The sequence below is a fragment of the Miniopterus schreibersii genome (assembly GCF_964146895.1).
Source record: "Miniopterus schreibersii genome assembly, chromosome: 10".
Taxonomy (NCBI): Eukaryota; Metazoa; Chordata; class Mammalia; order Chiroptera; family Miniopteridae; genus Miniopterus; species Miniopterus schreibersii.
In genome coordinates this window covers 80,240,432-80,383,850 of record NC_138110.1, presented here as the reverse complement: position 1 = coordinate 80,383,850, position 143,419 = coordinate 80,240,432, and the positions used below count along the sequence as shown (strand labels likewise).

The 143,419-nt window shown below is 48.9% G+C and overlaps 1 protein-coding gene across 4 annotated transcripts; it reads left to right on the top strand.

The window, feature by feature from the left end:
• Nucleotides 1-26,062: 26,062 nt before the first annotated feature.
• NETO1 (neuropilin and tolloid like 1) lies at nt 26,063-102,337 on the top strand. Of its 4 annotated transcripts, none has more exons than XM_081148304.1 (11): nt 26,063-26,356; nt 28,257-28,310; nt 28,547-28,684; nt 34,339-34,587; nt 75,938-75,979; nt 76,096-76,223; nt 83,486-83,714; nt 95,562-95,675; nt 98,168-98,723; nt 99,716-99,789; nt 101,005-102,337. In XM_081148304.1, the coding sequence occupies exons 1-10, from the start codon at nt 26,329-26,331 to the stop codon at nt 99,774-99,776; spliced, it is 1,599 nt and encodes a 532-aa protein (XP_081004430.1). In that variant the 5' UTR covers nt 26,063-26,328; the 3' UTR covers nt 99,777-99,789; nt 101,005-102,337. The 4 variants fall into 4 exon arrangements, with proteins under 4 accessions (XP_081004430.1, XP_081004431.1, XP_081004432.1 ...); XM_081148305.1 differs by having other exon boundaries at nt 26,068-26,356; nt 100,581-102,145; XM_081148306.1 differs by lacking the exon at nt 34,339-34,587 and having other exon boundaries at nt 26,251-26,356; nt 100,581-102,145.
• The last annotated feature ends 41,082 nt before the right edge of the window (nt 102,338-143,419 follow it).

Here is a 143,419-nt window from a genome sequence, read left to right as displayed (position 1 = left end):
AGAACTAGGTGTTTTGGGGACCTGTCCCTTGGGTGGAAGTCTTAAAATTGTGGTGTTAAATGGTTCAAATTCTTCACTCCTCTGGGAAAAACCAGGCGTTGGGGGCTCCCCCCGGTTGCATGTCACTGCGCTGGGGTGGGGTGGATGGTAAGAATTCATCTAGTCTTTCCTGTTATTACCCAACCAAAGTCTCTGTGCTCCACGCTCTTCCGTTTGAACTTGAGGGCTAGGGGTGAGGAACAGTCTACTGGTTGAGAAGACGGGGGCCTAAAGGTCTTGGGGGTGGACCAGGTCCCGGGGATTTAAGGGGCTGGGGCACCAGGTGTGCAGAAGTGCTGGTGGGACGGGTTTCCCCTGGAGGACCATGGAGCTGGGCCACTTACGGTAACGGGGAGCCAGCCCCCGATCTTCCCGGACAGCAGACCCCTGGCTGCTAACAGGCTCTTGTGTTCAAGTTTGGGTTACGTCCCGGTCCTTTGGCTCCCTGTGTGTTATGGGGGCTCCGGGTGCAGCTGGTGGCCACCGGGCCCTCCCCCGTGCACGCCCCACGGGGCTGCATGACTTGGGGTTTGGGCTGTCGTCTCTGAAGAGCAGCTCGGTCTCTCATGAAACCGGCGATCATTCTGAGCTGGTCCTGAGGTTACGGGGCCCGTTTTGATGTGAGTTTTTTCTCCTCCTCATGTGTACAGGCCCCCTGGCGAGCTTCCCAATGGGCGCTCCGGGTGCAGCTGCACCGTGTGTCCCCGGTGGGAGGGAGCCCAGGAGACACCCTGTCACCATCGTGACCTACCTCCTGAGTCCCTGTAAGTCAGGGACCCTGGCGCCGTCTTGTGCTCAATCCCCTCTGCATATCTCGTTTTGGTTTCTGAAGTTTTGTCCTATGGCAGACACAGCCCTTTCCCTGCTGACTGGGTTTTTGATTTGAGGACAGGCTACTAGTCACTGAAACCGCCCCATTTTCTATAGCAAAGAAGATGCTCTGTGTCTTTATCACAAACCAGGCGCCATGGGTCAGGAGTTCCTCCCGGTCGCACCGAGCGTCCTTCTGTGACCGCCTCAGACCCTCTTTCAATGACCACCAGTGTCACCTGTGGTCCACTCCCAGCTCCCCTGCAAACTCTTGCTAAATCCAAATTCTCTCCATTTTCCTGCCTCTTCCCTGCAACAGATCTCAGAGCTGTAGGATCTCTAAGTCCCCAATTTGAAATATAATAAATATATGAACCCAGTAATAGCCGAGAGTAGAGCTTGCTAGGCAGGCAGGCCTTTTATAAGGTTGCTGCTTAAAGTGTGTGGGCACCAGCCTGGTGGGCTCTGTGCTTGACTGTTTATTGTGAGATTTTACTATTTACATGCCAGGATGTAAAATGCCAGTTAAACGAATGTATCAGCAGTGCGGAGCTCAGAGGCCGTCACGGAGAAGGTGAGAGTGGTATTTACGATGGACTTTGAAGAACCGTCAGGAAAAACCAAAAGGAGAAATTAAAATGTCATAGATTGAAAATGCCCAGCCTTGTACGCAGGGTGTGTGTTGACGGAGGAAGTCTTAGAGGATTTAAGAAAGTGGACTTTGAAGGTAGATAGAACTGGGAATCAACTCAACCTAAATCCGACTATTTTTCCTCTGACTTTGGTCAACTGTTTATTTCCTAAGACTCAGTTTCCTCTTTCTTACACGGAAATGTGCGGGGCTTACACGAGATGATAGGTGCAAAGAGCTCCGCGTGGTCCTGAATGCTGGGTCGGCACCCCCGAAGTGTTAGCGACCATGGTCATCACCACCACCCTTGTATGGGCGAGGCTGAGATTAAAAGCAGTTTATTTGGAGAAAAGCAAGCCTGGGATGATTCATAGTTCATCACAAGCAGCATATGCACTCTCCTGTGATTCAGCTGCTCAAAAGCTAAGTCAGTTTTACACACACTCTCAGGAAATCACAGCTACCTCAAGGTGAGTGAGCAGCCTGTGAGCCCCGGCCCAGCCTCCCCACACCGGCAGGCTCACCTGAGCCACTGGGCTCGGCCGCAGCGGGGGTTCAGTAGGTGGAGCTGAGGGTCTGCCTGCTCCAGGCTCAGGCTCAGGCTCAGGCTCAGGCTCAGGCTCAGGCTCAGGCTCCAGGCTCAGGCTCAGGCTCAGGCTCAGCCTCCAGGCTCAGGCTCAGGCTCAGGCTCAGGCTCAGGCTCAGGCTCCAGGCTCAGGCTCAGGCTCCAGGCTCAGGCTCAGGCACAGGCTCAGGCTCAGGCTCAGGCTCAGGCTCAGGCTCCAGGCTCAGGCTCAGGCTCAGGCTCAGGCTCAGGCTCAGGCTCAGGCTCAGGCTCCAGGCTCAGGCTCAGGCTCAGGCTCCAGGCTCCGGCTCAGGCTCAGGCTCAGGCTCCAGGCTCAGGCTCAGGCTCCAGGCTCCAGCTCAGGCTCCAGGCTCCGGCTCCGGCTCCGGCTCCGGCTCCGGCTCAGGCTCCAGGCTCAGGCTCAGGCTCAGGCTCAGGCTCAGGCTCAGGCACAGGCTCAGGCTCAGGCTCAGGCTCCAGGCTCAGGCTCAGGCTCAGGCTCAGGCTCAGGCTCAGGCACAGGCTCAGGCTCAGGCTCCAGGCTCAGGCTCAGGCTCAGGCTCAGGCTCAGGCTCAGGCTCAGGCTCCAGGCTCAGGCTTAGGCTCAGGCTCCAGGCTCCGGCTCCGGCTCAGGCTCAGGCTCCAGGCTCAGGCTCAGGCTCCAGGCTCCGGCTCAGGCTCCAGGCTCCGGCTCAGGCTCAGGCTCAGGCTCAGGCTCCAGGCTCAGGCTCAGGCTCCAGGCTCCGGCTCAGGCTCCAGGCTCCGGCTCCGGCTCCGGCTCCGGCTCAGGCTCCGGCTCCAGGCTCAGGCTCCAGGCTCAGGCTCAGGCTCAGGCTCAGGCACAGGCTCAGGCTCCAGGCTCAGGCTCAGGCTCAGGCTCAGGCTCAGGCTCAGGCTCCAGGCTCAGGCTCAGGCTCAGGCTCCAGGCTCCGGCTCAGGCTCAGGCTCCAGGCTCAGGCTCAGGCTCCAGGCTCCGGCTCAGGCTCCAGGCTCCGGCTCCGGCTCCGGCTCCGGCTCCGGCTCCAGGCTCAGGCTCAGGCTCAGGCTCAGGCTCAGGCACAGGCTCAGGCTCAGGCTCAGGCACAGGCTCAGGCTCAGGCTCAGGCTCAGGCTCAGGCTCCAGGCTCAGGCTCAGGCTCAGGCTCAGGCTCAGGCTCAGGCACAGGCTCAGGCTCAGGCACAGGCACAGGCTCAGGCTCAGGCACAGGCTCAGGCTCAGGCTCAGGCACAGGCTCAGGCTCAGGCTCAGGCTCAGGCTCAGGCACAGGCACAGGCTCAGGCTCAGGCTCAGGCTCAGGCTCAGGCTCCAGGCTCCAGGCTCAGGCTCCAGGCTCCAGGCTCCGGCTCCGGCTCAGGCTCAGGCTCAGGCTCAGGCTCAGGCTCCAGGCTCAGGCTCAGGCTCAGGCTCAGGCTCAGGCTCCAGGCTCCGGCTCCAGGCTCCGGCTCAGGCTCAGGCTCAGGCTCAGGCACAGGCTCAGGCTCAGGCTCAGGCTCAGGCTCAGGCTCAGGCTCCAGGCTCAGGCTCAGGCTCCAGGCTCAGGCTCAGGCTCAGGCTCAGGCTCAGGCTCAGGCTCCAGGCTCAGGCTCAGGCTCAGGCTCAGGCTCAGGCTCAGGCGCCCAGTTGGCGTGGATGCTGCTGGCGTGGACCTCAGCAGGGCCCAGAACGAATCTGGAGGGTGCGTTTCATGCACGACACCGAGGTTGGGACGACTGATAAATCAGACGTTATTTTAAAGAAAGTAATGAAGAAGTTGAAAGACCAGAAACTTGTTCACATGAACTTGTTCACATGACTGGAGAAATAAGAGAAGGCACTGGGAATACCAGCACAGTTAATTTTTCTTAATGAAGCTGCAGGAAAAGCTTTAAAAATAATTTATTAAATCTTAGAAAATAGTACTCTTGTCTCGTCTCTCAGGTTTTAAGAATAGGCCGCTTTTAGGCGCTTAACGCTGACTTGGGGTACTTAGCAAATGCCGGTTACGGAAGTGCCCACAATGATCAGCATAGGCTCAGCTTTCTTGCTAAAGGTCAAACGTTAATTTAAAAATATTTATTAAAACAACCTATGATGTATAAGTCATGGTCCTTGGACCTGGAAATTGCATAACACAGCCTGTGTTCAAAAAGTCACCCGGAGGTAGGTGAGACCCGTACATGGGCATCTACTTATCACATGATGAATGAAACATGAACAAACGCAAACCATTTTCCAAAACAGCTGCATAATCGATGCGCAGAATGTTCCAGAAAACCAAAGACACATGCCCGGCCGGTGTGGCTCAGTAGGTTAAGTGTCTTCCTACGAACCAGGAGGTCACCCTTCAGCTCCTGGTCAGGGCACAGGCCCGATTTTGGGCTCGATCCCCAGCAGGGAGCTTGCAGGAGGCAGCCGGTCACTGTTTCTTTCTCATTGATGTTTCTCTCTCTTTCTCTCTCTCTCCCTTCCTCTCTCTGAAATCAATAAAAGCATATTTTAAAATAATACAAATAAAAACATAAAAAAATAAGAGGGAAAACCAAAGATATAAAGCATATCCAGTCTTATATTGGGAAACTGAATTGAACAAAAGGTGCAGACGATTCCAAGAGTCGGATCAGGAGCCAAATCTGATGTCATATTTAATTCATTGTTCCGAATAATATGTCACGCTTCATTCCTAAAATAATCTTGGCTGTTTTATCATTACAATTTATTACGATTATCCACCTACAGAACGTACAACAGGAAGTCGTGGTCTGTGAACAAACGACCATCTTATGACCCCAGGTTCTTTCAAATTCTCCCCAGTGAAACCGCATTAAACTCCAGGACTGTCGGCTGCCGCCTCGTGCTCACGTCGGTTTCTGCTTTGCTGCCAGACTCACTATTAAATAGATTACAAGGAGCACTAATAACAGTGTTTGCCTTTAGATGTCGCTTTGTCAAAGGTACAGAAAGTGTGTATTAATATTAAAAAGTGGGGACTCAAGTGTGTGAGAGAGAGACAGAGAGTGAGAGAGACAGATTTTCTCAAGATGTTTCCCTATCACCAGCATGATTCAGATCTCAGACACAAGCAAGTGACCTCTTTCCCACGGTCAGCTTCCTCTCTTTCCAAAAACTGTGGCCAAAATGAGCCCCCAGGCAGAAGGCTAAAGGGAAAATCATTTGAAGAGCTTGAGATGTGTGGGCATCATTCGACGAATGACACGTTAGATATAAAACATTTAGATCATTTGTGTTAAAATTTTAAATTTTAATTAGGTATCGTATTAAGCAGTGATGCTCTAATTATCTAAGAAGATGACTCTAAAATAGCCTCAGGGTGCAAAGCTCCGCCGTGCCTGGTGGGCCTTTGTCTGCGTCGCATCCTGTGAGCCCTGGATGCTGCTCCCTGCCCGTTGCCCCCGGCGGGGACCGGGGGTGGCTCTGGGGAAATGGTAGAAATCAGGAGAGGGAGACGTGTCCTGTTGAGACGGAACCTTCCCGTCCTGGATCGCGCCGCGGCTCTGGGAAAGCGCGACGTTTAAGAGACAGCGGCCACACGTGAAGCTGGGCACCAGAGCTTCCCGCCGACCAAGGATTCTGCTTTGTTCTGTTTCCTTTTCTAGTTTCGCGCAAGGCTGTAGACAAATGTGTGCTCTTTTCTCGGCCTTCGGGGCTCCTTATTCTGGGGTCAGGTGGCCCCTGCGCCCTGAAATGGTAGTTGTGTCGAAGAAAAGCCTGGGAGCGTGTGGGAGGACCAGAGGCTGGGGAAGTTCACGGTGAGCCCGGGCTTCGCACCCACCGATCCTGGGACGCCCTGAGGACAGGGGTGCACGCTTTGAAAACGGGTCCCAGCTCCCCGAACCCACGTGGCGGTGGCATTAACGCGGAGCGGTGCGCGCAGCAGGCTGCTCACAGCTAGCTTAAAAGAAACACATAAAACAACAGTGGGCCTCCAGCATCCGCGACGGGCGAAGGCAGAGAGTCTCCTGAATTCCCCATCCTTTGAAGTATAAAGACAACTTAGCTGAGCATTCCTGTCAAACAGTGTCCCTCTCAGGCAAAGCCGGAGGGACCAGATAAAGGAGGCGGGAGAGCCAGGCCTGGCAATGATGTTCACTTTGTCCATTTTCCATACTTTAAAGGAACAAATGAACAGCAGTGACGGCTTGATTGAAATGCCCTGTGTATTATTGAGGGCTGTAGCTACAACCCCTTTCAGATCAGCATAACCATCCTTGAAGACGCTGTTGCATGCAGAGCGAAGGGTCACCCGGCAGATCTGAAAAAGCGTCCGTCTGTGCGCCTGCCCCGACTCCACTGCAGCTTGGCTGTCCCTCTTCCCAGCGGCGCTCATCCCCTCTGAGGCCTTCGTTTGCGTGTGGCTCTCGCTCCGTGAACGCCAGCTGTAGACGCGCCCGTGAAAGGCGAGATCAGCGCCCACAGCTGCCCGAGTGCTCGGGCCCCCCGACAGGGCCCAGCGCCTGTGCCCTCGCAGGGAGATGCGTTTCCACCCGGGCACTTCACCCTTAACGTCTTCATCAAGCTGAGGTGGCCACAGTCGCTCTTCCAGCTTCTTCTCCAAATTTGCCTTTATTGTTGCAAGTATTACAGATGCCCTCTTTGAGCCCCACTGCACCCCTGCACCCGCCCTGCCCCGGGCCTTCTCCACACCGCCGCCTGCGTCCGTGGGCTTCGCGTGTCTGCGTGTAACTTGTTTGGTTCACACCTTTGATGAGCAATGGATCCTTTCCATCCACCGTGAGCATCAGAAACCCCTTAGTTTGAAACGAGGTGGGATTCTGCGGTCAGGTTGAATGGCGAAGACACAATGTCTCCTTTTGTATAATATCTTAGTGCAATTTTTTGAAATATAGTCTTCACACCAGCTTTTAAAGGTAGAGACAGAGTTTCAAAACTTAAAAAAAAAAGCTTAGCTACAAATATGTACAATGTTGGAATGTATCGCTCTCCTTGGATAGTGTAGCCGTGATTATTACTTTTCTGCAACAGAAAATGCCTTGAATTAAAATTGTTATATATTCTTCAAATATAGTTGTTATTTTGTGGGCTAGGCAACTGGATTTCCCCCTGAATGTCACAGATTTTCCTAAAATCACTTCTTAGATTCTATATAAAGAACAAAGTACTAAATGGGAAATGCCGAGCACACAAGGGCCACGATAAAAACAAAACCTATTAAAAGAGGTTTTAAAAATTCTTACAAATTATTTGAAGAACCGTACTGTTTAACGTTTTAAATTCAGCCGAATGTTTCCCTTTCTGTTTCATTTTATTTAAATTTCTATATGATGTTGTCATGCTTTTAGTCAGTTTTATGAAAACACATGTGTTTTAAACTTGTTTATGAGAATTTATTCACCAAAAACCAGTGTTCTAAATGCCGTGTGGGGTCCCGGCTGGAACCCGGGAAAGAAAGATGCAGGGTTTTGGGGGCTGACTGTAACTACAGTGCGGGCTTGAGCTAGCAGTGGGCGCACGTCGGTTTCTCCGCTGTGACGGAGGCGCCACGGTGGCGCAAGGTGCTAACATCGGGGACCCTGGGTGAGCAGGAAACGCTGGCTCGGGTCACCCTTACAACTTCTCTGTAAATCTGAAATTATTTCAATATGAACATTTTAAGAATCGTAATACCTCAGCCACATAGCTCTGTACCTCCGTAATGGAAATCGCAGTTACTTGTGATGACAACCTACCGTCTTTTTAATAATCTGTAAGGGACAAAATATTAATCGTAATTAAAATTAGTTCGTGATATCCTTCCCAAAAGTAAATCTTAACCATTTGGGGGGCTTTCTCGCCTGGTACACGGTGCCGTTCTCATGATGGAAATGAGGACAAACTAATCCTTATTCTGAGTCATTTTCATACGTTCATTAGTTTAGCAAATTGCACTTTCTGTTTAATGCATTTTCGAATTTTCTGAGCCCTTAAGACAGTGATGCATTACAAGCCAATAAATGAAAAAAAGACTATTCTAGATGAAAACAGCTCTCTCGTACCCCAGGTTCTAGGAGTAGGACCTTCGGTTTTGATGCTGCTCTGCTAGACGAGATGTCGCCGAGACTGTTTCCTGGGATCAACTATTCTGACCTCAGGATGGGGTGCGTCTGCCCCACCCACGGGGCACATAAGAGATTATGTGCCCGGACTTGTCACAGGTAATGCGCCCTCTGCACCAGATGTGAGAGAGACGCTCCCGCTCTGTAGACTCTGCGTTGATAACCGTCGTCACGCATTAACCTCGCCGTCACCGCAGAGAGAGACAGGCTTAAAGTCCAGCGACTCGCAGCCAAAACGCAGGCGGGCGCACACACCTTCACCGCCTTCTTGTCTGCAGCCCAAGGACAACGCCAGGCACTCGCTTCAGACCAGGATGCGGAGGGATCGGAGGGGAGCGGGCCACCCGAGGGCCTTGCTCTGAGCGTTTAAACCTGCCCAAGCCAAGGAACAGGGGTGTCACCAGCAAAAGGAGGAATGGGCCTGGGGTGGGGAGAGAGATGACGCTCTGTTAACTCAAAGTCGACAGACACAGTGCAACAGAGGAAATTCGAAGACTGTATTGCCCGCCCCATCGCTCAAGGGAAGCTGGGCCCACCCGGAGATGACCGTGGTCACGCAGTGTCGCCGGGGGTGGAGGAGATGTGTGCATGCGCCCTGCGAAGACAAGCTTGAGAGCGGGGTCGAGGGAGACGCTGATGATGATTCACAACAGCCAAGGTATGGATGCCACCCGAGGGCGCACCGACGGGTGTGCGTGCGGTGGAATGTTACTCAGCTTTGAAGCACGGACGCTCTGCCATTTGGGACCACACGGACGAACCTGGAGGACGCTATGCTGGTGAAATACGCCAGACACGCAGAGGTAAATACTGTCGATGTCACTTATATGTGGAATAAAAAAAAAAGTCTGACTCATAGAAACAGAGGAGAACGGTGGTGGCCAGGGGCCGGGGATCTAGGGGAAGTGGAGAGATTCTGGTCAAGGGGCACAAGCTTTCAGTTATAACAAAGTCAATCTGTTTTTTGTTTTAATTTTTTTTTTAATGTATCTTTATTGATCTCAAAAAGAGGAAAGGAGAGGGAGAGAGAGAAACATCAATGATGAGTCATTGATCGGCCGCCTCCTGCACGCCCCCCACTGGGGATGGAGCCCGCAAGCCAGGCATGTGCCCCGACTGGGAATCGAACCCCGATCGCCTGGATCCTAGGTCGATGCTCAACCACTGAGCCACGCCCGGCTGGGCAAGAGCATCGATCTTAAGTGTTCTTACAGCACACAGACAGACAGACAGACACACACACACAGAAAGGTAACTGTGAGGTGATGGACATGCTAATCAGCTTGATTGTGATCAATCATCGAAATGCATATGTTGCTCAATACGCATTTCTTACCGAGTGGTGGATCTTGGTAGTTTCTTTTGTTTCCTTAATAACCTCCTGTAAGTCCTTTCTAATCCTCCTAGACTAGTGTTACTTATCCTCTGGGTTTATTAGGTCAATTAATTTAAAGCAATAATGTGCTTTTTAAAGTGACTGTCTCCTGACCAGGGGAACTCTTACTTAGTAAGCGCATAGTGGTGGATAGCAATCCATTGCTATGTTTATAACTGTTTTAATGAAAACGGCACTTTATTCTGAATCTCAGAAGTAATTCCTTGTTGTGCTGACCCTCCGTTTTATCAGCATAATGTTTGGAGCATTGGGAAGGATAGACAGAACAGTGCTATGTGTTTTAGATACCTTCAGGACCTACTGAGTAAACTGAAGTCCGATTATTGTGTACAAGGACTTACTGTGCAGTTAAACATAAAACCTGCCTGCTTGAGCCTAGAAGGAAGCCGGCGTAGGAGGAGCGGGGAGAAGGCCGGCTGGCCGCGCTCACCGTCAGCGGCGTATCGATGCTAAAACTTATCCTGACCCGGAGTTAAGAGATCATTGAGTCTCTATCTCACGTTTGCTGCTGTGGCACCAGGAGCCTGCCGTCTCCAAGCAGGTGTCCTTGAGAGAGGAGAAGGTTTTCTGTTCTATCTTAAGAACAGTGCCACTGCCTCACCTTCTGCAAGTCAATGTCATAAAAATTATATAAATACTCTTTGTTCCATTTTATTGAATTGGCTGAAAAATAACCTATGGAAACGAAACATTCTGAGTGGTTTTTATTTTTATTTTCTGTCCTTTCAAGTGTTCAAATCCATTCATAACGGCGTAGGCGTAAATAATTTAATTAGAAGCCTGCCCTGTAGGCTACTAGAAGTCTTGCCAACAGACAGAGGAAACGTACTTAGAAGTAAACTTGAGGGAAACGCAGTGACATATTCTTGATACATTTTTAAAATATTTAAAGTAGCTCTATCAATTTCAGTAATTTTGATTCCTGTGACAATTTACGTCATCTTCATGAATCCATGTCCGTGTCCCGTGTGCCCTAAGAAATAATTCCACAAGCCCAAGGAGGTTATTGAATTTAAGGATCACTATTTACACAGCAGCATTTTGACAGATGCGCAGAGCTGTGAGGTGGGTCCCACCTTTAGAGGGTTAGAGTCTGAGGCAGACTCACTTCATATGCTGATAATGTTTCCCATTGTCTTTAAGGTTACACTGTTTCCATAGTTACAGCAGGAGCTCAAACATCCTCTTTCCTTTGCACTGTGCTAGCGGGTAACTGTATCCTGCTCCGGTGGATACGACGTTCGCCAGTCACGTGAACACAGCTGTGTTTCACTCTCAGACTCGCCGCACACGATCACGAGCGGGACTGTCCCGTGTTGGATGAGTAACAACGCTTACCTTTTTAAATGTCTTTTAAAAAAAGCAAAAAAAAGGCAGGGAGAAGTAAAACAATGTTAGCTTTGTTGCTTTGTCCTATTATCCCAATCAGGCAGCTTCATTTTCCTCCGTGGTCCTCTCAGGCACCGCTAGTTCATCCAAACCAAGGCCTGGAGGTTGGGATACAAATCGCCGTTCCTACGCCAACGGGGACCTGCTGTGACTGAGCAACAGGACCGTGGGGTGGAAGCTGTTTCGGGGTGGTCTTGTCCCCTCACTCCCGCCTCCAGCCTCTGGTAGGGAGTGAATGTCCTGCGCTCTTCCTTCCTCCAGTTCTCTTTATCATCCTGAAGTCCCTCGGCTTTTCGGCCCTGACCGCGCGCCCAAGGGTGCCAGAGACGCGTGCCTGAGCTCTCCCCAGGACGCGGGGAGCGGGAATGAGCTACAGTGTCCTGGGAAGGAAGGAATCTAGGGAGGGGGGGAGGGAGGGAGGGAGGGAGGAGGGATAGGGCCCTATGGGGAGAAGCCTGAGCTTTTGCAAAGGACGATCTGAGCACATCACAGGCTGTCCATTTATTTTAGCTCCTTCTTTCATTAGAGAGGCAAGTCTAAAAAAGTAGCAAACAGGTGAAGAAAGGCCTGGGCCCAGATGCCGAGGGCCAGGATGTTTCATCTTGACCGTTTCGATTCCACTGGGCACGGCAGCTCCGGAACCAGTGGACACGGGGACAGCGGGGAAGGGTGCTGCCGAGCCCCCGAATCCGCCGGGAGCCCTCCGACCACCTGCCGCTGCGCCGCCGGCCGCCTCCCCCCGCGGGGGCCGACCCCGGACGCCCGCCCGCTCTCGGGGCCCTGCCTGCCCTCGGGACAGACTCTTTAAGGAAAAGCAAGTTCCATCTCTGTTTAGGCCTTTCCTTTTCTTCTCCGGAGGCAACACCGTCTTGCTCTTGATTTAATACCAATACTGTCGTCAACATCCCTTGGAAATTCCACTTAATGAAAACGCTCTAGTCATAAAACTGCCACCTAACACCGTGGTTAGGCTTTTTAATTAACTGCGCTTAATTAGAATTAAATAACACGGAGGAGTCTGCCTGTGTAGTTTAGCCTGATCAGAGAGGTTCGGCCAAAATCGAGACTGTTCTCGGAGGAATGGGTTCAGGCAGGAGACCGGGCTCTCTCCCAGCGCGGCCCCCGCCTGGGCCTGCTGACAGCAGGGCCTCGCGTCCGCCTGTCTGTCCTCAGGAGCCCGTGCCCAGGGCTCCAGGCCAGCTGCCTGCCTACCTGCAGCCACGTGGCTGTGGCTCGGACCCAGGGCAGCTCTGTGTCTGCGCCCAACGCAGACGCCCACTCCCGGGCCGCTCTCACGGCACCGACTTAGAGAGGGAAAGATGAACCAGAAAACTGGTGCGTAAGTCACATGAGTCCTGAATTTTATTTTCTTTGGGTTCCAAAAGACTAAAACGCTCTCCACTCGTGTTGACTTACAATTTCATGAGACCCCGCAAGAAAGAAAGGTGTGTGGTTCGGACTCCGTGAGCAAGGCCTGTGGCCTGTTCCTCCCGGTGAGGTCACGGTCATTCCTCCCTATGGGGTGGCGGCCACCGCGATGTGTGAAGGTCATCCCACGTTGCCAGCACCCTTTCCGTGCAAACTGCATCGGTAACAAAACATGTAAATGAAACCTCCTGAGCTCAGCTCGGACATCCCACATTTACAGCCATAGGTTAGCATCTATAAATTTGCAATAGGAACCTTTGTGCTCATAAATCCTGATCTTTAGGGTAAAGGGCTTTCTTGTTCACTCTAAAATGGGAGGGGTAGAAGCATATATTTTGGATTTGGGGGGTTCAAGTCCGTGCTTGATCTTACCTTGGGCAACCTGGTGAACCGGACATTTCCCGGGAAAAGGGAAACGCAGCTCAGCCAAGCTCACGGCGTGACCTACGTCAAAGAGAGGTCGAGAATCGGACACGTAACCCTGAGCCTAGAGCAGTGCTCAGCGCCTGGCTTAACCAGTGCTCGCTTTTGACTTATTGCTGCCATTTCTTCAAGGGAAGGAATGCATTTTAAGCCATCCTGTTAAGGTGACGCGAACAGCCATATCAGAAACATCCCAGCAGAAGCTCCGCTGTTGCTCATGTCAAGTCCAGCTGGTGACGGTCACACGTTGTGTCTTCTAGAAGCAGAAGCTGAGACACTGTGGCGTGAGGGATGTTTATTTGGGATCAACGGCTGGAGGTACCAGAGAGGGAACAGCGAGACTGGTCAGAGGGGGGAGACAAGCCGCCGTGCAGATCCAACGAGCTTCAGCCACCTCCTCGGGGAGACCTGGGCAAGACCACCAGCTGGTCTTCTGGCCAAGGGCGGAAACGCCCGCCTTGTCGCCCGGCTCCGTGTTTGCTGGCGGCAGGCTCGCCGGGTGAGGCAGCCGGGCGGGTGCTGAGGGAAACCCCGGAGGAGCTGGCGTCTGGATGCCGTCTGCCAACGGCACCCTCCTGGACCTGTCCTCTTTCTGCAGGGGCCGTCAATGGTCAAAGGTCATTAAAGAGACATATTTTGGGGTCTCGAGTCATTAGGTCAGGGGGCAGGTTTTCTGTAAAGGGTTGGATAGTGTAAACTGGGCTTTGTGGGCCACCTGCGATCTCTGCGATGTGCTCTTCTTTGCTCGTTTGTTTTCAGGATCCTTTAAAACTATAAAAGCCGTTCTTCCGTTCTGGGCCATGTAATAACAGGCCGCAATCTCGGCTTGGCTCACAGACTGTAGTTTGCTTTTCCTTGAGCTAGATTCCTAAAGGTGGCTCTGGTTTCTGTCATCGCTACCACCCCAGTGCAGCGTAGTTTTGATTCACCACCTTGGCCGAGGGTGGAAGGGCTTCTGCTCGGCCCTCCCACATTGAGAGGTATTTGTTACCTGGCTCCCACGGGCCCTGTCCTAAGGGGGCCAGGATTCTGCTTGGGATCTTCAGATGATGATGGTAACGTGAACCTGTGTCTAGTGGTCCTCAAAATACTGTGATTTCACCGTTTCCGCAGTGCTATGCATTCAGTTGTGGCCTCCCAGAATTGATATGATGAAACCCTAGCCCCTCAGTACCTCGAATGTCACCTTGTTTGTAAATAGTCGTCGCAGATGTAGTTAGTTAGCATGAGGTCATACTGGAAAGGTGGGCCCTAAGATATTATGACCGGTGTCCCTATGGAGGAGGTTAATGGAGAGACTTGGATATTGACACGCGGAGAATGAACAGCATGTGGAGATGAAGGCAGAGATCGGGGGGTTGAGATCGGCCCCTGGTGTTTTAGGGCGCTGTTGTCCCCATTGCCAAAACTGTGCCTAGTTCTCTAATGACCTCTCTTACCATAAACCATGGCATGAAGGGGCCACCAGTAAGCATTTGGAGAAGCGGGTGCTCCTGTCACTCCTTTCCTATGATGACAGTCAACAGTAAATTCTCTGGGCTCCCTGGTGGAGCGTAACCATCTGCAGGTCTTCCAGCTGGACTAGGGGCTTAAACTACTCAGAATCCAGCTCCTGGGATGGTCGGCCCCAGTGGAATCACATTATCTGAGAGAGGGGGGAGGTGATTCCCTCCAGATACAGCTGGGGTAGAGCGAGGGAGGAGAGTGGACACCGAGAGAGCCACAGACGCCAACGTCCCCTACACATAAGGAACCACAAGGAGCTGGTCTGTTTGCAAAACAAATGGGTGAATGAAAATCTCAGGATTTACAACCTGGGGGGCAGCTGGGTCAGTCTGGGAGAGAGAAAATTCAGGTTAGAGACCATCAGGGGAAAAGGTAGTTCGGCTGGATCACCTGCTGGACCAAAAAAAAACAACATTTTATTATGGAGGGAAAATTTTTTTAAAAAGTCAGAAACTCCACTGAAAATTAAAACTCGAAGTCAAAGACGTATAATCAGGATACACTCCTTGACTTGGCAGGGAGCACTATTTGGGCGATCGTATTGTAGACACTAAATATTCATGTTTTATTTAAGTGCATGCGCTGCTGTGTCCTGGAAGGACGCAGCAGGGAGGCAGGTGGGTGAGAGGTGCCTGACGCCTTAGCTCTCAGGTCCAGAGGCAAACGACTGGCTGAGGCCTCGAGATCTAGCAGCCGGGTAACGACCCTGTTCCTTGGGTAGCTACGGTCTTATCACCAGAGGGCGAAGGCCTGTCGCCTTGGCGGGCAAGAGGCAGAGGAGAAATGAGGAGGTGGTTGTTTTCCATCGAAACTCTTTCAGGATTATTTTATTTTTGTCCATGGTTTTGTAGTATTTGGGCAAAATTAACTTTGATTTTAAAGATAAGCTCAAGGCGACTCTGTTGGTTCAGCATCAACTTCAGAACCACGTAGTCTCTCGAGTTAAGAATTATCAAGTTTTCAGTAATCAGTAAGTTTTTGGTTTTCCTTGGATTTGCTTTTCTGAGCAAATTACGGCCAAGAAATAATTTGGAAACAAAACAGCCCTTTTCCTTCCCGCGTCCCACCAACGCTGAGGCCTTACCACCGCCTGGTGTTCTCGGGCCGAGGTCCGCACAGTCCGCGTTTCGATGCAGTTCGTGGATCGGGGGCGGAATGTGGGAAAGGGGCTGGCTGGGGGGTCTGGGCCATCGGTCCCCGCAGTCCGGCGTGGCCCCCCCGTCTCTGCCATCCAGTCTTAGCACTCGCCTTCCCACCAGACGTTATCAGTTGCCTTTAGGAAACAGTGGCGAAGAAAGAAAACAAAATAAATTGAAATTAGCTCCTCTCTCGTCTTCATTTTTCTGCAGTGTAAGCACATCTTAAAGGAACAAATCCGACCACCTTGAATGAGAAAACAGAGGCGCATTGTATCCCACGGCTTACAAAGGAAGGGGCGGGGGGCGGCCCCGCCGCTCCTCCCAGCCCACGTGTGTTTGTCGCGGACGCGGGTGGCGGGCCGGCCTGTGCGAGTCCCGCCCGGCGGCCCCCAGCTCCTTCCCCGCACCTGGTGCTCCCCCACGCACCTGCCTCCTCCAGGCGAGGCTCTGGGGCGCGCAACCTGTGGGAATAACCGCACCCGGAGCGGCGTTCTTGCGATTCGAGAATCCCTGAAACCCACTTAGGAAAGGGGGCGGCTGGGGGCTGCCTGGCGTCACCAGCTGGAAGTCCTGCGTTTGCTGTTTTTCTTTCTAATACGTGACCCCTTTCTCTGCGCGTCAGGGGCACTTTTTTGAGACGCCCGTGGTTCTAAAATGTTTTTTCGTCGTGAATGTTGAATTTCAACACAGACCCATCTACACACAACTTTAAAAGCTGTGTAATCAGGACCTAGATTTTGGCGTGTCCTGGAGAAAACTGTTGTGTATCGTATTCAGCAATTAAACAACTTAAACAACAGCAGCGTAGACTGTTCACTTCCTGAAAGCTCTGGAGGAAAAACAGCCAGTTTCTTTCGATCTGGCCGTCCTGCCACTTTCAGGAGGTTGTCAGCCTTAGCTCGTCCCCGTGAGGTCAAGTGGGCCGTGGACCCATCTCTTTGCGCATCCCCAGGAAGCAAGTCTTTGTAAAGGTTTAAAGGAGAGCATTTCTAATTGCTGCGGGTTTGTTTTGGGGGCTCACACCCCACAATGCAACGGTGGGCGGATGATCTGCGTTTTCCATTTCCGACCTGTAGTCTCGATGGGACGAATCCTGAAGCTTCGGCTCTGCCTGCGCCCCAACCTGACTGGAACCAGGTTTCGTCAGACAAAATTACTTCAAATCGTGTTATATCAATTAGGACCCCTTTCCTGCGCACACAACAAATCGATGCAAACTGACTTTCGCAAAACTGGACTTATTGACTCATAAAATGGAAAGGCCCGGGAGTAGTTCTTTAGGCACCATTTCACCCAGAAGCTCTAATTGTTTGGGATCACTAGTTTCTGTTGTGCTTTTCCCTCCGTCGGCCTTTTTCCGAGGTCCCTGCCGTCCCCCCTCAGGCCTTTGGGCCCGGCAGCGCCCCTGCCCTGGGAGCGTGCGGGCGGCTTTCCTAGCTCGGCCCTGTTGTCTGTAACGTAGGCACACAGCTCATCAGCATCAAACTGGCCTCCTGAGCAGCCCAGCGGGTTCAGGGACACTCCACAGGCCACTCAGCCGGACTCGCGGAGCCCTAAAGTAAACACTGACTTGGCTCCTCTCCTGGGCAGGTCCCCGGGTCAATGGGCTCTGCCGGAATATTTCACACAAATGGTGTCCTTATATTTAGCTGCTTGATTGGGCCACATGTCCTTCCCTGACTAGCCGCTTCGGCCGTAGCATTTAATGTATTATTTGGCGGACCCTAAATCTAGCCGAAACCCTGGAGGCAGGAGCGGAGCGATGCATTTTTATTTTTTATATTGTCAAACCAAAGTGCAGACTTGTTAGATTTTAATAACCCCCTTCAACCTGGGTTCCGCCTTCCGTTTCCCATCTGCAGGTGCTGCGTGCAGTGGGGCTTCATCCCACACCCAGCACTCCAGGGGGGCAGACCTGCTGTCCGCGCCCCTCCGTCCATATGGGTGCCGTGACGGATCCCGAGCTGTGTGCCTAAAATAAAAGAATATGTATGAGCCAAAGGTATATAGCAAGAATAAATCATAAAAAATCCTTATTGCTAAGGTAACGAGAAGAATGCATTCCAGCTTTAGAATAACATAGATTTCCCAAGGAAAGCAAATCCTTCATCTCAAAAAGGTGGCTAGAATGGTTCTTGAAAGTAAATTTCAGACAGACACAAATAAGGCATTGAATTCCAACATATGGATATTCATTTCTCCTATGCCGCTATCATCTATCTGTAAGATCCATTTTAATTTCCTGAGTCACAGTGTGACCCTCTCATCGTTTTTAAAGGAACCTGTGCTGCTAGCATGGCTGTCCAGCTAAGCTGGCCTTGGCTGCGCAAAGCCCCCCGTGGCTGTGTGGGAAGCGCGATTTTAGTTGGCACGGGGACCTTCGTGGATCCGTCTGACCCTCTCTCGCTCCCTTGCAAACCTGCTCCCGTAGACTCAGTCACCCCGAGAAGGAAAACAAAACCTCAAAGGGGAGAGGGTCGTCCTTCCCAGGAGGGCTTTGTCATTTGGAAAGCAACTTGGGAGAAACTCGGTAATTAAGCAAACCACACACAGAAGAGATAAGTGTCTCCTCGCTAAGATAATTGTCTTGCCCACAAATTTGCAAAAATAATATATTGGGTGTTAATTTGACTGTCCCCCTGAATTCTCTGGGGGGGCAGTCAAGTTCATATTTTCTCATTTTTAGAGTAGCTACATGAATGTCATGACAAATGCCTCATTCAAATTTGGAAATGAGTCTGTGGAGCCAACGGAGCCAACTGGGCATAAATCTAAAGGCCGTGTCCTCCGCCCACGCAAGTGCGGGGAGCTCTCCGCCCTCCTGGACGGGCTCGGCCTCACCCGCAAGCTCTAGCGCCTGCTCGGGCGGGCGACGAAAGCGATCATTTCCTGCACTGAGGTGACGTCATCGCTTGTGATGTAGAACCCGGTTTCTCACCTTCCTTCGCCTGGGTCCAGGCATCAGTGTGGCCCCTTTGGGGAAATCCAGTTAACTGTTTTGGTAGGAACGGAATTATTAGCAGAATCTGGGTGGGAATCCTTGAGCAGGGGCCAGGCTAGGGACAGAATATAAACGCCAGCAAGGCCATTCTGACATGGGGGGACTTTCCTGTGACTCGGGACTTAGTGATTTGACAAGGACACCAGACATAACCTACTGGAATGTCTCCTGGAAGTCTCGAGAAAATAACGGCTGGCTATGTATCAGATGGAGACTCTGCTGCTGAGGGCCAGTGGCACCCTCTAGACCCATCCTAAGATTCTGCGAATAATCTCTCTTGATCAGAACAGACAGGGCTTCCCCAGTGAAGCCACACGGAGACTTGAACCCGGTAATCGGCCTACAGTCAGTGAAGCGGGAGCCTGGATGGCATTTGCCTTGAAGGGGAACCTCCAGTGTTGACGCTGGAGGCTGCTGTTCCCCAGCAAGTGCAGATGAGACCCTGGCCCAGAGGGATGAAGGCATCTGAGTGTCCAACGCTCTCAGGCACAGCCACCATGGTCTCCCCATCACAGGTCCCAGGGTCCCACTTCTTCCCTGCACAGCCTGACCTCAAGACAGAGACAGAGAGAAGACGGTATATTCGGGGCACCTTGTTCTACCTAATTTCTATCTCAAAGTTTCACAGGCAAAAGCCTTAGCAGTTGGGATTTTATAGCAACCTGTAGGCACCACGATTTCAATTGTCCCCACCCATGGAGTATGCGTTACCCTCGGGCCAGCTAGTGATGCGAATCCATGATCCTAAGGACCTGCATCCCTGGAGCACTTCGGGGTCAACCCAGTGGCTTTCTTTGCCTTTCCTCAGAAAACACAACAAAACAACCCCTGGGATAAGAGTCTGAATATAAGTAGTTATTTTTAGGTTTTTCCAGGAAATACTAGAAGGGTCCTGGGAGCTGAGACTAGGAAGGAAAGGCATCCAGGGAAGTGTGGTACAAACAAGCACCATGGAGGGTGATAGTCCTTGATCCTGCTGGGAGGCCTGGGAGCCGGGGTGAAGCACCCACTCGGGACTGTACTACAGGCCGGGTGAGGGACCACCTCCCAGTGGTCACTGTTTGAAGGTTACTGCACTTTTCCTGGTGTGAGCCTACTCAGAGCTGCACCCCAGCCAGAACAAGGCCCGAGAGAAACATCTGGGGGTGCTGGCCCTGGAGATAAGGCCAGTGGTCATCAATATGGTAAGTAAGGCCCAAGAGGATGATGCCGGGACACCGCACCAGAGTTTGGCATGTCTGGTTGTCTGGTTCTGATGCCAAACTTCTAGCAGATTCATGACATGAGGTTTATGGCTTTGCCTCTCTCTCTTTCTAAAACACCTCGTATAAAACGTGGACTCTCATGTCCTTAGAAGATCTGGGATTCCATCAGTTATTATGTTACAAAGAAAGGAAGGGACATTGTGGATGTCATTGCACTTTTTTGGATCTGATTTTCATTGTTTTTAAAATGGGAAGGTGGGATCTGATCAGGGATCACTAACTCAAGTGCCTATGGAGGCGAGGCAAATAAGCCCCCATAATGCCCTAGCTGGTCAAAGCTGGGGTCATACAAATGTGGACTGAGATAGGAAACTGTTAGTGTAAAGGGGGGGACGGTCCTACCCAGCCTCTGGGAGCAGCCGAGGACGGTGGAGACCGTAGTGAATCGTCAGTTGTTCATTTGGATTAAAAGAGCCGCTGACATCTGGGAATGTTGGTCAGCTGTGGCCCAGTCAGGGTTTTCAAGCGAAGCCCAGAATTGGACGTCATGAAATGCATCACCCAGAAGCGTCAGCGCATCGCCTCCGGACCAAAAGAACCCCGCTGTGCTTTTCAGTCCTGAATGAAATGATTTAAACCTACACTCTCTGATTTTAACTTGGACGCCGCCCAGTTCTCGCACCCTCACCTGGTGAGAACGCCTTGTCTTGTGACTCCAAGGCATGCTATCCACACCACAGCCTTCGAGCAAACCCTCAAAAACCCACCGTTGCGTCTATAACGATCTCCCCCCATTACTTACCTGTCTGTTCCCTGGACAAAGAGCCACCCTGCCAGGGGACTGTGTCAGGTCAGCCTCCGAGTGGCCCTCGGAATGCCACTGCTGTACGTCATTTCCAACAACCTTCTTTCTTTTCAATTTAGAGGGGATGCAACTGTGACAGGATCGTGTATTAGGCAGAGCCCAGTAATAACTATAATAAGTCCTTTTATTTGCCAGAGAAATGTATTGGAAAATTAACCATGCATGTCAATGAGAAAACTATTTTGAAGACTATTATTTTAAATGATACATTTACTAAAAAGCATTGATGACACTCCCCCTTGATTTTGAAAATATCACAACCATAACTGCTTGGCAAAAATTCTGCTGCGGGACCACTCCTTTCTGAAACTGTAAATTTTTTGCAATTCCGTCTGCCCTAAAACTGGAGGGAATGGCCATTTCATTCCCTTCTTGTCTTGCCAAAGGAAATAAAAACATTTGGGACATTTCTGTATACGCGTTGAGTGTAAAAACAAATGGACAGTCAAGGAAGGAGAATCGATAAGTGGCTTTGCTGTTCTTAAAATAAGAAGTATTTTCATTCAGCATTTGTTTCTATAAGCCAAAGTGTGTTTCTCTCTTCAGAATTATTTCACGAGTCAGGTACAAGTCCTGTCTGGCCTTAGCATTCAGCGTTAGTTACAACTAGCAAATCATGGCTTTTATTACTTTCCACACCATCCACGTAACACCCAATAAATCATCATAATATTGTTAATACGGCCCCAAGATAGAAAGCAAGTACATTTAGGGAATGCTATTAAATTATATAATTAAGGATAAAAATTTAAATCTAACAAATAGGGAACTTTCATATGTTGAATTTAGCAATTTTAAGTAGTGTTTTCATTTGGATTGATTAATGGATGTTTTGAAATAGAATATATAGATTCATTCCTCAGCTTAACTTATATTTTTCAAATATGGTTAAATCTGTTTTTCAACTAGGGGCGGAAACAGTGAGTGGATGTCAGGGTGTGATCGTCAGCCAGAGGCAGCCTCTTCACAGGACAATACCCTTTCCATCTCAGGATATGTGCTTACAAATATTCCTTTATGCCAATTTACAGAGCACTAGCCATTACTTAGGCTGGTGTGATAAAAACATCTTGATGTTATTTCTAAGCCACTGTCCACCAAATATTAATCAGAAGGAAAATAAAGTTGGATCCCGGAATTGTTTGTATTCCCCTCGCATTTCTCCAGAGCTAAGAATGCATTGTTCCTGGGGCACACATGTCATTTACTATACAGCAGCTCAGGCGGTGCCTGGGATCCGCAGGTCCTGGTGGAAATGGGTAGGAGAGGGCAGGGCTATCACAGTCCTTGCCCACAAGAGGCTGACATCCTCGTGATATCTAACAGCACGATAGCATATTCCCACCGCTCAGAAAACCATGTTTTATTTCTCCAGTCGTGTTCATAAACGATCCGGTGTGGCTTAAATGTAATATTCAAACCTTTTTAAAATTTATCTTTATTGTTGAAAGTATTACAGTTGTTCCCTTTTTCCCCCATTGACCCCTCCACTCCACCCCAGGCCTTCCCCACACTATTGTCTGTGTCCATGGGTTAAGCCTATATCCATTTAAGTTCTTTGATTAATCTCTCCCCCCTCTCTCCCCCACCTTCCCTCTGAGGTCCCTCAGTCTGTTCCATGCTTCTATGTCTCTGGATCTATTGTGTTCATTAGTTTATTTTGTTCATTAGATCATGGGGTACTTGTCTTTCTCTGGCTGGTTTATTTCATTCAGCATAATACTCTCCATGCTGTCCCAAAGGGTACGAGATCCTTCTTTACAGCTGCGTAGTATCCTGCGGTGTAAATGCACCGCTCTTCTATCTTATGAAGACTTTCTACTCCGTGGTGATACATTCACAGATTGTGGGTGGGAAATAAATGTCCGCCTGAATGTTGCTTAAAACCGGTGGCCTGCTCAAGAATCACAGATCATTTTAAAACCATTCCAGTATTTGCCAGCAAATGATTTATTCCTAAATGTTTTTGATAAACTAATATTATGGCTTGCATATTGTTGAGTTCATAAAATACAAAACAGAACTGTACATCTCACAACTATGTAAATAAAAGCATAATTAGAAACTTTCAGTAAATGAATGTAATATAGAATGTGTCAGAAGCAATATTTTGCTTTAGTTTTTTTGTTTGTTTTTTGGGGTGTTTTTTTTTTGGAAACATCACCTCTTACAGCCATAGAGAAACAACCTGGAGGCCAATACTGCAGACGAATGACTGAAAGAGCCCAGGGGACCTGGAACTGGGTTATTTCCTTTGGGAAACTATGCCTGTGGAAACAAACACCACCTGCCCTTGTGTCAGAAGAGCGGTCTCCTGCACCACTTCTTTCTAAGGCTTTGTAAATCCTTCTAACCCATCATCGTTAGGAGGTGCAAGCGTAAAGGAAACCAATGCCCTTTAACTGGGTTCAGGACATGCCAGTTCTGCGTGACCTCTGTAAGTACCTCTGCTTCAGTGCCAGCCCTGGAGACCCTGACACAGCACCTTCTAGACAGTCTATTGAACTCATCAAATCTGTCTTACACGCTCTCCCTAGCGAAATAATCACAGCCCCGAAATTCGACCATATGTGTGCCTAACCTTCCCTTGGAGAAGCTGAACTTTTCCCATATGTTGATTTTTCTCAGAAATAAAAAGACATGGGGGGGCCCACTGGGGAGGTAGCATTACTCAGCAAGCGGTGGTTGGAACCCCAAAGTGCGCAGAAGGCCGTTTGCGAAGCTCGCGGGACGTGGTGGATGGTGGGAAGGATGCCTGCATGTCTGTGTGGGAAAACGAATGGAATTTTCCAGGAAAAAGTTGCAGCCACAGTCTGGTGGGACTAGGGAAGCTGTGCAGAAGTCTCGGCAGCTGTCTGTCTCGGTCCCTTGGTGAGGGGACACAGTACCTGAGAGCGCCTCTGCCATGAACCCCGGGATCCAGGGCTGCACACTCACAACCTTGGCCCTGAGCTTTGAGCAAATGTGCAACCCCTCAGCCCCAGGCACTGCCCAGGGGAGCACTGGGGTTCAAAGGTCAAAGACAGGTATGCTTGAGAATTTGATTCCAACCACAGACGTGCTGGGCCCTAGGTAAGGGAGGGCTGTGGGCAGGAACAGAGGCTTGGGGCCTCCCCTGTTTCTTTCCCTGGGTTTCCCTCCTGTGTTTTTCCCCACACCCGCCCCATTCAAGGGCCACCCGATTAGCCACATTTCCGCAGCCTGCCCACCGCTCACTGGGCCAGGTAACCAAATCCTGTCCTGGGAAACCGACCTGGGCAAAGAGGAGGGCACAGGTCCGACCTACCTGAGTGCATGGGCCTGGCAGAGACCAAATTTCCATCCTGTCTTCAAACTGCACTTGAGCAATGCAGTCATTTCCCTTAAGACGATTCTTAACGTCGTCACTGTTTCATTAAAGGGCTGTATCTTTTTTGTAAGGATGCATTTCTGGGTGTAAGAAACAATTACCGGCCAATCCTAATGATTTCAGCGTTACACTATCATCGCGCATCATTGGCCGTTTTCCAAGGACCCTCCCTCCCCCATTGGCGACCCGCGTCCTTTGTCATCCGCCTGGCCGCCCACCACTCAGGTGGTTTTGCTTCCGTGCCTTTGGGGCATTTCTTCCCCACCCCCACCCCTGCGCCTCCCAGGCCCCCTCCCGCGCAGGCACGAGAACGGCACGTGGGTCACAGCGCTGCGCGGGACCCCTGCCTGTCTCCCCTGGGGCCTCCTACAAGCCCACACGGGGTGTAGCCACGCGCGGGCCTGCGCCGCTCCCCGGGCCCCCCACGCGCAGGAGCCGGGCTCCTCTCCCGGCCGCGCAGTCTCCCCGCGCGCTCGCCCCGGTCCCCTCCCCTCCCGCCGGCCCGCGCGCCCGCCGGTCATCAGGCGGATGGACACCCGGCGCGCACACGCTCCGCTCCACTTGGTGACTTTCCCGCACCTTCAAGGACTCGCCGCTGCCTGGAATCGGGGAAGCGAAATCTTGGTAGAAGGAGCCTGGCAGGTGGCGCCGGGGGCGCGTAGATCCCCTTTAGACTCGGAGTCACCCGCTCGTCCCTCACCCCAAATGAGAGGCAGGAGACGCCACCCTCTCGCGACCGCGTGGCCGGGGAAGCGAGGGCTGCGGGCCAGCGCCCGGCCACCTGCGCGCGCCCAGCCCGGGAGCAGCAGGTGCGCGAGCGGCGGGCCGCTCCGAGCGCCCGCGGGGCCCCTCTAGCGGCCCTTTCCTCTCTCCTGTCGCTGTTGAGGGGGCTCCAGTCTTAGCGGTGCAACATCTCTCGCTTCCCGCCTTAGTCCTACCCCCATCCCCCCCCGCCACCCCCCCATCCAGAGCCCAGAGCCAGCTGCGCAGCCAGCGGCGCGGGTCTGTGGCCGAGCGCCCCTGGGGTCCCGGGTTCGAGGGCCTACGCGAGGCCCCGCGTCCAGCTGGCGGTGGGTCTGCGCGCCGAGCCCGCGGCCGCCAGGGAGGCGGACAGCGCGGGGCGGGGGCGGCGGGGCTGCTGCGCCCGGAGGGACCCCCAGCGCCCGCGCTCGGCCCTCTGCGGCCCCCTTAGGAGCCGGGGCATTTCCAGGGCTGTTCCGCCGGCAGCTCTCCCCGCCCCCCCCCATCCCGGTTTAACTCCCTGCGCGCGAGCCCGCCCTGTGGGGGTGGGTCGGAGATACCCAGTGCGTGCCTCGGGGGTTCAGGTCTCCGGGAGGGTGGAGGTAGGTGGCGAGAAGCCCCAGCCTTCGCAGGAACAGGTTGGTGGGGGCGACCCCCGCACCACGCCCGGAGATGAACCGGGAAACTTTTCCTGCGGGGCTGGCCTCCGAGCGCCCCGCGCGCGTCCCCGGCCCCGGCCCCAGCCCCGCGTCCCCGGCGAAGCCCCCACCCCCAGGGCGCGGAGCCCCCTCCCTCTCCACGCGGATGTTGAGGGGCGGGAGAGGGGTGGGCCGCAACTTCCTGCCCTTAAAAAGTGAAAAATTAGCCCCCGTTGTTTTGGCCTGACGGCCCCTCCCCCTGCGCGCCTTTTCTCCGGCGCTGGGATCCAGCGCGGATTTGCCGGCTGCCCGCCGGCCCCCGCGGCCCGGTGGGAGTGACGGATCCCAGGCTGGTCCTCCCTCCCTCCCTCTCTTTCCCCCTCCCTCCCGGGGATCGGGGGTGTGCTGTCCTCGCCGCGCCCAGCGCCGTGCGCCAGCCCGGGGCGCCCGCCCAGCCTCCCAGCTCACCCCGGCCCGGCGGCCTGGAGGGTCGCGCGCCCGCGGCTCTGCCTGGCGCCGGGTAGCCCTGCCCTCCCCGGCTCCGCCCCGCCCCGCCCCCCGCCCCCGCGCCCCCCAGCCTCCTCCCAGACGCCCACCGCCCTCTCTCCCCGCGAGATCGCAGAGGAGGTGCGGAGCCCGCGCGCCCATGACAGACCCGGCCCTCCCGTCGCCAATGCCTCAGCGGAAGCGCCGCCAGGGCTGGACCGAGGAGGGCCGCTGCCCCGACCCGCTGCGCGCCGTGGATGTGCACCCGACCGGGGACTGAGCTCGCCCGCCGCCGCCGTCGGTCCCGGGTCCCCGGCCGCGGCGCCCCGGGGCTCCGCGCGCGCCCCCTGCCCGCGCCCTCCCGGCTGCGGCGGTGATGCGGGGGAGGAGGGCGCAGCCCGCGGCGAGCGGCGCCCGGCTGTGATGCCCGCGTCACGGCGGGGCTGCTGGCTGGGCCGTGACCGCGCCAGCCGGGCGGAGGACGCGCGGGTCCGGGTTTTCCGCCGCGTGGGCTCGGCCCTCGTCCTGCCCCGCTCCCGCCGCCCTGCGTCTCGCCCCGGCCGCGCGTCCCGCCGTCTCTCCGCCCGGTCCTCCCCGGCCGCTGGACGTCTCCCCGTCTCTAAATGGAATTAGTGGAGCCCGGAGCCTCTGGTGTAGCGCACAGACATGACCTATGGACGCAGCGTGCTTCCCAGTGAGTACCGCCCGCACCCCGCCCGCGCCGTCCCGCGAACCCGCAGGCCCCGCGAGTCCGGGCGGGCGGAAACTTTCTGTATTGCAGCAGAGCCGCGGGGCGCGGGCGCGGGCGCGGGGCGGGCGGCCGGAGCGGGTCTCAGCGCCGCCGGGAGCGGCCCTTCCCTGCGCAGGAGCATCGGGGGCTGGCGGTCTAGGGGCGCGCACGTGCGGGGCCGGGGCGTGGGCCCGCGGGGGGCGCAGGTGCAGACGGTCCGCGGGGTGGGTGGTAGCGAATATTCCTTCCTAGGGGGCCTCGGGAGCCCAGCGGGTCCGCATCCCCCGCCCCCCGTTCGTAGTTTAGGGCGCAGCTGAACGCAGCGCTGGAGGAGGGCGGGGGGGGGGGATGGCTCAACTCTCAGGCCAGCGGACCCCAGAGTGTGGCTTTGGGAGTGTGTGGTCGGCGCGCAGGGACCGGAGAGACACTGGAGGAAAATAGCATCAAAAGTCACCCAGCCAGTGACAGGCAGCGTAAGAGCGAGTGAGGGACATGGCACATCCTAACGCCGGGGTTAGAGTTACCGGCCGCGGCGGAGAGGCCGGGGCGCCGTGTTCCGGGAGTACCTGTTCCACATGTGATGGGGCGCAGGGTGGCCGAAGCGCCCCATGCGCCCTGCCGCGATGCTTGTGGACAGAGTGGCGGCCGGCCGAAGTCAGGCGTGTGCTGCTGAAACACACGCCAGAGCAGCGGCTCACGTTCCCTGCCGCCGGGCTGGAGAACAAAGTCACAGAGCTGGCAGTTCTCAGCCGCTCCGGCCAGGCCCAGGACCTTTTTCCTTGGGGTCGTCTTTAAGCAAAGGGCATTGATAGGGTCCCGCGGCCAGCTTGGCTTGGGGAATGCTGTGTGTGTGCCCTCCCAAACGCAGGCTAAGTGGAAACTTGCCTTTACCCCTCCTGGCACTTAGAGCTTTTCGGTCACTGGGCAACAATGAAAATAACGGGGAAGAGAAAACATCAGGCATTCTGACGGCCAGGTCGGTCGCTTTAACACTTTCTGGTTTTAAGTTTTGTCGAAATGCAGCGTGAATCACGAATGTCAGAAGTAAACAGAAAGTTCAGGTTACAACGGCCGGCCGTGGCTAAGGGACAGGTCGGAGTCGCTCTGAGACTGAACAACTGACTTGGATAGCACGCTTACGGCGGTCGCCTCTGTCAGATCAATAGTCTATTTCTGGAGAACAGTGAATATTAAATGGGAGTTAAGGTTAGGAGAGATGAATGCTGCAGCCTGGAAAACGCCGAGGGCGGGCTCACTTGGTGGAACACTGAGTACCTTTTGTAGGGAACACTGCTACGGGCCTGCTGAAGGCCAGGATCGGAGAGTCCACCCTAATTTCACTTGCCCTGTCCCCCGCCCAGACCATAGGTTTGCTAAGTGTTTATTTTCCAAAACACAACAGCATGGCAGTGTGTCAGCATCAGTCCTGGGGTCTGACTGCTAGCATGTCACGGTTTTCTCCTGCTTCCCCCCTTTCACCTGCTGCCAAGCTCTCTTCCTGCGGGGACGCTGGCGCGGCCCCCCGCGAAGGGCCGCTCGGACAGTGTGGGTCCGAAGCCCGACTGAAGTGGGACAGCAGTAGGTTATTAATAGCGTTGTCCCTTCGTGCCCGGCCGGCGTTCGCCCGAGGGTCTGGGTCTCAGCCGTCCTTACCCCGCGTGCCTTCCTGACGGGATTCCTCAGTCGTCCTGGTGTGGGCATTTTGAATGAGTGTGAGCAAGCTCTGAGCCGACCTGGAACAGTTAACAACAGTGACGTTGACCTGCTTTGATAGGTTACATCATGCGTTGTTGTTAGAGCTCTTAATCATTTCGGTGCATATTAATATGATCTCTCTCTAATTTTTTTCTTTTTTCTGTTTCAGTTGTAGCAAGTTTAATCATCCTTCAGTTGTCTGGGGCAACCAAGAAAGGGGCAGGTGCGTTTCTTTGGAGAGCTGTGGGTGGGAGACCTCTAATTATTAACATTCCCCCGTGTCCCCTATATTCTTAACATCCCAGAATGTATGAACATTTGTTCGTGTGTAAATTGAGTGGTTTTGACTAAGACAACCTTTAGAAATTAATTTACTAATGGGTATTATAAGAATGTGCCCTGTATTTTTAGTTCTATAGAAAATTGGATGATGGCTCTTTTTAAAAAAATGTTTTACAGAGAAGCAAACCACCTCAGAAACCCAGAAGTCAGTGCAGTGTGGAACTTGGACGAAACATGCGGAGGGAGGTGTCTTTACCTCTCCCAACTACCCCGGCAAGTACCCCCCGGACCGAGAATGCATCTACATCATAGAAGGTGAGGAGCGGGGCCCGCCTGGGCCGCTGTGCTGGGGATGGACAGTTATGGAAACTGGTTTTGGAAACCATGCCTGTGAATATCTCTCAGTGGGTCAAATAACTATAAACTCTGTGATTAAGCTAATTATTGAAATTACTAATGATGGGTTAAGAACAAATTCTGGGAATTACAAACACAGAAACAACTTGGCTATTTGGCAGTTGATTTAATTGCTTTGGAATTCTAAATTAGTAGAATGGACACACGGTTGGCCTAATACTACCTAATGTGTCACAATTTTGGAAACTGGTGTTTTACTCGTTTAACAAGGATGAGAATAACCTGCAGATTTGTTGTTTTTCTCTTTGCTGATATAAAGCACAGAAAGCATATGCATGTCAGAAATAAATCTCGAATCCCATTTTCCAAACATCTGTCCGAAGGGCAGCTGCCTTCGTTGGTACTAGCAGGTGACACTATCGTACTTGACCACCGAAGTCAGGATTCCCAATTCGGATGCCTCTTTCCTCTTTTTCCCCAGCTGGACAGAGCGATGGTGCTGGAAAGAGATTCAGTTCTCTTTGGACACTTTATTGCCCTTACCCTTGTAGGCACCTCCCTGTGAAGTATGATTTTTAGAAGCATAGATGAACATTTTACCTAGTGACAGGTTTTAATATGTGTTAGTAACTAACAGCCCAAAACTTGCAACCTCTTTCCTAACATAGATAGACAGACAGACAGAGAGACGGGCAGAGCTACCTTAAAGGAAAGATATGTCTCCGCTCAGTGTTTACTTAGAAATAAGGGACTCTTACTTAGAAAGAAGCAGCCTTTATGTTTAACTGATTTCAAGAATTTCTATTTAGAAATGATTCACTTTCCTTTAGCAATTTTGAGGCCAGCATCTTTCCTCTCGCCTTGTCCTGCTTGAGGTTGAACTTCGAACAAAGGCGCACCTCTGACGGGGGGGGGGGGGCTGAGAGAGCAGAGTCCCGGCCCGGCCCGGGTGCTTTCTCCTACGGCTGATAGGAAAGGAGGTTGGGATGTGGAAATTCTGGGGTAAAATTAGCTCTTTTTACTAAGTTAATGTTAAGTACATATAGTATATAGATATGTGCCATGAACTTTAAAATAACATAGATTGAAACATTTAGTCATAGGAAGCAGGTGTGTTTGTTGGCCCAAGTTTACAGATGAAGAGACGGGTTCAAGTTCACATAGCTTGTGTTTTGTATTTTACACTTCAAATTATGAAGAATCATGAAGTTAACTAGTTCCCTCATTTAAATAATTAATTCAAAAGCAAATCCTTGCGTGTTAATGGGCTTCCATGCCTATCATCAGTGGAATCAGAAAGCTCTGCTCACATTGATTTTCACATCACGCACATGTCTGCACTCATTCCTGGGACAGGAAGGGTGGAATTTAAAGTTGGCAACTGGGTCCTCCTGTTACTCTTTCCCATACTTTTATAGCCTTTTGAAATACTTCATACTAGTCATTTTTATTCATATATTTATTTAGCTAATATTTCCTGCAACAACTACCAGGAAACAACCGCTCTTCCAGGTACAGTCTGGATAGGGCTGACCAGCACAGCCGTGAGGCTTGCCTTGAGCTGGTCACCACACGGTTGGGCTGGGGACTGTGCTCCTTTCAGGAAACAACCCAAAGTCTCCAAACCAGCACAGCGTGCGGACCAGGGGAAGGGAGAGAGGCCTCCAGGAGGCGGAGGTGCTCAGCGCATTTTCGCAGAACAGGCAGGAGGTGGTCATTCTCTATGGAATAAGGAGCACAGGCGGGAGTTGACAGGTGTGCTCAGGACCCTCGCGGAGGGTCCTCGGCTCCTGGAGAGGGCGAGGGCGGGAGCCAGCGAGGAGGCTGAGGAGGGGCCTGTCTCAGGTTCCGGAGAACTTGGGAGTCCCCATGCTCCCCCAGGAAAGTGAATTACGGACGATGGAGTGCCGCTAAAATAACTTAGAGAAATGAAAAGGCGAGATTTTGATGAAGTGCCTAAAGGGGAGGATGCAGGTTGAAACTGACTGTGAAAGGCCAAGTAACTGTGAGTGGCGGCGGGAGCTCCAGCCACAGAGGTGCCGCGGGCGGTGGGCCGAGGGGAGGGGTGGTTTTGGGGAACGGGACCTGGCTGTGGGAAGGAGACGAGAGGGGGCCCCAGGACTCTTCTCGACGTCTTGGCTTTGTGACTTGTCGGATGGAATTACTGTGCCAGACAAGGAATATAGGTAGAGGAAGACGGTTTCAGGGAAAAGTGACGTGTTCAAGTTTGGTGTTTATGAAGATGTCTCGTAAGGAGATTGGATATATGGATCTTTAACTCAGTGCAAGGTTCTGGGCTGAAAACATATATTGGTAGGTCATACGTATAGAGGTTTCGAGGGTATTAGAGATTGTTATTGAGGATACAGAGATTGCTGTTGAAGTTAATGAATAAAATTGCCCGGAGAGAGTATCTGGAGCACTGTTTTTCAGCTCTTTCAAAAAATATAGACTCCTAGGCCTGTCCCCAGAAATTTTGATTTAATTGGCCTCTGATAGAGCTGCAGGCATCATTATATCACAGTAGCTCTCCACTGGGATGACAGTGGCACCCAGAGCACTGCTCTAGAGGGAGATGAAAGAAGACACAGAATTTCAGGAAAACCATGTGTAAGGGGTGGGCAGAGTCAAGAGAAGGAAGAGCCAGGGGATGGACTGGAGAGTCAGGTTTTTAAAGGCCACAGCAGCTGAGTGAACAGAGGTTCAAGAAGCAGGAAACAGCGAAAGAGCCGGCATCACAGAAAAAGTCAGTTCCAAGCAAATGCTTCTGCTGTGTGAGGCAATTAAGAATGTGTTAGTCACTTCAGGGTGTGTGCTCTCAGGACACAGTGGGCGTGGAGCCAGCTCCCAGTGGGTGGAGCGCTTGGGGGGTCTCTGGACCCACCATAGAAACGCCGTTTCTTTTTTCCTTTGTCTTCTTTTCTTTTAATGGGGCAAATCGTCATGTTTAATTCTGTGAAGGATTGCCTGTTCTGCAGGAAAAGGTAAATTTAAAACACAAGACAAAGAGGTATAAAGAGTTGGTTAAGTTTCTTAAGGTAAGAAGATAAATTGAGCTCAATGCAGGTGCAGCCTCAGTCACAGAAAGGGGGATCCCTTTTGTGGGTTTCAGGTTGTCCTAAAACTCCCTCAAATAGGAGGCAATATACCGGATAAATGTGCAGTATTTAGGAGAAAGGGCTCATAGGTCTGAGCGTGTCCAAAGAGTCCCCAAGTGGTTATGACCTCTTGAAAAGGGAGCTGCTGCTTCAGATCAAAGGTGGCTTATCGAGAGAGTGACAGTGAAGGGCAGCTGTGGCCTGAGAGACATGAAGGGGGAGAAAATGGAAATTTAGGGAGTTGGACCTAGAGAGTTCTCCATGGTTAACATGCACCATCTTCGCTCATTTTTCATCTGCAGCGAAAACCATATGACATACTTATTTTTTAAAGTTATGTTACTACGTTCTAATATTCAGTTAGTGGAATTTCAGATGTGAGTGTGTGTAGTTAACTTCAATATTCTGGGCCAAAGAAAATGAATTGTCCATGTATAATGTGGTTTACCCAGTGCCATAGAGGGTGCATTTCCTGAAGGAACATGGAGAGGTTGGATCTTCCGCGATAGACAGAACTTAAGGGGCAATGAAAAGAATGTACAAATAAGTGAACTCGTGTTGGATGGCCATGAATTTCCTAATAGGGAAAATAGATGGGTATATGCTGATTGATAGAGTTTTAGCTAAATTTGCTTTACTTTTCCCTAAACATACATTATTTACTTCTAATGAAATAATAGTCCTTATTCTGACAGTTTGCTTCCTCATAAAACTGATACCGGCTTATCAAGAGGAGACAAACAGACACATTCTATAAGACAATAATACATACTTTGATGCTAATACATAAATAGGCCCAGTTTCTTAAGCATTTGCCTTTTTGCTTTTAGACTTGTGGATGGGGGAGGGGTATGGTTTTCCAGGTAATTTCTTAGGATATTTTCCAATTTTCACATTTTAAAAAATCATTGGTACTTCCTCAAATCTGTATTTGTTGACCTTCATGATACATGTTAGTGGTAGATAGACCTATTCTGATTTTACTCATAAAGGTAACAAATGTCTCTGCAATGACCAAAGAGTTAGAAACATTTTTAGAGATTAAAAATCATCCATAGAATAGTCTTTCAACATGGGTTGACCTCTAACCAGGGTAGCTTCAATTTTATCTTTGGAAAGCATCAAGATTATATTTCTATTTTATAAGTCTCTAATTTCCAATTCATCGTGTATCTCGAGTCTGCATGAATTTTTGACTTCCATGCATGCAAAGCTCTAATTTTAGAGCCATCAAGGGTGATACTCAATATACATCTAAGAACCAGGGTGGCGTGAACAGCAGCCCTTCAGAATGATCACTGAGCACTGATCCTGTGAGGAGAGCTGTGCCAGGACTTAGCTTTCAAGTGTCCAGAGGGGGCAGGTCCATGAACAGGGCCTGGCGGCTGAGAAGCACTCAGAGGACTCAAGTCAACAGCTGTTTACAAACAAAGACAAATGTGAGGCTGTTTGAACACCTGTTCGGGCTGTTCGGGGGTATCCTGGCTGAGTACCAGTCCAGATGCCTGAATCCTGAACTGGGTGGAAGTCACAGGGAAACATACAGGCACCAGCAAGCCCATCCACGTGGAGGTTTCCAGAGCTGTCCTGGAAGTCCGTCCACGATGCCTTAGAGAGCTGTGAAAACATTTATGCAGATTATAAGCTCGTGTACAGTTTACCCAGTGAAGAATTTTTCGAGAAGTCCTCACTGACAAGTACTGTGCTGAGTGCTGGAAAAAGGTGAATAAAGCCTAGTCTTAGTGAATAGGTTTAGAGAGGTTTCTTTTAAGCGAGACTTGCCTGTAGAAACAGGAGTTAACAAATTGGAGTTATTTAGATACTCAAGAAAGTGGGGAAATGCACAGAAGCCTAAATAAGGGAAGATGGTTTGTCTGAGGTGACCTGAGCTTGGGCTGCAGGCAAAGCGAGGCGACCCTGGGCGTGTGGGCCGTAGGACACCCTTCAGGATCCCATATGTTAAGTGTTTTGATCAGTTTTCCGGAACTGTTAGGACGGTTGCTGAGTAAGTTTGAACCGGGGGGTGACATGAAAAGATTTGTGTTCAGAGAAAGATTGCTCTTCACTGCCTTGTACCCACACTTTGATCTTTCCAGAGCCATCTGATTGGGCCTATTGGGACGGTCGCATAACTGTGCTACCCCATTCTCAAGTGGTGTCTGACCTTAAAACTGGGTAGCCCAGAAAATACAGAAAACATGACAGAAACATGCCTCTCTCCTTTCTAAACCCAAGTTAGCAGCCTTTCACAAAAACACTGTGAGTTTTTAGTTCTCTGTTAGACATGGAAATGGTCATTTTACATCAGAATAATATTTTGTAGGATCATTCCTGAGACTTTATATGGGAATAGTATTCCTTGCAAAGCTAAGTGTAGAGCATGCTGGCTTTGTGTTTCCACGTGTCTCATGCTCAGAGTTTGATAGATGTGCAGATGAAATCTGAAGCAGAATCAGAAAAATCAGATTAAAGATGTCAGAAGGGCCTCGTAGATATAATTTTTCTATTTTTCAGCGGCCCCAAGACAGTGCATTGAACTTTACTTTGACGAAAAGTACTCTATTGAACCGTCTTGGGAGTGCAAATTTGATCATATTGAAGTTCGAGATGGACCTTTTGGGTTTTCTCCAATAATTGGACGCTTTTGTGGACAACAGAATCCACCTACAATAAAATCCAGTGGAAGATTTCTATGGATTAAATTTTTTGCTGATGGGGAGCTGGAATCCATGGGATTTTCAGCCCGATACAATTTCACGCCTGGTAAGTAAGCTCCTGTTTCTTCCTTACCTCTTTTCCTTCCTTAGTTTAATATCTTCCCAGTACAGGAACTTTTATAAGACAACTTTATGATTTGTCAAAGAATTTTCCAGTTCTATTTAAAATCAAACCTCTAGCGAATGCTCTCTTTGCATTTCATCAGTTCTGAAGGGGAATAGGTTTTCCTTAAGCCTGCGCGAGAGGTGAAGTCCAGTGACTCCAGGGTCCGAACGGTCATCAGCAACACAGTTAATTGAACGGACCTCCATTAAGATGAAACGTGTCATTTCACAGATCGTCTTTAATAAGGAAGCTAATTATACATTAAATCCCAATCAACTCGAAAAGGCAATCGTAGTATCCCAAAATGTATCCATCAAAATGATCTTTGGAGAATTTGAATAAAAAGCCCGTTGGTTCTGAAAACTATAATTTTTAAAGCAAATGGATCTTAGTATAAAGCTGTGTAATCTCTTTATAGAAATGCAAATCCCTAGCAGTTGGGATGAAAGAAAGACAGAGACCCGGGGCAGCCACGTGTTCATTTGCGGGACCTGGCAGTCATTATCTGTAATTATGCAATTGCACACTCTGTGTCAGTCCGCCCATTAGCTTGCTCCTGTCAAAGAGGGTCTGTGATGTTCACTGGCGCACTTTATGATGAGCTATCACGTAGCACAAGAAAAACTGGTTATCACATTTTAAACTGCAAGAATGTCAGGCTAAAGCGATTTGAGATTTGACCAACAGAAGCCTTTTTTTTTTTTTAATGGAAAAATAAATCAGGTTACATTATCTATATACAATTGCATTTTTTTTTTTTCAGTTTGTACATATTGTTTTACTTAGGTGAGAACAGGCAATAGATGAAATTGGGATATATGTAAAATTTGTTGGAGTTTCTATCCTATGTTACAAAGGTAACCTCAGAGCAGGGCTTGGATGCTCAGTTCAAGTACTAAAACTTTAAAAATAATATAAAGTGAACGATGACTTTCACTATGACAGCATATGTCAAGTAAGTCAGATGTTAACTGTATGAGGCACATTCACCTTAAACAGAAATATTTCTGTAAGAGCACTGGGAGATTGTGGCTTTAATTATGCTTTGCTAATATTGTATTGTTTACAGAAATCATGGATATTTTACATGTGTAGCTCAAAACCTTTTGATGTATTTTTAAAGGTGCAAAGATTTAGATGACTTTCTTAGTGCTAGAGTTGTAAATGGAAATACGTAATTTTCATTAACTGATCATTTGGAGCATAACCAGGGCCTAAAGATAGCTGCACGTGGTATGGTCTAGGCTTTGATCGGTTATATTTTCATCCTGGGATTGGTGATCATGGGATTAAGTCTAGGACTTAAAATCGTGGTTTCGCAAAGGGAGGGTCAGCTAAGAGCTTATCAATGCAAGGGATGCGGCCGACCTTTCTGACTGTCCTGGGGACCTTGTGAAGGGTGCAGCTACTCCGCCTCCCCATGTTGTGACCAGCTAGGTGGGCCCCTGGGTGTTGTTCTTTGCTTCCTGTTACTTTAGAGACACCTCGCTTCACCTAGAGAGGAGGGAACGTAAGGAGATGATTCTATGAAACGAAGGACAAGCTAAGGATTGACGGAGGCCTCGATGTTCACTGCCCCATAGAGAAGTGGACGCTGGACATATGAGGGAAGAGGGGCCATCAGGAGAAGGAGGTTGTAAAGGCCCCATTGCAACCGAAGTCGATAATCTATGGCCCCAGGCCATTGCCTGGTGACACAGTAATCTACAGTTCATTCCAGAAAGAGGCAGTGCGGAGGGGGCCCACTAGTTAATGAAACAGGGAGGGGGCAGCAATGGGCCCTGATGGAGACACGCTCAGGGAAGAGGGAGCCAGGCGGGTTCCCTTTATTCCCGCTTAGCTTTCACCTGGTGGTGGGCTTGAAGTAGGGACTTGGGGAAGCTGAGGGCCGAGATCCTCAAGCCAGCTTCCTGATTTAAGTCGTAAGGCGTTGCTGACATCCCCAGGGCACCCTGGGGGCCTGCACACTGGAGGGGAGGGGGCTGCCTGCTCGGTCACCTGGAGGCCTGGCACCAGCCCGCATGCGAGGCTGGGAACCAGATGCGGCTTCCAGTCCTGCTTCTCCTGTTTCTTGCTTGCTGTAGACTTTGCACCTAATCCTCAACATTCTATGTCACGGTATTTTTATTTGTAAAATCGGGATAATAGGGACCATTTCATAGGATTGTTTGAAGATAGATTGGTTGTTAACCAATGCACATTGATGAATTTATTCACTTCCTGTAAGATCTCAGCTATCGGCAGCTAATATTTTCACTAATTTGACCATGTTCTTTAAAAGCTAAGGAGGCTTGGTATAGATGACTAAGGGAACAAGTGTCCCCTGATATGCAAAACTAATATCTACACGATGTCACTTTTTCTTGCTAGGTTTGTTTAAGGGGGTCTAGGCCTCCATGTGGGGTTATAGTTATTTCTGATGGCAGTCATAAAACATGCCAAAGCAGAAATAGCCATGGGAAGGCCAGGTGGTTTTATTGTTTTTATGAATTTACCACAGCCTGTGATCTGGACCCTAATCTTACAGTCTCATGATGTTGGCACACTGAGGATGCTCCCACCATAGGGATGAATCACATTAACCAAGCTAACGCGGCTGAGTGTACATATATGCAGACGTGCACTTAACCACGTACATAGACATACACACACATATAAACATGCACACATTCTCAGGAGGAATTCTTAGAAGCACGTAGCTCAGGTTTTCTTATGGGCAGACTTACGTGGGTACGCACATGCTAATCAGAAGGTTGATGGTGCCTGTGGGATCCAGTTGAAGCTCGGATGGCACCCTTGTCTGGTAGCATCCAGCCAGGATGCTTGGTTCGTCTCCACAACATGGGTCATTTTTCCACTGTGCTCTGGGTCTCAAACTGCCTGGGTCGGTCCCCCTGCCCAGTCCTCAGCCCCCATATTGCCTGACCAGGACACTAATTTGTGTCAGCTCTTATTGTAAAACTTGTCTCTGTTTCTTAAGATGTTCATAAAGTCAAAGAAAGTCTCTTTGACTTTCTTTTCTTCTCAACTTAAAAAAAATACCCTTTCCTCCCTGGCTCTGGGGTTGCTTCAGTGGGAAGCGGCCAACCTGAGTGCAGGGTAGGAGGGCGGAGCTGGGGGATGTCCCGGGGCTTTTCCTGCCTCTCCCGACTCATTCCCTCGATTCCTCACTTATTCCAGAAAGTGGGGTGATGCTCGGACACTGTGTCATCGCCCAGGCCCACTGTGCGGCGATGAATCAGCCGCGATTGCTGGAGGATGTGAGGCTGAGCGATGACCAGACGTCAGCTGGCAGATCCTGGGCTGTGCAGACTGAAGGGCGGGCGAGGCCCGGGGAGGGTCGGGGCCTGGAGCCCTGCGCCCTGCGCCCGCAGGAGGCTCCCGGACGACCTGCTGGGAAAAGCTCTCTTCCCTGTAAACAGAGTTGTGTTGGGGTGTCTCCTCTCCAGGTCCCCAGAAGACGTGAGTTCAGAATCACTGAGAATGGTAAAAGTCACCTGGTGGAAAATTTGATAACCCCCAGATAATTTAGTAAGAAAACACATAAAACTGCTCGCAGTAATAGAATGGAATTGCCTTCTAATCTTAAGATGACTAAACAAATATTTAAACCAAACTTCTTACATGAAAACGAATGATAAGAAAATATAGGGGACAAAAGTGCTTTAATAATATGAGAATAATATTCACCAGAGTAATAACCACGATTCCTCCGGGCAGGAGCCGTGGGGGAATGGGGAGGATTCCGAGGGACCAGGATTGGGATGCAGTGAACACGGTCACCATCATCAGTAATGCTTTAATTTGAGAAAAGATGCCATATTTTTGTATTACTTGTATAAATAAAATTATTTAGGATTAAAAAACCTAAACAGAAAAAAATACTATAGTAGATCATTTTTAAAGAATTTTTAGAAGGGAAAATACCATTTCTCCATATTATACCATTTTTTTCACTCAAAGAACAACTTTTGAGTAGAAAATAACTTTTCCCTCTAGCCTCTGTGCTTTAATTTTTTTGCCAGTTGAAAATATAAACTACAGAGAAAACATGTGACAGCATCTGTCCCCCCTCCCCCCGCCCAGTGGCGTCACCAGGGGCTTTGTTCAGTATTAAAGAAAAGCATCCAGGCCCCGTCTGGTTTGGCTCAGTGGCCCCGGATGTGTCTCTCTCACATCGATGTTTCTCTCTCTCTCTCTCTCCCTTCCACTCTCTCTAAAAAGCAGTGGAAAAAATATATCCTTGAGTGAGAATTAAAAAAATTAGGCAAGAAAAGCATGCGGGATGTCGCCCGCCCGCGGGGAGAGTAACCCTTTTCCTCTCTTTAGGGTCATGTACCATTTGTTCGCCTTGTTTTCTGCTCCCTAATGGAGGGATTTTCTGCTGGGTTCGGACAGGGCTGGATGTTTATGGAGCCTTCCTCTTTGGATGATACGTTTTCTGAACTAGTTTTATGAGTTATAACAGAGTTATAACACCCTGTAGGAGGAATTTTAATGTAAAGATCATGCCTCGAAGTACCCTGTGGGTGAGGTTGAGTTAGGCCTCGGCATGGAAGTCAGTGGAGGTGTTAAATAAGTTGAATTTCTGACGCTACTTTGTACTTAAATAGCACCTTTCATCTGAGGAGCTCAAAGTGTTTCAGGAACATTCTGCCCAGTTCCCAGTCTCCTCTCAGACTCGGTTCTGATGGACTTCAAAGCAAGGGAAGGACACACTGCAGTGCAGTGATTTAAATGCAGTGATTTACAGCGATTCCTATGCATATGAATCCAATATGTTATTTAGGTAACATGCTGTCATGGATTCGATGTGATTTAAATTATTCCGGCAATACTTTTCTTTATCTAAAATGTAAGTGTGTGTGTGAGTGTTAACCGTGGTGAAAGTCCCTAAATTTTCTTGTCTGGATCATCAGAGTTTTGATAAATGCTCCGGCAAAAAAGAAAGAAAGTATGCACACATCTATATTTCAACAACCGAAGCTTCATCTAGATTTTGCATTAAAGATGAAAGAATAGAAGGTTTGAGAGGCTACAGTTAAAAGAAGGACTTTATTTGGCTACTTTGCTTTTCACATAGAAATACAATATGGAAGAAGGTTGGGTCAGATAGTCCTTCTATTATATTTACACTATAGACGCAAAATATTTTCATTTCAGCCCCGGCAAAAGCTGACAAAAGGAAAATTTATGGGGGAAAGTCACATGTCTTCTTGAGGCAAATGTTCCAAGAAATGAAGTTAAAAACTTGAGAGTCACAGAGGGACGAATTTATCAACGTCCAGTCGGTACCGCGGGAGGGCGATCTCATCGATCCCTCGCCCTCGTGCCCCAGCCGGTGCCGTGGCTGGTCGGGTGCGTCCAATAGAGGCTCAGGGAGGAGAGGGGGTGCTGCGGGGCTAGGTGGGTGTCCAGGGGGGACGCTGAGAGTGGGAGAGAAGAACTCCAGGATTAGCTCCCATCTGTGCAGAGAATACTGAAGACAGTAGCGAAGGGGAAGGGAGGTTCTGAAGTTTCCTGCACGGAGAGGATGTCCTCCTCGTGGTGGTGCGTCCCGCCGAGGTGCACGAATGGTGTTGGGGTGCGTCCCTGCTTGTTTAGCGGTGAATCGCAGGCCTGCCCTTTTCTGCATGGTGCGCCTGGGACCGGCCGCAGAGTCTCGGGTGTATTCCCGTGTAGATGTGTATCTTTTTTAGAGTTGAGAGGGACCTTGGAGTTCGTCTCCGTCCACCTTGTCATTGTAACCTAAAGAAGCTGCGGGTCTGGAGAGGGGGAACCCTGGAGAGGCTGCGCTGTGCCCGGGCGTAGTTACGTAACCGCTGCGCCCGTGCGCCTTCCGTCGAGGGTGGAGAGTGCACCTTTAATCACATCGCGTATTGCAGGCACTGTCCGGGCAGTTATAGTAAGAAATTTAATTAAGTGATGATACCGTGTCACCTACATTCCACCGTTCACTGGGGCATGGATTTAAAAAGCCGCCCCTCCCATGGCGTCTGAAATGTCGCTCAGTCCACGGCGGCCAATGTCCCCTCCGCCGCCGATAGGAAATTCTGCCTTTGCAGCCACCTGAGCCTCGTGAGGTCTCTGGCTCACTGCCTGCGCTTCTCAAGTTTCTGCCACTACGACACGGTCAGCTGTGCGTCATGGTCTTGTCACGTGAAGCTTGCGGCTCACATGTTAAACACTCAAGGGAAATGATCGTTTCTTCCTCCCAGACCCCCCACAGTCTCTGACTTTTTCTTGGGATGCCAGTTGCTTCCAGTCCCCAATAGTATCCCTCTCTCTGGGCTGCACTAAGGACCCTCAGATGAGAGGGAGAGAAGGGCTGATCCTGTTCGCATTCAGAACCCCTGCAGCAGACCGTGCTCCTGTCTACACCTGGAACTGGGTCCTGTTTGCTAATTTGCACAAAGGTGTCTTATGGACCAGCCGAGGCCATGCCTCAGTCACTCATAATCACATCACCTCTGCACCCAGTTGCACAGTAGTCCCAACATCACAGGACCAGAACCCACCCTTCACTTGAATTGTCCAGAGGAGAAATTATATCATTTGAGCAAGGGGAACGCTCAAGAAACAAAACAGAGAAATAATGCGTATGTTCTATCTCCATTTTTCATTCCCTTTCTTCCCCCCTGGGTTTCTATAGTTACTAGGCTTCTTGATCAACCTTCTCTTAGAAAACTCTAACATTTAACTTATTGTATATTCAAGAAGTATGCTTTTCAAATTGTAAACATCCTATATATTTTGCCTAAGAAAATATTATCTAGACTTTTCATTTTTAAAACATTTCCTTTCAAAACAATTTACAGATAATTTGAGGTTTATTGTTACTTTATTTAAGTGCAAAATAAATCAAGGAATTGTCAGGAAAACTACTCGCACAGCTATTTCCTTGGCTGAGATCGTTTTCCCGCCTTGGAGTCGGAATGCCGCTATAGCTATGCAAGTATAGTTCACGTAACTCTTCGTTAAGTGAATGCACAGAATAACTTAGTATTTGCTGTTTCCATTTATTCAACCAATATTTATTGATCCACTAGGCTAACACTGTAGAAATACAGTATGTAAAATAACTTACCTTCCTGCAGTGGCTTCATAGACTATAAGAAAAGAGAAACTAGGTGTACTGGACATTAAAAATAAGTCTGTGACCTAAGTCCTGGAATTTGGATATATTAGGTTACATAGCAATGGGAAGTCAAGATAGTAGGTTGGGTGAAGGATGCCAGTCTGCTGACTTTAACCCAGGGTGATTAATTTGGATTATCTGGGAGGGCCCAGTATAACTGCCAAAGTCCTTCAGTGTGTAAAAGGGAAGCAGAAAGTCAATGTTAGAGTATGTGATGTAAGAAAGACTCTGATGGCTATTCCTAGCTTTGAAGGTGGAGGAAGGGCCCACGAGCCAAGGAATGTGGGGAACCTGTAGACACTTGAAAAGGAAATGAGTGGAGTCTCGTCTAGAGCCTCCAGAGAGGAGCACAGTCTCACCAACACACAGATTTTAACCAGGCGAGACCCACGTTAGACGTCTGACATCCAGAACTATAAGATAAAATAGCATTGTTTAAAGCCACTAAGTCCGTAGTAATTTGTTACAGCAGCAATAGCAGACAAATACAGATTTTGGTGCCTGGAAGTAGGATTTTCCATCTGGATTTTAAAATGTCTTGACTGGTAGGTTTATTTTTTCTTTTTCTTTCTTCCCTTTTTGGACAGAAATGTCTATAAACGTCATCCTGTGCTTGCCCATCACTGTGTTTTGGGAGCAGCTAAGATGTTTCTTGAGTTAGGTTCACAGATGGAGAGAACTTGTGCTTCAGGGTGGATTATACCCAGGGCCTCATCTGTGCCTGATTTGGATGCTGTACACGTTGAGATATGGGACTGTTTAGTTGATGCTGTAATGGGTTGAGACTTTTGGGTGCCTGGAATGGAGTGAATGTATTTTACTTGGGAGGGGGTGGCTTGAATCTCTGTGGGCCTCAGGTTGACCTGTGGGAGGAAGAGTAATGGCTTATGCACGTGTCTCCACCTGAAAGTGTGGAACCTGAGAGTAGGTTGTGTTACATAGCACAGGAAAGTGAAGGCTGTGGGTTGAATTAAGATTGCTGATCGGCTGACCCTCAGATGCAGGGTGGGTGATCTGGGTGGGCTCAGGGGTATCACGAGGCTCTTTTAATGTGGAAGACAGAGGCGGAGGAGTCAGCGTCAGAGTGGTGCACCATGAGAAAGACTCAACTGGTCGCTGTTGCCCTTGAAGATGGCAAGGGCCCAGGAGCCAAGGAACGTGGGCGGCCTCTAGAAGCTGGAAAAGCCAAGAGGTGGATTCTCTCCTAGAGCCTCCAGAAAAGGAACACAACCCTAAGAAACTTCGATTTTAACTCAGACCCGTTTCAGACTTGACACCCAGAACTTAAAACGCCTGTGTTCCAAATGCAGGTTACCCAGCCCGCTTAGCTGGGCTTTCCTACACATACGTTGATCCCCTATATCTACGTGTGTATATATATAAAGTTCGGTGTTATGTGAATGCTATCTTCATGCATAAGCATGTCCACAACCACAGCAAAATAACAACTTGCAACTCTTTCCAAAGATGTGCGCGGGGTGGTGGTATTTTTGTTTGTGGCAATAACAGCTATTTGCAGAACCTGGCACCCTTTACGCCTCTGCCTCTTCACGGCATATTTGCCCGAAGCCTCTGCTTCCAGAGAGCTCTGCTGTGTGTTCTTGCTCGGTTGGCTGGCTTCCCACCTTTCCCCAGCTCTGCTGACTTGCTTGAAATTCTGCTTCAGTACATCCTGATGGCATTTTCCCTCCCCGCCTCCTCCAGACACCTCGCTTCGACTAGACGGCCACGGCAATCAGAGTGATTTTAATGTAACAGGACTCTCCAAGATCAGCAGGGCAGTTACCCACAAAAGACTTAAACGCGACTTGTTTCAGCGGGAGAATACATTAGTCATAAATATGTCACTTCTGTTTTGTTCCCTATCGATCATAACGCGAGTCAGAGGACTTCTATTCCCCGGGAAACTTTTCTTCTGAAATTTGCACTTCAAAGCCCCAAGGAGTCTAAGCGATTCAGAGAGAAATCAATGCTACCTTAAAACATCCCGGACTCTATTATGCTGGCTGGTGCCATCGGAAAGGAAAGCGGATTTCCTTTAGGACACTTGGTGGCAAACAGGAGAGGGCTTGCGGAGTGGCCAGTGCTGGGCTGAGAGCGGGAGAGGGTTGTCATGGTGATGCCAGGTGAAGTCTGGACCCGAGGTTCCCACGGGCGGAAATGAATCAGCCTGGCGGAGACCTGCTGGTGGAGAGAATTGGTTAACTGGTAAGGACATTACTTGTAGCGTTTTTTTTGCGGGTGCCTATTACCTTCTTTCAATAATAATCTTGTTTGTTGAATTTATTGGGGTGACATTGGTTAATAAAATTACATAGGTTTCAGGGGTACAACTCTATAGTATATCGTCTGTATATTGTAGTGTGTGTTCACCACCCCAAGTCATTTCTTTCCAGCACCATTTATCCCTCATTTGCCCTCTCCTACCTCATTTTGAAATAATATCTGCATCTCAATTCTAAATTTTAAAGAATGATCATTTAAAAACGTCTACAACCGTGTTTATTTTTCTTTAACGGTTTACCCATTGTATCATTCCCATTCTGTCCATCCTGTGTGTTGTCCTCTTGGATTCTCGCCGGCCTTGCCTTCCCACTCCTTCCGCTCACCTGGGCTGTGGGCCTCATGCCTTGGTCACTCCCGGGCAGGGTGCTTCTCACCACCGGACACTCGCCGCCTCTCCAGGCTGCGGAGTCCCAGGCTCCACCTCGAACCTGTTGACGCTGCCGGCCGCTTTTTGTGTTTGTTATGCTCCCTCGTTTGCTAGGGGAAAAATCCCGACCCCATTTCCTTCTGAACTGTTTACGAGCCTTTAACGTAGGAGAAAAGTAGCAATTATATGCATAAATAGGGTATTGAATTTCCTGCGTATAGACTGTCCATGCTGGCCTTTAGTTCGCTGTCCTGAACTTTTCATGTCCAGCCTGAATCGGATAGATTTTTTCTTCTAAGAACAACTCATATGCTCTGTTCTGGATCTTAGAGTCACCCACCGTAAAGCCCAGCTCCCTGTTAATCGGGGTGGAGCAGCGCTGGGAAAGGGAGTCGGCGTGGCCCTCTGTCCGCGGGCGAGGTATTTCTGTACGCCCGTGGGGCACCCATGTTCTTCAGTGGTTTCAAGTTATTTTAAGTGGCACCTGTACCGCTTCATCAGAGAAACAAATCCCTGATCATTCAAGGCCATAGTTTATAATACACATTCAACTAAAAGGAGGTCATTCGAGGCCTTTCCTTTAAGACAGGCTGGAAGACACTCCGTTCCTTTCAGAGCATGTTGGCGACAGGCCCGACCATCGCCCTGGTCTACTTGTAGAGGTCTTTGGTTTTTGTTTGTCTCAGCATAAACCCATCTTTCCCGTGCGTCCACAGTTTTTCCGCAGTTTCATACGGGTGTGTGTGTGTGTGTGTGTGTATAAAACTGCGTAGTTTTGTGAAACATGGTGAATCATGGGCCATAGGGCCAGATTGTCTAAATTCAAATTCTGGCTTTGAAATGTCCTTATTAGATGACTTTTGGTAGCAGAGATTTGCTTAACCTCTTAGAGTTTCAGTTTCCTCATGAGACCAGCACTGGACACACATTTGTTATGACTTTTCCTACCTGAAGACACAGTCAAACTGCTGACGTTACCTCCCCCATGACGCGATATTCCCTGAGATCAGGTCTAGGTCTTTGACCCTTTTGTCCAGAGCTTCATTCAACACCCGTCGAAGGTATTTGACCCATAGTCGTTCCAGGCTCTACGCTGTGGGCTGAGACATGAAAATAATTGAGATGCAGAATCTGTGCTGGCGGAGCTTCCTGTGTATTTGACACGTGCTTTCCACAGTCTCATAATGAGGTACTCATCTCATTAAAAACAAGGAATTATTGAGCTCTCAGTACATGCCAGGCATTCTTCTCAGCACTTTGCAAGCATTATCTAATTTGATGTTGCAGCTCGCCCATGAGTTATATCATTGCCAATCTTGTTTTGGATTTTCAAAAAATAGACTTAAACTGTTGAAATACTGTGCTCAAGGTCATCTCCTTAGCAAAGCTGAGCTTTGCACACAGGAAGTATATATATTTAGGTATTAGGTTCCACTGTCAACAAGTAATTACCTATTTGATTGAGGGCTTTTTTTACCCATTGTGATTTTATCGTTGAGCGTTGAGATGTTTTCAGTGATCCCAGAATTTAATGCTGTAGTATCTTTCATACAATGCAATATTTGTCTCTATATCGTAATTAAGCAAAACATTTCCTCTGGATTTTTAAGATTTTAATTGTAATCTTTTACTTTCATGATTGGCATCATCATCATCATTAGTAATCAATAATGATGATAATATCATTGCTTATATATCTTATGAATCAATGTAAATCTATAAAATGACAGTCATTGTTTTCAAGTCCATTATAATATGCATTTGTCATAGAAAAATGATTCTTTCACTTAATCTATATGTTGTCCACCAGTTAAAAAAGTGAATGGCAATTTCAAATGCTGGAATAATAGTGGGCTTCAGCATCTTCATTTTAATATGTCCCCCCACAGGCACTACTTTATGTTTTTGTGGACTTCTAAAAAAATTAATTTCAAAACAATTTCACACTTAGAGCAAATTTACAAGTACAATGAAAATCTCTCCCCTCCCACCTCCCAAAACTGCTGCATACATTGTATTTAATCATTTCACAGAGCAGAAAAAATAGCATCAATCAGCTTTACCTTCTCAGTAAATTTCAAAGAGCTCAGTGTCTTTTCTCTTAACCACATGTTCTTGACCTTGAATGTCAAGGTGTACAGCCCCTCAGGTGTGGTGACAGGTGAGAGGGCCACGGGACACTGTGAAGCAGCCAGCTGAGGCTCAGCCTTTAGGTTTGGGCTCAGGGTTTAGGTTTCCTGCGCGGAAAGCACAGATTGGGAAGCGAGGCGAGCCTGTCTTTAAGCTGCATTTTTAGGACACTGTCCAGCTATTAATTAAAACAGAACCTTTTACCTTCCTGAGTGCTAGACTCCTGGCCTGCCAAGTGCTCGCTGTATTAGCTGTTCGGTCCAGTTTTGCAAGGATGAAGGAAGATGCTATGTGTGTACCTGTCCCTTAGGGTCCTTCATGGCATCTTCTCTCACTTTGGGCCCTGTAAAGACTGAGCTTAGAACCCACCACACCACACACACCAATACAGGGGCAACGTCATTGATCAAATGCAGACCCACTGAAGGTTTCTTGAGACGGGTTAGGTAATTATTTCAAATTTCAAAAAGCAAATTTCCAACATATTTTATTGAAATATTTGCTATCCCTCCAAATATTGTGTTCCTCTCCCTTACCTCAAACTCTTCTTGGTCCTCCTATAAGCCCAGCTTCAGCCCCTGCCTCCCAAACCCTCCTCTCCATCCCCTCAATGACCAGCTAGAGAAGCTGTCACCAAAATAGAAGCTTGCCAACAGTTACATGACAAAGGACAGTTGTTCCCCAAATTTATGGTGTGAGGAAGGGGCTCTATCCTATGGAAAATGCTTGGTTCAGAGCCCGGGACTCTGTGGTTAGTGGGCTTTCCCAGGTTGGCCACCTTGCATCTGCTCTGCCTAGTGTCCACTGAGCTCATCTGTACTATACATTTGTGATCCTGTCTGGTGTCAATCATTCGACCTTGAATCCCCAAAGCAAACACTGACCTCACCGGGAAGATTACCTTCCTTTACACTTAATTAGCCGCAGTCTTGTATCTGCGTTATTGGTTTAATGCCAGAGCATGATTTTTAAGTTTTCTTTTTTTTCCTTTCCCCTTTCCCTCTGAATGTGCTGTTGGAACAAACTCAATCTTCTTATTGGGTTATATAATATATATTTGTGGAAAATTTCTGTAGGCCATTAACAGACTTTCTGAGGTCTTTATAAACCATTCTCAGTAACCCCCCCCCCCCCCCCCCGTTCCTCAGATCATTGGAAGATTGATCCCTGAAATGCGAAATGCTTGACTGGCACCCAAGGCTTTGTGTGTCAGGGTGTTTGTGTACCTTTGATTAGCACACCGATCATATGTGTGATGGCTTCTGAGTCTGGGTCAGATAACCGCCTCCCTGTAGCCATTGGATGTTGTTAGACCGAGGATGCGTAGGTGGGAGCCGAAGGCAGAGTAGTGTAGGCAGACGTGGAGGGGGGCGTGCGCCCATTAATGCCCTCTGCTTGCTCCTGCCCACCCGTCTGTCAACCACGCTTCCCGCCTCCACCTCCAGGACGCACCTGAGAACCCCTTCGTGCAGATGTTTGCTCTGAGCCAGCGTCTTGGCTGGAGAACGGTCCTACAGACCAACCTACTGAGGAGGAATTTTAGCTGATGAGGAATCTAATTCTGCCCAGGTAGGGCCATCTGCATTTTTAATGATGACTCTCAAGAACCAAAAAGCTTGCTGGCCTCAACAGAGTAAGCTATGGAGGTTATACTTCTAGGCCCTGGAGTGAACTATGGGGAGACATAGACTTGGACATGAGAGCTTTGCAAAATCCCTTCCTCGTAGGCTCCACGCCTTTATCAACCCGATGTTCTTGGAGCACCTGCTATGTGTTAGGCACTGGAAACACCAGAGCAGAGGCTGGCTGTCCTCCAGGAGTAGGAGACAGACAAATATGACCGCCACGGTAAATGCAAAGAGCTGTGGCTGAATTAAAAACAACTTAGTAAGAACTTTCTTAATTAAGCTGGAATGTTGGAGCCTCAGAAAAAGCCTTTTCCCCCTTTTCTATTCCTTGGATGTGAACATCTTTCTAGCTACACGCTCTCTGTATACCTGAGGGAGAGTCTGTCCTGTCTTGTGACAAGAAATAAAAGCAGGCATTTCACAGGCATCTGAGGTTTTCTGCTACAATGGAAGTTCTCTCACCTTCGAGGCTCTTCCAGAACAGCCAGGTCCGACGGGCCCTGAATTCAGAACTGGCCGTGTGACCTTGGGCCAGTCCGTCACCCGGTTAGGGCTCCGCTCGGACTGCACAGAGCTTGACGTCATCCAAGGGTAATGTTGTAGCATCACCCACTGTTCCATTCAAACAGAAAGTCCATAAGGACACAGGTCGCTTGGTTTTTTAACAGAATTGAATTGTCCCTGCTCCCTGGTTTTATGGGAGAGTGGTTGGAACTTTGGAGCACGTCTTAGTCTGCTCTGGCTGTAGCACAGACAAGCCAGCGCAGGCTGTGGCTCCGGACAGCAGGGATTCGGATCTCAGTTCTGGAGGAGGAGGGGTCCAAGGTCAAGGTGCTGGCAGACTTGGTGTCAGGTGAGGGTCATCTTCCTGGATCACAGATGTGTCTCCTCACTGCGCCCTCACAAGGTGGTAGGGAAGGCAGCACTCTGGGGCTTCCTTTATTATTTAAAAAATTTTGTTTTTGTTTATCTTCACCCAAGGGTATTTTTGTCACTGATTTTTATAGAGAGTGGGAGATTTTTGAGGAGAGAGAGAGAAACATCGATGCGAGAGAGACCCATCGATTGGTTGCCTCCTGCACACGCCTCAACCAGGGCTGGGGATCGAGCCTGCAACCCAGGTACATGCCTTTGACCAGGAATCAGACCCTGGACCCTTTGGTGGATGGGCCGATGCTCTAACTGCTGAGCAGCACCAGCCCTGGCTGGGGCCTCCTTTATAAGGGCACTGGATCCACTCATGAAGACTCTCCCCTCAGGATCGAGTCGCATCCCAAAGGCTGCACCTCCAAATGCCATTATCTTGGGCATTCGGTTGTCGGCTTAGGAATTTTGAGGGGACACAGACATCCTGTCGATGGCAGAGCCAAGCGCCTTGTCTGCACGATGTGACTAATTCCTGGAGGAGCTGATAACCCCACCCGCTTTTTCTAACTCAATTCTCAGGCTTTCTTTTTATTCCAATCGGGAGGGGACAGATTCAGGATCTTCACCTCCGTGTACTGGGCAGAACTTTCCCTGGATTTTCGGTTCTTAACATAGCTCTGCAATAAAAAAATGGTCGTTTTCTTTTATTTACTCTGTTTTGACGTTAGAATAATGGAAGTTTGAATTTTCTGAAGGTCACACGGTCATCCATGCTTTGCGGAAACCTAGGAAAGCCACGTTAAGCAACATCGACATAGGTCCTTCATGCTTCATTGCCTTCAACCCCCACAACACCCTAAAAACTGAAGCGTGACTGTGATTATAACAGGATGTAATTTTGCCTATTAATGGAAATCTAGTGGGGGGAAAAAGCCACAGTTGAGTAGAACGGGTGAAAGTAATCCCACATTCTAAGGACAGCAGTTGGCTATATCGGTATTGAACTTAAGGGATTAAGCCTGAGCTTCACATTCCACCCTGATCTTCCCAATGGTCATAATGAGAAGTCGCTCAGAAATTGAAAAGCTCCAGGACCCTCTGAAGCTCCCGTTCAAGGACAGGGAAAGGAAATTCTCCATCAGCCAAAGCCTGCGTCTGGAAGGAGAGTAAGATTGTTCCTGTTTGAAACCTGTAGAGATAAGCCTGGTGAGCCGTTTAGGTGTAAAACTGTTTTCTCTATTAAAAAGAAAGTAGGAGCTTGGAAAAGTGAAAAGTGTACCCAAGGTCACCCAGTGTGCAAATTACAGCAGAAAAATTAAAATCCTGAGTGGTCTGACCCTAAACTCCTGCTCTGGCCTCCTCTGCAGTACTTACTATGAAAATTAAAATGATAAATTTAGTCATAGCTATCTTCATGAGGCAGAGCGGCACTTTGACTCAGTTTTCACTTTGCTGCCTAATGCAAGGATCCTTTATCCGAACTCAGCCACTTGCTTCTTTCTCTTTCATCCTACTGAACCTTCTCTGGACACCCAGTCCTGGAGTCGGAGCCACCCGCGAGGGCTCTCCCAGACGTGCTCTAGACCGTATGTGTACGATGCCCACCTTCAGCTCACCGGCCCCACACCCAGATGAGCGCCGCGCACTGAAATTTTCCCCAGGCCCACGTCCTTCCCTGCGTTCCCTTTGTTACTGACCAGCAGCCCCGTGGTTCACCCAGAAACCCGAGTCCGCCTCGTGCATTTGATTTTCTCTCTCTCGTCCCTGCGTCTCCGTCGCTCACTAAGTCATCGGGAACCTCCGTCCTTAGCATCTCCCCCGTCCCGCTCCTTGTCTCCAAACCTGCCCCTATCACGCTGGTTCTGGCCTCGGCGTGTCCCACCCGGCCAAGTGTAATCGCCCGTCTCCTCAGTCAGACGCATGCTCCCCATTCATCTGACCCCTCGTAGCCGGTATGGGAACAAAATCCATGATGCGCCTTCCCCATTCGGAAGCGCTCAGCAGCCAGTGTGCCGCTGGCTGGCAGGGCCGTTGGGGCCGTGCCCGCCTCGCTCCTGCTGTGTGTCCCGCCGCCCTCCTCCCCGCTCCTAGAGGCAGAAGCCTCCGCGCACCAAAGCCACCTGCACCGACAGTGCTCTGGGCTGCGGCACGTTGCTCCGCCCGAGCGTCGCCCTCGGACTCGCCGACTTACGCTCCTGCTAACCAGGTAAGCGCTGCACCTTCGCTCTGAGGCCCTGCTGTGCTGGGCACTGGGGCCAGGGAGCGTCCAGACACATGTGCTCACTGTTAAGGACCATAATGTCTGGTTACAGGTACGAAATAACCCGTCTGAAACGATTCCTCGGGCGACGAGCGAGCGGGATAAAGGAGGAGAGAGTGTTATGAAGGCGTGTGACACGCACACCCACCCCACCCAGTTCAGGGGTGACTTCCCTGAGCGGTCAGCTCTGCAGAAGGAGGGTGGGGCGTGGGCTGGCCCCGCGCAAGGAGCATCCTAGACGGGGAAGGAGCCCGGGCAGGGTGCGGGGGTGCAGGGGTGGGAGAGTGGGCTGGCCGCGTGGCAAGGAGTGTCCTAGACGGGGAAGGAGCCCAGGCAGGGGTGCGGGGGTGGGAGCGTGGGCTGGCCTCGCACAAGGAGCATCCTAGACGGGGAAGCGGCCTGGGCAGGGGTGCAGGGGTGCAGGGGTGGGAGCGTGGGCTGGCCGCCAGGCAAGGAGCATCCTAGACGGGGAAGGAGCCCGGGCACGGGTGCAGGGGGGCAGGGGTGGGAGCATGGGCTGGCCTCACACAAGGAGCATCCTAGACGGGGAAGCGGCCCGGGCGGGGGTGCAGGGGGGCAGGGGTGGGAGCATGGGCTGGCCTCACACAAGGAGCATCCTAGACGGGGAAGGAGCCCGGGCACGGGTGCAGGGGGGCAGGGGTGGGAGCATGGGCTGGCCTCGCGCAAGGAGCATCCTAGACAGGGAAGCGGCCTGGGCAGGGGTGCAGGGGTGGGAGCCTGGGCTGGCCGCCAGGCAAGGAGCATCCTAGACGGGGAAGCGGCCCGGGCGGGGGTGCAGGGGGGCAGGGGTGGAGCATGGGCTGGCCTCGCGCAAGGAGCATCCTAGACGGGGAAGCGGCCCGGGCGGGGGTGCAGGGGGGCAGGGGTGGGAGCATGGGCTGGCCTCACACAAGGAGCATCCTAGACGGGGAAGGAGCCCGGGCACGGGTGCAGGGGGGCAGGGGTGGAGCATGGGCTGGCCTCGCGCAAGGAGCATCCTAGACAGGGAAGCGGCCTGGGCAGGGGTGCAGGGGTGGGAGCCTGGGCTGGCCGCCAGGCAAGGAGCATCCTAGACGGGGAAGCGGCCCGGGCAGGGGTGCGGGGGTGCAGGCATCAAGCAGCCTCAGAACACCCTGGGGACCCAGGCGCGGGAGGCGAGGGGCAGACCCAGACCATGCGCGGCTTTGTATGAAGTCAGCAATTTACATCTAAATCTTCACAGCATGGAAAACGGTTGAAAGTTTAGAAATACGGGAGGATCATGATTTTGTCCGATATTTACAACAATCATTCTGGCTCCCGGGTCTACTTGATAGACTATTTATTTATTTACTTGTTTATTGTCTTACTGAGATGTGTAACGTTGTGTGAGTTCGAGGTGTGCGACGTGTTAGTTTAATGCACACATATCGAGCAGCAGTTACCACGGTAACGTCATCTGACCCCCTCACCCTCACATCTGCTGTTTCTTCATTTCTAAGCACTGCCGCAGGTCATCGCTCCTTTTCCACCTTCCGTCTTCTCAAGGCCAAGAAGGACCTTCCCCTCTGACGCTGCCCCGGTTGAGTGTGCGCCTTGGTGCCTTTTCTCGCTGTACTATAATTATCTGTTTACGTAGCGTTTTTCCCCCTAAGCGGTGAGATTCAAACGGAAGTAACTGTGAGTCACATTTGTCTTCCAAACGCGAGCCACGTGTCCACATTTGGAAGCAACTGCTTCAGGGGTCCCCTCCTTTCACCCATTTATTTCCCTACCTACCGCTGTTTTCACTTGTACGTCCCATTTCCTCCTCAAGTTCAACAGTATCAGTATTTCCTTCCCATAAAATCATGTTTTCCTTCTGTGTTTCGTGTTTGGGGTCTTGCACTACCAACCCCAGCCCCCCGAGCGATAGACTGAAATTACCCACCATTCTTTCTCACTTGACGCCCCACATCCTTCAGAAACGCTTTCAATGATTTCTTCAATCCCTGCCCTAAGTTTCTACCTCAGCGCTAACTTCAGGCCCCTCCTAATTTCTTACCTGAGTTAACAGAACAGGTTTTTAACTTGTGCTCCTGCTTCAGAATTGCTCCTCCTGTAATTGCCAGCTGTCTACTAGAGCGCGCTTCCCAGACCCACGCCTGACCCTGACGCTGGCCTGGTCAGACTCCTTGACCGGTGGCGCTTTGCTTCCAGAATAAAATCTAAGATCTCCAGCAGGACAGACAGCGTTTGGGGACCTCCCTTCTCCAGGCTCATTTCTGGATCCTCCAGTTCCCAGCGCTTGGATCTCAAGCATCTTGACTCACGTGAACAACACCCAGTCCAGTGTCTGTGCCGCTGAAAAAGGTGTTTGCTCCATCTAGAAAGTTCTTCCACTTGGCAAATTCCAACTGCTAGCTTAAAACTCTCAGATGCAGGCACCGTCCTCGGTGAGGCACTTCTCGTGCTTGTCCCCACCCCAGCGTTCATCGTTCGTGACCTTTCTATTGTAACGTTAGCGGTGACTTCACCCCCACCCAGCGTACTGTGGGGCCTTCAGCCCAGAAATGATGCCTTATGTTTTTATCACCAGTGCGTGGGAATTACCATATATGTATCATGTTTTTGCCCAAACAGTGTACCAGTAAAAAAACAAGAGAGTATTTTATTTCTCCAATCAGTGAGGAAGTTGGAGATGATTCCAGGCCCAACCGTAAATACATAATTAATGAATTTCAAAGCATCAATTTCCTCTAGCCCCAACTTCATTATGATCTGAGCAGCAATGTTATGAAATTGAAAACGAAATTATTTTCATTGCTTCTATATTACTCTGAAAGAAATGGATGTTCAGAATGGTTGATCAACGTGTTAAAATAGCATGAAACTTAAAAATAGGATTGGAGCGTGGGCTCAAGTACTTTCCTCTGTGTTATATTGTGTAGCGAAGACTGTATTTATGTGGACATGGTTAGTATTAAGTGCTAAAAATTTGGTATAAAGGTACACATTTTCAGATCCTTTTAGCTGGTTTTCTAAAGACTTCGCTACAGCAAAATATAACCTGTAGTTCAGAGGGACGTTTCTGACCTCGGAGAGTTGGGTCGTGATCCTGCTCCCTCCCTTTATCTTCATGTGACTCTTGGTGATCTTCAGAGCTCTCTCCTGTGAGGCAGGGACAATAGTCTCAAACTCGTTGGGTTACTGTGACCATTTAAAAGGAAAATGTCGCCCGGCTGGGCCTGGCTCAGCGGTTGAGCGGCAACCTAGGATCCAGGAAATCGAGGTTCGATTCCCAGTCAGGGCACATGCCCGGGTTGTGGCCTGATCCCCAGTAGGGGGCGTGCAGGAGGCAGCTGATCAATGACTCTCTCTCATTGATGTTTCTCTCTCTCTCCCTCTCCCTTCCTCTCTCTGAAGTCAATAAAGACATATATAAAAAAAGTAGAATGAAATAGTACCACTTGCTGGTGAAAATATAGCAATAGTGGGAACAGCTTTTTATAACACTACCATGTAAAAGTAAAAATGTGTATGTAAACACCAAAACTATAAAATTTCAAATAGAAAATTGAATTATAATAAACTGTACGTTAGCCTGCGCACCACTGACAGCCTGTACCAGCGAGCGCAGCCAGCAGACACACCGGGCCCGTCGGGTCACATCCCAGCCCCTTAGGGATGCTGAGGAGCCAGGAGATGTTGAGCAGCAAGACTTAGAGACGTTAGCTGCCTGCTGCTACCTAGGAGCTCAAGAGGCAGTTGTAAGATCTGCTGATTGCAGTGTGTGGGTTAATAAAAGCCCAGAGAGGACCGCTTGGCTATTGCTTCATTCGTTTGCACTGTGAGTTAGAAGTGGCCCTTTCTGAAGAATGAGTGTAAGTGAATAAAACCTGAAGCATTTATATTGTCCTGAAAGAAATTTCGTCTCTATGACAGTGACACACACTCCTAATTTCTTTTTTTTAAAAACACTTAAAAAAATCTTTATTGATTTCAGAGAGAGGAAGGGAAAGGGAGAGAGAGAGACAGAAACATCAGTGATGAGAGAGTCATTGATCGATCGGCTGCCTCCTGCACGCCCCATGCTGGGGACCAAGCCCGCAACCCGGGCATGTGCCCTGACCGGGAATCGAACCCCGATCGCCTGGATCCTAGGTCGATGCTCAGCCGCTGAGCCACGCTGGCGAGGCTCAAATTCCTAATTTCGAACCTGAGACTTCTTAACAATTGAAAACAACAATGTTCTTCCTAGAAATATTTTGAGTCACCCAGATATTTCAAGGATACTGTGAAATGGTTTTAAAAATAAAGTGTAGGGCTACATTTTCATTTAATTTTCTGAAAATGACGAACTATTTGAACATTGCATCCAAATTTAAGAACAAGCACATGGCACAGCCAGCGGGGATTTTAAAGGGGATACCTAGTCCCTCAGTCAGCTACTCACTTGTTTACGAGCTAGGCCCTCAAGGTAACAAGTGAATGAAAGTCAGGTCCTGCTCCCGGCCACCTGCGGAGACGGAAGTGGGCCATGAACCTGAGCAGCTGGGGCCTGTAAGTGCGGGAGCATCTTTCCCGAACCTCGTCTGTAAAACGAACACTGACTGAGGGGAAAGAGGGTAGTGGTGGAACCTGAGGGGCCGTGCAGAGTCCTGGGGGGACTTTTGATGTTGGTATTTTGTCCCCTCTTTGTGTAAGACTTGGCTCCACGAGGCACCTGCCCTAAGGCTGGTTTTCTTGCGCCTTGTTTCTACCTGGGGGAAATCCTCCTCCTCCCCACCCATCCTGACGTCTGTCCCTGGCAGATTCTTCTTTATCATATCTGCCCGTGGAGAAATATAAGCATTTTTGACATTATTGTTTCCTGCTTCTTGCTTGGGATCCTCGTGTAGAGGTCCCCAGTCCCTTCCAGCGCCTAATAACCGGGAGGGGATGGTGGCTTTCTGCAGACGCAGGTGGGGCTGCTGATGTTGCCGAAGCCCACACCTGGCTGCCGGCCCAGCTCCCAGTGCGGGAACAGTGTCCGGGGTGCTGAGCGCGTGGCCCCGTTGCCAGCACAGCAGCCCCGTTTCCATCCCCCCACATTCCTGTCTCCTGGGGGCTGCTTCCTCTCCAGCGCCAAGGCCGCCCCAGCCTGTGTATATTGTCACACATAGGATGGGACGGTAAAGCCATACTGCGCCTTTCAGGACTCCCCTTGACCTCCGCTGCCTTGCTCACCTGGGGACCGGGCGGATGCAGCCTCGGGGACCTGCGCCCTGGTCTCTCACAAATCACCGCCTTTCTTTGCACAACCAGAAGCCTCCCTTTCCTCGGAGGGACGCTTGTTTGATGCCCCCGAGGACACTCCGAATAGATTCAGAAGCGTGTTAACCTGCCCGGGTCACTCCCAGGGAAATGCAATGTAGTGTCAAAGTAAACGAGACCGCGGTCGCCGCTGCACAGGGCCCTGCTGCCCGGAGGCACCGGGACGGGGTGGACCCGCCTGACGCGCCCGGCTCCCTGCGCCTGGGCAGGTGCTGGCCCAGCGCCGTTTTCTTCCCTCGGGCTCCTCTCCCGCCCCGATTATTCCATTTATGTTTCAGTCTGCTCTTCGGCAAAGGAGAAAATTATCTGCATATATTCCAAAAAGTAAACATATGGTAGGTTGAAAAAAACATAGATCTGTTTGGACAGCCAAAGTAGAAGCTGGATGTTAAATATACATTTAAATTTTACATCAGGTGTGCTGGGCGTGTGCCGCAAATAATAAAACTAATAAATGGTATTGTAATAAGACTGAGTCACTGGTTGGAGTGTCTTGGATAGTTTTGGCCCTCGGTTCTTCCGCAGAAAGACTCAGCTTGTCACATTTTGTTAAAGAAAATCAATCTTGGGACTGTGGTTGGTCCATTGATTAAATCCAGGAGCAGAGCGACCATTCCCAGGAAGTTGGGTTTATATTTCACGAACATTGTGCGGCTCCCTCCTACTGAGGTGTGATCTGGTGCCTTTCGCTACCATTCCGTTCTTACTCTTTTTAAAATTTCTTTTTTGTCCCATTTTTAAACAATGGGGTTTTCAATTTCTCAATAAAATATATGCACTTTTATGTGTTTCTAATTTAAGCTGTGCTGTGGTTGGAAATGTGGAATGTTCTCCTTGCTACTCCACTTGTTTACTGATCTTTCTTGCATTTGAGACTGTTCCCAGGTCATTTTTCTTTGAAACTGCATCCTCGGATTTTCGTTTAGGACAGGTTTCTTGCAGATAAAATTCCTCTGTGTTTACTTACTCTCTAAATGTTTTCATTTCCCCTAAATCCTTGGGAGATCCTTTTGCTGACTGACAAGTCTGGGTTGACAGGAGTTTTCTCCCAGGTCTTAGTAGATATTATTTGACTGTTGACTTGTGCTCTTGCCATTGAACTGTCTGCAATCATCCTGTCGTTTTCTTTAATCAATGTGGCCTTTTTGCTGGCCCTTCAGGGTTTTATCTTCACCATCTGTGTTTAGCGATTCCGTTGCCATGTGAATAGGCTGGAACTTCTGGTGGAAGATGCTGTACTTTCTGGATCAGGGGGCTTCATATTTTCAGTGGCCCTGAAAAATGTACGACTATCATTTCTTTAAATATTGTCAGTTTTCAGTTCTGATCTTTACCAAATTTAGATATGGAAATTCCATTTTAAAATCTCTTTGTTTTTTATTGAGTATTTACTTTTGGAGATGCCTCTTTTTGAAACATTGCATGTATACCTGCGGAACGTAGGCTGTGTGGTGCCTCTCAGAGCTTCTAGTCATTCATATGATGAAGAAAGAAGTCCTCAAGTCCTTTTCAAATCATCATTTTACAATGAATACATTAAACATCAAATAAATATGTAGGCAATCTATTTAAAATTCTGCAAATCCACTGCTGAGCTTTTGCAAATATTGGAAAGTTGCCATTAAATAGGTAACTTACACATTTGAGAGCAGCACAAGGTGGATAGAAATATGGTCTATAGTTTCCAAGCCATCGAAGAACCGAAAGGGAATGGAGAGATGTTATAAATCAAATGCAAGGCAGGGAAATAGGGGCTAGGACATGCGAACCCAAGGGAGCATCAAGAACACACAAAACGTGATGGTAAAATAAACCCAGATACATTTCTGATCAATAAAAATAGAGAAATTCGCCGATTAAAGAACTGTGAGCAGCGAATTAGTCTAAGGGGAAAAAAACCCCAGCAACAGGCAACATATACGTTACACACCTGAAGTGAAAATGTGCACGTGCGGGAAGCTTGACTGCGCAGAAATCGGAGGCACGAGGCGCTGGGCCCGGGAGCCGCGGCCCCTGCTCCCGCCCGGAGTCTGCTCGGGCCGCTCGGGAGCCACGGCCGGGGATCCTCCCTTTATGGGAACGTCCGTGGGAACATCTGACAACTGTCCTTGCCCGATTATTCTAAAATGAAGATGTTAATTTTATATTTAATCCCACATCCCTTTCATGGTAATTGAAGTAGCTTCTCTAGTCCCAAGAAATGAAATAAATATTTGGGAACCGTGCTGGTTGCAGGGCGTCCTTGGTAGTGAGCGAGCATTTCCCAGGACACTTCTTATTGTTCAGAGGGGACACCTAATCCATCTGCACCAAGTGCACAGAGCCAGCTAATAATAAATCCAGTCTGAGATCATAACTCCGAGATTGAGGCTCACAAGGATCTCATGAGAAGAAAAACATAGTTGTAATCGAATGCCATGGAAATATAATTGGAAATAGCTTTGTCTCCTGCCAAGTCTCAGCCCATGATGGCAGCGGATTCTTACTTTAACAATTATTTCACGAGGACCCGGTATACGTCAGGAATTTTGAAAACTGTATTTGTTGAGATTAAAACAAACCACAAGACTCTACCTGCGTTCAAAGTGCCCATGGGATCCCTTAGGAGTTTCGGATGAGTAAACATTATTTCTGTAGAACAGAATGCTAGGGGCATAAAATCGTGTACTACTAGTAAAGTCCAACCCCATGGAACAAATATGTTCCATGAAGCAGCCAGAGTGATCTTTTTAAAATATAGTCCAAGTCAGTCCCCCTCATAAGAGCAACCCACTGGTTCTTTTTTTTTAAAGAAAAATTTAAAAAATATGTTTTTATTGATTTCAGAGAGAGAGGGAGAGATAGAAACATCGTCGATGAGTCATTGATTGGCCACCTCCCATACACCCTCTCCTGGGCATTGAGCCCACCACCCTGGCATGTGCCCCCACAGGAATCAAACAGGAATCGAACCCTGACTTCCTGGCTCATGGGTCAAGGCCCAACCGCTGAGGCACACTGGCCAGGCCCACTGGTTCTTTTCAATCAGTCCTCCCATCGCCGAGCTTCTCTTGGGTTAAGGGCTGGAGAGTGGACATGGGGCCAACACCATCTCTGTGGCTAATGCTCAGCTCTGCCACTGGATGGAAAAGCAGCCCCGACCACACACAAGTGAGCGGGCCTGGATGGATGTGCTTTGAATATCTTTTTTTTTTTTTGGGGGGGGGGGGAGGTTAGAGAATTCATTGCTACCGCTGCTTTCATGCCCATGTTTTTTCCAGAAATCAGGTTGTATACACAAATTTAATAATTCATAAAAATCTTCTAGTGTCGGCCAAGAGTTGAGTTTTCAGCTTTTATTTCTGTGACAATCTATGTTATTCTGATAACAGCAGCACAACTATTATTTATCTCACAGCTACAAGATGCACAAAACGCAGACATAGGAAAATGTCACTCTCAGAGCTAAAATCGTTTACTTGACTCTCAGCTCATAGTTTTGCTTGGCAACAGACAACTTCATTTTAGCCAGTGAATTCCTTCTTTAAAAAGTCATCCAAGATTCAGCCCAGTTCCACTGGATGTCCCTTCTGCAAATGATTCCTACTCCCCACTCACTGCCCCAAGACCTGCCGGGGGCACGAGGACAGTAGTGTCCTGACCCATTGTCTTTGCTATTTGTGCCACGTTTGCAGTCTGGCCGGTGGCATGGGTGGTGCCCTGCGTTCCCTCACCTGCGGGGCACATTGGGCAGTCCGCAGCTTCCTGGCATCGTGAGCCCACGGGAGGCTGGCTGCCCCACCCCACCCACCTGCCGCCTCATGACTAGCCTCTCTCTGGGGCTCACCTGTCCCTGCCCTTCCAGCATCTTGAGACTGGAGCCCCCGTCGCTTCCCGCCATCGAGGTTATCAGATCTATGTGTCGGAATCACCGTGCGTGTGTTCTAGTAGCCCTTAGTCTATTGTTAGAGCTGCTCTGTTTTATTGTTAGTTATTGTTGTTAATCTGGTCCTGTGCCTGATTTATAAATTAACCTTTATCATATGTATATACGTATAGGAAAAAAGAAACACAGTATATACAGGATTCGCTACCGTCCCTGGTTTTCAGGCATCCACAGTGGGTCTTGGAACGTATCCCCTGCAGATGGGGGGGGGACTCCACCTGTATTAAAATTCCAGCTTCTCCCAGTGTGTACTGTGTGACCTTCATCAATTTTTTTAGTCACCCCAGTCTCTCTTTCTTCAACTTTAAACTGTGGAATGATAACCATCCCATGAGTTAAGTATTATTTTGAGGTTTAATGAGACCATTGATGGTAATGTTTTTACACAGGGCCTGACACATCACACAGGCTTTCTATACATTGTAGGATTCTCCTGCAACTGAGCCCCACACTTTTATTTACTTATATAAAGAGAAGGACATGAAGGTCACTGGAGGCTCGGCTCCAGGAGACAACAAATCGGGAGCTAAGGAATCGAGAAGGTAGAGGGTGTCAGGCAGGGTGAGCTGTCTCAGGCGAGTTAGGGCTGTTCCCTGGGCAGGTGATGGGCAAGAAAGACAGGCAGGGACCGGTCATGAAGCCTCTTGGTCAGGGTTCTTCAGACCAGCAGAATCAGTTATAGATGCCTACGTATACGGTGTGTGGGCAGGGCTTGGCTCACGTGGCATGGGGGCTGAGAAGTCTACGTATCCACAGTTGGAGACCCAGGAGAGCTGGTGGTGTAGATATAACCCACATTCAAAGGCCTGGGGACTGAGAGGGCCAAAGGCGTAGTGACAGTCAGAACCTGGCAGGCTCCAGACCCAGCAGAGCCAATGTTTCAGTCTCGGCTCAGTGGCCTGGCAAGAGGACTTACTGTCCTATTCTGGTCCCTTTTTGCCCTCTTGAGGTCTTCAACTAATCCACTGATGAGGCCGCCCGCACCTGGGAGGGCATCTTCTTTACTCTCTGTGATTCAAAGACCAATGTCGCCCAGAAACACCCTACAGACACACCTAGTACCATGTCAGGCCAGATGTCTGGGCACCTGGTCGTGGCCCATCAGGTTGGCCCATTAACTGTCAGACCCTCCTGGAAGTTTTCAAAGCTTCAGAAGGAGCTCAGAAGTCTGTTGAACAAACAGAACTAGTAGTAGGACAGCCAGCGGGCTGGGGTGGAGAGGAGCAGGGTCCTGCTGTGTAGTTAGGTCAAGACAGCAAAGGACAGGGCAGGCTGCGTGCTCTGCGACGGGTTTCCCTTCCCGCAGGCGTGGTTCCCAACTTGCCCATCTCTCCGTTTAATTGCTCCCCTTGAGGTACATCGCAATGAGCTGAAATTTTAGAAACACGAGCTTGTAAAATTTAATCCTAGCACACTGACTGTTAGTCTTTCCTGAAACATGACATGTACAAATCATTCATTCTCTTCTCATTTTCTCTGTATAAATTAAGTGAACATTAGTGGAGTATCTGTATGTCAAAAGGCTCCTCTAAGGTACCTTATAAATTTGGTTTTTTCCACTCATGTAGCTTTAAGGTGAAACGTAGTCTTCACTTCCTTGTAGCACAAAAGCTGAACCAGAAGCCTTTCATCTTCCCGGTGCCAGGGTGACATCTGCATGTTTGAGTTTTTATTGCATGCGTCTCTCGCCAACAAAATACGTTTTCAAGTAGAGACTGGGAATTGTTTCTCTAATTAAAATAAGCTAAGAAAAATAGGTCTTGATATATTTAAATTTAACATCATAAAAATCACAGTCTTTTTCACATCAAATGTAATTCAAAATCAATTTTATATATTTAAAGATAAAGTATACCATTTTGCTTTCAGCATATTTTATTTAGAAATTTCTCTACATTTAACATTGCCTTTTAAGCGTAATATTATTTTATTTTTGCTGCATCACTCATGTCGAAATTTTCATGATGGTTGACAATAAGAAATTTAAATGTTTAAGAAAAGGAATTTTCAACACGTAAATTAACAAATTAAATTACAATTTTGTTATGACTTAATGTTTTTAAATATCTTGTTAGTTTCCTTAAATCTAGGTTTTATTATATATTTCAGTGTTGGCATTCCAAAGTTTAATGAAAGGCTTTATTATGAGGGAAAAATTTGGTAACATTCTGAATGCATCTCATTTTAAAACAAATCCAACATTGATGTAAAACATTTTGGCAATCGTAGTATTTCTTAATTGTAAAGTGTTGATTGATTCTCAACATCTCGGCATTTACCTGGCACTTTAGGAGCTTCCTTTTTCTGTAAGTCAGCGATATCAAATATACAAGTCACTCAGGTTGGCTGTGAGTGTATGTCCATCATCGGAATGGACGTGGCTCCGTGTTCCGTGGCACCGCTTTCCGTGGCACCGTTTTCCGTGGCAGGCCTCTGTTATTCCTGCTGAGCTGGACGTGATCGCCGCATGATTGCTAGGTCCGTGTGTGGAGTTCTCCAGGGTAATTCTCACCAAAAATGGGAAAGAAAGTTCAGAGACACAGCGAAAAGAGAAAGTAAGTGGAGAGGAAGGAGAGAGGGAGGAGGGAGAAAATCAGCAAAGACTCAGATCTGTCAGGGCTCAAGTCAGTGGCAGAGAAACAATAAATACAAAGAAGAAATGGCAAGTCCGTGGCGCTTGTCAACATTTCCACCTAACTCGGTGGAAGATAGGACTTACTGTAGAGGTATGCCTGTGTGTTTTAGGAACAGTGTACATGTACACACACTCACACAGGTACATGCATATATGTATATATACATGTGTATACTTCTGTTTTCTGTTTTAGCTAATTTTAATTTCTTTGTGCTGTTAATATTGGAAAATTATACATGTAATAAAATTACAATGACTATCATGGGAGTTTCAAAAGAATGTGTTGCTTGTTTGCTTTATTTGACTAATAGATCAACAAGACAATTGTTTGATAAATTATAACTCACCTAGTATCTTATGCTATAATTTTTCCCAAGGAACCATCCTAATATAAATAATAATACAGTAATATGAAACTTTAATTCTTAAGTCAGTCATAACATCTCAATCAGTGATGGCTCCTCTGGAATAAAAAATACCTCACATTTAAGTTTAGACTCTGAAAATACCAGGTTGAGTCAAGTCTTGTTTTCCAAAAAACAGGCTCACAGCGGCGAGGGGAGCGTCCTGTCCTGGAGGCGGGACTGCGTAGCTTTCTGGCGAGGAGCGTCTACACCTGCCCACGCGGCCCGGGCAGGCGCAGCTTCGGCCCGTCGCGGCGGAACGGCCCCCGCTGCGCGTCGCGCCCGACGCAGAGCCCCTTGTATATGATGTTGTCGATATTTTCTTTAATATCCTGAAATTACAAGAGGCAAGTGCAGGAGATACTTTTATACTTTTAGTTGAAGATTTTATTGACTTCAGGAGTCTTCAAAAGTGAATACGTATCATGATCAGATTTATTTTGAGTAGTATCCCTGCTAATTTCCAAACAATCATTGCTAAATGTGCAGGTATTCTTTAGTTTCATTTTTCATCTTCATATGGTATTTTTGATTAATAATAACTAAGAATCCCAAAGTACAAGGATCCGATCTCCTTCCTGTGTGCCAGCCAGAGGCTAGTGTTATTTAAGACATCAGAAAAAGGGTCCGTAGCTCAGTGTGCAAGATAAATTCTGTCATCTCAAGGCTCAGCTGGGTGCGGATGCACTTCCTGGGTCACTCACATCAGCGTCACCGTGGCTCGGTCCTCAGTGGCTTTTGGTCCAAGTCAGAATTTCCCTGCTTTGTGGGATTCTCTGTTGGGTAGTTCACAGTATGAGAACTGACTTTCCTCAGAGCAAATGGGAGACAGACAGACAGAGAGCGAGCTGGGAGTCACTGTCTCTGTGAGAAACCTTACAGGTTACACCCCATCGCCGTTGCTGGAAGTGAGTCCGGAGCTCACAGACCAGGGCAGCAGTGACACCAGGGCACAGGTCCTAGGACGTGGAGCATCGAGGGCCATCTTAAGGTTACTTATCACATCCTATTTCAATCTCTGTAGGTGGGTTTCTCAATATCAGCAATCTTTTGGTATTTGTTTCAACCTTGGTTGGGTTAAAAAGCAAACAAACCTCAAATTTAGTGCATTAAAACAGAAACCCTGCATATTTCTGTCGGCTGACAGTGCGTGTCATGTGAGGACCAGCACAGGGACGGTCCAAAGCCCTCACTTCCACGATTGGCGGTTGGTGTTGGCCACAAGCCTTTAAGGTCAGCCGAGCTCAAGCATTACACGCAGAGCCCTGGGGGAGGGAAGGACTGAGGCCAGGAGGCTGGCTAGGCCTCGGATGCCCTAAGGTGGTGAGGCTGGGACTACGGAGACCGCAGTGGGCAGGGAAAGGGAGGTTGGTAGTGAGAGATTTCACAGAGAATAATCGAAAGCTCTTGGTGTCTTTTTGGTGGAAGGAAAGCGTGAAGAAGTGAAGTTAATTTTGTTTTTTAAGTTTTCAGCTCCGGTAATCAGGAGAAGGCTAACGACTGATCAGAATGAAGCGTCTGAGGGCGTATAACTGACAGGCCTCATCAATCACACTCTCACTAAATAAGAGAGACCTGACTCTCCCTTCTGACCTAATATTCATGATATTGATTTACGCTACGTTAGGCCATTACTTTGGAGAAACCTTGGATTATTTTCAGACTTTTCAATGAAATAACTCTAGGCACTCTTATATTTGAATGATAGAAAATTGTGCAAAGAGAGTCTGGATTTAGCCAGTGTCTCAGTAAACAGCTGGGTGTTCATCTGCAGCCCAAGGGCGCAGGAATCGCTCAGGGTTTTTATAATGCAACACGATTTTGATAATTATACGAATACTTGTAAAATGTCAGTGTAGCACTACTAAAAGTTCTAACATACATTTCAGTGAACTCTTCGAGTTATATTTGATATGGGCTAGAAAAATGCTTGATTCTCACAGTCCTCAGATGACAGGTTTGGGGTCCAAGTGCACCCTAGTCTTGCTCTGTCTGGAGCTCCAGCATCTACAGTTCTCTCCAGTTCACCGAGAGGGAGGTGGCACTCCTGAAATAATTCTTCCTCAGAGGCAGAGGGTTTGAGGAGCTCTGGTCTTTTTTCACATGTGGTTCGACACGGGCCCTGATCCTGATCACTTGTGTTCTCAAGTGGAATACTCATCCGCTGAAACCCCCCGAATCACTGCGACATTGGGAACACGGTTACCAGGGGCACCAAAGAGATGCAATAGATAGAGATGAAAGGATTTTGAAACTTTTTATAAATATTAATTCCCCTCTACTTAAAATGGGCCAAGGTTACTCATAGAGAAGACTGCAAGTAAGTAAGGATTCTTTTAATTCTCAAACAGCTGCATGCATCTGAAAGACCTCGTTTCCAGCTGCCACGTTAGACATGTTTTTTTAGTGGCTTCTGCCTATTTAGATGAGCTCAAGTTTACCATGATCTAATATCTGGGTGTAATGTCTGAGCTAAGTGGAGCTAAAAGGGCTTTCTGAACCTAGTTTATGTTGTTATATATTAAGGGAAAGTAGATGCCTGGACATTTACGAGTATCGGGCATTGTCTGGGCATCTGTGAGCGTGCAGGAGGAAGCATGTCAGAGTTTTCTGCAGGAATTCTCTGGCGATCTCAGCGTTTGGGGAAGTGAGGTGAGCTCTTGATTGAGCCCAAAGTTAGATGCTGTCCCGCGGAGATAAGCGCAGGGCGCAGGATAAACAGTGAAGCAGCAACAGTTTTATTTCATTTTGTAAATAATGGCTTTAGAGCAGCAGTGATATTTTAGGTATATTTTTAAAATACTATTTCAGATATTTTTTCACCCAGGAGCCAAAATTCCGAATTGTGTTTGGATGGGAGAACTCATGTCCTAGAGCAGTCGTGCTGGAGGGGGTCTGTGGCGTTGCCTGTGACCGACTGGGCAGGCCCGACGCCTCGCGGCACCCTGCCCGGGGATATTTTTATCTAACCTCTTAGAGGGAAGGTCGTCGGTGCCTGAGAGGGGAGGGTCCTGTCGGTAACTGTTACATAATACAGCTCAGCGTCACTAAATCTTCCCGGGGAATTCTTTTCAAAGTTAATACCCGACCTCCTTTTCGGTTGTATGTTCTGGTTTTGCTTTTAAATCCATTGTGTTGGCCATAATATCATCATGTAAGATTTTAGAAACTACTCGGCTGGTGTATCATTTAGTGTCTCTTTCCACTCAGCTTTTCTGCATCATCACTCACTGCACGTGGCTTTTATAAAACAGCCTGTCCCCGCATTTTGTGGCTTTGAAGAGCAGGCGGATGGCTAGGACTCGGCCTCGGCGAGAGTTGTGCCTTGGAAGTGAGGCCACGCCGGCTTTTAAAGACAGAACAGGGTGACTTCAGCCCTGTCTCGGGACTGGCAGAAACACCCTGTTCTGCTCACTCCGTGGGCGTCTCCAGGGTTTGTCAGGAGGGGCGCCCGTGTGCCTTCCCTCCAGCCTCTCGCCCGGCAGCCCTGCTCCCGCCCCAAGTCCCGTGGTGGCTCCCAGGCCCTCCTGCGCTGCTGGCGCCTGGCACCTCCACGCTGGCATCCTTGCCAAGGCCACCAACAGGGAGTGCCCCCAGTGCTGCCAGGTAAAGGCCTTCCCAGCCCTGTTGAGAAGGGGTGGGGCTCACCGAAGTCAGGAAGCACGAAAGACCGGGCTCGAGGCCGCCTTTGCCCGGCCTGCGCAGCTTTACCGTGTCCACGGTGTGTTTACTCAGCTGTAACTGTAAGGCTTTCTCATGATACTGGCATTTAAATTTTTAAATAAAATTGAGAAAACCTAATGTTTTAACTTTTTTCCTTTTCAGTGACATCCTTTATTTAGCCCACAGTGACACAGTGGGGTGAAGGAGGCTGATGTGAGGATACTGCCCCCCCCCCACACACACACAACTTGGGGTGCCACCCCCACACTCAGGCCCCGGCCAGCAGCATGCCCCACCTCTGCAGCCACGTGCGCACTCGCTAGCCGGTCCCCGAGCAACGCCGTCATCTGCTCCGGGCCCCCCTGGCATCGGGGAGAGTCACTCACGGCCTGAGTCTCGGGGGCACAGAAGCCCAGGCCCAGCCCTTACCCCTGCCCTGCGGCAGCCCCGCCCTCTCTGCCCACGGCTCCGCGCCCCGCGATCGCCGGTCGGCCAGCCTGAGCTGCGGTGCGCGGGGCCGTGGGGAGAGGAGCGGAGGCGATGGAGCGGAGAGGGATGGGAGGCGTGTTGCTAAGTGTCGGCGCCCCCGGCTCCCGCGGGGGGTGCTCAGAGGGGCCTCGTTCGTTCCGGGGTTTGTGTGATTTCAGGCGGACCCACTGGGTGCGTGAACGCGGGCGTGCGGGTTGCTAGTGACCCTCAGGAGCTTCCCCGGTGCCCTGGCCTGCGCGGCTCAGTTGGGTGGACTGTCATCCCACGTCCCCAAGGGCCAGGGCTTCCATCCCCATCAGGGCGCCTACCCAGGCTGCAGGTTCAATCCCTGGTCCGGGTGGGTGCAGGAGGCAACCGATCAATGTTTCTCTCTCACGCTGATGTTTCTCTCTCTCCCTCTCTCTCTAAAATCAATAAAAACATATTCTCGTGTGAGGATTAAAAACATAAAAAAAAAAAAGACTTCCCTGGTTTATCTTGGACAGAAAAAAATATATGTTCTATGGTAGCTAATTCAAATATGCAGACACAAACGCCAGTTTTGAACAATCTGTTTCATTTATGGAACTTATTGGAATGTCTTTAGCATTCTTTTGTCTTTCTAATGAGTTCTTCCCTCAAGTTGTTTTTTTTTTCCTGCCGAGTAAATGCATATTTTCCCCATAAAACAATACTATTGCCCATGAGGATCAACACCGAGCACTGCAAAAGCCTATTTAATGTGAACATGAGCAAAGTCCAGCTTCTGCGCACTCACTTCTGAGAGTTTCGTTCCCAATTTATTTAAAAATATGAATGCAAGCGTCATGAGGAAACTTCATATACCACAGCCAAGTAAATAAAATGAGGAAGCAGCAATCCGTACGAGCCAGGCAAATATCAGTAATATTTTAAAGACCTTGCAAACTTCCTGAAATCCTTGAACACCTGGGTTGACTCCTAAGTTTCCTATATGAGTAAATTTTATGTCAGAGCAGGAAAAAAGAAATCATGATATGTGAACTCCCTGCTGCCATTAAGACTGGAAGGCAAACTCTATGTGGAGCTATAATTGCCAACCCAATACTTAGAGGTAACAGTAAACCTTTAACAAAAAGTTTTAAAATATTGAGCTATGATGTTTTACTGGGGTGATGCCGCTTCTAGACAAGAGTAAAAGAAATCAGATTCTTAAAATATGATGAGACAAACTATTTTAGTACTGTGCTGTCAAGATTTTCTTTGCAATTAATTTTAAAACAGCATCTTAAATTCGGTGAACTGGTTTCAAAAGCTACAAACATGGTGCTTTTCAATCTTGAGTAGATAGCGAGGGATCCACAGCAGGATGGGCCGCAGAGCGGGGAAGGATGGAAACGGGAGAGTGGCCTTCGACGCGGGCGGGTACCGAGGCCCTGGCGGGTGTGATGACCACACGCCCACAGCCGTTCCAGGGCCCTCAGAAGGCAACGGTGAGAAGTGGAGACATTGTGGACCGCGCTCGACATAATTCGAGATGTGTGAGGTTGTGAACATTTGAGGAAAGTATTGATTAGCTTTCTCTAAGACTAGCTCTCAGGGAGTTGAGTTGTGCACTGCAAACATATCAAAGGATCAGAGTTGATTTCTGTAATAGGGTTTTGTAAATGTCGTTACTTGGCCAAGTCAGGCAATTACATCCCCCCCTAGGTGTTCTGGGACTGTCTCTGTTCTGCGGTGTATGACCTACTTGAACTGTAGACCAACAGCATCTTCATTATAGCTAAAAAAATTAGTAAGTTTTAGAAATATTTACTGATTTGAGATACAGAGATAGCAATTAAGTTATTTAGGTTGTAGGTTAAAACAAGCTGCATTTTTCTAAAGTTGTAGAGCCCCCATTTTGGTCATTTGTAAGACAAAGACACCCCTGATGGGATTCAGTCATAGTCTAACCAGGCAATCAGGATGTACTGAAAGTCCGTCCAAAGCAGGGCCAGCATTGTGGACATTCCTTGGGGATGTGAAACAAAGGCCTTGCACAGGCCTGAGTGAAGAAAGTGTAACTTAGAGGTTTGTTGGGAGAAGGCATTTATTTGTGATGCCAAGATGGGGCCAGTTAGGGCAGAAGTTCTGAAATATTTGGGTGTCAAATTCTTATTCCCTCCTTGGCCGGCGTGGCTCAGTGGTTGAGTGTTGACCTATGAACCAGGAGGTCACGGGTTTGAATCTGGTCAGGGCACATGCCTGGGCCGTGCAGGAGGCAGCTGATCAATGACTCTCTCATCATTGGTGTTTCTGTCTCTCCCTCTCCCTTCCTTTCTCTGATATCAATAAAAACATATTTTAAACAAAAACAAAAAGAAAACAAAAAATTCTTAGATGAAGACCTCAAAGTGCTTTGGTTTATGTAGCTATATCATTCAATATTTATCATATTATACATTTAAATGGATAAAATTTTAAATAGCTATTTATTAATACATAGGAAAATTACACGAATAAACCAATTACGTGTTAACATCGTATATTTTCTAAACATTGATTAACATTGAAATATTAATTAATAAATATTAAAGTAATAAACAGATAATTACATTGTTTCACATTTTTGTAAATCTACTTACTGTCAGGTTTATTAGAAGGCAACTAGATGCTCCCATCTACCTCTGCATTAAATCTGCTGCGGTGTGTCTTTATGGATGAAGTACACCAGGAAAATTCAGACTCATAGAGAAAAGTAGTTGGCAAAAGAAAAGGTATTTTCGTGGCCTTTTCACATGGATACTACTTCAAACCTCAAAACGCGATGGTTCCTCAAAGGTTAGGTTAGTTGCAATGAGGAACGTGAAACTATATCAGTGAATTTTTATGTCCTGTTACATTAAGACCTATCCATGTATTTCACTCTCTGAGCGCCTCTTCCACCCACGTGAGGCTGTTTAACATCTTGTGTTACTAACATTCCTCGCTGACAGTTATTGGGTCACTGCTATACGTATCTTCCAAATGTTGACACATTTCATTACTTAAGATAAAAAATCGTATTTGTTCATCTCAACACTCGCCCTTAAAAATTCTTAAGGATGGAGAGGCTGTCAAGTGCACAGTGATGGATTCCTTTCCCTTTGCCTCAAGCTTGAATTTGATCACTTGCAGCCAATGTTGTCAATTGTTTAAGTCCCTTAAAGTCAACTGATTCACTATGTTCAGCCTGAAGCAAAGATGTGCACTCGAAATTTTAAATAAAAAAAAAAAGCAATTTTTAGTGCTTCATCAAGGAGACTTTTTAAAAATTGATTTAAAGAGAGAGGGAGAGGGAGAGAGGAACATCGATTTGTGGTTCCACTTATTTCTGCCTTCACTGGTTGATTCGCGTATGTGCCCTGACCGGGGATTGAACCTGCAGCCTTGGCGCATCCGGCCGACGCCCTGAGCACTGAGCTTGGGCTGCTGGGCCAGGCCCCTCAAGGAGGCTTTTCAGCAAAACCGTCCTCCACCCCCCGATGCGCGGGGGAAGTTATGCGGGGAATGCTGACGGCGGAGTGGGCGCCGTTTTCTCGAGTTGTGTTCAGGCGTCAGCAGTTTCATTCACCATTGACTTTGCACCGTCAACACAGATGTCCTCGATCAGTCATGAGATTCCAGTGATCCAGCGACTTGGGTGCTGCGTCACTCTCGCACCTGTCGCCGAGCACCCGCCTGAACGCGGCGCTGGGTGACCGCTCGGCGCCGAAGCTGGACGAACTCAGTCAGCCAGCTCGACCGCGTCTGCACGTCTGTCTGTCCGTTAGGCGGCGCGCTGCGGACAGGCTGCTAACTCCGTCTTTTGCTTCGCCTGAAACTGAAGCTCCGAGCGCGACTGCGTGGCCAGCGAGCATGTCCGGCTGCGTGTGTTTCCCCCCGACTGTCACCCAGCGGCCGTTCAGCAACCGGGGCCGTTTGATGTGATTCCCGAGAATCTGAGATCCTCCAGCCAGTGCAACACACTCCCCTCCTCTGTAAGATGTTCCGGCCACCTTATCATTTTTAGTGTGGGAGGCGTGACAAACAAGTTTAAGCCTTTATTTATTTCTTTTTGCTTTGTTTTGCAATATTACTTTTTCCAGAAAACTTCCTCCGTACAGAAATAATATAGAATAATTATTTGCTATAATTTTGAAATGTTGTTACATACTTAGACAATTATTATGTTAACGTTTATTATTTCATCATGCACATGAAAAAGCATGTATGTGTTTTTGTTTTGTTTTAAATGTATCTTTCTTGATTTCAGAGAGAGGAAGGGAGAGGGAGAGAGAAACATCAATGATGAGAGAGAGTCATTGACCGGCTGCCTCCTGCACGCTCCCGACTGGGCATCGAGCCCACAACCCGGGCCTGTGCCCTGACCGGGAATCGAACCGCGGTCTGGATCCTAGGTCGATGCTCAACCACCGAGCCTGGCCGGCCGGGCTGTGTATGTGTTTTCATGTGAAAGACGCTTTGCAGGCTTTTAAAAGGAAAGTACAAGATCTGCTTCCTCAGCTCGGCGGCTTCCTCAGCACCGCTTCTCCTCTAAAGATGCTGAACAGAAATTCGCAGAGCAGAGTCCTCTGCCTCGTGGAAGTGGAGAATCTCCTCCAAAGGAAACGACAAAATTCTAAGTCAGAAACAGAAGCATCAAACAGCCTTTTCTTCCCCCGGCTTCTGGATGTCAAATGTAACTGCGTGTGTGTGACACGGCGCGGCGTTTCCGAACGGTCTAATTCTGAGTGGTCCCATTGACCGAGCCCTAGCTCCGTTGTAGCCTCATTTTGAGATCAATCACTAAAGAAAAAGAGCTGAATTTTTCAAACATAAGTATGATGAGCTCTTTAAAATCCAACAAATGTTTGTTACTGCTTCAGACTGGCAGTGAGAAAGCTGCCGACGCAGGCCCGGGGAGTCAGCCGTCGGCTGGGGGAGCCGCGCCATAGCCAACACGGGTCACTTTTCAAGAGCTGAGGATGACATCGGAAACAGTACTTTTCGAGCAAGTCATTGTTTCAAAATAGTGTTGCAATCATACTGTCTCAATAAAATTACTGAAAGTGCTTTTTCTGCCCGAGTCGCAATGGGGGCGAATGGTCGGCATCCGCGAAGCTGAGGGAGAGATGGCCCCCGTCGCGTGTCTGTTCCTCGTGCGCGGCTCTCCCGCTCGGTTTGGAGTCGGTGTCCCCTTCCCTTAGGGAAGAGACCCCTTTGAAACGCTCAGTGTCGTCCTTTCCGCCAGCTGTAGGCGTGGACGGGGTGGTGGGGATGGGGAACGTGAGTCTTTCCGTCTAGTGGGCGATTACGGTCAACAAAATGGAGACAGATGGCCAGACCACAGGCCACTGCCCGGCCGGTCACCCAGGAAGGGCTCCCTGAGAACTTGACACTTGGCCGGAGAACCGAAGACCGAGAAAGACGCGGCTCTGCAAAGGCCCCGGGGAAAGACGCTGCGGACAGACGGGCCTGGCGTTCAAAGCGCCGAGCTGCCCTGCGCCCGGAGAGGGGACGGCGGGGGCAGCGGGGGGCCCGGGCCATGAACACGGGGCTCATCGTGGTGGAAAGCCAGATGGGTAGCATGGTTAGATTTAAATTTATATTTTTAAAACTGTATTCAAGTTGCTTAGTGGAGAGTAGACTGGGGCGGGGGGAGGGCGAGGCAGGTGGCAGGTCTAGAACCGAAGACAAGTCACTCAGTCACCTCCGCTGTGACTCTATGTAGTAGTTTGTCGTTGCCCTTGAACACCTGGGCAATACACTGACCTTTTGTGTTCTTACATTCGGTGCAGGCTGTTATTAAACATCGCTGTGTTGTTTATTTTTGTTTGCTTCCGAGGGTCGTATGGGCCATTAGTTACGGTGATGGCGATATGACTGGTGGCTAATTCAAATGGAATTGCAGAAACGATTTTTTCCTAATTTTTTTTATAAACTATCAGAGCTCTCACCATTAATACAAGACAAAAATAAATGTTCAATTCCCAGAACTGGCGTTTCTCTCGGCATTGTCTGGCATGAGTTAGAAAATGACAAATGTTCGCTTTCAGTGGAAAATGGAAAACCAGCCCCACCTCCACACGACCGTAGGGCCAGCCACATGAGGCTGGAACATTCTGACGGAAAGGAGAGAGTGACCAGGGATAATGACTATTAAGCATCACTCAAAACAGTGAAAAGACCACAATGAATAATAAAGAACCTGGATAACTGAGGTGGGCAAGCTGGATGCAAAATAGGGGAGCATGTGGATGGTCACTTCAGTATCAACAGAACTGCCCTGTGGTGACAGCCAGTCTGAGTAATTCTGCACAAAGCATGCTTCTGTTTTAGGTACAGTAGATATTAAATATACTGGGCTTGAAAGAATAGCCTAATGTCTGTTGATTTAGATGAAGGGGAAAAACCCTACTGGGGTGTCCTAATCCTGAGTAACACTGTTGTCCTCATTCCGGCTTCTTTCATGGAAACTGCACACAGGTTCTTCTTTCTTTTTTACTTTTTCCAGAAAGGTGAAAAACAACTTTTAAAAAGAGTTATACAGAGGAATCTGTATCTTGATGCCAAATTTATGACCACTTTCTAATCACGTCCCGTAATAAACTGAGTCTACATAGCAGGCGATGTAACTGAATTGCAGGACGGCTGACCCAGGCCTTCGGTTCAGCAGATCCGTGCATGTTACGGTTTAACAGGTACACAGACGACTACCTGTAACGAGCACCGTCGGCCTGCAGCCTTGGGTTTAGCGCATCCACGCTCACAGGCACACGGAGACGCCCACTTAGGTGCCCACGGATGTACACGCGCACACAGTCCTAGCATCCAGAACTAACCCCTCCAGAAAGAGCACCGTCCTTTCTGATCTCAGCCCTAGACGACCGCTGAGCAGTGCTGGAAAAATACAGGGTGGGGCAAAAGCAGGGTTACTGTTGTTAGTGTGGAAAATGACATAATCACAGATAAATAATAATACAGACATAAACTGTGTTTCCCGCACTCATAATTATAAACCTACTTTTGCCCCACCCTGTATTTCTAACTTTATAAAATTTTAAATTTATAACTAACATCATCATAGTAGTCAAATAAAATTAAATTTCAGACTCATCTTTTAAATTTGGCATCACATGTCTCTAAAATAAATGATAGGCTTTGAAACCTCCACTCATAAATAAAAGAAAACTCCAGTTCAAAGTGGCTGAGACTAGAAGGACGTGTATTGTTTAAAAAGCAAAAACCCTCAGGGCAGTGAGACTCCAGCGTCGGTCGCTGCAGAGCCCCGGAGACACAGGTAAGGACTCCCACTTCTCCAGGTCCCCGTTCTGCTCATCGTGAGCTCACCTGCCGACATCGCGGGGTCACGGCACGTGGTCCCAAAGGGCCCAACAGGAACAGGACGTGACATGAACCAGGAAAACTCTACCTGCTTTGTCTCTGTTATTATTGAGGAGAAATTTCTCACAAGCCCTCCACTGGGGCCGACCTTCCTATCCTGTGGCTGCACGCCTGTCTTCTCAAAATCAATTCCAGGACATGGGAGGGAGACCGCCATTGGGGGTTTCTCATGTCCAAGGACTCCTCGGGGGCTCCTGAGAAGTCAAGCTTCCCCGACATTCGTGTGCAGAGATGATGGACGGATACCTGGGCCTGCTGTGGGCGGAGGGGAAGCCAGGAGACGGGGTGCTGAGCAGACACAGAAGAATCTGGGGGCCTTAAAAGCCAAAGTGGTATGAAAAGTTAGGGTAAAGATTTGATGAAAAGGAGACTGTAGCCTGCAGAGGAGAGGAGCCTTAAGTTTTATATCTTAACTGTGTGCTGCCAATATTTGAGTTGAAAATTGTGTTTCAACAGTTTACAGAATCTTAAATCAGATGAAAATAGTTGTATCTAGAATAGGTGGAAGTTTACCCAAACCTTGAATTTTCTGCGGATATATTTTACAAAACCATCTATTGTCCAATTATGGAGTTAGAGATAAAAAATAAGATTCGTATGTGATTATTAGAGGGAAGACAGGCATTGGAAGGTTTATAAAACGATTTGTTTTGTATTGATAAAAACTCTGTAGTAATAACGTTATGTTACGTGAATTAACATTTCAGCCTTAATATTATGCAGTATTGATTTAAGCATGTAATTTCCCCTAATGTGGGTTTTTAGGCAGATTCCTGCATCATTTAATGGTATATAACTCAGCATCATTGTAAGTAATAAATGCAGAATAAGATTAATTGTCTTTTTCTCAATTTTTAAGATCCTGACTTTAAGGACCTTGGCGTTTTGAAACCATTACCAGGTTGGTAACGTAGATATTTAATACTGTTCAGAGGCCTTTGTTTTGTGCTGTGAAATATACTTTTGGTGTATCATTCAAGCTCCCTTCTTGTGTTTCTTTGGCATTTTGTTATTTAGTGTGTGAGTTTGAGATGGGCGGTCCTGAAGGAATTGTGGAATCTGTACAAATTATGAAGGAAGGCAAAGCTTCTGCTAGCGAGGCCGTTGATTGCAAGTGGTACATCCGAGCACCGCCACGGTCCAAGGTCAGTCTCAAGGTCAAACCTAGACTTGAAGGTCCACGTGGGGAGAGTCTGCAGCCCGCGTAGCTTCTGGCGAGCGGGGCGTGCTCAGTGTGCCCCCACATGCGGTCATTGTGTTTGGGTTTTGAAGTGCAACTTGTCCACCCCTGTCCAGTGTAACTTTCATTCATAGATAATACGGAGATGTTGCTGAGATCCTTTGAGACCCTGAACAAGAGACTCTACCGTAGCTCCACTCCTCTGAAAAATGTGTGGAAATGTTATCCATAGCAATGGTTCTAAGTATAACTAACTACACTTATGCTTTTTTTAACCTAAAATCATTTCAAGGGAAGAAATTGTCCAGGGCCTACAAAACCACGGATGTCTCACATATAAATAGGCCTGGGGGAAGGCTGGGGGCCCGAGGCGAGCAGGGCCGAGAGCATTAGCCACCCAGGGAAGTGTGTGCGGCAGGAAAGGGATGTGATCGGATCTGTGTTCTGGGAAATAGTTTTCCCTGTGAACTAGGGAAGAGGGGCCAACACCGCAAGCAGAAGCTCCTCTAGGAAGCCCTGGAGGTCACCCCGGTGGCGGAGACTAGCTGTGACGGCAGACAGGTGAAGGGAAGGGCTCCGCTAGGTACAGCCGCATCTGGTGGGGGGGTGTTCAGGCCGGGGAAGTAAGAGTCACCTTTGAGGGAGTCGGCGTTTCAGGAAAAACTTTGTCTTTCTTCTCTTGATGTCCCCTCCTAGGTCTCCGGGGTCTGCATATAATTTGGAAGTGTGTAGCCTTTCCCCAAACTGCCAGTGTGGAGATTCAGGGCCCGTGGGCCACCTCCTGGCTTTTGCATTTGCCGGTCGTCTTGCATCGGAACAAATCTTTGAAAATATTAATTGCATAGCAAAGAAAGGCAGTGATCCCTCCTTCAAACCAAACCAACCAACCAACCAACAAAAAGACAAAAACAAAAATTATTGGTGCCATAAAACAAAACAATAAAAACAGGCTATTGGTGCCATAAAACTCAGCCCACCTCACCGATTTTAAAGGAGCTGAGTTGCTCTGTCTTAGGCTCTTTGACGTAATCTGTTGTTTCATAGGCACATGCTATTCATTTTTCTTAAACTTGATGAATGAAAGATTTTTTAAAGTTGTGTTTTTTTTTCCAGCTGGACACATATGATTCCCCCTTTATTGTCACAGCCAGCATCTTTGTCACTGTCACTGTTACAGAGGGGTTTTTATGGACTGTAAACACACACTGCTTTCTGCCAGCTGGTAAATAGACTGTCTTTTGTCCAATCTCAGAACAATACCCTGTGTACCTGTCTGTTTACAGAATTTGACATTCTGTGACCCAAAGGGGAAGCCACCTGCAGAGCCAGACAAAGATGGCTCGATCGTGACAGGCTTTCTCTGTTATATTAAAGGTTACAGGATAGGGAGTGGCTTTGAATAAGTGGAGAAAAACCAGAACTGGAGGTGACTGCATATGCGGGCTCCCTATTTCTATGCAGTTCCTAGCAGCTTATGAGAAAAGACAACCAAAGCACAAATTGAACTTGAACTGGTGCCTGGTGAATGTTTCAGTGGTAACTGGGGATCAAAATATACTGCTTATTTGGGCTCTATTAAAATGTATGTCAAGCATATATGTTGCTTCCCAGCCTTTGGACAAGTAGAAAATACAATATCGGATACCGGCTTTGTGTGCGAACAGTAACAACAGATGGTCCCCTCTCATTAGAATGTGACTGATCCAGTTTCTTAGAATTTGGAAGTCTGGTCGGGGAGCTCTGGAAGCCCATTGCTCCTTCGCTCCTCGGACAGGTGAGTGGGCTGAGTCCGGATGATGAGGTTTTCTCTGGGTCAACAGCGGGACGCAGGGAAGGGCCTCTAAGCAGCTCTTCGGTATCCATGTAGGTTCTAGAGGAAGGTGATGGGTGGGTATCATGCGGCCTAGTCCTGGTTCTGGCCCAGAAGGGACTGTTGGGTGATCAAGTCATGGTGACTACTTGAATGCTAGTTGGGGCTTGCTCGTCAGTGCCAGCAAAATGTTTTGTCACCCAGTTAAAACTCATGGAGAAAGTAGACTGATGTCTGTCTAGAGAAATGGACTTGGGGTCAATCTTCCAACTTTCCAAAGACTGTCAGAGGACAGGAATGAGAGGATTAGGCTAATCTGCTTGGTTTTAGATACTGCAATGGGTTTGAATGCTCAAAACCAGAGAAATACAGCTTTTGATTCAATACAGATACAGTTTTTGGTTTTTGTTTGAATAATGGAGCTGCCCAGAGATCAAATGAGATTCCATAGGAGGACTCCAAGTAGAGTTTGGCAGAGATTTTGTGTAATAATTAAAAAGTCAAGTAAATTTTTGGCCCAGAGAAGATTCAGCTCCTTCCAAGACCAAAACTGGATGAGTCTGGAATGAATGCCTGCCCAAATATTTGCTTAGTTAGTAACAGTGCCGAAGCCAGATCTTCACCTCCCCAGTCCCAGTCCAGTCCACAAAACCACACTATTCGGAGAAATTGTCAAATTTGTTAAGTCAGGGAAAGAGTTTAGTCAAAGACTTATAAAAATGCACAAATGGGGATAATTTAATGACTTTAGGTCTTGGGAGAATATAACTCTAGCTTTTAGTAATTTACCCATCATTTTAAACTTCACAGTAGTGTTGAATATGTTGTTCCCTATTTCAAAAATGTTTTGAGTAAAATATAAAATAAAGAGAAAACTTGACAAATACAGTAAGTCAGTATTTCACAGCGAGGTTGTGTTAAAGTTAATTATGTGTTGAACTTAATTGTTGTAGGCAGAATCTTAAAGATGACCCCTGAGATTTCCAGCCCAGTCCCCAAGACTGTGAGGAAGATAAAATATCACACACTTGATTATGTTAAATTCCTGGCAAAAGAGATTTCGCTGATGCAATTAAGGTTCCCGATCGGTTCACTCTGAGTTAATTAAAAGAGAGTTTATCCAGGTGAGCCTAATGTGATCACATGAGCTTTTTAAAGAATCAGAGTTTTCTCTGCCGAGAGCGAAGGAGCAGTCAGAGAGCCTGAAGAGCTAAGACTGTTTTCCAGACGATAAGAGGGTCCCCGGCAAACGCTCAAGAAAACGGGGCCTGCAGAGACCTGGGTTTCCTGCCTCCCTGTGCGCCCTTAACGGAGACCAGCGTCCAGCCGACAGCGTGTTAACCTACAGAGATGACAGATGGGTGTGTGTCAAGCTGCTCTATGTGTGGGCATTTGCTGCAGAGCAAGGAGAAGACTAATTCAATAGACAGGGTAGAAACTGTAATGGATCACAGCGATGTGCTTTGGGGTCCTAGGGACTGAGTTTGCCCTTATCATTTTGGAAAAGAGAAATGAAAATGGGGTAAACAAAATGAAAAATGTCACTGCCTCGGTAACTACCAATGAGAATGTCACACGGTTCAACTGTTTTCAAATGATACCTCCGTTTTCCGCTGTCGGATTTTGGGAAGCTACCCAGATGGGCTTTTTAAATGTTTGGTATTTGTCTGTGTGGATCAGAAAATCATTTTAATATTGTCCTATAGGATTTGTTGTAGAGTGTGTGCTTTCTCAATGTTCCAGAACAGAGGTTGATGTTCTGGTTTTCTTCTGGATGCTGCTGCCCCCCCCCCAAATTTGTGGGGTGTCCCACTGGAAACAATAAGGTCTGGCATGTCCAGTCTCAAATCAAACAGCAACTGCACAAGTCCTGGCTACACAGTTTTTAGAACGTGGCTTTATTTATCAAAGTACAAAGTTTTGAATCCGTGCACAGTGTTTCTCAGGCTGTGGCATACTTAATTTGTATTTATCATGGAGAAAACCTTTCCAGGGAGTCTTCAGTAACTGCCCCAAGCAACATGTGTTTTGTGCCTGTCACTGTGATGTGAAGGGAGGGGCCCGGTCGAATGGTCAGCCCTAAACGTTCGTGAATGGATTACTTAGCAAGTCGTTAGCCAGGTTTACGTGCTGTGAGTATACAGAGGGGATCCCGCTCTCCTTATTAGTGTGATGGGAAGACAGATATTGCTAGGAATTGCTATGTGTTCCGAAGCTCCCCGAGTCCCGTTTAATAAATCATTTTGTCAGCTCGAACTCTGTGATTGATTAGAAAGAAGAATGCACCCAGACGATTCACCGGGAGGAGACTGGAATCAGACTACGATACTGGAGTTTTACGCGGTTCTGTCGAACATTTCGTCTTTTCTTCAGCAGAGACTGAGCAGCTCTCTGAGGTCTTCTCCCCTGAGCGAAAGCATTGTCCTTTGGCTCCCTTCCCCTTGCTGATGTTACATCACGAGCTTTAAGCTGCGGAATGTTATTTGAATCATAATGCATGGGGGGCTTGTGTGTGAGGTCTGCCCGAGTGAGTGTGGGGACGCTGGGCCTCTGCTCTGGTTAATGGCATTTGCAGTAACAGCCCCATACCCAGTGGAGCTAAATGCCCACTGGCATGTTTTCTTTCTTTTCTTGATGGGTAAAAAATAAGTTTAAAAAAAATAATTGAAGCCAGGCCAGCACGGCTCAGTGGTTGAGCATCAACCTAGGATCCAGGAGATCGCGGTTCGATTCCCAGGCAGGGCACAGGCCTGGGTTGTGGGCTCGATCCCCAGTGGGGGGCCTGCAGGAGGCAGCCGGTCAATGACTCTCATCACTGATGTTTCTCTCTCTCTCTCCCTTCCTCTCTCTGAAATCAACAAAAACATATTTTAAAAAATAATTGAATGCTTTGAATAGTAAAATCTCGTGACTGTGATTACTCATTTCCCCTGTAAATAGGGTTCTGTCTCATAAGAATGGCCTTTCACTGCAGGAGGTACTGAGACCTCGGTCATTGCAGGTCACGGAAAGATGCAAATCAATCACCTTCTAGGAAAATCTGGGCCCTCTCTAGAACTGTCACCTGAGAAAATGTGGGTCAGATGCGCAAGCTGCCTTTCTAACTAGCAATTTTCTCGAAAATCACATTATCTCTTGAGCAAATGGAAGACAGCCGTAGATTTCAGAGGGACACGTTTATTTTCTATGTGCCTCGTTTACGTCTCCATCCTCAATGTTCCTTCACCCCTTCAGGAAAAGGGAGATGGTTTTGCTTGTTTATATTTTAACTTCCTGTATGGAATAAAAGTCTGTGAGAATTTTTAAAACTGTATGTGAGGCTGTGCCCTGTGATACTAAGGGGCACATTTTCAGGATGAGCTGAGTTCAGTTCCACTCCTAGGGGCCTGTGTCCCTTTGAGAAAGTTACTTAGTTTTTCTAAACCTTGCTTTTCTCATTTTAAGATGGTTATGACAAGTGTTCCTCATAATTCTATGACATGCTGTCTTTTGCTTTTATGTCATAGTTTAGAGTTATATTATAAACATATTCTTTTGAGAATTATTGCATAAAAATGATAAAATTTTCCTTGGTTCTCTATAATTAGCATTATATGCAGCACTTGCAACACTGGCATATAGGTGCCCAATTAACATGTATGTGGTAGGTGTTGAGCAAATAAAGTGAATAAAGAGAAACAGAATTTCCAATCGACCATTGAACTAGACCCTGAAAATTCATAAGAAGTTGGTAGACAGAGAATGGAAAATGCTTACTTTTTGTAGAACTTATGTCATGTACTTGAACTGTGCTGTTCAAAGATAAGAAGGGAAATTTGCCAGTTTATGGCTTTTAAACTTTTTTTATTTTAACCATTTGGAAGCCAGTTGAAGATTTTAGTATGATATTAGGTTTATTCTTTAGAAAAATAACTTTGACAGGGAAAGGCATGGGGTGGGGGGACTGGAAAAACACCCAGGACATTTGGGAAACTTGAAATATCACAGAAATGTCAGTGGAGGTGGAAAACCACTATTCTGAGGGTGAAATTGATAAGAATTAATGCCCCATTCAATGAGAACACTGAGGGGAAAAGGGAAATTTGTTTTAACTGAAATAATAAAACTTATCAATGCGGGGCAGGCATTCTGGGGCTGGGAAAAAATTGTCTTATAAGATTCACAGACAGTGAAGCAAACAAAATAAAAGGAATACAGGTGATGAAAGAGTTGAATTTTTAATTGGGTCCCCGTCTTTAGCGTGTATGTGCTATGTCAGTAAGAGGACATGTAGGAGGGAGTAGCATACAGTCGTTCACATTTCAAAAAAGGTCTCACGCTGCGGAGACGTTGGTGTGGAAGGCGCCTTCCTGATTCCAGAACCTGCCCAGACGCCCTTCTCCTGGGGCCTGAGCTTCCTCAGTTTGACTCACGTCTTAGTGCCGTGATTTAATGGGCACACATTTCCATCCCTGCCCTTGTTCTTGTGTTTTCAAGTGCCTTGAATAGTGTCCGAGGCCAAGTAGGGGCCAGGGGTAGATATTGCTGACTTCATGGGAACATGGGCAAATGGCTTCTTTTTACATTTGCCGTTGGTTGAGTGAATTGCTTGTAATGTTTAACGTGCCTTGGAACAGAGTCAAATCTTAACTGTGGACATTAAAAGTATGTGTGAAGCGTGTGAGCGTGTGGAGGGTTATAAACCAAGGAGCGGGAGGGACCTCGTGTCTAATTTCCAATTTATATCGTCTGAGTTTTTTCATTTGAATATGACAATAAAACTTTATAGAGTTGTTGGGAGTCTTTAAAAATAACCTATAAAGTAGGTTGCACAATAGTTTGTACTCATCAAATGTTAATTTAATTTGTATTTATGTGGACTTAGCTAAATGACTTTTCTCTGTATTATGGTGAAAATAATTGTAGGTTAGCTGGCATATATATATGTGTATATATACATATACACACACACACATATATAATATATATTCTACCTCAAAAGTGAAATACTTTCAACAAAGCGAAGTCAGAGACGACCTTTTGGTGCTCCTCTGTTTTCCTCTGCATTAATACACATCATTTATATCCACACACTTCGGAAGTGAGCGGAATCCGTGGGGCTTGAGCAGGATCGCATCGGGAGTCTCCAGAACACACTTGTGCTGGTCCGAATGGAACAGCGTCAGCCCTTCCAGATGAGTTATGAGAAGTGGGATCATTTTGGATAGAAATACTCAGCCGTGGGAAATGGGACGTTTACATAAAGAGAGGGTGATAGCATTGGAAAAACGTGGAACACAACGCGAACTTCCCCCGCCGCCCGGGGGGTAGTAAGTTGCCGTCAGGACCGTCCTGTGAGCCGGGGGAAGGGGGCCGGGCACGTCCCGCGCCCCTTTCGTCTCTGATCCGGGCGCGTTTCCCTTCCTGCTCTGTTGCAGATCTACTTGCGCTTCTTGGACTACGAGATGCAGAACTCGAACGAGTGCAAGAGGAACTTCGTGGCCGTCTACGACGGCGGCAGCGCCGTGGAGGACCTGAAGGCCAAGTTCTGCAGCACCGTGGCCAACGACGTGATGCTGCGCACGGGCCTGGGGGTGGTGCGCATGTGGGCCGACGAGGGCAGCCGCGGCAGCCGCTTCCAGATGCTCTTCACCTCCTTCCACGAACGTAAGCCCCGGCCGCAGGGTGCGCCCGGCCCGGCCTCGGGGGCGGGGGAGCCCTTCCTTCCCGGGGAGCCAGGGGCAGGGGAGTTCCGTGGGACGCTCTGGGGACGCGTCTGCACGGGCGTCGTGGCCTTGCCGGGACAGTCCCCAGTGTTCGCCCGGGAAGCGATGAGCCCCCTGTCGTTGGGTGGGCTCTTAGAAAGCCATGAAAGTGACACAGCAGCTTCTGAGGGAGTTCGAGTGTCAGCTTTAAAAGACGACACAGGAATATTTGGTGGGTCTCTTCGGTGAGCTTCTCTTGCAGTCCCGTTTATTTCGAATAGGTCCGTGCCTGCGGAGTTTCCACTCAAGTAGGCAAAGAGGGAGAACTGCTTGGGAAGGGAGTCAACAGAGAATGTTTCAGAAAATATTTAAAATGGCACAACGGGTGATGCCCAGGCTTAGGGCAAAGCACAGCAATTTTAGAAAGCTGCTGTTCTAACAAATATTGAGTCATACCAATAGACATCTATTTGGGGTGTTCTTTGGAAACCCTGAATAATTCATGTTTAATAAATGAATGCAAATAGAAAGTAATCCTCAGACATTTACCTAAAACAAATGGGCACCTTGTAATTTGAAGCTATACATTTTTAAATATATCTGAAATGTCAAAGATTTCTCAGTGATAGGCACAGCAGCCAGTATTGTTTCAGTTCATAAATGCTAAATCCATCAGACAGTTCTCTCATCCAGTGAGTACACGTTTGCGTCTTAAGTTCCTCTCCAGACGCCCAGCTGGAGACTGCTAGGACTGCAGACGCGCTGAATGCCACGCGGCCTTTCTAAATCCCGACACCGTCATGGAGAGTGTTAAATGACTTGCCCGGCATTATCGCGGATTTAAACAGCAAGTTCCATCTATGTCTTTATTTCGGTAGTTGGTCAAAATGCTAGAAGTAGTCCATCTTTATTTCAGCAAGGTATTTGGCCAACCCCTCCCCCCAAAAAACAAACAAACAAAAGAAATTCTTATCATTTTCTTGAAGAAATTCAGACTGTAAGACAGCACATTTGGTCCCTTTCAACTCTAAGATTGATGAAGACCAGTGATCTTTAAAAGTTTCTTATATAAGAAATGGTGAATGACATCATGCTGTATATATTACTAGAAATGTTTCTATTTGAGTAAAAGGTAAAAGTTTCCATGCATATAATTACATTATTGCCAGAAGTCATTCAGGTGGGTGGAAATTTAATGACTAACCCAGAAGAATCAGGACTTTGGATGACTAACCTCATGGGGAGAAATCACCCTGTACTTTATGCCCCTGTGCGGCGGATGGATGATCGCTCTCACTAGACCATGAGCATCCCAGCGGCGGTCTCCGCGGGTATCTCCATTCCCTTTCTTATGAGCCCGAATCCCTATGCCTGTCGCCTTAGGCCTGCCCACCGCTGTGTGTTGGGCGTTGGGCAAGTAGCTTGTTTCTTTGGATTCGTGAGTGTACACATGGAGAGGAACTGTACCCCAGGGACTGAAGGTCAGGCTCCGGCAAGGTCTGCTCTCAGGAGCCTCACTTACACCATTTTTGGATGATTGAGATGGTGACAGTTTGGATTTTGAGCTGGTGAAATTAAGATGAGATTCTGGCCCAGCCGGGCGTGGCTCAGTGGTTGAGCGTTGACCTAGGATCCAGGCAGTCAGGCTTCGATTCCTGGTCAGGGCACATGCCCGGGTTGCGGGCTGTAGCCGATCAATGACTCTCTCATCATTGATGTTTCTCTCTCTCTCTCCCTCTCCTTTCCTCTCTCTGAAATCAATAAAGATATATTTAAAAAAAAAAAAAAGATGAGATTTTGGACTTAAGTGTGGATGTTGTAATGTGGTGACACTCTTGTGAGCCTTGGGAAAGGGTGGATGTATTTTGCATCTGTGATGGAAATGAAGCATTGGGGGCCAGGGGGTGGACTATGATAGGTAGCATTTTGTGATGACCCCAATATTTTCAATCCCGGTGTACAAGCTATGTATATATATCCCTCCCCTTGAGTGCAAGAAAAACCTGTGGATATCATGGGATATTACTCCATGATCATGTTATATTATATGGCAAAAAGGCTATTGTATAAATAGTTAAGACCCCTAATTGCTTGACTTTGAATTAGTCAAAAAGGAGACTTTCCTGGTTGGTCCAACTATATAAAAAAATATTGGTAATAATTTTTATGCTCTTTTAAAAGATCTAAAGGTCAGGAATGAAGAAGTCAGAATTCTAAGCTGAAGCAAACACTCCTTCTGGCCTTTAAGGATCCCACTGCCACGTGATAAAGAAGGCCATTTGGCAGAGAATGGTGGGTGGCCTCTAGGAGCTGAGAATGTCCCCCAGTTGACAGTCAGTAAGAAACCAGGAACCTCAGTCCTACAACCCCAAGGGACTGAATTCTTCCGATAACCTGAGTGAGCTTGGGAGATGCCTCATGCTCCAGTTAAGAGCCCAATCTATGATTCTTTGCTTCCAAAATCCTTGATTTTAACCTTTTGAGACCCTAAGGAGAGAACTCACCCAACCCAGACCTCTGACCTACACAACTGTGATATAATAAATGGGTTTTGTTTTAAGCCAGTAAGCTTGTAGTAATTTGTTAATCAGCAGTAGAAAACTAAAACATTCATTTAATGTGATGGATAATCCAAATGTCCACCTATATATGCTACTCAATGTATTACTTAAATATATTAATCAATATATCATTATTTGTTAATGTATTTTTATTCCTAAATGTGGTAGGTTAAGATACGTGGAAAGATAAAACTGTAGGCAATATAAGAAAAATATTCACCCCAACATCAGCTTGACCTTAAAGCTGAGTACCTGCTACGGTTTTATTAGCCGAGTCATCAGCAAGTTTTCATGTCGATTCTCTTTGTATTCCTCCATCCTCATGCTTGTTCCTTCAGTAAACACGCCGGCACTGATGGCACCAGATGGGTAAGTCGGCTGTTCCCCTGAAGGTGCTAGCACACTCATTCAGAGAAGATCAAGGGTGTGACTCACTTCAGGAGATGTTCAGTTTCGGCTGGTATCCTTTCCTCACTCCCCACACACTTCCTCATTTGCTTACTAAATGATCTACTCTAACCCATATTCTAAGAAGCCCAATTCTCTCCTCGTAGAGTGTTTTTTTCCTTTTGTTGTTTAGTTGGATGTTATCTTTTCCTGTCTGGGACATCGTTGGACCTGCCATCTGCCTCTTGTGCACATAGTTTGCATTCTACCCTGGATAGTGCAAATTCCTAATTTTGTAATACACAAATAAAATTGATGTGTCACCTCAATTAACTAAATTTGATGGATCCTAAGTGGAAAAATGTGTAGAGGTTATAATCTGATAATTAATGTGGAAGCACACAGAGTTCAGTAACACTCTGCGAATATATACACCAAAAAATATTGATAATACTCAACTTGCAACAATATTATTTAGTTTTCCTATTAGAAAAAGCAAGGTCAAACACGTTTACAAGTTTGGGCTGAATTCTAAGATCAAAAGTCATTGTATTTATTATGTAATTCACCAAGGAAAGAAAATATTACATACTAGAGGAAGCAAGGTTACCAATCATAACATAGACTAAAATGTAAATTGATGTGGTTTTTTTTATGTTGTTTTTTTTTTTAAATGTCTTTATTGATTTCAGAGAGAGGAAAGGAGGGGGAGAGAGAGAGGTAGAAACATGAATGATGAGAGAGTCATTGATCGGCTGCAGCCCGCAACCCGGGCATGTGCCCTGACCGGGAATCGAACCCCGATCGCCTGGATCCTAGGTCGACGTTCAATTGCTGAGCCACGCCCGGCCGGGCAATTGATGTTTTTTTGATACAGCTCTCCATGCCTCACCATTATGAGTTGCTTTAATTAAAAAACTATATTAATTCAAAAATATTTGCTTACATATGTTATACAGCCACATAAATAACATATGGCATAGATCTAAATATCAGCAATACATAAAATATGCTGGAATAATTGTGGAATGTGTCGTATTTTGGCACATCTTTCTAAAGTAGATATATAACTGTGGATAAACAAAAATATCACTGTATACAAATATACAAAATTTAAAATATGCATTAATGTATAAACATAGGTAAAATAAAAAGGGAAACATTGAACTGGAGGACAATTGGCAACATAAAGGACAGACAGTGGGCAAATACTGTTATGGTTTAAAGAATAAAGTTTGTGTCAGACAGTAAGAAAAAGTTCTGTAAGCTTAGCAATAGAAAATGGGGCAAATAAAGTGAAAAAATTAAGTCACAGAGAAGCATAAACAGCCCTTGGTAGAGGAAACCAGCACTTCTACATACGGATAGACAAAGACGTGTAAGTTCAAGTAGGAATGAGGCATCACTCCCTTCTCTCAAACTGTTTTTAAAAACAGCAGTGAAATACCTGCTTCTGGAGATGGTGCGGTGAAGTGAAGGGATATGGACGCTGCTAGGAAAGTAAAAGTTTTCTAAAGGGCAGCTTAGCACAAATATCAAAATTCTAAAATAGGTAAAAAAAAAATAGGACCCCATCTGTTGAGCTAAGAAATTAACCTAAGAGTATCCGCTGGTGGTGAATGTTTGGGGTCATTTGAAAAGGGGAGATTGCCTGAGTGGCTCGGTACAGTCGTCCTTGAAACGCATATAAGGTTTAACTATTAAAGTGATGGGGTAGATGATACCTCCTGACACTGAACTGTGTTAGTTTATTGAATTCCTTAGAAAATTGCGCGGAATTGTCCTTGAACCCTGAGATCAACACTGTGGTTAGTAAAGCGGGGACCTGGCGGGGATCCCGCGGGCAGGAGCCAAGGCAGCTCGTCCTGTGCGGTTTGGGTGGGGTCCTAGGGTGTAATATTCGTCGGCCTCCGATTCGGCTGCGCGGCCGGCACGCGTCCCGCCTGCCCCTGAACGTGGGCAGTTTGCGTGGGTTTTATGGAGATAGACGGTTACCCTGGAAGGTCAGCCTGGGCCTCAGGGCCCCGAGCCTGCGGGGGCCCCTTTGTGCTCCCCTCTGATGGTCGTTTCCCGCACGTGCTCTCACCGGGGGCTGGCGCGTTCAGCGGAACCGCGTCTAAACCGACAGCTGTCATCGACGTGCTGGCCAGGCAGGGAAACGAGCCCGGGCCGCATGTCCAAGTCCCAGCAAGAACCAGGGTGCGCACCCCAGAGACAGGAGCCGCCTCACTGCGATTCTAGTCACGTCTCGTTGCACCCGATGGATAAAATCGGTCGCGTGCCGACCCCGCGTGGGCATACCCGACCCCGGGTGGGCGTAACCGACCCCGCGTGGGCATACCCGACCCCGGGTGGGCATACCCGACCCCGCGTGGGCATACCCGACCCCGGGTGGGCGTAACCAACCCCGCGTGGGCATACCCGACCCCGGGTGGGCATACCCGACCCCGGGTGGGCGTAACCAACCCCGCGTGGGCATACCCGACCCCGCGTGGGCATACCCGACCCCGGGTGGGCATACCCGACCCCGGGTGGGCATACCCGACCCCGCGTGGGCATACCCGACCCCGGGTGGGCGTAACCAACCCCGCGTGGGCATACCCGACCCCGGGTGGGCATACCCGACCCCGGGTGGGCGTAACCGCAGCGTGAAGTGTGCGCTAGCTCCCTGCACTCAGGCTGCAGCGGTTCGAGCTCGATGCGGTCCGCGCCCTGTGTCAGGACGGGAACGGTCTCTGTCCGTGCAGAGGGGGCTTCTCTTTTCTTTACATGATGTTTTTGTTTTGTTTTGTTTTTGCCACAGTAGGAATGTGCAATTTTAGCAGAAATATTGGGGGAGATCTAATGGGAGTGGTATTAATTTGAAATTTGCGAATGTCTCGTATTAAAAAAGGAGATGGAAATATATCTTACTCAATAATACTGGGTATTTTGACCCATAACCAAGTCACATCGGAACATAGAGTTTTAGAGGCAGGTATTGATTTTTCCAAAAAAAAAATATATATGAAGATGATAAAGGAGATGAAGTGAAGGTGCACAAATCTATTTCTGGCCTCAAATCTGGTCCTCATTTTTCAAATACAATGTCAACTCTTCTGATTGCATGGCCCTGGGGCCACTTTAAGTTTAGAGCAGGTGGCAGGGGAAATTTTCCACTTACTTTGAGAAGAGCAAAGCGGAACTTTCACGTTGAGGTTATTTCTCATGGCCACATATGTATGCTCTACATTTGCTTCATCTGTATTAGAACACTCCTGTTAGCAGTGCACTCAGCAGCAGGCTGTGCACACGTATAATCATCTTAGGCTCTGTTCTCATCTCTTAGGCCCCCAAAATGATGGGCTCTCGAGCCCCCAGAGTATCAGAAAGTTTTAATAAATCAACTTCTTCAAAGCTGATCAGAGCTGAACTGAAGAACTGTAGCGGAGACGTGTGGCTGTTCCCCAGGCCCCCCTCCACACGTCCCCGTGACCCTTTCGTTCTGATTTAAGTTGGGGGAGTGGGGAAGTAAAAGAGCAGATGCAGGAGCCCACAGACATGTGTGTGAGTGCGTGAGCCTGTGTGTGTGCGTTTACACATGCACGTGTGAATGTGAGTGTGCATGAGTGTGCGTTTGAGCCTCTGTGTGTTTGTGTATGTAAGCCTGTGTGCGCGTTTATACCTGCACACATGGATGTGAGTATGTGAGTGTGTGAGGCTGTGCGTGTTTACACATGCACACATGGGTATGAGTGTGTATGAGTGTGTGAGGCTGTGTGCGTGTTTACACATGCACGCATGGGTGTGAGTGTCTGTGTGTGAGGCTGTGCGTGTTTACACATGCACACATGGGTGTGAGTGTGTATGTGAGTGTGTGAGGCTGTGCGTGTTTACACATGCACACATGGGTGTGAGTGTCTATGTGAGTGTGTGAGGCTGTGTGCATGCACACATGGGTGTGAGTGTGTATATACGTGTGTGAGTGTGTGTGGCTGTGCACACACAGGCCAGCACAGAGGGGGTGAGCTTTTGAGGAGCCCCACAGTAAAGAAGTTAAAAGGGAAGGCTCCGAGGAAAGCAGGGGCCACGGAGAAGGTGTGTGGAGAGGAGATTTGGGCCGGAGGCTGGGGAACCTCAGGAGGAGCGCCTGACCTTAAGCCCTAAGCTGTTGCTTAATGACATGATTTTTAAGGGGAAATGGGATCAAGCGTCACTTTTGTTTCCAGATTTTCTTGAGGAAGCCTGATGTTCTTTGGTTTTGAACTGATCTACCAAGATGGTTCTATTAACCATAAAGCACAGACACCTCAAAGGTCAATATTTCCGAGAGAAACCTGCCACTTTTATTTCCATTTTGTTTTACTATTTCCTGAATAGTATTTAATGAATTTCTGAATTTAAAATGAAATGGAGAGAGGAAAAAACCCAACTCTAACAGTTAGAATGAGCACTAGCACCTTTAGCACTGTAAATTAAAAGCCTTTGACTCACACAGTTAGAGCAGCATTTATAACCATGCGACATGATACAGAAAGCTGATGACACATCCTCATTAAGCCCCAACGTTACAGCATAGATGTTGTGATTCCTTATGAAAATTTTAAATAAAACTTCCTCCGTGCTGAGAGTTGCGGCTGCCTTTGTTTCTCTTGTGCTCCCTTCCCTCATTCAGAGGTGCTCCGAATTATTTTGGTTGTCTCCTGCCAAAGTCTTTATTTCTTAAGAACCCGGAATAAATAGATATAAACGTTGTTTACCCCGGATAGACCCATGGTTTAAGCACCAGGATGGGCTGAGACACTATTTCACCAAAATAGGGTGCAGCCGCCCCCTCGTGGTCAGGATGGGAACGCGTGGGGTTGGGAAATGGAAAGAAAGCAGATGGTGGGCCGGCCGTGTGAGGTCCGCTGGTTTTGAGCGTTGCTTCCTCAGCTGCCGTTTCATTCCAAGTTTAACCTTCACTTCCAGTTTCTCCCGGGGAACCTGAAGGTGCTGATTTCTCAGAGACGATCTTTGCGTGCGGGATTTTGAGCAGAATTGGGCCTCTGCGGATGGTGGAAGGCGTGCTTTCTCCGCAGTAGTAAGAGAGCAGGGCAATGACGCCGAGGCTCCGTTGCCCAGAGGATCACAACTTGTGTTGTGTCGAAAACCGTGGCACCGGGGTCAGTTCTCCTCCCGCGACCCACGCGTCAGGTGCTGGGCTCTGGGACAGGCAGGCCCGCAGCTGGCCGGGGTCGGACACCCTCAGTCATTTTTACCAACTAAGATGATCTGCTGAATATTTACGACAGGCCTAAGGGCGCTCAGCCGTATAAAAGATTTTAAAAAATACAAATTTTTTTTTTTTTAAATATATCTTTATTGATTTCAGAGAGAAGAAAGGAGAGGGAGAGAGAGAGATAGAAACATCAATGATGAGTCATTGATCAGCTGCATCCCGCAACCCGGGCATGAGCCCTGACTGGGAATCGAACCCTGAACGCTTGGATCCTAGGTCGATGCTCAACCGCTGAGCCACGCCTGGCCGGGCAAAAAAATACAAATTTTAAAAAGCCACGCCCCTGGCCTCAAAGAACCTGTGGGAAAGATGCTAGGCATTTACGAAGTGTTGAGCGCCTTTAACAATTAGGACAGGATTGAAGAAAAAGACACTGTCCTGTCGGATTGGACTGTTTCAAAGCGGCGTCCACAGTGCGGTGCTGGTGCGGTTTGGGCAGCGAGTGGGGAAGGGGCCTCCGGGCGGACAGGGCAAGAGGACGGCGTGTGACCCCTGAGGAGAGATGGGGGGCTGGCGGCGGGGGAGGCAGCGGGAGTGATCAGTGTACCCGGCGCCCCCGAAAGAGCCGTGAGAACATAGCTTCATTTGGGAGGCAGGACGGTGCCTTTTTACTTTTAGCAAGAGATAGCAATGAGACCCTTTATAATGCACCGCATATGTGGATTTACGTGAGACGCGCTCAGACACACGCTGTCGAGAAGGTTCACTTTCCAATAGGTGTATTTCTGGTGTCTAGGAAACAAACTGGCTCCTGTTGGAGGCGTGTAAGTTGTTGCACATTTGTTTCTGAGCCTTTGCAAGGTCCGCGGGTTTGTTCTGTGGTTGTTTGCAAAGCAATTCTGTATATATTGGCAAGGGCAGGGGAAGGGGTGGCGCAGTACCTGGAATAATAATTTGCAAAAGCGAGGATGATGCCAGTTGGCTGGCTCATTTGCATGGTTATTGGATGTAAGGAGGGGGGTCAGGATGTGACGTAGTGGGAGTCCTGGCTTCCCTGCTGCATCCCAGTCCCACCGCCAACGTTTGACCACTGATGCCGGGGCACTGACTGGGAGTTAATAAGACGTTTTCATGGCTACAAACCCGCAGCCTCTGGAACAAGATCGCATTTGGAGAATTTGGGGTTCAGATCTCAGTGCTCTTACCAACACACCCCTGTATTTCACTCACTTACAGAACACAGAGTCATTTTTATATATTAAGTTTTATAAACTAACCCATTCTATTTAATGATAATTACAATAATTTTCCAAGTCATTCTGGAAGGTCAATAAATATTTAGGCTCTTTGAAAGGTACTATTTACTTGGTGGATAACTGTGCTTTCAAAGCCGCTGCACTTTATTCGGGAATGTGTCCTGTACTTGTTTTTACTGAAGCGTTTTGCAGCCACCCCAGGCAATTTGCAGAGACTCCTTTTTGTTCTTGGACACATTTTGCCAACCCTCATTATCCAATAAACAGACCATATCGGTTCTGCCACAGCCATAATGGTTGGCTACAGAAATTCAAATTTAGTTTCTTATGAAAAAGCAGATTTTTGCAATAACACACCGGTCATTAAATTTTACCTTGTAGAAGGTTTATATGATGCTTAACACACCATTAGCCCAGTAAAATGTTACGCAGGATCCTTCCCCAAAGGACTACTGAACATTTTCTGCTCTTTAACCCTTTCCTTGTTCAAACTGACCGTCGCGTCGTCTTAGTCCCTCCCCGGGACCTAGAGTCATGCCAGGCGGAGGGACGCAGCAGCTCGGCTCTTCCGAGAAGGACGCGAGGGTGCGGAGGGCCAGCATTCTCTGCGGAACTGGCCAGATCTTTTCAAGAGTTGAGTGGGTCATTTTTTAAGAAGTCCTCTAAGAGTATTTAAATCTACTCCTTTGCCTCATGCAAAGTATCTTCCTGACCATTTTGATTAATACAGAAAATACAGTTGACCCTTGAACAACATGGGGTTAGTACCAACCCCCCCGCCTACTTTTGAGTCTCTCAGAACTTAACTGCTGTTGTCTCGGAGACTTACCCATAATATAAACAGTGATTAACACATATTTTGTGTCTTTTATGTACTATATGCTGTATTCTTACCATAAAGTAAGCTGGGAAAGAAAATGTTATAAGAAAATCGTAAGGAAGAGAAAATACATTTACAGTATTTATTGGGGGAAAAAAGCCATGTGCACCTGAGTCTGTGTGGTTCAAACCCACCTTGTTCAGTGGTCAATGCTCATTGCAAGACGGTAACTTTCTAAAATACCTGCAATAACCTGACTGCAGTGTTTAGATAATATTGATCCTTAATAAACCTTTGCTGATTAATTAACTGCTGTAAATAAGGTGTCGTATCGAATATGTGTTGTGTCTAGTATTTCTAGAATGTTCTTACAGGGTCACAGACCATTATTGAGAAAGATACACAATGAAATTACATTGCATGCCATGTATGGGATGATTACAAAGGTAAAAACAAGAGTTAGGTAAAGCCCTGTCCATCCTCGATCGCCCCTAATGCAGCATCACCCTAGAAACGGATTCTTCTGGGTGTCCTATGACTCTGGTCATGAGAGAGATGCGTTTCCCTGATACTGAAGTCATAGCTAACATTTTTCTTCGCTGTATTAAGCTCTTCAGCCTTTATCATATTTATGCAGCCAAATTTCCCACATTTATGTTACCTCCTTAGAGTTACCCCCAGTGTGCATTGTAATCTGGGAATGGACCATGGTACCTAGAGTTGCCAGAAGGTGTGAAATTCCTGCAAAGTGGCCTAATTTCGCCACCACCTGTATGTTAAACGTGGGTGGGAAGAACACATCTTTTTCATGGGTTGATCTGGATTAATTTTCTCCTGTTCTGAATTTCCATGACACTCTTGCTTGTGTTTTTTCATATACTTAAATAGTGTTATAGGGTTTTGTCTAATATGTGATGTTTTCATTAGTAATTTGTAAGCATATACTTTTCAAAGTTATTTCAGCATTTCAATGGAGTTTTTTCGCTCAGGACAACTAAGTTTATACAAATAGCATGTAGAGCATAGTGTAGACGCTTCCCTTTAGCTGATCGAGTGCACCGAGTTACAAAAATAACAGTAAAAACGGACGGATAACGGACTTCACTTTTGTGATGGAAAATCCCCAGGCCTGTCTATAAGCTGGACATCTCCAGAGGGACACCAGCTCCGCTAGTAACCCAGGAAATAATTACCACGTGGGCAACACCTCTGAGAACAAAAGAAATGTCAGATCCTGTAGCTCAGGTTCACGGCCAATCGTCGCTGTGATCTTTTTGCTTTTATTTTTTTTAAGTATGTTTTTATTGGTATGTTTTTTTAGGGAGAGAGGAAGGGATGGGGAGAGAGAGAGAAACATCGATGAGAGAAAGACATCATCGATCGGCTGCCTCCTGCCGGCCCTGCTGGGGATGGAGCCCACAACCCAGGCGTGCGTCCTGACCGGGAATCGAACCGGCGACCCCCCGGTTCACGGGTCCCGGTCAGCCACTGCGCACACGGGCCGGGCCGTCCCTGCGTTCTGCTCCGCAACGCGGACGAGCTGCTGGGCGCCCTGGTAACGCTCTTCTCCCCGTCTTGCTCCCAGCTCCCTGCGAGGGCAACACGTTCTTCTGCCACAGCAACATGTGCATCAACAGCACGCTGGTGTGCAACGGGCTGCAGAACTGCGTGTACCCCTGGGACGAGAGCCACTGCAAAGGTAACCTCGGGCCTGGGCCCGCACATCCCGTCCCGGGGCGGGGCCGCGTGCCCGGGCCTGTGCTTCAGACGCCCTCGCGGACGGCGTGCAGAGGGCCTCTGTCACCCCTGGGTGTTTCACCATCGATCGGGAGCCTTGTCCTTTGCCTTCCCCGGTGCCGCCCCCAGAAGACTGTCGCTCGTAACGCACAGGGCACGCTCGGAGCCCTGGAAGGCCCACGGAGGCCCGTCCCTCCCGGAGCCCCCGGGGCCAGGGCCAGGCACCTGGGCTTAGAGAGCAGTGTGGGGCTTCCTGTCGGACCCGGTGCCCTCCCTCTGGGTGGCACCTGTCACTGCCACTATTCCCGTTCACCCTCATTGACTGAGGGCCGCATACTCTACTGATACAGTGTAGGGAAGGCGCGTCTGTGGGTTCAGTTACCCCCAGCCCCTTGAACTTAACTTCATGGGCAGAAGCAGAGAGGTGACCCCCCAGCAGCCGTGGTTCCCACGGTCAGTAAGGGAGGTGACCCTCCAGCAGCCGTGGTTCCCACGGTCAGTAAGGGAGGTGACCCTCCAGCAGCCGTGGTTCCCACGGTCAGTAAGGGAGGTGACCCCCCAGCAGCCCTGGTTCCCACGGTCAGTAAGGGAGGTGACCCTCCAGCAGCCGTGGTTCCCACGGTCAGTAAGGGAGGTGACCCCCCAGCAGCCCTGGTTCCCACGGTCAGTAAGGGAGGTGACCCTCCAGCAGCCGTGGTTCCCTCGGTCAGTAAGGGAGGCGACCCCCCAGCAGCCGTGGTTCCCACGGTCAGTAAGGGAGGTGACCCTCCAGCAGCTCTGGTTCCCATGGTCAGTAAGGGAGGTGACCCCCGAGCAGCCCTGGTTCCCACGGTCAGTAAGGGAGGTGACCCCCCAGCAGCCGTGGTTCCCTCGGTCAGTAAGGGAGGTGACCCCCCAGCAGCCGTGGTTCCCACGGTCAGTAAGGGAGGCAGGCCCCGTATCAAGTATCTGGAGGGGGGATGTGGCCATGACCAGTTTTGTGTCCAGGAGCCACTTGGAACGGATGGGGAATTAAATATTTTGCGAAGACTCTTAATCCCGCCCTGGTCATTTCCATTGTCTCTGAGACTCCCGGAGGTTTGGGCATCTCCACCCTGACCCGAAAAGGGTAATTCTCAGGGGAAGCTGCAGCCTCCCTGTTCTCGTGGTCAGACTGTCTCTTGGGCAGAACTTCTGCACCAGGGCTCAGGATGAAGGGGACAGGGACAGGGGCCACCTGTCTGGGAGTCACACCCCTGCTCTGTGAGCAGGGCCCTGGGTGAGGGTGGCGGCCTCTGGTCTTCTCAGCTGGCCCTCCAGATCCAGATGTTGCCCCTGTGAGTGAGCTGGGGCCCCACCGCCCAGCCCTCTGCACCCTGACCTGAGCCTCGGTGCCACCCCTGGGGCTGGGAGGAGGAGGGGAGCCCCAGACGCCAGACACCCCGGCCTGGAGTGGAGCATCTGCGACGGGGACGGGGCTGAGAAATGCTGGTGGCTCCCCCCGGGGAGGTGCTGTCCCTCCAGCTGGGAGCCGTGGGGAGAGGAAGCCGGGGTTGTCTGAAGTGTCCCCAGCAGAGCGTCGCTCATGACGACCTTGCGGGCGGGGAGCTTAAATGCCCCAGGCTCTAACTGACCTTAAAGAAATTCAGGAGATTTTTTGAATAAACCTACCTCCATTTGCCGTAAGCCATTAGCCCAATTTCACAGACTTTAACGTGTTGGGGTTTTTAGACATAATTCTCACCCATGATGGTGGTTTCGTTGGGGAAACGGCCCGCAGACACCTCCACGCCACCCTCCCAGAGACGTCTGCCCTGAAGTCTAATTACCTTTCGGGGCCAGGACATTGTCTCTGCTCTGAGCCCCGTTGCCCACGTCCGGCTGAGTCTGGAGGCTCTTACACCTTTGCGAGAAAAAATGTGCTGCTTTCAGATGGAGGGGTCAGCCCCGCCGCTGTGGCTCAGTTGGGTCAGCGGCGTCCTGCGCACCAAGAGGTCACCAGTTCGAGATCCGCTCAGGGCACATGGCCCGGTGGCCGGCTGGGTCCCAGATCACGGGGCGTGCAGGAGGCGGCCGATCGGTATTTCTCTCTCACGTGGATGTTTCTCCCTCTGTCTCCCTCTCCCTGCCTCTCTCTAAAAGTCAATAAAAACACATTAAAAGAATACAATTAAGAGGCCACCCCCAGATGTCACTCCCGAGGTCTAAGGCCTTCTCCAGGCGTGCGTTTTCCTTAAGGCGGGATGTTGGCCGCGGGAGGGCTGTGTCCGAGGCCAGAAGATATGGTCCTCGTGAAAAGTGCACATTTTTGTTCATCAGGATCATTTCACGTTCCTTTAAACGTTTTTAATTTTTAAACATTCCGTGCTCGGCCCGTTTCACCTTCAAGCTGCCCTCGGACGCCGTGGCTGTCACGCTAACCCGTGGCGGGTGGTGTCTTTTTCCCTTTGCTATTCTCACGCTCCCGACCCGCAGAGAAGAGGAAAACCAGCCTGCTGGACCAGCTGACCAACACCAGCGGGACGGTCATCGGCGTCGCCTCCTGCGTCGTCATCCTCCTCCTGGTCGTCTCGGTCATCGTGCAGATCAAGCAGCCCCGCAAGAAGTACGTCCAGAGGAAGCCGGACTTGGACCAGACGGCCTTCCAGGAGGTGTTCGAGCCCCCGCACTACGAGCTGTGCACTCTCCGGGGGGCGGGGGCCACGGCCGACTTCGGCGACGTGGCCGACGACTTCGACAGCTTCCACAGACCGCGGAGGCCCTCGTCCAAGTGCACCCACGACCATCACTGTGGATCCCAGCTGTCCAGCGCCAAGGGCAGCCGCTCCAACCTCAGCACAAGGGACGCGTCCGTCCTGGCGGAGCTGCCGCCGCCCGTGAAGCCCCTGGGCCCGCCCGCGAGCCGGAGGAACATCCTGGTCATGAAACACAGCTACTCGCAGGACGCCGCGGACGCCGGCGACATCGACGAGCTCGAGGAGGTGCCCACCACCAGCCACCGGCTGTCGCGGCACGAGAAGGCCGTCCAGCGGTCAGTATCCGTGGGGGGTCTCGCGACCTCCGTGACCCGACGCTGAAATGCTTCCGCAGTGTTGAGCTCGGTTTTGTCTTCATTTTTCAGGGGTTTTTGTTTGTTTTTTTGGGGGGTTTTTTTTTTACTAATGATTTAAACCAGCGTCTCCACGTTTTGCTCCTTTCTGCTGTTTCAGTGGTACCCGGGCTTTTCCCAAACCCCCATGGGCATGTGTGTGAGCACCCAGGCCAAAGATATTTTACTTATTTCTGCGCATAGCATATATTTCTGCAAAAATTAGATTTTAATTTATATCCAGATTTACACTGCTAATTTGCTTCCACACAGTCACAAATGTTGTCCCAATCGATATTTTTATTTTTTAATCGATGAAATGATATTTGGGAACAATTGCCTTACCAAGGTGGTTGTTAACCCAGCTTGCTAAATAATTTTAATGGAGAAATAGCATATTTTGCAATAGCATGTGTTATATTTTTGGTGTGAAAATGAAAACACTTTTTTCCACATGTTCCGTGATGCTTATATGACACATGGCATAGGATGGCAAGGCGTGTAAACCACGAAATACTGATATCTAAATGTAGCAAAGATTAGTAGAAACACGTCACTCATTTTTCTTTTAGTATAAAGACAGTATGATCCGTATTGTACCATGGGCCCTACAGTTAATAACAATTTGGGGGGAAGAAAATTTAAATTTAAGGAAAAAATATTTTAAATTCCCAACTCCCATCTACTTTTTTTTTTTTTTCTGCATGTTTACTAGCATTTGGTTTGTTTTCTAAACGTATCTTCTTTCTCAACTCACCCTACATCCTCAAAACCTAAAGTATTTTAGCCGACTTAATACTTTTGCATGCGGATGGCAGACATCTATTTTCACAGTTCTAGGAATTTTTAGGAAGGCTGTTTAGTAGGCCTTTGTGTGCGTCCTTACGTTCCCTGCAAGCACGACCTAGTTGAATGAAACAGCCGTCACGTTGCAGGTTCTGCCTCGTCGGGTCGCTGAGCAAGCAGGAGTCCGAGTACAACACCACCAGGGTCTGACGGGGCGCCCCAGGTAAGCGCCGCGGCTCCGCCCGCGCTGCTGCTCCGTGTCTGTGCGGCCTGGCTGCGGCTGTGGGGCGGTTTCAGGGAAGGGGCCGCTCGCGCTCCATCTCACGAGACACGCGATTCCTAGCGTCCCATGGGATGGTTTCAGCGCTGATGGAAGACGCCTCTTAGTACCTGTGCCTTAAAAATAAATACCAATGTTCTTACCATCAGGCATTGCACTGCGATGTGATTGGAAAGGATGTTCGGTTAAGATCCGTTTTACGGTAAAGATACCAAAAATGAGTGACCTCTTCAAAGAAATCCGAGAAGAAATCCGAGATTTTCGTAAAAAGTTGAGTATGATCTCAGTATCGCTGAAGTCGATCTATGAAATTGATAACAATTTATTAACTTAATTTGGCAGTATTTTACTCCAAGCACATGTACTAAGAATTTGCGGTTCCCACGCAATTAGCGCCTCTGTTTCTTAGTTCATGAGACTGAAACGCAGCAGGTTGTGTTGAACGCTTGGCGGTGTGAAACGTCTCATGAACGCCAGCTGTCCCCGTGTGCATCTGATCTGTGCTGAGCCTCAGACGGCCTTGCTTTGAGCCCTTGATGGTCTGCGTCTATATTAGACTTGTCTGTCTCCAGTAAAATTCGCGTGACGGCTAGTCTCTTAAACACTCTTCCGACCTATCAACTGTTCTTGAGTCGAGTGAATGCACTTCCACGCCCTAGGCGACCTTGATAAATGGGTGTATTTCTGTGCCTTTTTCACCGGGAGAAACTGTTTTCACTGTGTTTCATTTTCAGAGAAGAACTATTTATACAAATGCGGGGACTGTGCAAAGGAAATTCTGTACTGACTTGTGGAAAGTGGACATGTTTCTAAACCCATTCCACTGCCTTTACCCAAACTTAAGAATTCCAGACATTTGTTATTTCTTCGGCAAGACATCCCCGCCGCACAATGACATGTCCATTTCGTAATTTGGTTGCTGGCCACCAAGTGCTCCTTAGTATCTAAATACATTTTGAGATTTTCTGGAAACTTGAAGAAGAAATCAGTTCCTGAATCAGACTCTCCCCACTTCACTTTTTCCCTCCCTCCCTCCCACTTTGTGTCTGTGTCGTTTTGCGTCTCTGTATATAATTGTACCTGTTGTGACGTGTGGGAAAACACGATTTGGGGCGAACGTGGTGTTGCTGTTACCTGTGCGTTGTTTTCGTTATATAGACTGCTTGGGAATAGTGCGTTCCTGAGTGGGCCGGAACTCGCCGCCGCCGAAATCGCAAACGCCGACCGTGGACGCAGCAGCCAGAGGTTTTCTGGACCATACACATCTGTTGTGTTAGGGTTAAGCGCGGCCAAAAGTAATGAGTAAGAAGACTAAATGGCAATAAGAAAAAAATCTCATTTTTTTGGTCTTTCCTCTGAACCCCCAACTTCCTTTATTTTGGTTTGTTTTATATCGAAGGAAAGCACCCAGTTTCAGAAACCGTTTTTGGCATCGGTATTTTACCATTTACACCCTTCAGTGGCGACGTTTTGGATTCAGAAGACTTGGCAATATGACTGGATTGACGGACCGTTTGAGAAAACCCCCTGCATGTCAGTTCTGGATATTTCGGTTGGAAAAATACCCTTTCTCCGAGACACATTGTACAAAGCATGCATCTCCAGCACCGCTGTCTCCCCTCCACGTCTTTGTATCATCTGCTTGCTCCTGGTACCTTTTTATATAAAGATATATAAAAATGTATAATAATTTCCTAACTTGAGTTAAGAGAAATGTTTTCTTCTATCAGAGTGAGAAAAAACTGGCGTACACACTTTATACCAGCTCTTTCCATACTCGAGGCTACAGGATGTCCACTAGCAGCGAGGCCGATGTCTCCCAGATTCCGTGGAGCCCGGTCTTGGTTTAGGACAGGAAAGTCTTTTTTAAATGCTTAAAACCACCGGCCAGTTTATGACCGAAGTTATACCATTCAGAATTGTTATTATGCTAAGGCACACTTGTGACACCGGAAGTCTTACTAATTAAGATGCATTTAAATATAAATAAAGTAAAATCATGTAACATTTAGTTGCTGCCGAAGGATACACACACTCTATCAAGTTTGATTCAGCGATTGGGTACTTTTTAAATATGGAGTGTGCATTCTTAGAAAAGACATTTTAAAAACCAGAATTACTGTAAGTCTGCTTACAAACATTTTCAAAACAGCAGAATTCTACAGAATTCTGTCCTTCAAAGAGCAAAGCAGCCTGGTGGGTCGCAATTCAAACCTTGTCACTCAGGCCGACTTCACAGACCCAGCAGGTGCATTACTCACATGCATCCCTGTTAGGAACTCAATGTCATGTGTGTCACAAAAACAAATAAATGGAAAAGAAAAGAAAAGTTTAGTGTTAGAAAAATTAACGAATGATCTTAGCAATCCTGTATAATCTATATTTAAAAAAAGGCCACTCTCCACAAATAGTCACTCCAATGAATGTGATAAGGTGGTGAATGGAAAAAAAAAAATTGACTATAATAAAGATATGTTTTTATTTTGCTACCTATTTTTATACACATTGCTTATGTTAAAATTTAGCCTTTCTAAATGGACTTGACTGATTTATTAGCATGACTACTTTTATGCCCTTTAATTCAAATTTAATGCATCCAGAGACGATTATTTTTGGAGGTGACCAGCCATAGTTTATATTCCTTTATTTAGACATCAGCATAGGGCCCTTTACCCTCGGAACGAATCATCTCAGATAAGTGTGGTCTGCACACTGAGACCCTTTAGCACAGCAAACAGGCAGGAAATAAGCCAGGCGAGCCCTTTGCCATCACCCACCCCAGGGCCGTCCACCGCCTTCCTCTCCTCCGTTTCTTGCTAAATGTAGAGAATGCGTCTGATCCGCTGCGTCAGCGCTCGAAAGATATTTGCCCCAGAAAACCACTAATGGAGCCTTAAATCAAACAAACAAACATCCAGCTACACCGACTATAATGATAACAATGGTCTGCTTGCATATATTTAATACACGACAGCCCCGTGGGAAATTAAAAATGTTTCCCATGAAGAATAGGCCCCTTCAGCGGTAACGCTACAAAGCATCTCCCGGTGAGCGCCGACCAGTGGGAAAGGCGACGGTGGCTTTGCCGAGGCGGCGAGCGGGGGCGGGCTTTGTCCCTGGGTCACTCCCATGCCGGGCCTGGGGTGTGGGGGGCTCCGTGACACCTGGAAGCTGTTCTTTGGATGCCCCTGGAAGAAGCTCTTCAAAAGCCAGTCTTGAAATCTCTCCGTACAGTAAAAACTCCTATTTGTCGACTACTCCAGACCATGTCGCCTGAGTATCAGCCTTGGTTTACATTCGATGGGCGGACCCAGGTAGGTAAGGAAGATGTTTCCCAGCGGCTGAGCTGTTTCAGTGTGATCCAAGTCATGTTAGTTTAAGAAATAATTATATTTTTGATAAAGTGATTTCCAGTATTACTTACACAAGTGCTTTATTAATTCCACATTTTCAATAACGTAACCACACACTATGTGAATTGGAAAATAGCTGTTTTCATTTTATTTCTCTATGTTCCACTTCCCTTTCAACGTCTGGGAGGCATGTGGTTACGGGAAACGCCTCTGAGGCCCTGAATCGAGCTTTTTCCTGCTGCCCGAGTGCCCCGGGGTTGCCTCATCCAGGTGGGTGTGCTGAGTAGGAAATACCTGCGTGGTTTTTCTGCACCTGATTTTACGCACATGCCCTTTCACGCCTCATATTGCACCATAGGCATGCGGCCTTCGATTGGCATGATTAACGTTCCTTTAATTAGATCATCAAAAGGTGGCTATGAACCGAATCAGAGGCCGACGTCTCTGGACTGACAAAGGAAAACGGTCCTCACTGTGGAGATGCTGGCTTTTCTGTTTCGAATTATTTCTTCTACTAGAAGTTATTTCAATGGGCTGCCCCCGTAAGCTGTCCTCCTCGGCGTTTAACAAAGCTAGGTCTCTGGCATTACCTGAATATTCGCCTAAGCTGTTACATCAACTCTTCCCACATTTTTTCCCGTAAGAATGTGGGTTTTCCTCAAATGGGATACGCTTTTTAAAAATCTCCATGAGTGGATTTTCCTTGACCTCAGAATATTGTAATAAATTGTAAAACACAATGCTGGTTTCTGTTCTGCTTATTAAAGTAACAGCAAATAATTTATTGGTGTTTCGATGATGAAATAAATAATAGCATTTGACCTTACCATGAAGTTTATATAGTGTAGTTATGAAAATGAGTTCTGTCAGGATCCAACTCTGGAGGAGGGCATAGGTTTAATAAACAAACTCTTTAAAATGATCTGAATCCTAAATGTATGTGGTTTGAAAAGTAGATTTCAGTTTCGTCCAACTTTTCTGAAGCCAGTTAGTGTGTTTCCGTCTCATGTTTTCTGACAGTTCTTCCCTTTGGCCATTTCTAGCTACCTCACCGGTGAAACTCAGGTCCCAGCTGGAAATTGTTAAGTAGTTAAAAAAGTGATAAGACTTGAATTAACTGTTAACTCTTCATTTAGTTACTATTTCCCATGCCCCCTGGAAAGGTCAAATAAAGTAGCAAAATAAGTTATATTGTTGAAATAGCCAGAAATGTGTTTTTTATTAAAAGTCCTGTTCAATAAATCTGAGGCCCTTTGTTTATACAGAATTACTCTGCTTAATTTTATTATTGAACTTACGGATTTCTGTCACTGATTTTTATTATTTGCATACATGAGACAGGGTAGTGATGCCAGACACTTCTAATTTCTTATTGTTTTTACCCTGGCCTCTGGCCCTGTACCTCCTTGTGTTATTAAAGAAGCGAATGCCCTCTGACTATGTCTTCAGTCCCTCGAGGTGCAAATAATAGGCTCAGCCTGCGTCAGATGCCTGCCATTTACTAGGGGTGGTTCCAGAAGGTTCTCGTTCCTGCACCAGTCTTTGGACAGCGGTGTGTTTGCTCAATTGAATGAGGCTGGAATAAGTAAAGAAAAAATCAAAATGTAAAGAAAGAAGGCAGTTAAAAAGGATAACTGATGAATAGTTGGACATGTAGAAATACCTGTCTTGCTTTTCTCCTTACTTTGTGCCCTAGTTTATCATTTCAAGGCGGTGGCCGACTGGCCAGCGTACTAAGGGCTACCCCAGAGCGCCCTTGGAGTGCCAGTCTCTCAGCCCCCGAGCCATTCTGTGACCAGCAGCGACGGCACTCGTCGTGGCCGTGGTGGTCGTGGTTATGGCTCCGTTGTACATGCGAGAACACTGAACAGAGCCTTAGTCACTTCTCCAAGGTGGCCCCACAGGGAATGAACCCAGCTCTCAGCCCCAGCAGACTCACCAAGAGCCGGCCCGCGGCCCGCCCTGCAGTGCGCGGCGTGGCATGTCCCTGCGTGTGACAGCCCTGCAGTGCGCGGCGTGGCATGTCCCTGCGTGTGACAGCCCTGCAGTGTGCGGCGTGGCACGTTCCCCTGCGTGTGACAGCCCTGCAGTGCGCGGCGTGGCACGTTCCCCTGCGTGTGACAGCCCTGCAGTGTGCGGCGTGGCATGTCCCTGCGTGTGACAGCCCTGCAGTGCGCGGCGTGGCATGTCCCTGCGTGTGACAGCCCTGCAGTGCGCAGCGTGGCATGTCCCTGCGTGTGACAGCCCTGCAGTGCGCGGCGTGGCATGTTCCCCTGCGTGTGACAGCCCTGCAGTGTGCGGCGTGGCATGTTCCCCTGCGTGTGACAGCCCTGCAGTGCGCAGCGTGGCATGTCCCTGCGTGTGACAGCCCTGCAGTGCGCGGCGTGGCATGTTCCCCTGCGTGTGACAGCCCTGCAGTGCGCAGCGTGGCATGTCCCTGCGTGTGACAGCCCTGCAGTGCGCGGCGTGGCATGTTCCCCTGCGTGTGACAGGCCTGCAGTGCGTGGCGTGGCATGTCCCTGCGTGTGACAGCCCTGCAGTGTGCGGCGTGGCACGTTCCCCTGCGTGTGACAGGCCTGCAGTGTGCGGCGTGGCACGTTCCCCTGCGTGTGACAGGCCTGCAGTGTGCGGCGTGGCATGTTCCCCTGCGTGTGACAGCCCTGCAGTGTGCGGCGTGGCATGTTCCCCTGCGTGTGACAGCCCTGCAGTGTGCGGCGTGGCATGTTCCCCTGCGTGTGACAGCCCTGCAGTGTGCGGCGTGGCACGTTCCCCTGCGTGTGACAGGCCTGCAGTGTGCGGCGTGGCACGTTCCCCTGCGTGTGACAGGCCTGCAGTGTGCGGCGTGGCATGTTCCCCTGCGTGTGACAGCCCTGCAGTGCGCAGTGTGGCATGTCCCTGCGTGTGACAGCCCTGCAGTGTGCGGCGTGGCATGTCCCTGCGTGTGACAGGCCTGCAGTGTGCGGCGTGGCATGTCCCTGCGTGTGACAGCCCTGCAGTGTGCGGCGTGGCATGTTCCCCTGCGTGTGACAGCCCCGCAGTGTGCGGCGTGGCATGTCCCTGCGTGTGACAGCCCTGCAGTGTGCGGCGTGGCATGTTCCCCTGCGTGTGACAGCCCCGCAGTGTGCGGCGTGGCATGTTCCCCTGCGTGTGACAGCCCTGCAGTGTGCGGCGTGGCATGTCCCTGCGTGTGACAGCCCTGCAGCGTGCGGCGTGGCATGTTTCCCTGAAAGAAGTCGATACGTGTTCACAGTAACCCTGAAGGGTTCTGGTTCCTCACCTGTAGAAATACGTGTGGTCGCACCGTCTCTGCCCTGTGGGGTTCAAAACTTACATTCTAACTAATCAGCCACGGGTCTGGGGAAGTTAAAATTTTAAAACTCCAATTTTTCACAGGGAATGATTTCAAATCTAATCACCCAGTGATAGGATTTTAATCTTCCTAAAGTCAACCACCGTCAAACTTTTATCTCGAGGGAGCAGGGAGACAAGGAAACGTGGCTGGTGGGCGAGCTGAGTAATTTCGACCCAGCCAGCGGTCTGTATAAATTGTGGTTTCCCACAGCTTCGGACTATATAGGGGGAGATTCATTTTTTTCTGGCTTAATCGGATGAAACTATAGCTTGAATTGATGAACGTAGACAAAAAATATCCTTAAGATGACTTAAAGATGGATCTCCACCAGAACACATACATGTATATATTTCCGTTTTCCTAGTAAATTTATCCAATTTTGGAAGACACACAAAAAAATAACAGGTTTTATTTCAAAAGGGAGATAACCAGCAAAACAACAGCTCTGCATGGAAGTATTAAACATTAGCAGCCACGATGAATGCTCAGCTCGTGGGAGACACTGTTCCGAGGACTTTATGGGTATTTACCCAGTTAACCCTCACAGGGGCCTTCTCGGGTATAATGATTAGCTTTGTTTTACAGGTGAGATGGGCTCCGAAAGGGTTCACCAGCCTTCGCAGGTCCTGTGCTGATGGCTCCAGGGCCTGGGCTTACACTCGGGCAGCTTTGACCCTTTGCTCGCTGCTCTGGGCCGTTTGTCCTGAGGGCGGCTCCCGCAGCGCCTGGGAGGACACTAGGGTGACGTCTGTCTTCTCAGGTCACGGTGCTCAGAGGCAGCAGCTTTGTGGCTGCGGCTACAAGCTCTGCTTCCTCCACTGTGGTGCCCACACGTGGGGACGACCCCCGGAGCTCTGGCTTCTGTGCGGCCACCGGGCCCGTCACAGGCGCCGTGGGCAGCGTGGCCGCTCCTTCAGCCGTGCCCCCAGGCTTGCACGCCGTCTCCCCTCACGCCTGTGCCATCCCCGGTTCCTGGAGCAAATGCCTTACCCTTGTAACGCTGTAGAAACCCCACCTTCCCGAACAGGACGGATGCAAGAGCTGTCCCAGGGCCTGACCCAAGCTCTGCCGTCGCCAGGTCGGCGCAGGGATTCCTTTCCGGGCAGAAAGAACTGTGTCTGGGTGGGACGCACTTGAAATTTAAAAAATTAAATGCATTGCCATCAATTCACTTAATTCTATCCAGCTGGCCACGGGGGAGAGGTGGAAGGCGTCGGAGGAAGGACCAGCCTGTAGGAAGAATCCAGCGGCGATGGTGGGGCGAAGGCTTTGCCCGGGTGCCTCTGCGGCCAGGGGGACCTTGGGGGGGCCCGAGCATCACAAACGCGGGGTAGCGACGCGCCCGTCGGCGGCCAGGCCGGAGGCCGAGGCGTTGGCGTGCCGCTCATGACGCTGGTATGTAGTCACTGTGCTTTCAAAACTTGTGCTCCACAGAACGTGCCTCACTTCTTACTAACGTGGCTGCCTTTTGTTTGGTGCGTTCAAACGTTGAGCCCGTCGAGTCTGCGTGAAATCGTGTGTTTCTGTAACAGGTAACGTAGCGCAAGGACGTGGAAATGACACGTTCAGGTGAGCATGTATTTAAAAGCCTGGCGTTTTCTACGGTGAACATAAGGTCTTATTCTGGACCAAGCGGTAGCATATTCAACTATAGATGGTGGGAAAAAACAGCTTCTCGTGTGCGGAGCCTACAAACCGGGGCGTGTGAAATGATGCCCACTGTCACCAGGCTGTCACAGAGATTAATGCAGGGGAAGTCCTTTGGAAGTAAAACCTGCTATTAAATGCTGGATGCAATTAACATTATGAGATTCAGGCCCATCTATCAGCAGCCACTGAATAAAGATTAACGACCGTCTCTCCACTACAGGTGCTCCTCACTCCTGTTCCACCCGTGTCTCCGAGGGGAACAGAATATTTATCCATAATAATTCTGTGGACTTATCCTGGAACGCAGTTCCTATCAGGCGTACACAGATGTATTAATATCTGACTCCGTAACCTGATCAGGACCGTCCCATACCACGCTGCCAGTCCGTGGCCAGCACGGACGACAGACGACGCTTGGTTAGACACCAGTGAATGCGTTGTGAGTTCAAAATGCGGTTTATTGAGGATGCTGTTTCCAAGAGGAGGATGGGCAAGAGCGAGGTCTCTAGTGCAGGGGGCGTGTAGTGAGTCTTCCTCCAACAGTGTCGTAGAGGATGCGTCGGGGGCCCGTTCCCAATGGAGAATGTCACGTCCGGTGACCACGAAGGCCCCCCGGTTACTGCCTGTTTTGCTTAAAATGCTCGGCTGCTGGCAGTCATCACCACGAGTGATGACGAATTACACAGATGCCCAAGAGGAAATTTATTTGATGGTGTTTGTCTCCACACGTATTCAACGAGGTCATGCCAAGTTTTAATGTGTTCAGCGACTGTCTCGGGAAAAACAATTGTGTTCTTGGGAGCTTCTGTCTTGGTTACTTAATTTTATAGCTCCTTAGTATTCCCTTTTCCTGCTCAAGCCTGTTATTTAACCTTCGTTTCGGCTAAAACGCTGTCATTGGTCTTGGTGAGCTCTCAGCACTGCCCTCCCGTATTCCTGTGGGGGCCCCCCTGCGCCTTCCCCGGTCCCCTCCCTGCTGAGGTGAACATGCCTCCCCGGCGCCAGCAGTTAGGGTGGACCCGCCCCCTGGGCTGAAAACTCCGTGCGGGGCGGCCGCTCTGCATTGAATGTTTTAATTATTTGCCTATTTACATACAGTGTCTAACCTAGGGCCAGGAACAGAGTGGGCCATCAGTGTATATTTGGTGAATGAATAGGTCAGTGATTCAGATTAAATATTTTTAAATAATTAATATATATATATATATATATATATGGCCAGTGAGCGTTTAAATGTCCTGGAATGACCCCGAGGCGGGTAACTTTAGCTCTGATGTTTCACGCACCAGCACGTGGTTCTGCTGCAAGGCTCAGCTTGGCAGCAGTGAGACATGACCAGTGAACCCCATGGCTCGTGCAAACCACACTGGTTTCTCACTCTCCTGACATGCCAGGGGCTGTGGCTGGGCTCCTCCAGCCCCGCTCCCACGGTTCTCATTCCAGACGCTCGTCTGCGAGGAGCCCTGAGGACACGCTGTCCTTCCTGGGGAGGAAAGACCAAGAGTTGGAGGAAACTCGGGTGATATTTCTGAAGTGTCTTCTTGGTCTTGGCTCCTTGCACATTTGCTCATATTCCGTGGGCCAAACCTGTCAGACCCAGAATAAGTGGGAGGGTGTAAGATTATCTTCGAAAAAAAGGGGAGCAATGGAGACAATCACACAATCCACCTCACCTCTCGTGACATGGGGGCTGTAAAGCAAGTGTCTCTCAGAAAGGAAGCTCTATTTTTATTTTTTTAATCCTAACCCAAGGACATGCTAATAGGGCAAGAGCGAGGGAGAGAGAGAGAGGCCCAGGCGTGTGCCCTGACCTGGAATCAAACCTCTAACCTTTCCGTGCATAGGACAGTGCTCAACCAACTGAGCCATTTGGGCCAGGCAAGTATCTCTATTTTAAGTGTGAAATTCAAGGACCAGAATTTGTTGTTTAAAATGCTTAATTCAAATCATAGAACTCAGAAAGGTCTTTGGCATGCAGCACAATAAAATCGCGATTTAAAATGAAAATATCTGTGACTTTGGTAAATTTCATGGTCATCTGCCCTCTCTGAGCCATAGTGTCAGTATATGTAAAAAAAAAAAATTGAACTGAAATACCCACCTTATAGAGCTTTTGTGTAAGTTACATGATAACCTAAGAAAATTCCAAGGCCAACTCCAGGCTTGGAGTAATATCATCTCTCTCTCTCTCTCTCTCTGCCTCTCTCTCCCTCTCCCCCCTCTTTTTCTCTCCCTTTCTTTCCCTCCCTCCTCTTTCTCTTTTCCTTTCTCTAAAATATCTCTATGCTAGAATAAACACTTTGTTTCTCTGCTTTGCTCAGTAACATTTGCTTTTCTGAACTCTATCTTCTGTTAGCATTTTTAACAAGAACGCACCTGAGCTAACTTTTCACAGCTGCCTCCTGTAGAGCTGGAAGCGGGGCCTTGTTCTCGCCTCCAGGTCCCAGGGCTCCAGGTGCTTCCTCTACCTCCCCACAGAGTTAGAGACAAACAAGGGAGGGCTCTGGGTTTCCCCTTTCACTCGGGAGCTCTCGTAGGTCACTGTCGTTGCTTCAGTCCTTTCCTGAATCCTTCATACGAAAGGTATTGAGAAACTTGCGTAAGAGTCTAGTTACTAGAAGCAAGAAACCCAACTTTTCAATTTCATTCTCGAAGAATCTCGTCTCCCACCCACATTCTTTCAAAGCACTGAAGCGACTGTTTGTATTGTCTTCCAACTTAAAATAATTTGACAGATCACTCCTGAAAAGAATCTAAACTTAGGTCAAAGTGTTAAACTTTAACAAATATGAGTGATCCTGTACACAGATTTTGCGTAACTTCGTGAAAATTTGACACTTTTCCGCAGGTCTTTTCAGGCTCTTGGTAAAAACCAAGATTATTTATTAACCTGACTAGCAAAAAAAGACAAAAATAAATTTTTATGGTAAATATTGAAAGTGTTTTAATGTATATATAATTATATACGTACATATTACATACATAATAAAGTTTTGCAGTAAAGTAATTTGACTGTGTTCAAGTAAAAGTTTTCTCATTTTTATATTCCAAAAAGTACTTTTGTGTTCACTTAACCCTTCACCCATGGCCTCATATATTAAGTAAACATTTATGACGTGCGTGCTCTGTGCCAGACACCTCTTTTGGGACCTAGACATTTAAATATGAACGTTTTCTCATAAGGAAGATAAGTCAATAGATATTGTACCATAGATTCACGCTATATGGAAGTATAAATGCAAGGATGCATACTTATATTGTAGACTCCAAGTATAGATTGAATATTGTGAAAGCAGCTACTTCCCTGAGAAAGTTAAAAAGATATGCTCCTCCACGCCTGATATTGATCTGGCTGTTTTACGTGTGTTGTCTCCTCATGACCTCACAGTGACCACCCTCTTCTCCGGCAGGATTCACCTGAAGTTGCCCTGACTACAAAGCCTATGCCGCTCACATGACTCTTTACCTTCTAATGAAAGGAAACAATATCAAAGGGTCTCCACAGAGAAACGGGGGCACCTGCAGAGTGTGTTGAAGGCGTGCAGTGAAGGTCTGTCCCGTGGAGGAGAGGGTGTATGAGTTGAAAGCCACCCGGGAGTCATCTCGTGTGAAATGCTGGCTTTAGAGATGAGAAATTCAGGGCCAGGAAAGTCATTGCATCCCCAGGGTCTTGCAGCAGCTCAGAGACTACAATTTCACTCTTCCAGCTGCTCCTGTGGTGCTGCTTGAGTCAGACCCCACATAGTCTACAAGGGGAATGACCTCAGGACGAAACGAGACAGACCCCAATGCAACTGCAAAGAGGATTTCATTTTCCAAGACACATTTGATTCCATACCAACAAAATCCCAAAGGGGAAAATGTCTCTTTACAAAGAAGATAGAAATACTAGGTCTCTCTGCACATGATGTCATGGAATTTAATGACTCCTAGAGGCATGCGGGAGGTGGCGAACCGTGGGAGCCAAGGGACCAGCTACAGCCCCTTTGGGGTACCAGTCACCAGCCCAGCTGACAGAACCTTCGGCGCTGGTACTGTCAGAAAGATAAAACACATCCTTTTGGCTGGTGGAGGTGTTGGCTTTCTTTCCTGAAACCAGATGGGTTCTAATTAATGCGGTAGCTGTGTGCAGCCGACTTCTTTTTATTCCTAACTGGCAGCCTGAGATCCATTTGGGATTCACCTGATGAGTCTATTCCAGGAAACTACCATTTGCAGTAATTAACTGCGTGGTATGTATGGGGAGCATTTAGGGGGTAAAATGGAGACGACAATGACGAACTCTCATTTCTCTGCACCTTCAGGCTCTTCAAATTTAGGGATTGCTTTTTAAAAGAGGAGTGACATCCCCAATACCATCTAGAGCCCCTTAGCCTTTAGACGGTTGTCCCATGGCGCATCTCCCTGTGAGGCAGCATCTCGGTTTTGTTCCGAGCATCACTGTGCCGAGCGAAGCGCCCACCTCCCCAGCTAGGCGCGGCCACAGGGACCGGTTCTAGTCAGTGAGAGGTAAGCAAAGGTCGGCTGAGTGCGGATTCTTCCCCCGGGGGCTGTCCACGTGGTGCCCGAAGGTGAGAGGTTATTTTGATTTCATGAGGATAAAATCCTCATGATAAGAGGGAAAGTGCAGAAGAATGGACAGAGCCCAAGACAGAACGACCTGCTGGGTCCCTGCCCGCTCTGGGCTGGCCTGGGTGACTAGAGACCCAAATCCCCATTTGACAAACCGGATCCTCATTGATACCCCAAGGCCCAGGGTATCTAAGCTTTCCCTGGGATACTTTTGTCCATTAAGTCAAACAAGTCTTGTATCTTACTGGGCACCTTTCCCTGCATGTGAAAATGAGTTGCCCATTGTCATGAAAACACGGGTGCAACTATGGGGCCTCCTCTCTACCCTCAGCACCCGAAAATCCACCCCCAAGATGGGGCTGTGGGAAAGAGGCTCTCTTGGAGAGTGAGGGTCACAAGAAGGGCTTTATATTGTTGAACTCCACACCTTCAACGTCACCTATCAGAGATTAATTTTGTGTCTTCTCGGACTCCACAAAATGGAGATTTTTCTTGACAATTTTGCATATAAAGACTACAGCCCTTGGATTCTCTCTCCACCCCTCAATTCTCACTTTTATATTTGCATGCAATTTCTCTATGAAAGCTCCAAAAAATTATCTCTCTGTCCTTGGAGCAACAGTTGGGTTTTTGAACTTGGGAGCCATCAGACCAACACACAGAGCGTGACTTTCTACCTCAGCTGGGTCGTAGGGTATTTTGTGTTGGTGTATATTTTATTAGAAAAGTGTTATTGTTGTTTCGTGTTGGTACCAGGTGTGAAGAGATAAAGATTGTTCACTTTGTTATAAGTAAAGGAGTAATTTATAAATACATATTAATATGGATTTGTCTAGTTTTATGTTTCTAAAAATGTCTTCCTGGGCCTTTTTAATTATATTACTACTTCAAAGGGCAGAAATAGACTTTGTAAATGGCTCCAAAAATATCAGTAGGATCTGAGAAGGTTTTGAAGGGTTCATAGAGGGAGACTCGGATGGTCTGGAAGACACTTAGTTGTTGTACAACCGTTTGCATCTCTGTATTGCCTTGATTTTTTAAAAAAAATCTATTAAATAGTAGCATCTAGTGGTCGCTAGATGGCTTCCAAGATTAATGAGACTATAAATACAGCCTGCCTGAGAGGAGAGAAATGCCATAAAATGGTAGAGTTGTTGTTTTTGATTTTTTATTGAGAAAACTGACAAATCTTAGTTTGGAGTTTCACCAACTGTAATTTTTTAACCCAAACTAGATGTGAATTTTGATCGCTGCGGTTTGCCTTAGATTTCCATTCTCAGGGCCTATGGGGTGCGTACAGGGTGGGGCAAAAGCGGGTTTACAGTTGTCCATATGGAACATAGTACAAAATTAATAAATAATAAGACAAGCCGTGTGCTCACAGCTGGGAGCCTGCATCGCCCGCCCATGTTCCGTTGGGCACTAATTCGGGAGGTGAGCTCCCCACCCCAGGCCGGGATAATTGCACCATTCGGCAGCCCCTTGCTGCCTGGCGGGCACTGCTAAACCGCAGCGTGGAGAAAAGCCCAAAGCCCGGCTCCCAAACACGCCAGCAGTTGTCCCCGCGGGGAGACTCCCCGGGAATGGGCAGGGCCCCCCCGCGCCGCTGGGATCACTGACTGGGAAGCGCTGTGCCCTGTCCCCGCAGGGGACCAGCTGCAGGCAGTTCCAGGGAGCCAGGCCCGAGAACAGGTGAGTCAACAGGTGAGTCGGGGTTCCCGCCGCAGCCGGGCGCCTGGGCCGAATCGCACCCACAGCCCGCAGAGCCTGCCGGGCGCAGAGGCCCCGGGCGTCCTGCTGAGACCAGAGCGCCCTGTGCTGTGAGTCCCGGGCCCTCGGGAGGCTGAGTCTGTGCTTTAGAATCAGGGTCAAGCTTATGTTTAAAACTCAGAAAAGAGAAAAGCATTTGCTTTATTGTTTTTTCCAGAAGTAAGGATTGAGTAAAGATAGGCAACCGTTTCCCGTGCTTTCTAACTTCTGCAAGAAAGAGAACTCCGCTTTCATCCTGAACTTCTCCTATATTCCTCTGATTAGGTAAGTGACGCTTTTTCTTTTTATTACCCAATTATTTTGGCATGAGACACAGCGTTGTCTACATTTGGGGGGGGCGAGTTGTTGCTTTAGGAAACAAATTTGGATGAAAAATGCCCTTGATATAAATAATACGTACCTCTGGGCCATATCCCTGTTCTTAGAATGTCCTCTAGTCCTAGGAACACATGCTGAAAGGTCATAGGAAAAAGCTTAAAGTATGAAAACTTATTTCTTAAAAGATATACTTTATGTCGAGTGTTGGGCCGAAGCGGGTAAGTCCTCACTGTGCAGATACAATCAGCCTCTCTTAGAAGCAGGAATTTCTCTTGAAAGAAGTTTTACTAGAAGTACTTATATGACATATAAAACTTATGATATAAAAAATGTACCGAAAGACTTGATTGATTGCTTTAAAGAATTCGGATGAGATTTTCATAGATCTTAGAAATAACTAGATCTTTGAAACTGAGACTAATACATTTTATTACTTATAGGCACAAAATAGTGTCATCTTGAATATTCTTTCTACTAGCTACTATTTAAGTGCTTGCTGTATGCCAGGCACCATGCTCGCCAAGTTACAGGCATCATCCTGCCCAACACCCACAGCAATCCTATGAAACAAGTAGATTTTGCCCAGTTTGAAGAGGAGCCCTGAGGCTGGAAAGAGTGAGACTTTGTCCGAGGTTCCTCGGCTGGGCGGAGACCCGCATCTGTTTAACTCCAAAGCTCCTACAATATCCTGGTCATGTTTCGTATTCTTGTTTCTTTTTAACACAGGACTTTTATCACTGTGACTCTGGTTAATATTCATGTTTGTGATTTTTAAAGTGGTCTCTGATATTTATATGATAAGAGGATGACATTTTTAAGGACTCCTGGATCCAAACGATGTAATTCTAGAGAGAGGTCGTTGACCCTGTTCAGCAGGGAGGCTGCCTAGGAGCCCCGGGGCGGCCTCCCTGTGACGAGGCTGCCGCCTGCCTCAGGCCCACGCGTCTCTGGTTGAAGAGAAACCTCAGGAGCGGGCCTGTGATGGCAGCTCGGGTCCTCTGCTGGCATCCGAGCGCTGCTCTTGGTGGGAGGAGGACGTTGGAATCGGGTCCTGGAGCCCTCTCCCCCTCCCACTGTGTCGTTCCGTGTTTTAAAGCGTGTTGTGAGACGGCTGTGAAGTGCTTTGGGCGCCTTCCTTTCCTGTCGGAAGCTGTCTTGGCCCTGTTGTAATCAGGGCTGTGGAATTAGATGCCTGTTGTGTCCCTCCGCCTGCTTGGGGGTGGCAGGTCGGGTTCCGTGGCTCCGAGTGTGGGGTCTATGAGGCAAAGGAGAGCCTAGGAGCTCAGGCCATCCTGCGTGGAGTTTCAGCGCTCTGAGTCCTCTCCGCTTTGCAGTCTTACGTTTGCATCGCTGCGGTGTTCGGAGCTGTATGCGCGCTTAGCAGAAGGAAAGGGGCGGGCGGGGGAGTCCGCTACCAGAGCAGAAGCCCTCTATAGGGTTCTTTAAAAAAATATCTACAAGGCATGGCATTCTGTCAATTTATTAGAAAGGCGAGATGTCCTATCCATTAACAATTCAAAAAAATCGGGGAGTGTATCGTAACTGTGTCTGGTGTTGGCTTGGGGGGTCCTAGACTTGTTGAGTGGGTCACTTTGTCAGGTGGATCAGTGTTTAATCACTATGCACACCTGAAGCTAATAGAGTGTTGAATGTCAACTGTAATTGGAAGATAAAAACAATTTTTTAAAATGCTAGCGTCACCCCTCCCATTGCCAGCAGCGGAGTTGGAGAGGTGAGACCCCTCCGAGCCTGCGTTGTTTCTAGGGGACAGCAAGAGTTCATAGGGACTGAGTCACAGAGGAAAGGAGTTGGGGACCAGTGGCATGTAAAACCATAAGCTCATGTCACCCTGCAGATAACCACTCTTATATTTCATAAGAGGAATCCATGGCTGATGTAAAATTAAGAAGTGTGACTAAAAAAAAAGAAAATGTTCTTTTGACCAAGTCATTATTATTGTTGTTGTGACTATTTCCCATTTGTCTCTGAAACTGATTTTATACTTCAGACATCAGTAGCCAGCAAAAGCTGTATCTGCAGACGGCCCCCCATTTTCGCCGTCATCCTGAGCCACGTTGTGCTGTTCGTCTTGCTGAGATAACAGTTCACCTTGTTTCGTTATTAAGGCAGAAGCGCGCATTCTGTTCAGCCTAAACATGTGAATTCCCTTCCTTTACCGAAGGAAGCTGACTATAAGCTGGAACCTTGGGCACTGAAATAGGTACTGTCAAAACCGCTTTATTTAGAGAGAGGCTGGCTTTCTGCGGACTACTTGGGGATTTCGCTTTTGGGCATGAGCATCCAATCTTCATTATCTAGACGCGTTGGGTTCCCTTTGGTTTTCCTTGTTACTCTTTATCAGCTTTATCGAGACATTTTTTTCAGTGGACAGAACTGACAGTTGAAAAAAGCCTTTAAAGCAATGTTACTGTAGTCACTTAACCTGAAAGACGCGATAAGCGAAATCTTAAGTCTTTTCGTGTTTTGGAGGTGTGGAGATTTTGTGGATCCGAACCCTTTGTCTAAGATAAGGTAGATTTCTGAATTCTATTTTCATATTCCTCCTTGAGGTTACTTTAAAAGCTTAGTAAAAAAGGCTCCTTAAATTCAAGGTAAACAGCTTAAGTGGTTGTCATGCAGGTTGTGCCATGTCCCAGCCCACGTGCATGTGATAAGGGCTCCTGCAGAAGCTGCAGTGACTCGGCGGGACGGTCCCACTGGGAGTGAGAGCAGAGTCCCTCTGTGCGGGGGAGAAGCTGGACCCGGGGGCGAGGCTGGCTGGACCTTGAATTTCCAGTCGCAGACGTGCCATCGTCAGCCCTCACGTCCCCTCCCTGGAGCCCGTTGCCTCCCTTGTGAAGCAGGGGCCGCGGATGATGCACTTTGCGGATTTGAGGGGTTGGGAATAACCTTTTCGCGGGGAAGAGTCGTTCAGAGCAGTTTGCACCCGTCGCCTCCTTCCGCACTCAGTGGGAACGATCGTAAAGGAGCAGCGTTTCGAGACAGCAGCCTTCTGCCCTGATCTCAAGGCTCAGTTTACCCGATTTAAGGGAAATCCCAGCTGCCACGTGGCAGCTGCAGCCAGAGGCCTCTGCCAGTGAGGTGGCCTCGGGCTCACCGCGACCTGGCCGCCCGCCGGGGCTGCCTGCGGGGGAGCGCCACGTCTCGCGTTTTCAGGGCGCCGACGGGCCCGCCTCGCTCCTGGTCAACGAGGGAAACAGATTCCATATCTCCGGGCGTGGAGAGTGTCTCTCTCCTGTGCTCTTTTTTTTTTTTTTTAACTTATCTTTATTGTTGAAAGTATCACAGAGGTCCCCTTTTTTCCCCATTGACCCCTCCATCCTGGACCCCCCTCCCTAGTCCCTCATCACACCATTGTCTGTGTCCGTGGGTTATGCATTTATGCATATAAATTCTTTGGTTAATCTCTCCCCACCCACCCACCCCTTCCGTCTGAGATTCATCAGTCTGATCCATGCTTCTATGCCACTGAACCTATTTTGTTTGTTAGTTTATAATGTTCTTTAGATTCCACATATGAGTGAGATCATGCAATGTTTGTCTTTCTCTGACTGGCTTATTTCACTAAGCATAATATTCTTCAGGTCCCCCCATGCTGTCCCAAAGGGCATGAAATCCTTCTTCTTTACAGCTGCGTAGTATCCATGGTGTAAATGTCCCACAGCCTTTTATCCGCTCATCTCCTGATGGGCACTTGGGGTGTTTCCAGATCTTAGCTGTTGTAAACTGCGCTGCTATGAACATAGGGGCGCATATATCCTTTCTGATGAGTGTTTCAGGATTCTTAGGATATATTCCTAGAAGTGGGACCACTGGGTCAAAAGGCAGCTCCATTTTTAATTTTTTGAGGAGCCTCCATCCTGTTTTCCATAGTGGCCGCACCCGTCTGCATTGCCGCCCGCCATGTACCACGATTTCCCTCTTGGTCGCATCAGGAGCCCGTGAGAGCCTCCAGCCTTGCTGATTGTTCGAATTATTCTCACATTTTATTTCAAGTTGTGTTTAAATAGTTGGAAAATATTTCCCTAATGATGACATTTCTTGAAATTGATTTTCAAAAATCACAAAGCTGAGAGAAAGGAAAGTATCACTAAACATCTATAGAAATACCGTTTTTAAAGAAGAAATCAATGCCCATTGAATTTTCTCAATTCTCGGGAAAATTTAAGAGAGACACCTACTGGAGAGAACAGGATGTGTCTTGTTATGAGATGAATTTTCAGTTCCAGGAAAATAATAAAACACTATTCCCATTGCCCTCAGATTTTATGCCATGTGCCTCAGAGATCAGTGTGTCACCAGGGTTGGGAAGATTCATTTATGAACCAGCAGGAGCACCGTATGGCCCACAGTCAGGAGCAGGCGGAGTCTGACGCAGAAGCTGAACACAGACCTCGCAGGGAAAGCCAACAAGTGTTGCTTATGCAGCCGACGGGGAAGAAGGGCCACCCCGGGCACACGGCGACGGCCCCACGGTTTCCAGAGCAGATCAAGGGGTAACTTCGGTCCTGCTCGCCCACTCACCGCAGCGCCTGGGGGATAACTCCAAGCGATTGCAAGTCACATAAACCCGGACACGCAGCGCCGCAAGGCCTGCTTCATGTAAGGAAGCGTGGAAGGTTCTTCCCGGGGGAGCCCGGACCTGGGCTGAGGACACCGTCAGTCTTGTGGACGTACAAAGCGCAATGTTACCGCAGTGCACACACAGAGGCTGTGCTTTACTAGGTTCTGGCTGCATTGTAATTAGTTCCAGCTCCTATAACAGGATACCGTAGACTGGGGCTTACACGACAGGAATTTGTTTCTCGCAGTTCTGGAAGCCGGGGAATCCGAGATCGAGGTGTCAGCCAAGTCAGCGCCCGGTGTCGACACCCCGCCTGGTTTCAAACGCAGACCATTGGTGCCACATCCTCATGTGGTGGAGAGAAAAAGCCTCCTGTGTCTCTTTCTTCTAAGGGCACGAATCCCATCATGATGGCTCCGCCCTCATGACCTAATCTAACCCTGATTTTATCCCAAAGGTCCCACTTCCAAATCACACTGCATTGGGTGAAGGTTTCAACACACGTATTTGGGGGGGACACAGGCATTCGGTTCATAGTACTGGGAGAGCACCCCCACTGTTTGCCTCATGCTGACAAGCTGCTTTACACACGCACTGAACTTCAGTCTTTAGAACTTACGAATGTAGCAGGGACAACGCTAACAGGTCCTAGTTTCTGGATTTTTAATATGGAAATCATGTAACTGCTGAAGTAGAAAATAATCTTAGCCTGGTAAAGTGTGTGATTTATTTAATTTCATTGGCCTTCCACAAAGTACTTTTTCATTCATTTTAAATGGAAATTTTTATCAAGATCATTGTACAGTTACATGCAATTATAAGAAATAATACAGACAATCTCTTGTATACTTAGCCTGGCTTCCCAAATGGTAAAATTTTACATAACTGTATATAATTCAAGAAACAGGACATTGGCATTTATATAATCAGTGGCTGTTATCCAGATTTCCCTGTTAGGCTTGTGCCCATTTACATGTGAGTATTAAGTCCTGCCCAATTCTATCATCTTAGTAGGCTCACGTATCCATCATTTGTATTAATTTTTGACACTGCGTGAACCCATCACGGGGACACACATATCAGTTTGCCGTTTTCAGACGTGCATTACACATCAGCCTTTCATTCATCTTGCCAAAGGACAGGCCCTGCGTGAGCCCCGTGTTTGGGGTCGTCCTGTCCTCATGCTCGGAGAGGCCGAGGCCGAGCTGAATGAGGCGCCCGGGGGCCGGGCAGGGCACGGGGGGGTGTTTTTCCGAGGGGATAAAGTTCCCCTTACGCAGGGTGAGTGCTGGAGACCTGCTGTCCAACCTTGAGCCTGTAGCTACCAATAACCGTACTTTGTCCCTAAAACAGCTGGGAGCAGACCTCATGTTAAGTGTTCTCACCACAGAAACGGGGAGGCGTGAGGGGACGTTTGAAATGAGGGGTGTTTGTTCCCTTGATCGGGATGATGGCTTCACGGGGATATGCATGGTCCAAGCCCATCAAATTATAAATATTAGATATATGGTGTTTTTATCAATCATACCTCAGTAAATCTGCTAATAAAACGTCACCCCGATTAAGACCGGTTAACATGAGAGAGATCCACAGCATCACCGAGTAAAAGCGCCGAGAGCACTCAGCAGCTCGGAACAGGGAGTGACTTTTAAAACATTTAAGGGTCACCAAAGTCGCATTTAGCTTTGGGTGCAAAACACCAGCGTGCGAGCGAAATAAGAAAGAGCTGTGAGTGCAACAGGGTGCCCCTGGCGGGTAACCTCTGCGGCCACCGCGTGGCCACAAGGACTTCTCACGTGGCCGTGGGCGCAGTGAATACAAGAACTAAGTCTGGGAAAGGAAAATAAAACTATTCTCCTCACGTGGCAGCTGCTGGGAGGCGGGCGGGCGAGCTGCGGCCGCTCCGAGGGGCAGCGACCGGGTGGGACCAACCCCGTGTCCCGCAGGGAACACGACAGCCTGGCGGCCTTTGGCCGGAGCGCGCCGCGTGTTTTCTCTGTGATCAGAACAGCCATGGCATGTGCCGCGTGGATCCTTCAAGGTTCGAACAAAGAAGGACTTTTGGAAAAGTGGTCCAAAGGAAAGGTCATTTTTTCCCTTGGAAGGTACCAGTGTTCATTACTGTTTATCGAATGCCTGCCGGCCCCTAAAACGTCCCTCCAGTTCCAGCGTCTCGTCATTTCCCAGCGAGTCCGAGGCGGGGCGCGCTTTGCCAGGTCCCAGAGGGCCTCTGCCTGGCGGGCGACGCGCGATCCAGCCGGAGCTCCTGGGCCGGGGCCTGCGCTGTGCGGGGCGCTCTGGACGCTCCCCGCGTGTCCGCTCAGTTCCTCCCCACAGGGCGACCTCAGCCTGTGCTCCTGCTTCCTGCGGCGCTTTCCCCACGCCTGCGTCCCCTTGCTCCCTCCACAGAGGAAGGGAATTCAGAACCGAGTGGTTGGCCCGCCGTCCCGGGGAAGCTCCCAGTGACTTGGGAGGACATGAAAGGGCTGGGAAAGTTATGTGGGAACCTCCGGGGCGTGTGGGGGTAAATCCAGCTACCGAATGAGACGCCGTCGGGCTGTCGAGGGGCCGGAGGCACCAATCCTGGTCGGGGCCGCCTGGCCCCCGCCTTGGGTTGCGCCTGGATGGAGAGGTCACCTTGCTGAAGGGCCAGGAGAGCTGGGTGGACGCTGGGACGGGGAGGCAGACGGCACCCCTGTCCTCTGGGAGATACGGGCAGATTACAAAAGTCACGGGTACCAGGGGCTTCCGGCTCCTTTCCCACCCTGTGGGCCGCATGGGGCGGGACTGTCCTTGGTGACCGCGTGCCCCTTAGGGAACAAACAGGAAAAACCTGCTCGGACGCAGGCAGAGCCTGCCGCCGCCTGGGCCCCGTGCTCCCTGTGGCCTCAGGGACCGGAGTCGGGAGCAGATACACCTGCGGGCGCTGTGTGAGCACGGCCCCCGAGCCCCACCTGGAGCCCGCGTCTCTGCGGACGTGCGGGTTGACCTGGGTGTGCGCTTGTGTAAAATCCGCTGGTTTCCTCTAGAGCCAGTAGACATTCGCGACACACTGTACGGATGCAAGTAACTAACTGGGCAAAAGAAGGAAGATTAAAATGTGTTCTGTGAGGTCCCCGCTCTAAAGCTATTTTCAGATGTGGGCATGTGTTGGGGGAGGGCTGGGCGAGGCGCCGCGGAACGGCCATCTGTTGGGTGAAAGTGACGCAGCGCTGCTCCCACGTGGCCTCGTCTGACTTGGGGCCACGCGACTCCGGTAGACGTGTTTCTAGACGCCCCTCCTGCGAGCCCCGTCTCCTTGCTGTTCCACCGAACATCAGGAAGGGACTTGGCGGTGAAATTAAGGCGCTAAAACCAGCCGACTGTAACTATAGGCCCGACCCCCGAGGGTGAGCCTGCCGCAGTCGCCACGGGAGCCTCAGCATCAGAGGAGGTGGAGGAGCCCGTGAGCCCAGCCCGACAGGCGGGCAGGAGGGGGCGCGGCAGAGGGCGGCCCACGGAGCCCCGCAGCCTCGGGAGGCCCCACTGCCCTGGGGCGTCGGAGGGGGCCCTGGGGCGTCGGAGGGGGCCCTGGGGTGTCGGAGGGGGCCCTGGGGCGTCGGAGGGGGCCCTGGGGTCTCGGAGGGGGCCCTGGGGCGTCGGAGGGGGCCCTGGGGTGTCGGAGGGGGCCCTGGGGTGTCGGAGGGGGCCCCGGGCCAGGGAACAGGGCGGGCCTTCCAGTGGGAGCGGCTCCCGGCCAAGAGCCAGCGCAGACCCACAGGGAGCCCCGAAACCCGTTCCCAGGTCCCACCAACAACTCACATGAGATGAAAGCAGACTCACCCCAGGGCCTCCGGAAGGACTGGCGCCTGCCGACACCATCCTTCTGAGCTTCTGAGACTCCAAGCAGATAACCGGCCAAGCCGTCGGTACCACACTTCTGACTATGAACCCTGGGAAACACGGTGATGAGAATACACTCACACGGGGAGTGCGTCCGCCCGGGGGCGGGGGACCTTTTCTCTGCCGAGGGCCATGGGGATACTTACAACATCATTCTCGGGCCACACAGAATTATCAACCTAAAAATGATCCTGCTGTCTTTGGTCAAACACTGAATTCACTCACTGCTGGCGTGATGGCTGGAGCCGCAGCTGGGTCCCCTCGGCAGGGCCAGGCCGAGTGACTTCTCAGGCCGTGTGCGGCCCGCGGGCCAGACGCTCCCCACCCTGGGAAGCTCCTTCACCACCGGCACCCAGGTAATCCCGGGAGGCACAGGCTGATTTTTTTGCTGTGTCCTATTCTGGTTTGAACTCATTTCTGGATTTGGAATGAGTTAAAGTCCATCACGTTGGGAGTGAGTTTTTGGGGAATATGTTTTAATGAAGAATCTGCAGACATTCCACTCTTTTATAATTTTTGCTTTTGAGATACGATTATATGGAGGTGATTCATGAAGAAATGAAGAGAGGGCATTTCTCCTCCCCTCCCTGCTTCCCTCCACTCAGGTCCATCTGCTTAACCGACGACAACATGACCCTGTCCTCAAATAATACGTTGGAGCCCAGCTGGGTGTGGCTCAGAGGTTGAGCGTCGACCTAGGATCCAGGCGATCGGGGTTCGATTCCTGGTCAGGGCATATGCCCAGGTTGCGGGCTCGATCGATGACTCTCTCATCATTGATGTTTCAATCTCTCTCTCCCTCTCCTTTCCTCTCTCTGAAATCAATAAAGATATATTTAAAAATAATAATACATTGGAAACCATATGCCTTGTTTTATTAAAACTATCCCTTAAGAGACTTTCCGAGCTCTGTTTGGATGGTGCTGTTCTAACTTGGACCTAGTATTAAGCAGAGAAATTTCTATCAAGACTTGATACTTGCCCAGCCCGCGAGGCTCAGGGGTTGAGCATCGGCCAACCTATGAACTGGGAGGTCAGAGTTCAATTCCTGCTCAGGGCACATGCCCGGGGTGCGGGCTCGATCCCCAGTCGGGCGCGTGCAGGAGGCAGCCGATCCATGACTCTCATCTCCCTCTCCCTTCCTCTCTCTGAAATCAATAAAATCATGAAACATAAAGACTTGACGCTCATTGTTGAAATCCAGGTCCCGTGAGGGTGCCCCCCGGCTGCCTGCCTGTCCCTGTGTCTGTTGTGTGTCATGCACCCCTGAACCTCACAGGTGTGACTCCGTGTAGAGCGTCTCTCACACGCCCCCCTCCACCTGCGTGCTGCGTGTGCCGCTGACCCCAGGTGACAGCCTGACGTTCTCCGGGCTGCCCGTCACCCTGCCGCTGGCGAGCAGAGGGAGTGAGGCCGCGTGGGGCCTGGGGCTTGCCCTCCTGCCCTCCTGATGCGACGGGCCAAGTGCGGGGTTTGTGTCCTCTCTCTCCGGGCGCCTGCGGGGACCCCGTCGTCTTCCGCTCGGCCGGGTCGGAACCAGCAAGGCGGGGACACCTGTCTCGCCCTGTCAGGCTCTTCAGCTCAGAATCTGCGGCGGCTGCTGACGTGCTCCTGCTGTCGTTCGCAAGGTTTGCTCGAGGTACAAATGGTTTGCCTTCAACCAGAAGCATCTATCGGCCAGATGTCCTGGAGACGCGGGCTTTTTTTTAAGGGGAAAAGATCATTTGTATTTATATCGGCATAAATATAAATTATTTAGAAAAGTGTAACACAAGTTGTGGTTATGGAAACAAAAACATTCTCGGTTTTTTCTTCCAAAATGATTTCCCAAAACTAGAGAAAACCCGGGACGCCCTAAAACCGCTCCTCAGGTGAGAGGTGGTAACACCGCAAGCGGCCACCAGAGGGGGCGAGTGAACTTCGCATGAGCGAGACCCCGAAAGAGGAAACTGAATGAGCGCCGAGGACCTGAGTCTCACCCCGAGGCCGCGCCCCTCCGATGAACTAAGGTGGCAAAAGTGTGCACTGATTTTAAAAAAAAATATGATTCAAGACTTAACATTATTCTGTGCTAATGCCTGTCCCTTCCCTCTCTCCGCCTCCAGAAAAAAGCGAAGTGGGGTGGGAAGGAAAGTTCACGGAGCCGCCTGGGTGCACCATACCTGCTTCCACCTTCCCCGCTCCACTCACGCCCCTGACGCGCGTCACGGACACACAAACGCAGCACCAGTTGCAAAATGCATCTCGACATCCTGTTTCCAAATCAGATTAAAAATTCATGCTTGGCTTCTGGTTTGTGGGCGCATTAACTTCTGGTTGTTAATAAATTCTTTCCGTAACTGACGTGCCTTTTTGAGTGGAGGCGTTTGAGAGCAGAGCCGAGAAGAGACTGCGTGCGTTTGTTTTACGTGCCGGTTGAAGCAGCCTTGCGGTGGGTACACCTGGGCAGGCGAGGGACCCTCGGGGATGTGCGTGTGCGGGTGTGGAGGGGACACCCGCTGCCCCATCTCCGGGACCTCTGTTCCCTTCTGTATTACGCAGGGCCTGCGAGCATTAGTCCACTTTACGCTGCTTGGAAGAGATCGAGGCCGTGATGATTTCAGAATAGAGCTGGAGCTCGTGGGGATGTTCTTGGGGTGAATGATCATCTAACTCAGATTGTTTCTTTTCCATATATATTTTTTTCTATTTCTTAGACACGCTGATGTCTGCCCTTGGCCTGGGGCTGCGCCTGGCTGGCTGGCTGGCACCCTCTAGATTATAGTGTCGGGGAGGGGACAGGGGACCCCGGTTCTTGGTACCACTGCTAAAGTGCAATGTTGACAGAGAGAGGGCCTCAGTGGGTGCCACCGGTATTGGAAATAACAGAAATTGCACCATCGCCCTTTTATTATAACAGCATCTAAGTAACTGACCAAGGTAAGTGCGTTCAACTAGGATTTAACCCAAACCCCAGGGGGTGAACTTAAGCATTTGGTTCTGCTCAGTACTATCGACATCATAATTCCAGTTCATGAAGAAACGATGCTATGGGCAGAGCCTTCCTATCTAAGTGTGTATCTAGTATTAATCTCTTATTATTAATAAGTTGGCATTTAGGTAACATAGACACTAATATTTTATCCCTAATGGATGATTTCTGGATGCAGATATAATTGTCCAAATATTCTAGAAAAAAACAACAAGAGCAACCAAGGAAAGTTTCCGTGACCAGCTGTGTCTGAAACGATAGGGTGGAAGACTAGCGTCCCGTACTTTCCGATTCGCGCCGACCCCGTGCTCAGCAGTACCCGTGTCCCTCCGTTTCCTGTGCATCCCACAGGACGGGACACCCGCCCCCGACTTTGGAGTTTGCTCTGCGTGTCTGCCGCACGCCGCGAGTGGTTACGGGTTTGCAAACATCAAGCCTCCGTGGCCGAGGGGGACGTTGGACTGATGATGCAGAAATGTGCACCCGGCCATCAGGTCCAGCAGGGCTCCGGCACTCACATGGCATCTTGTCATTCGGAGCCGCCGCGGGAGCCCGGGGGGCAGGGGGGCAGGGATGCCGGCGCGAGGCTGGCCTTTGTGCGCCCGTCACCCCTCATCTCCTGAGCGCACCCCGAGAATTCCGATGCCCAGTTATTCTGGGAACTGGGGCCCAGAAGTGGGAAACTCTGATTGTTTCTCCAAAGCAAACAGCCACTTGAGCAGCAGAGTTAATTCCCGGGTAATGAGTCTTTCTCAAGGTTCCCCTTCACGGTTTAGCTAGAGTTTAACAAACAGCCCTCAAACCCTTGGCGGGCCGCGCAGATGGAAGCTCAGAGTCGGGAGAGCGCTGTTTTCTCCAGGAAACCGCCCGCCTCTCTCTGAGCCCCGAGCCCCAGTAGCTGGGACAGCGGGGCCTTGTCGGCCCCTCTCACAGTTAACCTAAGCGGGTGAGCGGGGAGCTCGCCTGCGCGTCCCACGGGGCGGACTGGCTGCAGGTGACCGGTAGAGGTCACGGGGCTGAGCGTTAGGGGAGCTGGGGGTGACACCTGTCTCCTTTGGGGGGGTTGTAGAGATGGCCGTACTAATCTGTGAATGGACTAAAAACACAAAATTACACATTTTTAAATGGGTGAATATTATGGTATGTGAATTATTTCTCAATAGAGATATTAAAAACCTAATAGACGACAGTATGGTGATTACCAGAGGGAAGGGCTGGGGGAGGTAGAAGAGGGCCGGAGGCTTGACTTGGGGTGGGGGGCACACAATGCAATATACAGATGGCGGGTTATGGAATTACACACCTGAAACCTGTGTAATTTTATCAAGTGATATCGCCCCAATAAATTCAATAAAAAAATAGAGAAAAGCGAATAGGAAATTTTTTTTTTTTTTTTTAATTAAGTTTACTGGGGTGACAATGGTTAATATGAACATACAGGTTTCAGGAGGACATGTTTTTAAATAACGCAAGACTCACATCTTGAAATCACTCATTTTCTCCCTGTATCAGGAGCAAATAGCTTCCTATTGTTTGAAGCTCTGTTGTGTGACTATAAAGCAATCATAGAGTTGACCGCATTTAACCACCGAAAATTACGCAATCTGGCGAAATCCGTGGTTACGGGATGACGCACACACCTCCTGTGGGATAACAAGTCCATTTAAAATAACACACTGATGCTCAGTTTGATACGAGTGTCTTTTAGGACCCAAGCCCAAGTTAACCTCAGTGTGCACAGTACACACAGAAGGAAACGTTCCTGTAAGTTGCACATGAATTATTCAGCGTCCAGCCCCCAGTCCCATCCTGCACTGAATCACTCAGGCAGAGGCTGTGCGATCCTGGCGGAAACGAAACACCTGTGACGCCCGACCCCCTTTCCCCCGCCCCGAGTGGGGGTCGGGGGTGCCTCCCTCATACAGAGCCAGTTCTTTCCATTTTTCCACAAACGGCAGAGAACAAACCCCGCCCGAGGCCGTCACTAACAGCCACCAACCGAGGACCACGGCGCGTATTGTAAGGCGCTCTAGTGGGCCCTGTGGGGATCGACAGGAGCCACAGCCCTGCCCTCAAAGCCCCTCCCTTCTAGGAGAGAGCCCGTCGACCGATAGGAAGTTAATAAAACTATTATCACAACGACCCCTTAGATAATACCACGCGGGTCTTTGGTGTTTCTTGTGGCTCTGAAAATACACAAAAGGATTTCAACTCCAGGAACGTACAAATACAGCCTCGCCGCCCCTAGGCACAGATGTTGACTCTACAATTCCCCATTTCCTATTATATCTGTAACGTGAAATCTCTACATCTCCTCTCCAGGCCCCATGCGACTGAGTGATCATGTTAGGGGCTCGTTTCAACTTGCCCCCCACTTTGGGTGGACTCGCTGTCCTGTGCTCCTGGCCGTAGGTTTGCTCATGGAAAGAGTAATGGTCAGGGTGGGGATGTGGCAGTGGGGGACAGTCTGCCCAGCTCCTTCCAGCCCACACCTCTGTGACTGTCGTCGTTTCTCACACTGGAGAACCCCTGTTCTAGCTGTTTGTCCTCGGGCCCCACGTGTTTGGTGACTTTGCCTCTGTCCACTTGTCCTGGTTTCATACATCGTTTTGGCATAAGGGGCTCCCCGAGTTACCTAGCCAGCGTTCTTTAGATAAATATGACTCCCCAGCACACCTCACTCATGCTCCGAGTTTCCATTTCTCTTGCCCGTCTCTCCCATCATGTGAATCTGGGGTCTGGTACATCCACGCTGGTCCCAAAGATTACAGAAAATTACCTTCCACCTAAAAATCCTCCCTGACGTTTCTCGCAATGTCTACAACGCACGTGGAGTGAATCGGGTGAATTCTGAGCTTATCCGCCGTCTCAGAAACTCTGCGAGGTCAAGGCCACACTGCAGCCTGAGTGGGCGCCACAGGACCGTAAGGAATAAGCTGCAGCCCTCGCTAGGGTGGGTCAGTTGGTCAGGCGTTGGCCCACGTACCAGGAGGTCACGAGTTCGATTCCCGGTCAGGGCACACGCCCCGGTTGTGGGCTCGATCCCCAGCAGGGGTCGTGCAGGAGGCAGCCGAGGGATGTTTCTCTCTCATCAGTGTTTCTGTCTCTCTCCCTCTCCCTGCCTCTCTCTGAAATCAATAAAAACATATTTTTTTTACAAAAAGAAGCAAATGACCCTTACGGCAAGTCCTTAAAAATTTTTGCCATCACCTCTTGTAGCTGTTTCTTGAAACCTAAGGGACATCACAGAGCTCAATCTTTGTAGCATGCAAGCTTGTCCGTGGGGCCAGGAGGAATGTACAGAGAGAGGCGAAGAGTAGAGCTGCGAGGGGCAGCCTTGGAAAGGACGGGGACTGTAACAGACAGAAATGGGCGGGGATGCCCTGAAGGAAGAGAGAAAATACAGCCGGAGAGGGGGCGAGAGGACCGTCGCATCCCCGCAGCCAAGGCAGGAGCCAGTTTGCAGGTCAGGTGCCGCAGAGGAAAACGTTACATAAGGAAAAATGAAATTCCCTGAACGCAGTGAATAGATGGTTAAGAGACTCATACGGATGGTTTGGGGAGAGGGTCAGAGGCATGAGCGATTTTCAAGGTGTATAAAGGAGCCGCCAGGGACCCAGAGACGGGCGATGGCCGTCGACGGTTCCGAAGCGTGATGTGCAGAATTAGGTGAAGATGGGACAGTGGCTTGTGGCTGAGAGAGGGTTTTGCAAGCTGGGCAGGAGGGGGGGCGCTCGGAGGGGGCCTCGGCATCTGCACAGCTCAGCAAGGCGCCCGCGGAAGGCGCAGGGCGGTTCCTCGCCCCGGGCTGGGTTCCACATTTTTCCTCAAATAGAAACGGCGCTTCGCCATGGCTGGTGCCCTAGGAGATGCCCTTATTCTGCAAAATGCCGCTGGGGGTGCGTTTTCAAAAGTGGGTAACCGCAAAATGTTAGGGCGACTTCACCAACACGTCCCACTTGAACTCTCCCAGGCAGCGTTCCTATTTCCACCGCTTCCCAACGTCAGGGTCTTTTATTTTAACAAATTCTGCGTGGCGGGGAATGGACTGGGAAACGCCTCTTTCTTTAACCGTGTTAAATGGCGTCCCCACGCCTCGGTCATTGCAGGTGGCGGCCGTAGTCATGAACTCGGCTCACCATGAAGGTCTCATCGCGTGAGTGGCAGCTGAGGCCTTTACAAGGAGCAGGTGGGTTCCGGCGCCTGGTTCTCAGTCTCTGTCTTCCTTGACCGCCCCGCCCCAGGCGACACTTGGGCCGCCCCCGCGCAGGCCTCCGGGCTCCGCCGTCTCTCGCCCACTTCCCGCCTCTTCCCAGGCTGACGGGCTCAGGTTTGTGCTAAAAGTGGCTCCTCCCCTGGCTCAGCCCGTTAGGGAGTTTCGCCAACTGTCCCCCATTTCCCCTTTTCTCGCTAGATGCTTCCCCTCAGTGTCTCACCACCTGCCAGCCGTCCCATGCGTGTGACCGGCTCTCATGTTTTATCGGCACGTTTATTTTTTTGGGCAGCTTTCTAGCTTTCATCGCTGTCCATCTTTGCTTCAATGTGTATACGTATAAAACGCAAATGTATCATCTTTGCCAATAAAAAAAATGTAAGAAAAAGGAATATTTGGCCACATAAAGAAAGTATGAGATATTTGACCCCATGACAAATTTGAAAAGAATATTTATATGAAAGTTGCTCAAAAAAGAATTCATCCTTATAAACATATTTTTACCAAAGCACCCGTTTTTTGTTTGTTTGTTTTTAGGACATAAAAAATGTCCATTTTTTTAAAAAAAGACATAAACTTACAGTTTATAAACGAAAAATGTAAATGGCATTAAACAAATAAAAATGATAAATATTCGCACTCACTAGGAATAAAAATGCGTGATTTAAACTGTATGAAAAATATTTGCTCCCACCAAGTAAACAAAGATGAATTAAAATAATATTCAATGTGATCAAAACCTCAAAGGAACACTGTAATATAAAATGGAAAATTACCGTGGCATTTTCTAATGCAAATATGTATCAAGAGACCTAAAAATGTTTATAATTGTTGACCCAATATTTCTACTTCTAGGTTTATACTCTAAAGAATTACATACTAGCCCAGCCAGCGTGGCTCAGCAGTTGAAGCTGAGCATCGACCTAAGATCCAGGAGGTCCTGGTTCGATTCCCGGTCAGGGCACACGCCCGGGTTGTGGGCTCGATCCCCAGTGGGGGGCGTGCAGGAGGCAGCCGATCAATGGCTCTCTCATCATTGATATTTTTATTTCTCTTTCCCTCTCCTTTCCTCTATCTGAAATCAATAAAATATATATTAAAAAAAAAGAGATTTAAATCCTACATTTTCAATAAGATTTTGATACAGTGCTTCCTACTTCAGTAATGCTGGTGTCAGTGAGAACATCCCTCCAAATACAACATTTGCCCTGATCCCCTTACAAATGCTGAGTGGCCAAGGCTTCCTGCCGGCACTAACACGGGCCGTTTCATTGTCCATCTCACACTCACACACCCCGGTGTGGCAATAGCTTTTCCCAGGCCCTATTAATTCCACCAGAGACATGAACTTGGACTGTCTGGGCCAATGGGTGTAACTCTGTCAGACATCCCACACCCTGTCGGTGCACAAACGGATGTGGGTGGGTCCTCTGTCTCCACCCTAGCCCACGACGGAGCTGGCCTTGGCCAGATGCCGCAGGATCCCAACAGACATAACGAGGCAGGTCTGGAGCCTCTAGAAAGAATGGGGATGACAGCGAAAGTACACGCAGGTGCCTGATTATTCCAGATAGTTTTGTGTTGGTGCCATATTTTGAAATCTCAGGTCTCTGGTATGGAGTCAGTAAGAATCCATTCAATTGCATGTGTGTCCACCTGGGCTCCTCTGGTTGGCATGAGCCACACAAAGCCTCAGTAGCATCCTGTCACCAGGGTGTCATCTGCAGCAAACTCCATCCAGGCCATGCTCAGAACGCTTCACTCCACTCCTTTGAAGATGCCCTTTCTACACACACACCCACCCACACCCACAGGCATTATAAGCTAAACATCAGCAAAGTACTAGTTGAGCTCAAAGTAGCATTTTTCTAATTAAAATCACTTTACCTTAAAAAATTGACTTATCATGACAAGCTAATGGCATCATGAACTCCTCAACACTTTCATTCCTTGAAACTCACTTGTTGGATAGCAGTGTCTACAAATAATGAGTTGAGCTTAAAGTGGAATCTTCCAAATAATTTTAGAGGTCTGGCCTGAAACCACGATGCGTTTCCAGTGGTCTGACAACGTGAGGCCGAGGTTGGGGGCACAGAGGAGTCCTCATCTTGCCAGGAAGCATCTGTCAGACGTCGCACTCTGGGAAAGTTCTCTCTCTCTTTCTCTCAAAATTCTCAGAAACCCACTGAGTTTTCATCGCTGGTCCACAGCGGTGCTTGCCGCTGGAGGGTGTGAAACCCTGTCCCCACTACGCCCTGGCACCTCTGCTGAGGGCCCTGGAGGCTCTTCAACAGGAAAGTGTCCGGGTTTCCTCAGGTGGCGTTGGAGAGCGTGTGGCATGCGGCCTTTGGGGACAGCTCTGATGGAACAACGTATGTCAGATCTGCGTTTCCCTTGGCACGTCTGAGACAGACCTGTGGGAAATAGCACACGAATCGGGGGCCACTTGAATGTCATCATCAGACCAAATGGACCCAGTGTCCAGCAGGCGTTTGGTCCATCAGGAGGGACAGCAGGTCTGTAATGGGCTGATCTTAAGAAATTAGACACAGAAGTGAAATAAACTGAACTGACTCCAGATCTGCTGGGATATATTTTTATTTTCGGAGAACATTGGGACGGAATGGGGTGGGCTAAGGGATGAAACGTTAGGACAAAGGGGTAGGTCTGCATTTTATCCCAGCAAAGTCAGCTTCTGGAGAGTCTGGACATGACAAAGGGGAGATGTGATAAATAATTAAGAACTAAGTGTAATCCAGAGTACTTACTTGTGCCTTCGTAACAATAAACATTTCTTGAGAAGTTATTGAAAGGCACAGACTGCACATCAGTCCACTTCAGGGGTCACGGCCGTTCCCTTTGCTTGTATAAATTATACGGATCGCGCAGCGGGAGCTCCCGGAGCCGTCCCACAGCAAACTCGCGTTTCCAAAGCGCTCCCGGGTTTGCTCCTGCGAAGACCCGGCCTTGCTGGTGCCGCCTCTGTGCCCCTTTCCTCCAGCTCCACGGGCGTCTGCGTCTTCGCCGCGTCTCACCCCGGCTGCCTTGTCGGACGGCCGCGCCCCTGCGCCCCGGTCCTGCCGCCTCCCCGCCTGGCTCGCAGCACGGGCCCTGGTTCCGCCTCGTCTCCTGCGGGGTCCACGGCCTCCCCCCGTTTCTCGGGGGAAAGCTCCCCGAGCGTCAGGACCCTGGGTCACCGCAGCGCCCGCGTGTCGACGCTTAATAAACACGTATGTTGACTTCACTGAAGGAGTCGGCTTCTCAGGCGCCCGTTTCCCTCCAGGGGAAGCGAGCAGGGACCTGGGCTCCCGCAGAGCCACAGCTCCCGTGTTGACAAGGAAAGCCTTCCCGTCGCAGTCGCGTGTGACAGGGGGCACCCTGCTGTCCCTTTCCGCGCCCAGCACGGCCCGCTGCCGGGTGGGCTCAGAACCGGTCGGGCTGGGGCTTTCCACCGCGCTCCCCAGGGAACCGCTGCTGGGCCCGCTCCCTGTGGACTCACCCTCCCGACGGCCACTGGCGCCGGTCCCGCGGCGGCTATCACCTGAACCTCTCGAGCTCTGAATAATTTTGTTTTCTTGCCTGCTTGTTTGCTGATTTTAAAATAATGAAGGTGTATTAATCTTATGAAAGTGTCTGCTATATATTCTTATATAAAATATTATAAAATCAGTTGGCCTAAGGGAATGAGACAAAAACATAATGAAAAAAAATCATGAAGCGCTAAGGGCGGGCTGGCACCTCTGCTTTGAAAGGAGCAGAGCGCGCTGGGCTCTTTCTCCACAGCTCTGCCCCCCGACACCCATCCGCTTGCTTGTTACCCGAGCCCCCGCCCTACCCCCTCCTGACTGGAAGGCAGGAAGAGCAGGCATTTATTTCCCACGCCGGGCGCTCAGCCGGTGCCCTGTCTCTGCTGGCCCCACTCGGGCCCTTGTTTCTGAGACACGGACGGTGGAGAAGCCCCACGAGCGGGCGACTGCTCCTCGAGTTCGGGGACACTTTCGCGCCCTTAGCGAGTGTCCAAGCGGGGACCCTGTTCAGGGAAATGTGGCGAATATGAAGAAGTTGCGCAGGTCACTGGGAAACACACCGGCACGAGCCCATTTAAACCAGGCAGAGAGAGACAGAAAAGAGAAATAGTCCTCAGGGAGCATCACCGGGAAGGAACCGGGTCTCGAAAAGAACCACCGCGGCGTCAGTTTGGCTTGTTCCTGCTTAGCTGAATTTCTTAAACCTTTGAAAACAGAATTTCTTAGGTTAACAGAGGTGACAAGCGAGAGGGTTACGCGGGGCCACGTCCCACAGTTCCCTGTATCCTAGAGCAGGTGCAAAAATGCGTAGGAATGAGCCGGGAGTTTTATTTAATAACTAAAGGCTCTTGCTTTGTAAAAATACCTGATGACCACAGGAGGCCACTGTGGCTACAAGTATGAATCCTTCTAACAGCCCACCTTGCAAAATAGCATCAGTTATTTTTAATAGACTGTGTTGCTCTTCCTCTGTGCCCTGAAAGCACTCATTTATTCACCTGTAAAACACGCCTCACCTTGTGCTATAAAACATCTACCTACATACGTACCACACCTCTGGCACTGTGAATCCCTCATGCCAACATCAAACGGAATGAACGAGTGAGTGAACGGATGGATGGCTGTGCAGGGGAAACAGATTTTCCTCCCTTCCAGGTTCTTTGGCTGGTTTAATAATGAAGCTGGCATAAGACAGATTAATAGGAGAAAAGCAAACTTGATTTTGTATGTCCTGCAGCCCCATAAAGATATGAGGCTGAAAGGCAGTGGGCAGCTGAGGCTTATACACCCCCTGAGCTAAGAGAAGGGGCTGGGTGGGGCCTGGGACTCCAAAGGGGCGGGAGACAATTCACAGAAAGCTGAGAAAAGCAAGAATTTGGTGAACAAATGTTTGTCCTTTCACACAGACTCCTCTTTCTTTCTTTTTAAAAATATATCTTTAGCCCGGCCGGGCGTGGCTCAGCGGTTGAGTGTTGACCTGGGATCCAGGCGATCAGGGTTCGATTCCCGGTCAGGGCACATGCCCGGGTTGCGGGCTCGATCAATGACTCTCTCAACATTGATGTTTCTATCTCTCTCTCTCCCTCTCCTTTCCTCTCTCTGAAATCAATAAAGATATATTTAAAAATAAAATAAAATAAAAATATATCTTTATTGATTTCAGAGAGAGGAGGGGAGAGGGAGAGGGAGAGAGAGAAACATCAATGATGGGAGAGTCATTGATCGGCTGCCTCCTGCACACCCGCGACTGGGGATCGAGCCCTCAACCCGGGCATGTGCCCTGACGGGAATCGAACCCCGATCTCCTGGATCCTAGGTCGATGCTCAACCGCTGAGGCACGCCGGCCGGGCCAGATTCGTCCCTCTGATAGAACAGTTATCTCTGGTGCTGGCTCTGCCACGTGCTGAGTTCGTCCAGGCAGGAACAGGCGGTGCTGAGAGCTTTCCTCTGTCTCCTGGGCTGACTGACTGCCGCTCAGGTCACTTCACCGGCCAAAGCGGCTCATCGTGGGAGGCGAGTTCTGCTCCCTCTCGACAGGCAGAAGGCAGGCTTTAAAAATTAGCTTCAATGAGACTGTAATTTTAATAATTATTGGGATTGTATCTAATTTATCTGAGTGCACTCTGTATCATATATATCACATAGATTCTTTCACATCTAAAGAATAAATGATACTTAATAGAGATAAATTATATCATTGGCCATGATAGCAGGTTAGTAAAATGGGTTGAAAGGCAGTGAGTCCTGTCAAATCCTCACTGAAATATTTGTATACGTGGGTGGGGTCCCATCATAATTTGCTTTTCACAAAATCACTGATTACTACGCATCTTAAAAATGCTTATATATTCACAAATGTGTTAGTCAAATTGTTAGTTTCTAAAAGCACAAAAAACATTTTATTTATGTCTAAAGCCTCACTATTATGCATAAATACAAATAGTTCCTTTTTTCACTGTATTTCAAATTATTAAATTGTTTAGTGTTTTTTTAATTAATTTCTTAATATTTTTAATTCCTAATAATATTTAAAGAGGAATTGTAGAATACCACAATAAAAGAAAACACTCTCAAAACAAACTCTGTTCAAATATATTGTTCACAGCTACCCTCTCGTCACTGTTTACACAGACTTAGTTTAGACGCAGTTGCGTACTAGGGGGCCTTGATTTTGTTCATCTATTAATTGAATTGTAGTTTCTAAATCAGTACGGGCTCAAGATGATAAGGACAGGAGAGAAGCAGAGAGCCTGCAGCAGAGATCAGGCCAATTTTAATTTAGAAAGAAGTATTTTAGCTCTATCAAAAGTATCCATCCTGGCCGGTGTGGCTCAGCGGTTGAGTGTCGACCTGGGAACCAGGAGGTCGCGGTTTGATGCCCGGTCAGGGCACCTGCCCAAGCTGAGGGTTCGATCCCCAGCCGGGGGCGTGCAGGAGGCAGCTGATCAATGACTCTCATCATTGATGTTTCTCTCTCCCTCTCCCTTCCCCTCTCTCTCAAAATCAATATAAGCATATTTTTAAAATGTATCCGTCCGATGATGGGATTGTCCCCTGAAAATCCTGTGTAAACATCTGTAAGCTGCTGGTTCGGCCGCATCCCCAGTAGCATCTGTGACGCCTGCAAGTTTGAACTGTCTCCTGAATGAACTCCCGACGAATCTCTGCAGCTCTGTTGCTGTGATTTTTGGAGAGGTTTGGTGTAAGGCGGGAGTGTCAGGCTCTATGAAGGATGAGTTCTGACAAATGACGGTCTGGAGGCTCCAACTCCGTGACACCTCGCCCCAGATTTGCATAAATGAGCAGGTTGGGCCATGTCACTGTGGATTTTCATTTCCAGGTCTCTTCAGTAACCCTGATGCAAGGCGACGGAGAGGCATGTACCCCGTGGCCTGACACATGTCCTCCAGACACCTAATTCCAGAAAGTGCCTTCCCGATTTGCAGGAGGTTTTGAAATGAATAACTACCGTAGCTCAGATTAAGAAAAGTAGGAAAACCATTTTTAAAAACATACACTAGCCTTTTCTATTCAATTACTATATTATACCCATGTAATCGGGTTTCAATATTGTAATTTACAAACCCAACAAAGTCGCGTCGGGACCATATAATTTGAGCCACCTCTTAGGATCAAAACAAAATAGTGATTTCCATTCAGGTTGCCTTTCCCTTTCCTTCCCTAAAGCTCACTTGTGATAAAGAGCATCTGAGCGGATCTATTCCCACAAGAAGGCAGGTATGGATTAGTGTAGAACTTGCCGGTTGCTAGGAAACAGAAAAGCCCATTTCAGAAATGAGCAGTCTTTTCACTAAGCAAGTTGGCAAAGCATCTGAGCTCCTTGTTAGCATGCTTGGGTCAGAGGTCGTCGCAGGAAAGCATATTTTACCGATTTCTGTGTAGAGAGCAGCAGTTTCCTATTATTAGATAGGTAACAATTTTTTCCAGTTACTGTAGAAATGTTAGTCCTAAGGCAGAGGCAGTTTCGTCCCTGTGGCCCGTCCCCTGTGCTTGGGAATCCGTGAGGGCCATTCTCACCCCTGCTCCGTGGCTAATTTCAGGACATGAGCGGGCGCGTGATCGTGCGTCCGAGTGGGGGCATTTTCCTGTGTGGCTGTTTGTGATCTTTGGGTCCACAGGGAGGAAAAGAGCAAGAGAATTCAACAGACGACAATAAGATTGCAGAGGAAAATAGAATTAGTTTCTCAGAAGGGACATAGGCGAGAATGAAGAGACTCCGTGTTATAATCAGACCTGCCGACATGGAGAGTCCTTGTGTCCGTGAGCTAAACGTCTTTGGTCTCAATTTTCTCATCTTAATAGTAAAAGTCCATGCATGTGTGGGTGTGTGAGCACACATGTGTAAGTGCATATGTGTGAGTGTATACATGTGCATATATGTGCAAGTGTGTGTCCCTGTGTGTGCATGCACATGTGCGCACATTTCTGTGCAAGTGTGTGTGCATGTGTGTAGGAGCAGCAGGTGTTGGCCAATTCTGTCACCTAAGAATTTACAGTAATTAGCTGCGGCCGGGAAATTCAGGTTTACAAAAACCCTTAACTTCAGGAAGTTCGCCGCGTAGAGGACGAGATGCCCGAGGAGTAGCTAATTCAACATCGGAGGCAGTTGTACCGCTAGAGCCAAGGGTGGGCGGATCACCGTGGTTTCCTCGGTTTATCTTGCCCGGAGTCAAACCTGACCCAGGGAAGCGCCCTCCCCTCTTTGACATCCCCGAGCCTCTCTCTGCTTCTCTCGGCCCAGGTGTCCACTAAATCTCGGGGATTATCTTGAGCAATCAGTGGGGCCTGAAGGCCACGGGGAAGATGTGTGGACTTAAAACCCTACATTGGTAGCAAGAGGCTGGATTGAGAGGGCGTGACGCTGGCCCACGGGGCACAACCACACAGACTTTCCCTCAAACAGGCTGCGGCCTCCATGGGGTTGTGCTCAGACACTCACCTCATATTAAAACCCCGTACGAGACAGGTTGGCTATTCACTTCCAACACCTTCCCATGAGAACCTGGATAAATCTTCAGCTGGCAAATCCAAGCCAGGTGTCCCTACACAATTCCAGGGATTATCTTCTTTCGAGTTTGTTCACGCTCAATATTGAGCGTGTTTCTTCTCTGTGTGGTGTAGCATTTGAGTGGGAGGAGGGAGCAAGACCCCCGTGGATCCAACTCTTGCTCTGCTATCTCTGACTTGCAGGACTTTCTATACCTTTCTCTGCCTCAGTTGCCTCATCTGTAAATGGGAAGGACAGTGCCTGACTTGTGGGCAGTGGTTGAGGGGTGGGGTAACGTCTAATGTGCTAATACAGCCAAAACATGCGGACAACCCTTGCAGGAGTTAGCGATGGTCGTCATGCTGGTTTGCACGAGATCAGAGCTTTTCTAGAGATTGAACAGACTTCGCTGTCTTGCGCGGCAAGTCTTCCAAGTTCAAAATTTAAAATAAAGGTTGTTCTGCTCCACATATTTCTCACTTTACCTGCTGCTGGCCTGCAGCGTGACAGTGACAGGCCGCTTCACTCCAGAAGGACCGGTCGGCTAAGCCCACGTGGCCACCTGCACCCACTCTGGGATGATGGGCCGCTTAAAACTTAATCCAGAGGGAATGAGGCCGGGATGTCCTCACAGACAGCCAACCTGGAGTCGCGCAGTTGTTGTGTCATTGAAGTGCTTCATTGTGCGACAAGCTAGTCTGTGTGCGCCCAAGGTGGGGATGAAAGTAAAACTGAACAGCAACAGCAGAGCCAGAAGGAGACCAGACTGTGAGGCATCTCCCAAGGGGCCCGTGCTTTATGGTTTCTTGGTGGCGACCCTAATAAAGAGGAAACATGGTAAGTTAGAAAACTCAACGGGGGCATAAGTCCTTGTCCCACCCACACATAACATGAACTTGAGGTAGCCCCAGCTGTATACAGGGTGTCCTCAAAACATGCGTACACACTCTGAATAATTATTAATTCCAACGGGTTAAATCTGAAAACAAAGAAACGTCATCTGAGGTGTCAGCTGTTAAAGTGTGTATACATTTGGGGGGACACCCTGTATGTGTCATCAGTGCCTTTAAAGGACCCTTGGAAACATCCCCTCAATTCCTGTTATATTTATTTTCTATCGTCGCTGAGCAGTAACCATAGAAGAGGGTCTGTATGAAATGGCGTCATTTGCACGTAGTTAAAAAATACTTTTACAAATGTTAGAAAAATCTATTGATACCAATATATTATTTTATGCTTTGGACCATTTGTGGTGTGAGCTCTGTGCGTGTGTTACGAGAGGGGGGAGCCTGGTAGAAGCCAGCTGGGTGCAGCCTCCGAGGCGCGGGCGCTGCTGACGGAGCGGGCGGTGGTCCACTTCTGGGGCGGGTTCAACACACGCCGAGAAGTGTGTCCACCGGGGGCAGTGAAAGTGGAGCGTGTGGACTCATCCATGACTCACAGACGCCCGCATTTCCCACGGGTCCGAGTGTCGCTCCACGCCACGGAAGCGACGTGCACTGAGGAGGTGGGTGAAGCAATTACATTTTGCTCGACTATGAATTAATTTCAATTAGAAAGATCTTCTGAGAAAGGAGGAAGGAAATGTGTTAATTCACTGTGAAAGGGGTAGTCAAGTATTTAGATGCGACAGGGACCTAATTAGATACACAACGGGGTGGCCCAGTCCCCTAGACGTCTTCTCCAGTCCCCGAAGCCCTTTCTTCCAGGGCGGGGGTGGGCCTGAAGAAACACCTTTTCAGCCCTGGATTGGCCCTTCCTCCCCGTGTGGCCCGACCATGAAAGTCTCTGAGGACAGAATACAATGGACCCTGGGTCCCCGAAAGCACGTTTGCACCTTACAAAGCTGGCTTCGTGGGTAGCCGGACAGACAAGATGCAGGGGTTGGTTCTGCAAGATAAATACGCTGGAACAGCGACCTGCTGGGACATGCTCGCGTTACTGAAGACTGTGGCTCACCGGCCCTCATTCTGCAGGAAAAAAGGGAGAAACCACGGAAGGCTTTTGAGCAGAACAAGCCGAGGAGTCACGCTGCGGCTGGTTCAGAGCCGGCGAACCACCTGTGGGTTTTGTTAAACGCAGACAGTGGGGTCAGCAGGTCCGAGGGGACCCAGCACTGGCAGGTCTCGCAAGGTCCCGATGCGGCGACCCCGTGCCGGGGGCCTGGCTCCACGCTTTGGGGAGACGCAGGTCGGTGGAGACCGCGGGTTCTCAAATCCGGCTGCACTCTTCAGAAATTCCGTCTCCTAGGCCCGCCTTCAGCACCCTGATTCGGCCGTCCGGGCGGCAGCCTGGGGATCCGACGTTTCAAGCACGTCCTGTGATTCCACTTGCAGTGAAGTGGGAAACCCATGGGTGTCGACAATCTCACATCTTTTAGACAACAACAAGGATTAATTTTCAGAGGAAGTGAGTTCCAGAGGCTATTTTTTCCTTATTATAATTTCAAATATTTATTTCATGTCTTCCCTCTGTTTTGGGTTTCCTGTGGAGCCCTGTCGGGTAGACCGTAACTAAATCCGGTTTTATGACGATGTGACGGATAGATCATTTCAGGTTAGAGGTCTCAGCTAGTAAACCATTGCGCGGAGAAAACCGAGTAGTAAAGCTCAAACGGGACTGGTAAGGAAGGTTGCAGGGGAACTTGAGGGAGGGGATGGGCAGTTTCCAGGGGGGAACAAGTGAGTCTAACTTTTATTACCAGAAGTCCATTCTTCTGAACAAGGCAAGAGCAGAAAAATAATACAGGGTGCATGCTTGAATTGGCATTTTACAGGGACCTGAAAGCTGTGAGAGATTCACGAACACACAGCGACTGCCGTTCCCGTATCGATCGGCAGTGTGTGGCCTACTGAGTAATTTAGATTGCAAATCTCTTGTTTTAAAAAATATGTTCATTGCACGAAAGCCTGAAAAATGCAGTGGTCTGGTTAAAAATTCCGAGGATCTTAGTTATTTCAAGCGCTGATGGCCACATGCCAGGGAAGAGATATTCTGTTATTTTTAGACCTTGGGGATTTAAATAAGAAAGGTTTCTACGCGAAGTATGTTCCAAGGACAGGAAAAATGTAACTGAGGAAAGAAGAAACAGGACAGAAGAAAGAACGGAGCTCACTTATGGAGATGAACTCACTTATTGAGGCTTCTCCCTGGGGCATGAACTATATACCTCATTTAATCTCCCCGTGAGCCTTGACGCTGGGCTGTGTTACACCAGTGGAGTAGGTGATGGCATCATATGCGACCTTGACCCACAGTAAGTGGCAGAGCTCTCTGGCCCCATCGGTCCAGGGAGGGGCACTTGGGAAGGTGTGTGTACCAGCCAGGGGTGACCAGAGAAAGAAAAGCAGCAAGAGGCAGATATGAAGAGAGCGAGGAATGGGTTGGCGAGGTGAGCAGGGCGCGTGGGCCAGTCCGAAACCCGCAGGGCGGGCTGCCCGGGGGAGGCTGGGCTCTCCTGGGGCCGTGCAGCCCAGGCCACCGGCGGGATTTCTTCTGTGGGGGGGCCCCGCTCTCCATGCAAGTGTCTCAGCTCTTTGAAGAGGGCCTCCCGGATCATCTAGGGTCACTACGGGTCATCTAGGGATCATCGAGGGTCACCTAGGCTGACTACGGGCTTTAATCAGATCTACGAAATGCCTTCCTCGCAGCTCCTACATTACTGTTTGACGGACACAGGTCCACAGCCTAGGTAAGTTGAGGCACAGAATGGACCGTCACGGTCTGTTTGAATGTGGGACCCTTGGTGGGGGGCAGGGGAGCTGATGGGTAAAAAGGAGCCTCATCAAAAACTAGAAATAGAAAGAGGTAGGAAAAAGAGAAAAGCATATTGGAAGAAAATAGAAATGGTTGGAAAAAAAGTGAAAATGTCTCAACCCTTGGCCCCCGAATTGTCCATTTTAAAATGGTTAATTCTGTGGTGTGTGAATTTCACTGTAATAAAAATGGAAAAATGCGTTCAAGACATTTACATTCATTAAGTGAGTAGCACTTGAATTCGGACAGACACCGGGGCCCTTGAGGTCAGAAGCCCCAGCCCAGGGCTGGGCTGTGGCAGAACAGCACAACCTCCCCACCGAGTTCGGTTTTCCCAAGACCGTGACGGCAGCCTCCCCGCGAATCTTAGCTCTGCCTAGTGACGCGGTGGGGACTTTCCTGCGGGAATCTGTTTGGGGTGAGGTGCTGCCGGGAGTGACTAAGCCGTACGTTTACTTAGACCTACATGTGCCGACTTACATAGTCACAATTTATAGGTTCCCAAGGCCTGTTCAGACGCAAGGATCTTTATGATGATGGCTGTAAGGATATTTGGTAAGAACAAGCATCGCCTGGGCTAATAGTCCTGGATTCTGTATGTGTTGTCAGGTGACA

What these genes read in the sequence shown, in the direction of transcription:
- NETO1 (XM_081148304.1), top strand. Translation starts at nt 26,329, where the DNA reads ATGACCTATGGACGCAGCGTGCTTCCCA. An exon ending in GAGCACCGCCACGGTCCAAG is followed by an intron (nt 76,224 to 83,485) that starts GTCAGTCTCAAG and finishes GCTCTGTTGCAG; the next exon opens with ATCTACTTGCGCTTCTTGGA. An exon ending in GGACGAGAGCCACTGCAAAG is followed by an intron (nt 95,676 to 98,167) that starts GTAACCTCGGGC and finishes CCCGACCCGCAG; the next exon opens with AGAAGAGGAAAACCAGCCTG.